Consider the following 144,179-nt stretch of genomic DNA (forward strand, 5'->3'; position numbering starts at 1 on the left):
CGTTTTTCCTCTTTTCCAGCTGCTCTATACCTTCCTGAATATAGCTAGGATCAGGACCGGTGCTAGACTATTTTGCACCCTACGCAAGACCAGATACTTGCACTCCCTCCCCCACAGTCAGCAATGTTATATCTGTGAAGAAATATAAGAGATCAACAAAAACCTCAGAGTAACAGAGATAGTGTGTAGTGAAATGCGGCCCCCGAATGAACACAAGGCAGTGACAGGCTTACCAGGCCAACTGCCCCCTCCAGGGAAAGAAACAAAGGGCGGTACCACCAGTGCCTCCACAAGAAGCCAAATGACCTGCCAAGTTGCCCTATATAGTTCTAATGGGAGAGAACGCACCACCCACACCTATCCCCCATCCGGTGTGCGACGCTCGCCTGGTCCAAGACCCACTCACAGCAGCATTCACAGCAGAACCAATGACCGTCGCCGCCATCTTCAAAGAGGGCAGGTCGGAAGCCTCCAGGCATCGGAGCCAGCAGAAAAAGCAGTACAACCTGTCCACATGACACTGAAGAGGCCAGGCATCCAAAAAAAAAAGACAGGGACTACTGTAAGTAGCAGTGCACCCTAGTCGCCTGCCTAGCTTGCCTAGTGGTAGCACTGGCCCTGCCTAGGATTATTCCTTTTAGGGACAATCTGTTCTAGAAAAAAAAAAAAAAATATGAGGAAACTCAATATGAAAAAAAATATTTTTTAAACAAAAATCCAACCCCTGAAATAGGAAGCACTAATACAACATTAGGGATTGACAGTGGTTTGCGGAACAAGTCTCTGTTTAACCCACAAAATTCTGCCAATCAACATTTAGAGGTCTTGAAGGCTTTGGTGCTTAGAGATCTAGAACAGATTGTCCCTAAAAGGAATACTAATAAATAAATGTCTGCACTTAACTACTGGCAATAGAATTTCACAGAGCAGCCCAATCATCCTCTTTGCGGGTCCCCCGTCGGTGCTCCTCCTCTCTTGCTGGTGCCCCCAATAGGAAACCGATTACCATGCGGGCTTACTCCAGAGTCCCGCTGCTGCGTCCATTGACACAGAGAGCAGGACTTGGTACTGCGCCCCCCCCCACTTTATCATCACTGGAGTTGATTGACAGGAGCAAGAGCCAATGAAACCTCTTCTTGGGTCCCCCGTCGACACTCCTGGCTCCTCCTCTTTTGCTAGTGCCCCAAGAAGGAGATTAATTCCCATGCAGGCATACTTGCTTCTGAGCCCCTCTGCTCTCTCCCGATTCCCATGGGGGCACCCATGCAGGCTCATTCCCAAGCCATGCTGCTGTATCCATTGACACAGACAGCGAGACTCGGCCCCACCCCCCGCTCCATCATCACTGCAGTTGATTGACAGTGGGAGCCAATGGCTGCTATCAATCTTCTCAATGAGGAAGATGGACATGCTGGATCGAATTGGGATCAGGTAAGAATAAGAGGGGGCTAGGGGGAGCAGAGAAGGTGCTTGAGGCTTTAGAAACACTTTAAGGCAAGGGTCTAAAAGTGGTGACCCTTCAGCTGTTGCAAAACTACAAGTCCCATCAGGCATTGCATGGCTGACAGTTACAAGCATGACTCCCACAGGCAGAGGCATGACAGTTTCTCAAAAACTGGAGGGCCTCCAGTTTATGACTCCTGCTTTAAGGCATTTTGATATTTGCATAACTCCACTCAAGAGCCAACTCACTGCTTCTATAAGGGCTGAGGGTTCTTGAGAGGAGTACTGAGGCAGCTCTGTATAGCACCCTGCCGGCCCCTCCCGCCAGCATTGCACATAGAAGCCCATAGATCCCGTACACTCCCAAATAGGCAACACAAGAATGATTTTGGTTTGCAAAAAAAAGTAATTGCTCAAAAAAAACAAACAGAATCTTCCATATCTGTTCTGGTCAGGAAGGCTTGGATTGCACATGGACAAGAACGGGTCAATGCTTTTCCTATATGACATTGCCTGTGTTGGTCTTGGAGGCTCCTGATGTTTAGTCTCTTGTATTGTGCAATGGTGATCCCTGGGGGGAAGAGTGTAATTGGGCGGGGGTTAGGGGGAGGAGGAGGTGTTATTAACAAGGAACAGATGTTATAACACCCCCCCCCCCCGTCTTCTCATTCCGCCATTACTAGGAGGATCTGGGCACTGAGAGCGCCTGAGGCTGGAAAAACAGAGAAAGAGCCAAACGGACCGGCAACACAGAGATCGAAGGTAATGCACAAATAATGGGGGGGGGGGGTTACATGGGATGTGTATGGGTGATTGACCAGGAATGAGAATGCCGATCAGAGAAGTCAGAAATCAGCATGATGGAACCCAAGATTTCTAGAAGAAGGGATCACCATATACAGAAATGTCTATCTGTCCAGGCCTCTTCCCATCTCCATCTTGCCATCATGCTGCAGTTGACCTTTCTTAACAGCCAGGGCTTGGTACCCCTAAAAAAATCATAAATTCACATATTTTTTGCATGCATTATGTTTGTAAGCATAACATTTTCAATATTTTTTTCAGTGCCCTGAAAAAGTATTCATACCCCTTGAAATGTCCCACATTGTCATGTTACAACCAAAAAGGTAAACTAAATGTTTTAGGGGGATTTTATGTAATAGACCAACACAAAGTAGCACATAATTGTGAAGTGGAAGGAAGATGATAAATGATTCAAATAAATATGTGAAAAGTGTGGGGAGGCATTTGTATACCACCCCCCCCCCCCCCGAGTCAATACTTTGTAGAACCCCCTTTCGCTGCAATTAAGTCTTTTTGGGGATGTCTCTACCAGCTTTGCACATCTAGAGAGGACATTTTTGCCCATTCTTCTTTGAAAAATATCTCAAGCTCTGTCAGATTGGATGGAGAGCGTCTGTGAACAGCAATTGTCTTGCCACAGATTTACGTTAGGTCTGGACTGTGACTGGGCCATTCTAACACATGAAAATGCTTTGATCTAAACCAGGAGTCTTCAAACTACGGCCCTACAGTTGTTCAGGAACTACAATTCCCTTCATGCCCAGTCATGTCTGTGAATGTAAAAATGTTTTACAATGCCTCATGGGATGTGTAGTTCCGCAACAGCCGGAGCGCCGTAGTTTGAGGATACTTGATCTAAACCATTCCATTGTAGCTCTGGCTGTATGCTTAGGGTCATTGTCCTGCTGGAAGGTGAACCTACACCCCAGTCTCATCACTTTTGTAAACTCTAAGCCCTTGTACATACGGTTGGACATTCCGACAACCAAATCCGTCTGATTTTTTCCGACGGATTTTGTCCGACTGATTTTGACCGAAACTGTTGCATACACACGGTCGGACAAAGTTGTCGGAAAATCCGATTGTTCAGAACGTGATGACGTTATTTCGTTACTATGGGACTACGTTCCGGCTAGTAGCCAATAGCTTTGGTCTAGGAATTTGATCTGAGCATGCGTGGCACTTTGTCCGATCGGAATTCTCTACAAAAGATTCGGACAAAGTTCGATCGGATCATGTTGTCGGAAAATTTTATAGCCCAGCTCTAAAACTTTGTTGGTCGGCTATTCCAATGGAAACAGTCCGATGGAGGGCTAACAGGTTTTCTAAGATTTTAGAAAAATTGGTTGAAGATCATTACTTATTATTATTTACCACAACACTGGGTGTTCATTATACCCGCGTGGTGTCCCAAGATTTACAGGCTCACCCATAATAGGTGTGGTCTCTGTGCCTAAATACTATAGAGAGAGAAGATTTACAGGGGAAGGGTTCCCACTGAGAAGAGACACAGGCGGACCATGCTGCTTAATAAGGCATACATTTTATTAGAAAAATATATTTAATACAAAAAGGGCCAAGACCAGGTACCCACCACCAACACCAAGACAACGTTGTCTGTTTAAGAGCAGCTGAATCGCGCTTCAACCATGCATGCACACACCTATAACAAGGCTATTGTTAATTGGAGTGGGTCATGTTTATGGATCAGACTGTTGATCTTAAGCCCCATACACACTATCAGATTGTCTGCTGATTTTTTCCTTCAGGTTTACCAAAACCATGTAGTGGAAGGGCCTGCCTGATTACATACACATTGAAACCCCTAAGGTTTGACCTCATATTATATGGTTTTGGTAAATCTGATGGAAAAAATCAGCAGAAAATCTGATAGTGTGTATGGGGCTTTAGTGACATGCACCATGCGTAACAAAGTCCGTCCTGTCACTAGGTTTAATTAGAAACCCTTTTAACAAAAAGGACCCCTGTTAAAGGGTGGTTGATTGAGTCAAGCTGCTAGTCCCACAGAGACAGCATTCATTGGGATTGTAGCAGAACATAGCTGTCAGTGTGGAGAGATGATTATAATCCACAGTTAGTATCCAGTCCAAAGGCACAGATATACAGTTTCCTGGAGTGGAATTGCATGTATTCACAGGGTCCAACTGTTGGAAAAAACAATAGCTCAATGACGCTGTTATGAAGCTGGATAATACTGGCTGAGAGCTAACAAACAGGAGGAGGCAAAGTAAAAGGAGGCAATTGAAGGACCTATGGTCCGCTCACCCGACCATTCATGGAGAGATATAATCACAGTCTTGTACTATCTTTCTCCGGTCCGGGGGGGCTGTATGTGCCATCCTGTATGCTCCGTTTGTTGAGTGGGGTCCGTGGGGCTCCAGTGGGCAGTTTGCTGTCAGCACTGTGTAAGTGTCAGGTCCTCTGGGCCACAGTCCACTTGTCTCAGCCGAGATAGTCGGCTCTGGCTTCAGGCAATCAACTGCGCATGCACAAGCATGATGAGATACGTCATCCACGACACATAGAGCGTCTCTGTCGTGATGCCAAATCCGACATGTTTCACCAGGGACTCTGTTTTTTTTTTCAAGGGGCATGAATTGTGTTTCTATTTATACTGCAGTTAGTACCTCCCACTTTCAATTCAGGGTTGCTGTATAAAGAATCACCACTAGATGTCGTCTCCCATATAGAACATCACACACTATCTTTCTCTTCCACTATTCAATTATGTGCATACATTTGCAGACACTGATCGTTTTCAGCAAAAAAAAAAAAATAGAACAGGTTGAGTTAATAAATGTCTCAGATAATAAATGCCTTTCATGGTCGATGGACAAACGTTTTTTGTGTCCTTCCTCTGGGTCTATGTCACGCCTGCTGAGGTGATTTTTACATTAGCCACATTTTTTATATACTTCAGGCAGCTATTAGTCGATTACTCAAGATCTATATACAGTGGTGTGAAAAAGTGTTTGCCCCCTTCCTCATTTCCTGCTCCTTTGCATGTTTGTCACACTTAAGTGTTTCGGAACATCAAACCAATTTAAACAATAGTCAAGGACAACACAAGTAAACACAAAATGCAATTTGTAAATGAAGGTGTTTATTATTAAAGGTGAAAAAAAATCCAAACCATCATGGCCCTGTGTGAAAAAGTGATTGCCCCCCTTGTTAAAACATACTATAACTGTGGTTGTCCACACCTGAGTTCAATTTCTTTAGCCACACCCAGGCCTGATTATTGCCACACCTGTTCACAATCAAGGCATCACTTAAATAGGAGCTGCTTGACACAGTAAGGTCCACCAGAAGATCCTTAAAAGCTACACATCATGCCGAGACCCAAAGAAATTTAGGAACAATTGAGAAAGAAAGTAATTGAGATCTATCAGTCTGGAAAGGGTTATAAAGCCATTTCCAAAGCTTTGGGAATCCAGCGAACCAAAGTGAGAGCCATTATCCACAAATGGCGAAGACATGGAACAGTGGTGAACCTTCCCAGGAGTGGCCGGCCGCCCAAAATTACCCCAAGAGCGCAGCGACGACTCATCCAAGAGGTCACAAAAGACCCCACAACAACGTCCAAGGAACTGCAGGCCTCACTTGCCTCAGTTAAGGTCAGCGTTCATGCCTCCACCATCAGGAAAAGACTGGGCAAAAATGGCCTGCATGGCAGAGTTCCAAGGAGAAAACCACTGCTGAGCAAAAGGAACATCAAAGCTCGTCTCAATTTCTCCACAACACATCTTGATGATCCCCAAGACTTTTGGGACAACATTCTGTGGACCGATGAGACAAAAGTGGAACTCTTTGGAAGGTGTGTGTCCAAGTATATCTGGCGTAGAAGGAACACTGCATTTCATAAAAAGAACATTATACCAACAGTAAAATATGGTGGTGGTAGTGTGATGGTCTGGGGCTGTTTTGCTGCTTCATGACCTGGAAGACTTGCCGTGATAAAAGGAACTATGAATTCTGCTGTCTACCAAGAGATCCTGAAGGAGAATGTCCGACCATCTGTTCGTGTACTCAAGTTGAAATGAACTTGGGTTCTGCAGCAGGACAATGATCCTAAACACACCAGCAAGTCCACCACCGAATGGCTGAAGAAAAACAAAATGAAGACTTTGGAGTGGCCTAGCCAAAGTCCTGACCTGAATCCTATTGAGATGTTGTGGTATGACTTTAAAAAGGCTGTTCATGCTCGAAAACCCTCTAATGTAACTGAATTAGGACAATTCTGCAAAGATGAGTGGGCCAAAATTCCTCCAGGACGCTGTAAAAGCCTCATTGCACGTTATCGCAAACGCTTGGTTGCAGTTGTTGCTGCTAAGGGTGGCCCAACCAGTTATTAGGTTTAGGGGGCAATCACTTTTTCACACAGGGCCATGATGGTTTGGATTTTTTTTCACCTTTAATAATAAACACCTTCATTTACAAATTGCATTTTGTGTTTACTTGTGTTGTCCTTGACTATTGTTTAAATTGGTTTGATGTTCCGAAACACTTAAGTGTGACAAACATGCAAAGGAACAGGAAATGAGGAAGGGGGCAAACACTTTTTCACACCACTGTATGCATCCCTTTTGGGCTTAAACAAAATTATAATGATAAATGCGTTTTATTTTTATTTTTTTCCGGTTTAGCTAAATTTATGCTATCTTAAAATTAATAATCACATAACTTTCATACTTGTTGACTACTTTAACCACTTTCACACCGGACCATTTTGCTGGTCAAAGACCAGACCACTTTTTGCGATTCGGCACTGCGCCGTTTTAACTGACAATTGCGCGGTCGTGTGACGTGGCTTCCAAAAAAATTGACATTCTTTTTTTCCCACAAATAGAGCTATCTTTTGGTGGTATTTGATCACTCCTGCAGTTTTTATTTTTTGCACTATAAACAAAAAATAGAGCGACAATTTTGAAATAAACGCATTATTTTTTACTTTTTGTTATAATAAATATCCACCAAAAATATATATAAAAATGTTTTTCCCTCAGTTTAGGCCGATACGTATTCTTCTACATATTTTTGGTAAAAAAAAAAATTGCAATAAGCGATTATTGATTGGTTTGCGCAAAAGTTATAGCGTTTACAAAATAGGGGATAGTTTTATGGCATTTTTATTGATAATTTTTTTTTTTTTTTAACTAGTAATGGCGGCGATCAGCGATTTTTATTGTGACTGTGACATTATGGCGGACACATTGGCCATTTTTGACACATTTTTGGGACCATTGTCATTTATACAGCAATCAGTGCTATACAAATGCAGTGATTCCTGTGTAAATGACACTGGCATTGAAGGGGTTAACCAGGGGGTGGGAGTGTAGGGTTTAAGTGTGTCCTAGGGGCGTGTTACTAAATGTGGGGGGCTGGGCTTTGTGTTAGTGAACACTGATCTCTGCTCCAATCACATGGAGCAGAGATCAGCGTCACTTGTTGCTGGGCAGAACGGGGAGATGCTGTTTACATCGGTATCTCCTCGTTCAGCCGCCCCGTGAAACGATCGTGGGTATCCCCACGGCGACTGAGTCCACGAGACCCACGACTGGACTCACGGGGTCTCGACCGGCACTCAAGCACGCCGCCGCCGGCGCGCACGCGATGGCAGGGCGGCATTTTAAAATGGACGTACCTGTACGCTAATATGCCTGCCCATGCCATTAGGGAAGTGGTTAAAGTAAATCTACATAATGCAAGTTTAGGCCCTATCTGGAATGAATAGCCTATCTTCGTCGTTTTGAGCCACATTGGACGCATGTCAAATTATGTGAATATCTTTTGGTTTAATGAATACAGCTGCTGTGTATAAAGTAAAGTACAGTAATAAAAAACACTGAGAGACATATACAATCTTTCAGCCCTAATCAATTCATAGTGATATATGTGACTGCTGGAAATGCTGCATTGCAACTAATAGTCGCATAACCTTTATTTAGCTATTTTCTTCTGTTTTGTTTTGTTTTCTTTATATTTTATTTTCTATCGTTACATAGGTCTGATTCTATATCTTTATTATCTGAGACATTTATTAAGTCAACCTGTTCTATTTTTTTAATTTTAATTTTGCTGAAAACATATTGATCAGTGTCTGCAAATGTATTCCCATAATTGAGTGCCTCTGAATAGTGGAAGAGAAAGATAGTGTGTGATGTTCTATATGGGAGACAACATCTAGTGGTGATTCTTTATACAGCAACCCTGAATTGAAAGTGGGAGGTACTAACTGCAGTATAAATAGAAACACAATTCATGCCCCTCCTATCCTTGAAAAAGACACAGTCCCTGATGAAACATGTCGGATTTGGTATCACGACATAGACGCTCTATGCGTTGTGCATGCGCAGTTGATCCGCCTGAAGCCAGAGGTGACTATCCTCGGCTGAGACAAGCTGACGGTGGCCCAGAGGACCTGACACTTACACAGTGCTGACAGCAAACTGCCCACTGGAGCCCCACGGACCCCAACCAACAAACAGAGCATACAGGATGGCACATACAGCCCCCCCGGACCGGAGAAAGAGTACAGAACTGTGATTATATCTCTCCATGAATGGTTGGGTGAGCGGACCATAGGTCCTTCAATTGCCTCCTATTACTTTGTCTCCTGCTGTTTATTACCTCTCAGCCAGTATTATCCAGCTTCATAACAGCGTCATTGAGCTATTGTTTTTTCCAACAGTTGGACCCTGTGAATACATGCAATTCCACTCCAGGAAACTGTATATCTGTGCCTTTGGACTGGATACTAACTGTGGATTATAATCATCTCTCCACACTGACAGCTATGTTCTGCTACAATCCTAATTAAAGCTGTCACCGTGGGACTAGCAACTTGACTCAATCAACCACCCTTTAACAGGGGATCTTTTTGTTAAAAGGGTTTCTAATTAAACCTAGTGACAGGATGGACTTTGTCACGCATGGTGCATGTCACTAAGATCAACAGTCTGATCCATAAATGTTACCCACTCCAATTAACAATAGCCTTGTTATAGGTGTGTGCATGCATGGTTGAAGCGCGATGCAGCTGCTCTTAAACAGACAACGTTGTCTATTTTTAACATGATCTTGGTGTTGGTGGTGGGTACCTGGTCTTGGCCCTTTTTGTATTAAATATATTTTTCTAATAAAATGTATCCCTTATTAAGCAGCATGGTCCGCCTGTGTCTCTTCTCAGTGGGAACCCTTCCCCTGTAAATCTTCTCTTTCTTCTAAGATTGTCCTGTATTTGTCTCCATCCATCTTCTCATCAACTCTGACCAGCTTCCCTGTCCCTGCTGAAGAACCACCACATGATGCTGCCACCACCATGTTTCACGGTGGGGATGGTGTGTGCTGTGTTAGTTTTCCGCCACACATAGCATTTTGTTTTTAGGCCAAAAAGTTCAAAGTTGGTCTCATCTGACCAGAGCACCTTCTTCCACATGTTTGCTGTGTCCTCCACATGGCTTTTCACAAACTGAAAACAGGATTTCTTAAGGCTTTCTTTCAACAGTGACTTTCTTCTTGTCACTCTTCCATAAAGGGCAGATTTGTGGAGAACACGACTAATAGTTTTCCTGTGGACAGATTCTCCCCCCTGAGCTGTGGATCTCTGCAGCTCCTCCAGAGTTACCATGGACCTCTTGGCTGCTTCTCTGATGAATGCTCTCCTTGCCCGGCCCGGTCAGTTTAGGTGGACGGCCATGTCTTGGTAGGTTTGCAGTTGTGCCATACTCTTTCTTTTTTTTCTTTATTCTTTATTTTTCCTTTTTTTTTAATCATTACAAAACATTGATATACACCTCTCACCAAACAGTTTTATCCAAAAACATACAATCACATTACTTCCATAAATCCCCATCAATATTAATTATTAAATTGCCTTCTCATTCTTCCATTACAAATATATACCATTTTCTTTATCCCTCTCCCCTTCCCAACCACACCATATCCTGGTATAGCCTCTGTAGGCGCAAAAGTACCAGGAGAGAAAAAATAACATAAAAAAATAAAATAAAAAAATAAACAAAAAATAAATAAAAATAAAATAAATGAAAAAAAAAACATTCCTCTCTCTCCTCCCCTCTCCCTTCTCCTCACCCTCTATTCAGCTAAAATGACCCGTACCCTATATTGAAAATATGGGGCCCAAGTCCTCCGATATTTCTCCTCTTTTTCCTTCCGTGTCATAGTCAAATCCTCTATTTGTTGGATTTCTGAGACCCTTGCCAGCCATTGAGATCTTGAAGGAGGTATATTGCTTTTCCACAGAGCTGGAACAATGAGTTTTTATACTTGTCATTCGGTATCGGGGTATCATGTAATAAGTAAGCTGCTGGGTTTTCTCCAAGCACCACACCCGTGATCGCTTCTACCGTCACCTCAACCATCTTCCAAAAATCCCTCAGCCTTGGGCATTCCCAAAAGATATGTATCATGGTGCCTTCTGATTCCTCACATCTCCAACGAACATCAGATACTTGGGGAAACATCTGGTGTAGTGCTGCCGGGGGTTCTGTACCACCTAGTGAGGATTTTATACCCTCCTTCTTGATACCTACTTGCCAATGAGGCCTTATGGGCAAATAGTAAGATCCTCTCCTTTTGGGCCTGTGAGAAAGACACCCCCAGATCTGCCTCCCATCGCTGTATAAAAAGGCAGTATCTGTGGGGTCTCGACCTCAATTCCTCAATTAATAAGGCATATAGGTATGAAAAGAAGTGTCTCAGCAGTTCTCCCTTCAGACACAACTGATCAAATATCGATGGGTCACGTATTGCCCCAAACGCTCCCATCTTAGATCGGATATATGGAACTCAACTGCCCACCGATGCAGAAAGTCTAAGCCCTTGTACACACGGTCGGAGAATCTGTCGGAATGCGTCTTATCGGACCGTGTCGTCAGATAATCCGACTGTGTGTGGTCTGCATCGGACTGATTCCGTCCGAATCTCCGTCCGACCCAATTTTCCAACATGTTGGAAATATTTCCCGACCAACTGGGCCGGACGGACCTAATCCGATCATGTGTAGAGCATTTTCATCAGACCAAGTGCCACGCATGCTCAGATCAAATTCCTACATCAAAGCTATTGGCTACTAGCCTAAATGTAGTCCCATCGTAACGAAATTACATCATCACGTTTTGAAAGATCGGATTTTTCGCCAACTTGGCCCGACCGTGTGTATGCAACAGTTTCGGACACAATCCGTCGGACTAAATCTGACGGGCAAAATCCGACGGATTTGGTTGGCAAAATCTCCGACCGTGTGTACGTGGGCTAAGTCTGCTGAGAAGTTTCTTTCAATCTCTCTGATAGACATAACTCGCCCCTTCTGTTGAAAAACGCACGAGCCTACTGATGCCTCTACTTGCCAGAGCCCTAAAACAGGGATCTGTCATTCCTGGTTGAAAGGTTAAGGCTTACGTCTTCATTCCAGTCCGTCCCCAGCCACCAGAAGCGGCGGATGTTTGATCAGGGCTCACGATGGAACGGGAGCCCCGGTAAGAGTGGCGGGAAGGGGGGGGGACGTCCCCTCCCGCTCCTCCAGCATAACAGTCGAGTGGCTTTTAGCTGCATCCGTTGTTATGGCTGGAAAGCCAATCGCCCGCTCTAAAAAACAGTACCGGGAGGATGCCTGCAACTGCGGGCATCATCCCGGTATAATAACCTCTGTTATCCACCCACTGGAGGAGAGGCATTTTATAATGGGGAAAATTATCCGGAAAGATGGAGATTTTACATGCAACACAAACATCAGTGCAGTCCCATTCTCTTAATATCTTTATTTTAAACCTATCATCATCTACCCCCCCGGTATGTAATCTTTATTTTGCAGTGCCTCACCTTAAGAGCCCCAGCCTCCTTAATAGACAAACCATATCCCCTTGTTCGCTCACCCAACCCCCCCCCCCCCCAACTTTCTCAATAAAAAAAAAATGTATGCACATACTCACAAAAACACATATATGCATATAATCCTACATGCGCATACGCACCTACATGTACATACACACATGTGTACCTAATAACCCAGAATATCATTTGTAGGAGGAGGGACAGGGAGTAAGGGATAGGGGGAGGGATGGGTAGTAAGGGATAGGGAATAGCTCCCCCTCCCCCTACATGTGCACACCACCACACCCCTCCCCCTCCATATATATATATATATATATATATATATAACCCACCCTCCCCCCTATTTAAGAGGTCCTCTCAGCACTCCTTGGACCACATTATTCAAATTTGACAAGTGTATCCCCTCCCTCTCCACACCCTCTGTCATTACCAATCACATAAACGCACAGTCATAAAACACCCCACCCCCGCTCTCTCTCAAGCCCCTACATTTGAGAGGCTATATAAATAAAGTAATAATAATAAATAAATAAAAATCCTCCCCTTATCACATCCCTCCCATCCCCCCACCCCCCAACCTTCGTCCCAAAAACTCATACCCCCCACTTTTCCCATAATAGGAAATCTCCAATATACACATTATATCAGTGCCCCCTTTCCGTCTTCTTATCAGTGTATTTATCCAGCCCTCTGGAAATATTGCTGTTTTACAAAAAAACGCTATAATCCAAAATACATTCGTGACCATCAACCCAAAAGAAAAAGAAGAAAAAAAAAAAGAAGACCCCTTCTGTAAACTCCACCAGTGTAACATTAATTATACAGACATCAACCAAGTAAAACGTGATTTTCCTGAGTCAATAAAAAAAAAAAAAAAAAAAAAACCCTCCTCCCGTTATCATACCCCATCGATACGTGGCACCCTTAGTGTTGAGTGTATGGTCCAGGTCCTCCTGACCAGCCCCCAGGAAGGCTACGGCCTGGGGTGCGGTTCCACCCGACTTTGATGCTTCAGGGCTGGCTAGCCCAAGGCAGAGGAACTAAGGAAGGATTCCAGGGTGGATGGGTGCCGTCTCCGGTCCAGAAGAGACCCGGTGTACTTTGAGCATTCCAGGGGAGGACTCTTTAGAAGGACACCACGCCCGAGGTTGGTTTTTCTTAACAAGAGCCTGGAAGGGCTGAAGTAACCGAGAGAATCTGGTCTTGTGGATATCGCCAAGCAGGCTGAAAGATCCAGGTATCCTACAAGTGTTCTACAGCTTAGTTTCCCTACATGTTCTACAACAACGTCTGTGACAAAGACTTTGTTCCTGAGTAAACACCTTGTTGGCTGCTCGGCCTTGTGAGAGAGGGACTGTCCAACCTGAGTGATCATCCAGCTGTGAATGGCTATTCTCTGAATACAGTCAAAGTAAGCAAGTTCCTTAACGTTTATAGACTTTGACATTGAGAGAACCTGAACTTTCCTTTCCAACCCTCTGATCCCAAGTTAAAAGACTGTTCAATGGTTGACGTTTGCAAATAAAAGTCCATTCAAGTGGATCTATCGTCAGTCTCAAGTTACTGGGTCATCTACCACGGGACATCCCCTAGACGTGTCACAAGGAGAACGGAAGGTAACAGTAAGCCCAAAAATAACCAGCAGCTCCTTCGGGGGTTAGTGCTACACGTGTCCCTTTGTGTTGGTCTATCACATAAAATCCCAATAAAATACATTTACGTTTTTGGTTGTAACATGACAAAATGTGGAACATTGCAAGGGGTATGAATACTTTTTCAAGGCACTGTATACATACTTATACTATGCACAGGGATTTTTGTTCAGTGGGAACACAGGAGAACGCAGTTCTGGCACCTCAAGCACTGAATGTATGCAATGGCAAGGGTTGCTGGGGGATGTGTTGGAGGGTCTACTGATAATGCTGGCTGGGGGATCTATTGTTGCTGGAGGAGATCTATTTTTGTTTGTGCATGTGGGGGGGGTCTATTGCTGCAGGGGATCTATTGTTGCTGGAAGGGATCTACTCTTATGGGAAGGGTCTATTGTTTCTAACTGCTGGAAGGTCCATTGATGCTGGCTGTAGGGAGATCTGCTGTTGCTGCTGAGAGCCTATTGTTGCTGGAGGGGTTATTTGTTGTGGGTGGTCCATTGTTGCTATAGCAATAGACCCCCTAGCAACAATGGACTACCTGCAACAAAATGTCACCCCCCCACAATAGACTCCGAGCGGCAACAACGGATCTCCCCACAGCCAGCATCAATAGACCCTTCAGCAGTCAGTAACCATAGAACCCTCCCACAACAGTAGATCCCTCCCAGCAACAATTGACCCATCAGCAACATAAGACCCACTCCCAGCAGTGTCCTCCTCCAGGATTAAGAACATGTCCTTTTTAAATATATGAGCACAGGGTGTGTATGTGGCATGAGATTGTCATCATCATACCCATAATCTATATAAAATAAAATCCTTTTCATGTTGGGATTTCACTGCAGGTGTGACTTACCACATTATCCGGTTGCCCATATCTGCACCCACTCCCTATGTTTATGGGGGGTGTGGTATTCATGTGACCTCTCGTGAGCCACGCCATTGGTTCTCTGACGCTACCTCCTTTCCCCTTGGTATCCTGGCGGTAGACATGGACCGGGTAACATTCCAGATATGTGAAGGAAATCGAGGCACCACCTTATGGGGGAACTCCATCAAAAATATCACAACTCATTTTATCTCTTTGGAAGTACATCTTTGGGTAAATGATATTAACAAATATGAGGTATTTCCAACACAAATAATACATAATACTTGATGTATTCATTCAGTGAAATTTTGTTTTATCAACAGACCACCATTTCTCTGAAGAAGACCCCCCAGGGGGTTGAAACGCGTTAGAATTATATATATTTTTACTGTTATTATAATATACAGTGTAATTTATAGTTGTGTCTGTTAATGTACGCCCATGGATATCGTTGTACTCTGTACAGTGGTGTGAAAAAGTGTTTGCCCCCTTCCTCATTTCCTGTTCCTTTGCATGTTTGTCACACTTAAGTGTTTCGGAACATCAAACCAATTTAAACAATAGTCAAGGACAACACAAGAAAACACAAAATGCAATTTGTAAATGAAGGTGTTTATTATTAAAGGTGAAAAAAAATCCAAACCATCATGGCCCTGTGTGAAAAAGTGATTGCCCCCCCTTGTTAAAACATACTATAACTGTGGTTGTCCACACCTGAGTTCAATTTCTCTTGCCACACCCAGGCCTGATTATTGCCACACCTGTTCACAATCAAGGCATCACTTAAATAGGAGCTGCTTGACACAGTAAGGTCCACCAGAAGATCCTTAAAAGCTACACATCATGTCGAGACCCAAAGAAATTCAGGAACAATTGAGAAAGAAAGTAATTGAGATCTATCAGTCTGGAAAGGGTTATAAAGCCATTTCCAAAGCTTTGGGAATCCAGCGAACCACAGTGAGAGCCATTATCCACAAATGGCGAAGACATGGAACAGTGGTGAACCTTCCCAGGAGTGGCCGGCCGCCCAAAATTACCCCAAGAGCGCAGCGACGACTCATCCAAGAGGTCACAAAAGACCCCACAACAACGTCCAAGGAACTGCAGGCCTCACTTGCCTCAGTTAAGGTCAGCGTTCATGCCTCCACCATCAGGAAAAGACTGGGCAAAAATGGCCTGCATGGCAGAGTTCCAAGGAGAAAACCACTGCTGAGCAAAAAGAACATCAAAGCTCGTCTCAATTTCTCCACAACACATCTTGATGATCCCCAAGACTTTTGGGACAACATTCTGTGGACCGATGAGACAAAAGTGGAACTCTTTGGAAGGTGTGTGTCCAAGTATATCTGGCGTAGAAGGAACACTGCATTTCATAAAAAGAACATTATACCAACAGTAAAATATGGTGGTAGTAGTGTGATGGTCTGGGGCTGTTTTGCTGCTTCAGGACCTGGAAGACTTGCCGTGATAAAAGGAACTATGAATTCTGCTGTCTACCAAGAGATCCTGAAGGAGAATGTCCGACCATCTGTTCGTGTACTCAAGCTGAAACAAACTTGGATTCTGCAGCAGGACAATGATCCTAAACACACCAGCAAGTCCACCACCGAATGGCTGAAGAAAAACAAAATGAAGACTTTGGAGTGGCATAGCCAAAGTCCTGACCTGAATCCTATTGAGATGTTGTGGTATGACCTTAAAAAGGCCGTTCATGCTCGAAAACCCTCTAATGTAACTGAATTAGGACAATTCTGCAAAGATGAGTGGGCCAAAATTCCTCCAGGACGCTGTAAAAGCCTCATTGCACGTTATCGCAAACGCTTGGTTGCAGTTGTTGCTGCTAAGGGTGGCCCAACCAGTTATTAGGTTTAGGGGGCAATCACTTTTTCACACAGGGCCATGATGGTTTGGGTTTTTTTCACCTTTAATAATAAACACCTTCATTTACAAATTGCATTTTGTGTTTACTTGTGTTGTCCTTGACTATTGTTTAAATTGGTTTGATGTTCCGAAACACTTAAGTGTGACAAACATGCAAAGGAACAGGAAATGAGGAAGGGGGCAAACACTTTTTCACACCACTGTATATAAGAGTCCGCTTTTAAACTGCTCAGGTAGAGCTCATGTTTTTTACCAAATATTAAAATACGTTTTATATTATTTATCATGCGTTAGTACTGTTTTTTTTGCTGCCTAAAAACCCCGTTTTGTGGGGGAACTTGTTCTATTCTGATTCATCTGGGGTGAGCAGCACTCTCCTAGCTCTATGTAGCAATGTGTTCTTTTCGACTACTACTAATAGGGGGTACAAAAGTACCCCTACCATTTCACAAAGAAAGTGTAAAAATAGTTAAATAAGACAAACACACTTTTGAAAAATTCCTTTATTAAAAATAAAAAAAATAAAAAAAAGATTCCAGCGGTGCTAATCCACTCTTGCTATCCAGCGACAGATCTCCGGGGTCCAGTGATGGCTGATCTGATCCAGCGATGGGGGATCTCTCAGTCCAGCGCTGTCCATGCATCCGTCTTCTGTCTCCACTGCGGAGACACTGCGGGGCTCACCTGACCCCGCCCCCTCTGATGCTGGTGAGGAAAGCTATGGGGTTCCCCAGTGACGTATGGGTGACCCCGTCCCCTCTGTCATTAGGGAATCCCTGGCTCCCCTCACCAGCGTCAGAAGGGGTGGGGTCAGGCGACGGGTGGCCCCGCCCTCCTAATATAAGAAACGTCAGCGCTGGGATCCCCGCAGTGTCTCCGCAGTGGACACAGAAGATGGATGCATGGACAGCTCTGGACTGAGAGATCCCCCATCGCTGGATCAGATCAGCCATCGCTGGACCCCGGAGATCCGTCGCTGGATAGCAAGAGTGGATTAGCACCACTGGAATCTTTTTTTTTTGTTTTTTTATTTTTAATAAAGGAATTTTTCAAAAGTGTGTTTGTCTTATTTAACCATTTTTACACTTTCTTTGTGAAATCCCCTTACCATTTCAAACAGGGGAGGGCCGGGATCTGGGGGTCCCCTTGTTAAAGGGGGCTTTCAGATTCTGATAAGCCCCCCACCCGCAGACCCCCACAACGACCGCTCAGGGTTGTGGGGATGAGGCCCTTGTCCACATCAACATGGGGACAAGGTGCTTTGAGGGGTCACAGACCCCCAAAGCATCCTCCCAATGTTTAGGGCATGTGGCCTGGTATGGTTCAGGAGGGGGGGGCGCTCTCTCGTCCCCCCCTCTTTTCCTGCGGCCTGCCAGGTTGTGTGCTCGGATAAAGGGTCTGGTATGGATTTTTAGGGGGACCCCCATGTCAATTTTTTTTTAAATATTATCCATACCAGACCTGAAGGGCCTGGTAATTGAATTTAGGGGAACCCCCACGCTTTTTTTTTTCTTTAATCAATGAATGAATGAATTGTCGGCTAATACAGAGAACACTCATTGAGTGTTCTCTGTATTACGGGAGCCGACAATATAGCCGCAAGTGATTTTAAAAGACTTTTTTTCCTGCAGAAATGACACTTTGTGCAGGTACAGTTCTAAGCATGGGAAACATGCGCCCCTTCACAGGCATACTATAGACACCCCCCAGGTACGACATTTAAAGGAATATTACACTTTTATTGTTTCACTTTAATCATTATTAAAATCACTGCTCCTGAAAAAACGGCTGTTTTTAAAACTTTTTTTTGCATTGGAGACCCGGGCAGGACCCGGGTCCCCAAAAACTTTTTTCAGGACAGTAACCTGCATATTAGCCTTTAAAATTAGCACTTTAGATTTCTCCCATAGACTTGTACAGGGTGTTCCGGCTTTTCGAATTTGCTGCGAACAGCCCAAATTGTTCACTGTTCGCTGAACAAGCGAACAGGCAATGTTTGAGTCGAACATGAGTTCGACTAGAACTCGAAGCTCATCCCTAGCCCTGAATATATACATATACAGCTTGAAGATTTTATATAGTGACAGCAATGTTCAATAATAAGGTTAGGAAGCCGTTGAGTAGATTTTTCTTTGGCTCTACACAAGGATCCAACAGATAGCTCTTTTTAACCGTTTCATAATGAATGGAAAACAAATCCTAATACCTGAACACAATTGCCTTATCCTGTGACTTGTTACCCCATCTCTGCTCCCCTCGTTCCCAGTCCTAGTCTTGCTCATGCCCTGTTTAGTTCAGCTTCCACCATTTGTATATAGTGTGTTATAGTTGGATTGCTGGTTTGGTTTTGCATCACTGTCACACTACTGTCAGGACCTGAATTACACGGTGATTCCTAGAGCTGAAGAGTGCAGTTCCAGTGGCCACCAGCAGGTGCCTTTCAGCAGCCAGCAGATCCTAGTAAATAGATTCCACCTGATGCTGGCTGCTGGGAAGGTATATAATCCCTTGCTTGACTTTTCATCAACACTTCAGTGTTTTGCCTAATAGCCATATACCTGCTTGTGGATTATATTGATACTGATTGCTGCCTTATCATATATCTTGTTAGCCCATCTCTGCTTCCTTTGTTCCCAATCTAAGTCCTGCTCATGCCCTGTTTATGACAGCTTCCCTCTATTTGTATGTGGTGTATTGTAATTAGGCTGTTGGTTTGGTTTGGTTTTGCTTCACTGCCTGTCAGGACCTGGACGACCTTCTGGTGGCACTGTGGTTCCCAGAGCTGAAGGGCACAATTCTAGTGGTCTCCCAGCAGCCAGCAGGTCCCAGTAATTAGACTCCACCTGATGCTGGCTGCTGGGAAGGTATATAATCCCTTGCTTAACTTTTCATCAACACTTCAGTGTTTTGCCTAATAGCCATATACGTGCTTCTGGATTATATTGATACTGATTGCTGCCTTATCATATGTCTTGTTAGCCCATCTCTGCTTTCCTTGTTCCCAATCTAAGTCCTGCTCATGCCCTGTTTATGACAGCTTCCCTCTATTTGTATGTGTTGTATTGTAATTAGGCTGTTGGTTTGGTTTGGTTTTACTTCACTGCCATGCTACTGTCAGGACCTGGATGACCTGCTGGTGGCACTGTGGTTCCCAGAGCTGAAAGGTGCAATTCCAGTGGTCTCCCAGCAGCCAGCATGTCCCAGTAATTAGACTCCACCTGATGCTGGCTGCTGGGAAGGTATATACCTCCTTACTTTACTTGACTTTTCATCAATGCTCCAGTATTTTGCCTATTAACCCTATACCTGGTGTCTCCCAGCAGATCCCAATAAACAAGCTCCACCCGATGCTGGCTGCTGGGAGATACTGGAACTGTGCACTTAAGCTCTGGGGACCACAGTGCCACCAGCAGGTGATCCATGTCCTGACAGGGGCCTCCAGATACATACGTAAATACATAGTACTCCTACTCATTCACAAAAAAAATGTAAAGTGTAAATAAAAACAAGACATTGCTTTGGACAAGTCATTTAATTAAAATACAGATCCACATCAATCATGGTGCCTGATGCCCACTGACCTTGCCGAAAGAAAGACAAAAAAATGTCCTCCACGCTCAACTTGTTCAACACTTATCTTGTGCTGAATGACAGGTCCAGGGGATGACAGGCTGGGTCTCCTCGAAATCGACCATATTTGGACATGACCATACATGGTCAATGATGTTACTTGTACCCCGTGATGTCATTAAACAACTATGGTCATGTCCAGATATGGTCACTGGCATCCTCTGGTAGGCCAAACACCCCTTTGTAAATATCAGTTGTCATCAGCCAGACCTGTCATTCGGCATGAGGGAAGCGATGGAACGAGATGTGTTCAGACTTCCGTTTAGACTGAACATTCAGCTCATACCTACTGGTGATTTCTTTGGCCACTTATTGAAGCCCAGATACCTTTGGTCATAACATTTTTGTCTGTTTCCACTAACAAATGCTGACTATTGCTTAGCAGAGGGTGATACGTTTTTTATTTATTTTTAGGCTATTCCGAGAGATGGAGCTGAGTGTGCTGGTGTTGCTGTTGGTGGTCTCTGTGTCTCTTGCACAGGAAGGTAAGTAACAGAGCCTGAGTACACTTACTGCAAGAAAAAATAAGCTATGTGTAATATTTCCACTCGTCTCCGCTTTTCTATTTCTCTTTATTTAAAGAGGTTCCACAAGGAAGAGCTTGGCTCTTCCCCCTTCCCTGTTGGAAGCTCTGCTTACTGAATTACAGCCCTTAGATCAGAGTTTCCATTGGAAAGCTGGGGGGGTTATATGAGGTCTAAGCCATGACCTGAGTTCATCCACATGGAGACAGACAACTTCTCTAAGAATTGTCATAGACACCAGTCGTGGCTGGTGCTTCATCCGTGCTTCATGGGGGGGGGGGGGGCGGCATACAAACCTGAGACATTCACCCCCGGTTGCTCCAGACATCTACCCCATCCAGGTCGTGGCTGCGCCTTCCACCCTCTGTCTCCTCCATGTCGCTGCTTCTACTCCCGGCTAATCGGGTCTTAGGACTCCTGGCCAATCAAGTCTCAGAACCCACTTCCTGATTGGCCAGGAGGGGAAACAGGAAGACATTGGCGAATATTAATTTGCTAATGACACAGAACTGAATGGGCTCAGGGTGGAATGCTCTGCCCACCATTTTTTTGAAGCCAAGTAAAGCCCCAGGCTCTAATCATGTGCAATAAAAAAACAAAAAACAACATTGAAAATCAAGCATCTAGCACCCTGCAAGTAGATTAGGGGCTGGGCACATGGGTAAGGTCCACCCTGTATGGATGGGGTGCCACTGATAGACACCCATTTGTGGCATGTAGTCTGAGTGAAGTATTGGCCTGGTATTGGACAAGTGTTGGGGTCACAAGGATTTTAATTGAAGCAGCACACCACTGCTAAGAGGTCCAGATACAGCTTTATTATATTAAAAATCAGGGATACAATCCTAAAAATATCCAACATGTTTCGCCCCCCCCCCCTTCCTCAGGGCTTGACTGACAACAATGTGAACAAACCAAAAGTGAACTAAACTTACAATTGTATTTTTCCCAGTGTGAATTCAGAAGCTTGTCAGTTGGTAGACTTGGGGTCGGTCATCCAGCACAGCAGTTTTCTGCCTTTTGAAACCGGAAACAACAGAAAGTCATAAAGTTAACCACTTGCCACCCGCCAACAATAACTTTACTGCTGGTGGGCAGCAGCCCCAGGCACCGCAACGTACCCATACACTGCAGTGAACTTCCTGGTTTTCAGGCGCACATGCGCACCCCTTGCTGATCTGTGCTGTGATTGGCCACAGCACAAGTTTGTCAGCAGGTTTCAGCCAATGATTTTGGCTGCATGCCTGCTGATCAGTTGTCGCCAATCACAGCACAGATTTCTGCGTTTACAAACACAGAGAACTCTGTGTACACAGCGATCTGGCTGCTTTTCTCACTGAAATCTTGTAAGTAAAAGCAGCACACATTGCACTGGCTAGACACACACACAGTTACCCACTTGATTGCCCTTCTGGTTACCCCTGTCACCCAGCCAGTGTCCTTAGTACAGTGTATAATATTATCCCTGATCACAGTATTAGTGTCACTAGCAACGTCAGTGTCAGTTAGTCAGTTAGTGTTCCTACCAGCCAGTGCCAGTTAGGGCTGGATTATCGAGTGACCGGATGAGCAAATTATGTATCTAGAGATGTATCTAGTGATGTATCTAGAACTATCAGCTTAAAGTGGTTTTAAACCCTTACATATATCCAGTGAAGTGACTGGCCTCAGGTGATACAGAGATGAAACAAATCCTCCTATATAAGTTTGTAGCACTGGCCCCCGAAGGAGCTGCTGGTTTTATTGGGCTTACTGTTACCTTCTTGACCTCGTCTCTGTCTCGGGTTTCCCGTGGTAGATGGCCCAAAGAAATGCAGAAACTGACACTGGATCTTCTTTTGGGTTATTTATTTGAAATAGAAACAAGATCTCTCAGTTTAAGGTAGACCTCCTCTCACCAGGCCTAGCAGCCGGTAGGGTGTTAAGTGAAGTAAAGTCTCTGTCTAAGACTTGAGCATAGAGTACTTGAGAAAAAGTCTCTGCCACAGACTTGAGCGTAACTGAGGGACGTAGACAAATTTATCGAGCCATTATACGGTACCAGTATCTCTCAGCCGGTCCGGCAATATTGTATGGGTGTGGATCCATGAAGTGTCCTTCAACTGAGCCTCCAGGCTCCTTCACAGAAGCCAGCCTTGTGCATAGCCTTCTCCTGAAGAGTCCTCCCCTGCATGTTTCTCCAGTTGCTGGGCCTCTCCTTAGATAAAACGGCACCAGACCACCCTTGAATCACCAGGCCTCGACATCCATTCAGGCCTGTCCCTGCAGTTGCTGTGTCTCGGGCTATCCAGCCCCGAGATTTGGACATGCATGGAACCACACCCCAGGCCAGGAGGGCCACGAGGGCTGGTCAGGAGGACCAGGACCAAACAGACAGAAAATCTTCTGGCACGGAACCCGTAACATGTGATGTCAGCACCTTAAATACCACCTCCCAGAATGCACAGCAGGAGAACACTCCGACTGGGCTGGTTCAGAGAAAACGTGGCACTCAATACACCCAGCTAAACTCCGTTCTACCACTTGCCAGTGGTGACAGCGACACCTGCAGCCAAGGAGAACCCAGTGCAACCCAACTGGACTGGTACTGAAATCATTATTTAGTACAATTAGCCCCAAAACCCAACTGTGGTTTCAGGAATACCGTATATACTCGAGTATAGGCCGACCCGAATATAAGCCGAGGCCCCCAATTTACCCCCAAAAAACTGGAAAACATATTGACTTGTGTATAAGCCGAGGGTGAGACATGGCTGTCCATCCCTGTGTGTCCGTCCATCCCTGTGTGTGTGTCCGTCCATCCATCCCTGTGTGTGTGTCCATCCATCCATCCCTGTGTGTGTGTCCATCCATCCATCCCTGTGTGTGTGTCCATCCATCCATCCCTGTGTGTGTGTCCATCCATCCATCCCTGTGTGTGTGTCCGTGCAGCCTTGTGTGTGTGTCCGTGCAGCCTTGTGTGTCCAGCCTACCTGTGTCCCGAGCCTCCGTCCCGTGCCTCCGTCGTCCCGTGCCTCCGTCGTCCCGTGCCTCCGTCGTCCCGTGCCTCCTCCGTCCCGTGCCTCCTCCGTCCCGTGCCGAGCCGAGCCTCCGTCCTTCCAGGATCGCCGCTCTTCATCGGCGCCTCGGCGGCCATTCTACCTTTCAAAAGCCGCGCCTCCGCCTGTGATAGGCGGAACACTCAATTTCCCAGCAGTCTGTGTTCCGCCTATCACGGACATCCTCTCATCCTCGTCCGTAGTACGAGGATGAGCGGATGTCTGTGATAGGCGGAACACTGACTGCTGGGAAATTGAGTGTTCCGCCTATCACAGGCGGAGGCGTGGCTTTTGAAAGGTAGAATGGCCGCCGTCTGTCTGCTCGATACGCTGATCGGGCAGGCAGACGGCGATGACTCGAATATAAGCCGAGGGGGGCACTTTCAGCCTCAAAAAAGAGGCTGAAAATCTCGGCTTATACTCGAGTATATACGGTATTCATTTTCAAAAACATATAGTGCATGCTCGTCAGGAGCCAGTGCTACAAGTTGTACCTGTTTATCTGTGGTCTTCTCTTCTCTACAGCCATTCATGGCATACAAACCAATGTTTCATCAGCTCCAGAATCAGGGGGCGGGGATCTGATGTCACACACTGAACAGCATAGAGCAGATCCCCATAAGTAAGCTCTGGTGGGTGGAGTAAAACAAGTTAAGGGCATGGCCCTTGGGGCTGTCCAGTCCGAGACTGCCATACATTATCATACAGAAGGTCTTGTCTTGACATGTGGCTTTTGGGACACCCAATCACTTGCTACCATTGTCTGGAGCATAGATGAGATCCCTTCCTCGCCAGCACTCCCAGTGGTGGACACAGGCCTTCATTCCCATACAGCCTGAGCGGCTCACACAAATATCTTTGGTTTGTATAGAGCTGAGTGTAATCTGAGACGTGAGTGGTCAGCCCCCCCCCTCCCCTTTAATAGTCTCATACGGAAACCTGCACAACTGAAACTGTCAATCACCTGCTGTGTGCTGGAAGGGAGCGGGGCTGTCTTCTGGGACTGTCTGGTTCAGCAAAACCTGTCAGGTTTGAGAATACAAGGGAGGCAGTATTAAGGACATTGGTTTGACTAGGAGTTATTTTAGAAACAGACTGAATTTACTGCTGGGTGTTATAAAATTGTGTTTCAAGTATGCATACACTTGTTAATGCATGTATATATATATATATTTTTCCCCTTTTTATGTATGTTCTTGAGTCTGTACTATGTTTAAAATAAATAAAATAATTGGAAAAAAAGAAATCACACTAGGTGCCTTGGATTGAACCAAGTATTATAGAAGGATATGTACCACTTTAAAGCCCAACTCCCTAAAGCCCCCTCTTTCCATATAAAAATAAATAAATTATACAAAAATTATATAATTATTATTTAAATCTTCTGGCTGATCTGTGACATAACAGGTCCTTGCTATATCCTTTGGCGGCAGTGGAGAGGTCCTTACTCTTGAAAAGCTTGACACTCAACCAGTGGTGGCTGGTGTTTTTTTGTGGGGACAGCAAACAACCCCCCCCCCTTGTCAAGGCCATCTCAGCACCCACCCGCACTTACCCCAGCGGGCAAGTTGTAGGCTCCAGAAGGTAGCGGTTGGTTTCCGTGGGCAGTGGGTTGCGGATTTCACCAGGCAGAGTTGGGCTTTGGTGGGTTGCATTCTCCAGTGGCAACAGGCTTCTATGGATGGCGGGCAGGCTCCTGTGTCTTCTGTGAAGCTCCTCCCTTCTTCTCCTAAGTGTTCAATAGGATCATCTGTCCTTTCAGCCAATCAGGTGATGGGTATCAGATCCGCTTCTCGATTGGCCGGGAAAAGGATCAGTGTTGCAACAGCAAATATTCAGTCATTGCTGCAACACACCTGGTTGGGCTCCGGACGCTATGCTCTGCGTCCCGAGCTCCCCCTATTTTGAAGCCTATTAGAGCCTCTGGCTCTAACCAGTGCTTCAAAAAACACTCCCCTGCCCATCCCTGCCATGGAAATTCATGTGCCCAGCATCCTGAAAGGGACCGGGTGCATGGATAAGGAGGGCATCGGCATGCATATGGGGAGGCGGCTGTGCACCCACAATGGACGGGTCGCCCCTGCACTCAACTAGCATAGTGATCAGCGTGGGATCAGGTAGTCTGCAGGGGGCAGCACCGAGAGGAGGTCAGTACTGCATCCAAAGCTTTTTTGAATACGCTGGCCAATGAATTATTGTTTTACTTTGCCAAAAGTGAAGTAGGACTTTAGGGTGATCACATTATGTGTGCTTTCTATAATGTGATTTATCTATTATGGGATTACCATCCAAAGGAAGAGAAAGGTTGTGCTCTTCTCTTACTAAGTTGCAGATTCTTGTAAAATTGAGCTGTCCAATCTACTATGATCATTAACCACCTCGGGGCACTTTCACCCCCTTCCTTCCCAGACCAATTTTCAGCTTTTAGCCCTTGTACACACGGTTGGACATTCTGACGGAATATGTCCGATCGGACCGTGTTGTCGGATAACCGACCGTGTGTGGGCTCCATCGGACTGTTTCCGGCGAAATATCCGACCGACAAAGTTTTAGAGCTGGGCTATAAATTTTTCCGATAACATGATCCGATCGGACTTTTTCCAATCGTTTGTAGAGAATCCGGATCGGACAAAATGCCACGCATGCTCAGATCAAATTCCTAGACCAAAGCTATTGGCTACTAGCCTGAGCGTAGTCCCGTCGTAACTAAAAAACATCATCACGTTACGAACGATCGGATTTTCCGAAAACTTTGTCCGGCCGTGTGTATGCAACACCAGTTTCGGACAAAATCCGACGGATTTTGTTGTCGGAATGTCCGACCGTGTGTACAAGGGCTTAGTGCTCTCACACTTTCAATGATAATTACTCAGTCATGCTATACTGTATCTAAATTACATTTTTTAATTTTTTCCAGGGGGTGTCCTATGCCCACATACTTTTGGTAATTGGTGTTCCTCATTCCCCAAAAAGTTGGGTGATATTAATATATATATATAGCACTGACCCCCGAAGGAGCTGTTGGTTTTTTTAGGCTTACCGTTACCTTCTTGACCTCGCCTCCATCTAGGGGTTCCCGTGGTAGATGGCCAAAAGAAATGCAGAAACTGACACTGGATCCTCTTTTGTGTTTATTTTAGAAGATAACACAGTTTCTTAATAAAAGGTAGAGAGTTAGAAAGGAAGTTCAGGGACTTTTTTTTGGAACTGCAAAATCCAGAGAATAAACGTTTCACAGCTGGATTCTCACAACCACCGGATAGACCTCCTCTCACTAGGCCTAGCAGCCGGTAGGGTGTTAAGTAAAGCAAAGTCTCTGCCACAGACTTGGATGTAGAACACTTGAGAAATAAAAGTCTCTGCTACAGACTTGGACGTAACTGAAGGATGTAGACAAATTTAGAGAACTATCATATGGTACCAGTATCTCTCAGCCGGTTCGGCGATACCATATGAATATAGATCCACAAAGTGTCCTTCAACTCAGCTTCCAGGCTCCTTCTGAGAAACCAGCCTTGCGCATGGTCTTCTCCCAAAGAGTCCTCCCCTGGATGCTTCTCCAGTTGCTGGGCCTCTCCCTAGATGAGACGGCACCGGACCACCTTTGAATCGTTATGGCCTCATATCCATTCAGGCCTGTCCTTGCAGTTGCTTCGCCTCGGGCTATCCAGCCCCGAGGCTCGGAATTGCATGGATCCGCACCCCATGCCAGGAGGGCCATGGGGGCTAGTCAGGAGGACCAGGACCAAACAGACAGAAAATCTCTTCTGGACCGGAACCCAGAAGCACGTGATCGCAGTACCTTAAATACCACCTACCAGAATGCACAGCAGGACAACACTCCCACTGGGCTGGTTCCGAGACAACAATGGTACTCAATACACCCAACTAGACTGCGTTCTACCACTTGCTGGCAGTGACAGTGACACCTGCAGCCAAGGATAACCCAGTGCAATCCAGCTAGACTGGTACTGAAACCATAATTTGGCAAAATTAGCCCTAAAACCCAACTGTGGCTTTAGGAATATTAATTTTCAAAAACATATAGCCCGTGCTGATCAGGAGCCGGCGTTATATATATATATTGCCTTTAATGCCCCGAGGCATTAAAGTGGATCCGCACCCCAGGCCATAGCCTTCCTGGGGGCGGGTCAGGAGGACCAGGACCATGTCATCAGCACCTCATACTGGACCGAAACCCCGAACCACGTGACGTCCGCATCTTAAATACCCTCTCCCAGAGGGCACAGTGAGAAGGCCACTCCCACTGACCTGACTCTGAAAGAGAGTAACTTAAAGCGGGGTTCCACCCTAAAGTGGAACCTCCGCTGATCGGATCTCCCCATCTGAACTCCCCATCTCCACCCCCTCCCCCCCTCTGGTGTTATAATTGGCACCTTTCAGGGGGGAGGGGGTGGAGATACCTGTCAAAGACAGTATGCCTGTTAAGTGGCACGTGTTTCCTGTGTTTAGAACAGTCCCTGCACAAAATGACATTTAACGGAAAAAAGTAATTTAAAACTGCTTGCGGTTTTAATGTTATATATGGTTACTGCAATATGGTTGAAAATCATTCAGAAAAATGGCATGGGTAGCCCCCCTGCCCATTACCAGCCCCTTTGGGCCTTATACGAATATTAAGGGGAACCCCTCACCCATATTAAAAAAAGGAAAGCCGTGGGGCCCCCAGGCCCTATATACTCAGAACAGCAGTATACAGGCGGTGCAAACAAGACAGGAACTGTGTAGGTTTGTTGTGTTAAGTAGAATCTGTTTGTAATTTTGAACTGGTACATTTTTAAAGAGTAGCTCCAGTCAAAAAATCTATTTTTAAGCTTTTTGCAAAACGTAGGGAAGGGGTATAACCCCTGTATCATTTTTTGGGCAGTCCGTCTTTTTTCATCTCACTTCCTGTTGTCTCCTTCCATTTGCAAGTAGTTGACGTTTGTAAGTTGGATGTTTGAAAGTAGGGGCCTGCCCTATATGCTCTGCAGAAATGGGGGCCTAAGGTGTTGGTGTTGCCACAACACTGTAAGCCCTCAAAGTGACTCTTGGTGGGCACTGGAGCGCCCTGCTGTGAACAATTATATCAAGAATTGTAATTACATGCCATTGTTGAACAGTGGTAGAAAAATTGGGCCTTTGGTGGTTGTGGTGGTGCCACAACACTATAAGTCCTCGCAGTTACTCTCGGTGGGTGCAGGAACGGGTCCTGCTGTGAAATATTATATCAAGAATTGAAACTACATGCCCCTGTTAAACAGGGGCTGAAAAATTTGCCCTTAGGCACTGGTGCTGGTGCCACGACACTGCAACCTCTCCCAGATACTCTAGTTGGAGTGCAGGAATGAGCCCTGCTGCAAAGCATTGCATCAAAAATTATAATTGCATGCCCCTGTTAAACAGGGGCTGAAAAATTGGGCCTTAGCCACTGGTGGCTCCAACCAGAACTAAAAATGTTCTTCCAAGCTATCAGCAGGATCATTGAGGAGGAATAGGATAGTCAGTCAACATAACAGGACAGTAACTCAGCATCAGCATAGGTAGCCTTGAAGGGATGTGACATTTTAAAATGTCTTCAAAAATTATTTGGTTACATCAGCTTCAGGTGCTTGGTAGCTGGTGGTGATCCAAGACTGATTCATCTTTATGAAGGTCAGTCGATCAACCGAGTCAGTGGATAGGCGCACCCTGTGATCGGTTACAAAGCCTCCAGCAGCACTGAAGGTGCGTTCTGAAAGAACGCTGGATGTAGGACAGGCCAGTAGCTCAATTGCATACTGTGCAAGCTCTGGCCAGTGATCCATCTTCAAGACCCAGTAAGCCAGATGATTTTTCAGTGGGAAAGGTGTCCAAGTCTGACCTTGCCCCTAGGTATTCCTGCACCATGTAAATCAGATGCTGGCGATGGTTGCTGGAACCGGTCATACCTTGGGGCCGCGGACTAAAAAATAGTCTGAACACATCGGTCAGATGGTCACATTCTCCAACGCTCCTTCTGTGACTGACCCAAAGCCTCAGCAACACGTTGTCTATGACCAGGAGTTTGTAACCTCCCAGTCTCTGGGAATACATTGCACAGACCTTTCTGCAAGGCCTCCCGGATATGTCTCATCCTCTGCTCCCTCTGTGACGACAAGATAAGGTCCGCAACCTTACTCTTGTACCGTGGATCAAGGAGAGTGGCCAGCCAGTAATGGTCCCTCTCCTTGATCCGAATATGAGGATCCTTCTGCGGGCTTTGCAGGATCAGGGAGGCCATGCAGCATAGGTTAGCTGAGGCATTTGGTCCGGAGTCCTCTGGGTCACTAAGGACAACATGATCCGCAGCCACCTCCCCCCAGCCACGTACAACGGTAGATACAGGTGTATACTGTGCTGGAGGCACACAACACCCACTAACTCCTGCAGATGCCTGTATTAAAGAACACTAGCAATAAAGGGTAGATACAGGTGTATATTGTGCTGGAGGCACACAACACCCACTATCTGCTGCAGATGCCTTTATTAGAGAACACCAGCAAAAAAGGGTAGATACAGGTGTATACTCTGCTGGAGGCACACAACACCCACTAACTCCTGCAAATGCCTGTATTAAAGAACACCAGCAATAAAGGGTAGATACAGGTGTATACTGTGCTGGAGGCACACAATACCCACTAACTCCTGCAGATGCCTGTATTAGAGAACAACAGCAATAAAGGGTAGATACAGGTGTATACTGCGCTGGAGGCACACATCACCCACTAACTCCTGCAGATGCCTGAGAAAAGAACGCACTGTCCTTGCCTATCTAGCTCTTTCCCTGCACGCCGGAACACACTACACAAGGCCACTGCGCTGGCAGCCTTATATAGTGTGGGGCGTGTACTAAACCCCCTGAGCTATATGGCCCCAATTATGGCTCTCCTCGCTGCCGGTGCTGTGATTGGCCAAGCATGCGGGGTCACAGTGCATGCTTGGCCAATCATGAGCCAGCAATGCACTGCAATGACACAGTGCATTGTGGGCCGTGAGCGTCACATGAATTTGTCTCGAATGGCCCACAGAGTTCTGGCTTCGCCAAATGGGAGAACAGCTGGTGTTCGAGTCGAACAACAAGCCCATCCCTAATTACCACCGCTGGAATATTTTTATTTTTATTTTTTAATAAAGGACTTTTCCCAACGGTATCTGTGTGTTTTTTAACATTTTATTACACTTTCTTTGTGAAATGGTAGGGGTACTTTTGTACCCACTTACCATTTCAAACGGGAGGGCCGGATCTGGGGGTCCCCTTGTTAAAGAGGGCTTCCAGATTCTGATAAGCCCCCCAACAGACCCCCACAACCACCAGCCAGGGTTGTTGGGATGAGGCCCTTGTCCTCATCAACATGGGGACATGGTCCTTTGGGGGGGACCCCAAAGCATCCTCCCAATGTTGAGGGCATGTGGCCTGGTATGGTTCAGGAAGGGGGGGCACTCTCATCCCCCTCTTTTCCTGCGGCCTGCCAGGTTGCCTGCTCGTATAAAGGGTCTGATATGGATTTTTGGGGGAAACTCCATGCTATATTTTTTTTATTTGGCATGGAGTTTCCCTTAAAACCCATACCAGACCTGAAGGGCCTGGTAATTGAATTTGGGGGAACCCCACACTTTTTTTTTAATCATTGGCTTTCAATGACTGTTCTCTGTAGTACGGGGAGCCGATAATTCATTATAGCCGCGAGTGCTTTTAAATGACTTTTTTCCTGCAGAAATGACACTTTGTGCAGGGACAGTTCTAAGCACGGGAAACATGCACCCCTTTACAGGCATACTAAAGACACCCCCCAGGTACGAAATGTAAAGGAATATTACACTTTTATTGTTTCACTTTAAGCATTATTAAAGTCACTGCTCGTGAAAAAACGTACGTTTTTAAAACTTTTTTTGCATTGATACATGTCCCCTGGGGCAGGACCCAGGTCTTAAAACACTTTTTATGACAATAACTTGCATATAAGCCTTTAAAATTAGCACTTTAGATTTCTCCCATAGACTTGTACAGGGTGTTCAGCGGCTTTTCGAATTTGCCACGAACACCCCAAATTGTTTGCTGTTCGGTGAACAGGTGAACAGGCAATGTTCGAGTTGAACATGAGTTCAACTCGCACTTGAAGCTCATCCCTATTCTGCAATTACCTATCAAGATAATAGGAGAACAAAACTTTAAACAGTACTATTTGAAAGCATTATGGCAGGCCTTTTTACTACACGCTTTGGGGAATTCATACAGAAATCTGACCACAAAAGAGATAGATATAGTGTGTATGGGTTTGGCAAAGTCAGCAGATAGAGGATTGGTAGTGGTTGGGGGGGGAGGGAGGGTTCCAATTGATTTTGGGACCTAAAAAAAAGCCTCTGGCACTCTGCATGAATTTAAGCACACAAATAACATTTGTACACATTTTAGGGGGTGTTTAGGGTAAAGCACTACAATAGAGCTGACAAAATACATTGTTAATTGACTAGGCTAGGTGTGTATGGGCCCAGGATAGCATGCTGGGTAGGTTAGTGAAGTCAAATATGCATGGAGGACAAAAAAGGAAGTTTAAAAAATTCAAGCATGCATGATAACAAAGGGGACATTCACAACATATTACAATCATGGTAATTAGGGAATGATGAAATAGATACAATACATTAGCAAACATTAAATACATAGAATGTGCTGTTAAAGGAGAAAACTTACCCTAATATAGCCTTTCTGCAGGACCTGTATGATGGCAGAACAGGTCTTTGATCCCCAGAGCCTGGGGGGAGATGCCTGTCGAGAACTTGATGTCCTGGAGACTTCTCCCCGTCGCCAAGCACCGCAACGTGGCGACTAGCCTTTGCTCGGGAGTGATGGTTTTCCGCATGCAGGTGTCCTGCCTGCTAATATAAGGGGACAGCAAAGCCAACAAATGGTGAAAAACGGGGTCCGTCATCTGGAGATAATTCCTGAAATCATCAGGATTATTCTCCCGGATCGCCTGCAAAACTTCTACTAACACGAGATTAGCAGAAGAAGCCCAAAGGGTGGCGCAGTGGCTATTGAATTTCCCTTTTCTAGTGCCGTCATACGTGTTGTACGTCTCCTCATTCTTGACGTTCGGAATTTCCAACAAGATTTGTGTGACCGTGTGTATGCAAGGCAAGTTTAAGCCAACATCCGTCGGAAAAAAACATGGATTTTGTTGTCGGAATGTGCTATCGTGTGTACGCGGCATTATACTGAGCTTTTCCACCCCATACTGATTTCTCTCTTGCTACTGCCGGGAAGGACAATACATTTCCCATCTACTTACAGCCTCCAAACACTTGTTCTGTACATATCAACTAGGAAGTGACTCATTTTAAGACAGACTCTAAGTCTTTGGACTGGAGGCATATGTGTGTGACCTGGAACTCCAACACTGGAGTGGTCCAAATTTTGTCAATGGGAATTTCTACCCTGGAGGAGCCTCCATGAAAGGGTCCTCTCAGTGGCGGCCGCTTCATATGGGGTGTAGGGGTGCCAGCCCCCTAATCCATGCACCCAGCCCCTAATCTACATGCAGGGTGCTGGACGCATGAATTTCAATGTTTGCACGTGATTAAAGCCTGAGGTTCTAATTAGCTTCAAAAAAGGATGGGCACGGGGCAGAGCACTGCACCCTGAGTCCACCCAGTTGTGTGAAAATAGCAAATTAGTATTCACAATTGTCTTCCTGGTTCTCCTCCCGGCCAATCAGGAATGGGGTCATGAAACACGATTGGCCAGGGAGTCTTAGGACCCACTTTCTATTCGGCCGGAAGGAGAAGCAACGGCCTGGTGTCATGGCAAGCTGCAGCAGGTGGAGCAGCATTTTTCAGGAGCCCTACCCTAGATCACCAGCACCACCTTCTAAGGTAACGACATGGATGGTGTCCGACCCGTCTGCAAGGGAGGGAGGGCTAGTGTAGGCAAAGGGGGCCAGGGGCAGCTTCCAGGAGCCTGCACCACGTCCAATTCCCATTTGTCTCCCAAGGGGGGTGGGGGAAGGTGCCACTGGATCTTCTGTCACAGCAGAAACCAGCATTGTTCGGTGGCAGGGCCAAGACTCTTCTGGTGAAAGATTTGACTCTTAGAATGTGTACACATGGTCGGACATTCTGCCAACCAAATCCGTCAAATTTTGCCCGTCGGATCTTGTCCGAAACTGTTGCATACACACGGTCGGACTAAGTTGTCGAAAAATCTGATCATTCAGAACGTGATGACGTAATTTCATTACGATGGGACTAGTAGCCAATAGCTTTGATGTAGGAATTTGATCTGAGCATGCATGGCACTTGGTCCGATCAAAATTCTCTACACATGATCAGAGTATGTCCGATCAAACCAGTTGGTCGGAAAATATTTCCAACATGTTGGAAAATTGGGTCCAACGGAGATTCGGACGGAATCAGTCCGATGCATACCACACACAGTCGGATTATCCGACGATACGGTCCGATAAGACGCATTCCGACGGATTCTCTGACCGTGTGTACAAGGCTTAAGGCTCTATGCACATTGGGCTTAAAAAAAACATCTGCTCTCTTCACAGTAAAAAACGCTCAACATAGAGCTTTTTTGTACAAAGTTTGAACGAGTTTAGGAGAGTTTTACATTTTTTTCTTCAAGTAAGCTCCTATCAGAGACACGAACCAGAGGTTTTATTTTTTCCTGCCTCTAAACGTTGAGCTGAAAATATGACTGTAATTGTCCTAATGTGGATGGACCCAAAGAATAACCATTGAGCTGCTTCTAGAGGCAGAACACAAACCTCCTGTAGAAGCAACTTTTTTTACACCAGTGTGCATGGAGCCTTAGCAGTCATTGGTTGGTGAAATAAGTGATGTCCGTGAGATTATGTCCTAACACCAGAAGACATTCAGAAGGTTGTAATTAATTGGAAGTGTCTACTCTACCAAGTGAAAGGAGACGTTCTTGTCCAGCCTAACAATTTATGTAAGTATGCTATCTTCACTATATATACATAAACTCCTCCAAAGCCTGGTACAGAATAACTCTAAAAAAAGTTATGAATTATTTGTCATGAACAACAACAATGAGAGGTGACAATGACAATTATAACAGAAGAATCACATGACAAGGAATCGACGTTCTCATGGAGTAACAACAACTGAAAAAAATTGAAAAGATGATTCTTAGTGACGAATTATTGAGTCCTAACCTAAATCTAACCTTCTATCCTGAGATATATGAATGTATCCAATTGTTATTTAGTTATGATTTTTATACCTTTAAATAAATTCTGATTTCATTATTCAGCGTGTAAAGCTTTGATACATATTCGTAATGATCTTTGTCTGTTTTTTTCCTTAGACATGGAGCGCAAAGTCTTCGTCTTCCCCAAAGAAACCAACACGGCTCATGTCATTCTAAGACCTACAATTACAAAACCTTTGAAGAAAGTCAGCGTCTGTTTACGTTCTTATACCGACCTTTCCCGTTATTATAGTACCTTCTCTCTCGCTACTCCCGGGAAGGACAACGCCTTTCTCATCTTCTTTCAGCCTCCAAATACTTTTTCTATGCATATCAACCAGGCAGACACTAATTTTAAAACGGACTCAGAGACTTTGGACTGGAGGCACATCTGTGTGACCTGGGATTCCGATACTGGATTGATCCAGCTTTGGGTCAATGGAAAGCTCTACCCAAGAAAAGCCTCAATGAAAGGGTCTTCTATTGCACCCGAAGCAAGCATTGTTCTGGGACAGGAGCAAGACTCTATTGGTGGAGGGTTTGAATCTGTGCAGTCATTTCTTGGTGAAATAAGTGATGTTCACATGTGTGATTATATCCTGACTTCCGAAGATGTACAGAAAGCCCTTTATGGTGACTTCAATGGAAATGTCATTAATTGGAAGTCTCTAGTCTATGAAATCAAAGGGGAAGTTCTTATCCAGCCCAAACTGTAATGTCAGCCTATCAGCTTATAATACACACCTTGAGGTTGATATACTAAAGGCGAATAAGCTGTTTATGTTGCAAGGCAATCTTCCTTAGTGTATGAGGTGCATCTCTGCTGACATCTATCACTTTGTTTGGAACACATCTGTGTGTCCCGGAACTCCGACACTGGAGTGGTCCAACTCTGGGTCAAGGGAAAACTCATAGGTGAAGCTCTGCTCACTTCCGTCATCCAATCATCTTCAAGAAAAACACGGGTGTTGGCCTGGCATGTGATTGAGTATTCATAGCAAAGTGGATTGTCACCACATTGACTAAATTAAGTGAAAATTCTCTTGCAAACAATACCACCTGTTTGCCTTTAGTAAATCAATTTCTCTGTTTTTGGTTTCAAATTTTTTATTGTGAGTAATACAAAAGTAAAGAACACAAACAGAAGTATTCATGACCGCGAGCACGGCACAGAACGTTAAGTACAAAAAGAAAGAGCATGGTGTTCACAGCACTGTGTTCACAAAACGCTAAGCTCATTACTAGCGTACTTTACATTGGAACAAGGAAACATACCGGTGCATTCGATAGAAAAACAGCCAGTTAGGAAGGGGAAAACCCCCCCACCATCAGCAACCCAAAACATATAACCATCATGGTAGGGACAGAGGAGAATGCAGGGCAAACGGGATAGTCGTCCGACTGACCTTGTTCATGGCACAGAGAATACAGTTAGACAGAATGTAGCCATAAGCTAGGAGGAGGTAAAGAAGGGGAAGGCACAGTGAGAAAAAGGAACGGGCTAGAGAGAAGGGGGCAGAGAGGGAGAGACAGAGTCAGTGTTGGCAGGACCGCACAGGGCCCCCGGGGACCATCAAGCATTTAGGTTCAGGGTGGACTGAGTTTAGGGTGCAAGGAAGCTTGTGTCAAAGTCTGGGGGAGGAAGTAATTTCTCTATTTTTAAGATGCCCCAACTGCTGGTTTTGAATTTCATTAAAAAGATTTCTTATTTACTCAACCGTATATTGGGATATATTTTCTTAAGTGTGTTGCACCATCCTTCTAGTAAATACGGAACCACAAAATAAATAACATGTAGGAATTGTAACCCTTTTGCTGCAAGTAAAACCTTTGTGTTTTTGTTTTTGCCACTTTCTGCCAAACGACATTCTGGTACTTCGTGGCAGTTTGAGTGGTTATACCAGGGCCATGGCTGTGGTTATGACTTCAGTACCTTTTTTAGAGCTGGCAATGCTCTACAATGTAAAAGCAATCCTAGTGGCTGATTAGCTGCTGGATAATTTTACAGGCAGCGGGAGGTGTCATCCATCCCCTTCCCCACACCTTCCAGTGCCTCTTCTGGTTCTCCTGTCCCACCGCAGAACCCAGGACTGAAGCCGGTGGTTCTGCTGGCTTACCATAGAGCTGAACATCCCAATCATCTCTATGGTCTAAGACCAGGTCTCCAAACTTTCTATTCAAAGTTTACTGTCCTTCAGATTTTAGGGCGGCCAGAATGAGGCCATCGGGAGTAGAAAATGCCCCAGCATTGGTCCCATCTTTGGTGTCATGGAGAGGAATTATGCCCCATCATTGGCATCATTGGGAGGAATTTTTGCCATCATTGGGAGGAATTGTGCCCCATTGTTGGTGTAATTGGGAGGAATTGTTCCCCATTGTTGGTGTCATTCGGTTGAACTGTGCCCCATCATTGGTGTCATTGAGAGGAGTAGTCCCCCATCATTGGTGTCATTGGGCAGAATTTTGCCCCATCATTGGAGTCATTGAGAGGAGTGGTTCCCCTTTATTGGTGTCATTGGGCAGAATTGTGCCCATCTTGGTGTCATTGGGGGGAATTGTGCCCCATCATTGGTGTCATTGCAAAGAATTGTGCCCCATTGTTGATGTCAATGGGATGAACTGTGCCCCATCTTGGTGTCACTGAGAGGAATGGTCCCCTATCATTGGTGTCATTGGGAGGAAATTTCCCCCATCATTGGGAGGAATTGTGCCCCATCATTGGTGTAATTGGGAGGAATTGTTCCCCATCGTTGGTGTCATTGGGATGAACTGTGCCCCATCTTGGTGTCACTGAGAGGAATGGTCCCCCAGCATTAGTCTTATTGGGCCCCGTTGTTGGTTTAATTGGGAGGAACTGTGCCCCTTTGTTGGTGTCAGTGAACGAAACAGGGCCCCAGGGGCCAGATAAAAGCAAGCAAAGGGCTAAATCTGGCCCCCAGGCCACAGTTTGGAGACCACTGGTCTGAGAGACCAATACATTTTTTTGGATTGGGAAAGCATCTGTTACAAACTGATTTTGGTTTGATCAGATGCTTTTTTAAGGGCAGGTTAGAGATCTGGGGTCTAACAGATGGCAGATGTCTCAATAAAGAGGACCAGTCATGTTTTATTGCTACAGTGGGTATATAAATACATTTTACCCCTTTAAAATAATACATTTTGTTGCTTTGCAGCCTGAAATGAAGACAGACACGTCTTTTGTTTTATCCAGCTGTTTTTATTCAGTGCAACTTGAATGATGTAACACCAACGTGTCAAGGAAAAAAAAAGTAAATCAAAAACAGAATCATTAAGTTGGAAAGAAGGTCACCCCCCTCCTAAAAATGACTTGTAAACTCAATCAGTTGTAGCTCATCACCTTCTCAATGGCACACAAAGCCACCTGACGTTCAGATGTGGTCGTTTTGATTAGCTCAGCGTGGAAAGAGCTGACCACAGTGGCCAGGGAAAGTGACGGATCCAGAAGGGGGATATCAATGAATGAACCTTCGTTGGTCTCCTCCAACCCCCCTCATACCTGGAGGCACCCACCACCATGCTTGTCCTAGGTCCACCGATGGGAGTGTGGAGCCTGGGAAACATGGAGGGGATGTATGGGACTGCTACTCATATATGAAAAACATTAGTCGTGAAAGCAAATGGGTTGAAGGTGCCAAATGTCTAACTTTATGGTAAATAATTATCCCCAAATATTTAAAAAAATATATATATTGATTAGTTTTACATCATAAAACATTGAAAACTTAAAAAGTGTAGTGCAGCAAAATCAATGAATACAAATTTTTTTTAGAAATATTTTGGGGATAATTATTGATTGTGATGATGGGCACTTGGCACCTTTAACATCTCTCTGTGTGTTAATGAGTTCTTTGGTTCAACAACGAGAGTTGCCAATGACTGGTGAAGGGAATGGAGGGTCTCATAGCTCAACTAAAGGAAAATTGTAAAAGATTTCAAAAGGATTTTCTTTTTTCTTTTAATATTAACAATATTTCTGGCAACAACCTTATAACAGTTACTAACAGCAATTGAAGTCAACTATTTGCAACACGAACAGTTCTCTTTACCCCACCATCACTCACTGTGAGTCTTCACTCAACGAGCTCCCAGTCTCTCTCACTAGACTTCAGATCCACCAGCCACTGGATTCCTTGAGCTCTTTCACTGGTAGCACTCAGTATCTTCCTCAAGCGTCACCCCCGCTTCCCTGCTGGGTCCCTGGCTTGGCACTCACAGATACTCCTTAAGCGTCCTCCCCGCTGACATGTTAGGTCCCTGCATTGGCACTCACTGATTCTCCGCAAGCATCACCTCTGCTGTCCCACTGGGTCCCTGACTTGGCACTTGCTGACGTTTTCGCACTTCTTCACCGTCCCCGGCTGGTGAGAAGACTGCTCTGGTACTGGCCTCAACTTACTCATGGTGGTCTCTGGTAGCAAGGTGGGTGGTCCATTAGTGGCGACAGCTTCCCCTTTACCTCCGACCACCACTGGTTCCCTGGCCGATGGAATTGTTACTACTGGTTGGACTACAAGCCCGCATTCCCAACCCTACACTGATTTTCCTGCTTCTGGATAGGTCCTCAGACAACCTAACAGCCAGATGTCCCCCGGGATAGGCCTTAGGTCTCTGGACTAGCAGCCTGGGCCAATATAACACATGTCCACCCAGACAGCCATCCAGGTGCACAGAACCCTGATCACCTGAATCCACCCCAATAAATAGGCACTCCCAGGAGGTCAAGGGACCAAAGAAAGTCCCTAACCATTGGTGGAGACACCCCATTTATTCATAATCTGTCCTTGCTTTGCCCTTGTCTTATCCAATGTCTCCAGCTATAATGCCACCTAGTGACAGAAGAGAGAAGTGCAGCAATTACAGAGTTAGGGGGAAATCAATTGATCTCCAAACAATTGGCCAAGGCAACTATCGCCTGGCAACTAAATTTTGATGGCAACCCTACCTAACATCAGGGTGCTACATCAGTATTTCCAATTTTATTCATAACAAGTGAGGTGTGGGCTATTTGACTGGTATGTTGTGTACTTCAGATAATTTTCCCATTTCATATCTCTGTTTCATGGTCCTAAATGTGTTTCTAGATTGTAAGCTCTAATGAGCAGGGCCCTCTAGTCCCTCCTGCATTGATTTGTATTGTAAGTGTACTGTCTGCCCTCACGTTGTAAAGCGCTGCGCAAACTGTTGGCGCTATATAAATCCTGTATAATAATAGTAATAATAATTAGGGGGAAATCAATTGATCTCCAAACAATTGGCCAAGGCAACTATCGCCTGACAACTAAATTTTGATGGCAACCCTACCAACATCAGCGTGCTATATCATTCATCGATAATTTTCCCATTTCATATCTCTGTTTCATGGTCCTAAATGTGTTTTATGTTCTATTATAGAGTATTGCTAATTCATGATTTTCTCCATGGAATTCCACTGAAGAAAGGATTCTTCGCTGTTCCTGAAACGTGTCGGGAACAGTACCAGGAGAACATCCATACTATATCCAGCCTTACTTATAGTCCTATTTTAATGTGTATTGGATATGTTTTTTCATGGTGATGTATGCACTTGTTTTAGCAATGTAGATTATTAATAAAACTTTATAACTGAATATATACTGTACATCTTTGAGTTGCCCTTGTCCCTTTGTATTGGGGAGTACCTTATTTTTTTATTTATTTTTTGTCTAGAATATTTGGGATGTTGGCAACAATTCAGGTTTACTTGGGAGGTGTTCTATTTGCCATTCTTAAAAAAAATGTTCCAATTGTTACACTTTACTCAGAGTCAATATACAGAAGATCGGTCCACCACATGTATTTACATATGGTAATATCACACTTCAAAATATCGCTAGCTGCCACTATACCAAATACATTTAATTAAAACAAAATAGCGTTAAAAACAGTGGGGGCTGGTGCTTAATATTTTGGGGGGGTAAGTAAACCTTAGCCCCCCCCCCGCGGGAGACAGACAGCGGCGATCATTGCCCCCCCGCATCGTAGACGGCCGGTGGCGATCAGTCCCGTACCCCCCCCTGTGTGAGATGGAAGGCAGCGATCAGTGGCCTTACCATAACGATGCTGCTCCACACCCCACGGAAGAGCCGGGGCCGTTGCTTCTCCTCACGCCCAAACAGGAAGTGGGTCCTGAGACTTCCTGGCCTATTGGGTCTCAGGACCCCCTTCCTGATTGGGCTGGGAGGAGAATCAGGAAGAGAATAGCAAATAATAATTCACTATTGTCTCACAACTGGGTGTGCTCTCCTCCTCTCTTTCTAGCACCTTCTTGAAAGAAGATTGAAGAAGATTGAATTGACCCTTACTTTCAGCCACACTGACATTGGCCAACACAAATAGAGAGTGTGAATATCCAGAAAGCAAAACAAACCTAACAATGGTTGTTACCTTTACTCTAAAAAAAAAATGTTTTGGCTTTAGATATTCTTTAACTACATCCTACAGTGAGCAGCCAATAGATTATTTATGTAGTGCTGGTATTTTTTCCATATGATGTTAAGTAATGGACAATGCTATAAATTGGTATTTGGCTCCCTCCAGTGGTACACTTGTAAATACTTGTTTAGTTTTCACCTGTTAGTTAAGCAGGAAGTGATTCATTTATTTACTTTGTGAGGACTCACCTACCCACAATGCCCACTCACTTACCCATGAACACTGAGTGGCTGAACTGCATGCTGGGTAGGTAATAAAAGGCCCAGCGTGGCCATATTCTCTCTCTCCTGGACACGTGGGCTGCCTGTGAGGATCTGTGCAGGATTGTTCCAGAGAGTGTGGCCTACACCTTGCGGAGCGAACAGCAACCACAGACTCTGCCTTACCTTAGTGTGCTGAAGAAGCAGTGTGATCGGGTCAGAGTATCCAGAACCCCTGATGGAGCCAAGCGAGGGTCCCGATCTTGTTGCAGAGTGGAGCAGCGTGACAGTGCTGGCTGGCAGCACGACTGAGACAAACGGAGCGGAGGTTCCCAGATTTCCAGGCCTGGTGTGGTGAGAGGACGGACGCCCAGAAGTTATTTAACGCACTTAAACACACTTAGACTCATACCACGGTGTTGCTGAAACCTGCAGTTCCGCAGAGGGGTCTCATTCAAACAGACCATTTTCAAGCAGGCCTCAAGCCTATACTTTCTTAAGAGCTGACACTGTGGCATTTCAGAGATAACTATACCGGAGGCAGTTATAAGTGCGTGTGCACCGTAGGAACTGTTCTTAACCATCAGCTTATGTTACTTCTTTGCTTGTTAAACCCTTGGATTACAAACACTGCAGTATAATAGCTAGCATAAGACAGAAGACCAGAGACTACAACTTTCACTGAGAGGCCTTGTGTTCAGTTACAGTAACAAAGGACCACATCATACCTCGGGGGGAGCTCTTGAGCGAATGTACTGTGTTGTGTTTGCTAACCTTGCATTAGTGTGCTTAGTGCAGCATGCTGGAAGTGGGAAGGTGCCCAGTGTCAAGGAATTGTCACTCTGAGCACTAGTCCCACTTGGAGACGCGCCTGCACGGGGTCATCCAAGAGGTCTTTACATATTAATAATTTGTGAATACTGATTGCATTGTGTTATATTCTTAAAGCGGAGGTCCACCCTAAAGTGGACCTTCCGCTCATTGGAATCCTCCCCCCCTCCGGCGCCACAATTGGCACCTTTCAGGGGGGAGGGGGGTGCAGATACCTGTACAGTACAGGTATCTGCACCCACTTCCGGGATGGCTCTCTGCGGAAAGGGGCGTAGATTACGCCCCTTTCTGAAAGTCCCCCGCTGCCTGCTGGGAAACACAAAGATCCCAGAGGCAGCGGGTCCATCCTTTTTGCGCAGCGCGACTCGCGCATGCGCAGTAGGGAACCGGGAAATGAAGCCAAAAGGCTCCACTTCCTGATTCCCACACCCAAGATGGCGGCGGCAGCACCCGAATGACGATCGAGAGATCTGCTTCGGGTGCCGACATCGCGGGCGCGCTGGACAGGTAAGTGTCACTATTTTAAAAGTCAGCAGCTGCAGTATTTGTAGCTGCTGGCTTTAAAAAAAAAAAAAAAAATGCGGACTCCCGGCGGACTCCCGCTTTATTATCTAAAATTTTATTTGGCTTTATTATAATTTATTCAGAGTATGAATTCCCTGTAATTAATTGTATGAATGGCAGACTTTGAGTTAATAACCTCCAGATGGTGAACTGGGTTCACAACTATCTAGAAACTGTCGGGATTTTGACGGATATTGTAAATCTTAAATATGTTTTTAAAGACATTTTTCTATGTAACTGATATTTTGTTTGAAAGAAGATCTAGTTGCTTCTCATTAATTTCCTGTCAGATGAATAGGCAGTCTATGTTTTAAGATAAACCAGATGTGGAAAGCTCAAGTATCCACTCCTTAGCCCCCACCCTTGTGGGGAGTAAAGGGGAGGTTCTGGTAAGAGGAAGAGAAGTGTGTGTATCTTTTGGCGCAATATTTAGGAAATTTTAGTTTATATACCGTATATTTCTCGTGTATAAGCCAACCCGAATATAAGCCGAGGCACCTAATTTTACCACAAAAAAACGGGAAAACGTATTGACTCGAGTATAAGCCTAGGGTGAGAAATACTCAGCTACTGTAAGCCCTTGTATACATGGTTGGACATTCTGATATCCAACGGATTTTGTCAGAAACTGTTGCATACACACTGTCGGACAAAATTGTCAGAAAATCCGATTGTACATAACGTGATGATGTTGTTTTGTTACGACGGGACTACGTTCAGGCTAGTAGCCAATAGCTTTGGTCTAGGAATTTGATCTGAGCATGCGTGGCACTTTGTCCGTCGGAGTAGGCTACACATAATCGGGGTATGTCCGATCGGAGCAGTTTGTCAGAAAATATTTCCAGTAAGTTGGAAAATTTGGTCCAATGGATATTCAGACGGAAACAGTCTGATGCAGACCACACACAGTCGGAATATCCGACAAAACGCTCCGATCAGACACATTCCGATGGAATCTCCGACCATGTGTACAAGGGCTATGTGGAAAAGAGGGTCAACAATGCCCATTTGCATGCCTCATTTTACCCATTTGCATGCCTCACTGTGCCCATTTGCAGCCAAAGGACCCCGAACTTCAAACTCTGTAGTTAAGGGTTCCTAGATGCTCCCTAGCTGCAGCCAAAATTTGGGGTCTCTCAACCCACAGGGTTCCCGAAATGACATTGCTGCAGATGGACACAAGTGACCGACTTTGGGGCCTGGTATATATCGGGACCACTTGGTGCTAGGAACCCACAATTTGGTGTGCAAACCCAGTGGAACCAGCACAACATATCCATACAACATATGACATTCTAAAAATGTCAAGCACTTTTCTGCAGCAGAGACTGCCTCAGGTGACCTGCACATGACAGCAGCGGCAATGCAAGTTGCCTCAAATAGCCCCCAAAGCTGCAAGTCGTTTTTCCTCAGTCCGAACCGGCTCTGATTGTCAATAACAGTAAGACACTCATCTTGTTTACACTATTGGAACAACTGTGATTGCCCTTATATATTTGGGCTATATAGAACTGACAGGCAGCACTGATGGGCACTTATAGACAGCACTGATAGGTACTAATAGATGGCACTGATAGACAGCACTGATTACTGAGTACTATTCATTCGCTATTGTCACAAAACTGGATGGGCTTCAGACACAATGTTCTGCTCCCCAAGACCACCCTTTTTTGAAGCCTATTAGAGCCTCTGGCTCTAATCATGTGCTTAAAAAAAACCCAAAAAAATGCAATCCATGCATCCGGCGCCCTGCATGTAGATTAGGGAGCCGGACGCATTGATAGGGGAGGTGGCGCCCATGTGCCCCTAATGAATGGGCCGCCACTGCTAGGATTAGTTTTCCTTTTAGGGAAAATCTGTTATAGAAAAAAAAAATACTCAATTTGGGAAAAATATTATTTAAACAAAAAACCAACCCCTGAAATTGGAAGCAATAATAGAACAGACCTGATTATGGATGTGGAAATACGGAGCAATTTTGGAAACAGTGATCACAGGTCAATTGGCTTCAGTATAAATCACACAAATAGGAAACATAAGGGGAATACAAAGACACTGAATTTCAAAAGAGCCAACTTCCCGAAACTGCGAACCTTGCTAGAAGATGATATTAATTGGGATAAAATCTTAGGAATAAAGAACGCAGAGGAGAGATGGGTTTGCTTTAAGAGTATATTAAATAAGGGCATTAGCCAGTGCATCACTTTGGGAAATAAATTTAAAATAGCGAATAAAAGTCCTGGATGGTTTAACTCCAATGAAAAAATACATATAAAAGCAAAGGAGAAGGCCTTCAAAAAATACAAGGCTGAGGGATCATCATCAGTATTCAAACTTTACAAAGAATGCAACAAAAAATGTAAGGGTAAAATTATGGCGGCTAAGATAGAACACGAAAGACACATAACGGAGGAGAGCAAAAATAAAATCCCAAGAGGGTAGTGATAAATGGGAAGTACTCAGAATGGCCAGGGATGGAAAGTGGGGTCCTTGTGACCAATCCTATTTCATTTGTTAATAAAGGACCTGGAGGATGGGGATGGGGTAAACAGTTCAATCTCTGTATTTGCGGACAATACTAAGCTAAGCATGACAATAACTTTTCCGCAGGATGTGGAAACCTTGCAAGTAGATCTGAACAAACGAATGGGGTGGGCAACAACATGGCAAATGAGGATTCATGTGGAAAAATGTAAAATAATGCATTTGGGTGGCAAAAATCTGAATGCAATCTATAGACTGGGGAGAGAACCTCTGGGGGGATCTAGGATGGAAAAGGACCTGGGGGTCCTAGTAGATGATGGGCTCAGCAATGCCAAGCTGCTGCTAACAAAGCAAACAGAATATTGCCATTAAAAAGGGGATCAACTCCAGAGATAAAATGATAATTCTCCCGCTCTACAAGACTCTGGTCCGGCCGCACCTGGAGTATACTGTCACCAGTTCTGGGCACCAGTCCTCAGGAAGGATGTACTGGAAATGGAGTGAGTATAAAGAAGGGCAACAAAGCTAATAAAGGGTCTGGAGGATATTAGTTATGAGGAAAGGTTGTGAGCTCTGAACTTATTCTCTGGAGAAGAGACGCTTGAGAGGGGATATGATTTCAATATACAAATACCGTACTGGTGACCCCACAATAGGGATAAAACTTTTTCACTGAAGGGAGTTTAATAAGACTTGTGGCCACTCATTAAAATTAGAAGAAAAGAGGTTAAACCTTAAACTACGTAGAGGGTTCTTTACTGTAAGAGTGGCAAGGATGTGGAATTCCCTTCCACAGGCGGTGGTCTCAGCGGGGGGGGGGGGGCATCAATAGTTTCAAAAAACTATTAGATAAGCACCTGAACGACCACAACATACAGAGATATACAATGTAATACTGACATGTAATCACACACATAGGTTGGACTTGATGGACTTGTGTCTTTTTTCAACCTCACCTACTATATAACATTAGGGATTGACAGTGGGTTGCGGAACAAGTCTCTTGCCCCAGGAGGACGTAAGGTATTTACGAAACATGTCGGGCTGTTTATTCTGATACCACCACGTTTAGAGTATCCCCCAGCACGGGTGTATATTTGTTCTTAATATAACCGTTTTTTTTATTTATTCATTTTTTCTTGTCTTACTTATAGTATTTGTTGTAATTTGGCCACAATGGTTCATACCTCTGGTCTGCTGTATTTTTAACTAAATAAATTTGCTGATTGTTTAACGGTACGTTCACGATCGGAGCCCGTCTTTTTTCCCCCTTTCCCTTTCGCTCGTGGCCGGGCAGCCCGAGCGCCTTATGTTTTACCACAGGTTTGCATATTGAGGAACCTCCGCACATGTCTGCCCATAGGAGAGCTCTCCAAACTCCGGAAATTAGTAGCCATTGGACGGCCATCCTGTCCATCTTCCTAGTGTAAACTGAGAGGGAGGAAGGCTAATCGGCTGGTTCCGGAAACCATCGGCCCGCGTCAGAAATCCTCGGAAGGTATACACGTGTTGACGCCCCCCGCGGTGTGTGAGAGCGGAGTGTGCACCTGGAATCCCTGCAGAGGGTTGGTTTCTGCCAGCGCTAACGACTCCCTCTGTTTGGAGTCCATCCATTGCGGCAAGAGTCCAACTTTTTTCCGTTCAAGAAGCGATATTGGCAACATTTGGAAGTTTCATCAAGCTTCTAAGAAAGACTGATTTCCTTGTTTTCTGCATTTTTTGGGGACTAGAATTACAACTATAGTCTCTTACTTGTGAGGACTTTGCCCTTGTACACACGGTCGGAGATTCCGACAACCAAAGCCGTCGGATTTTGTCCGACGGATTTTGTCCGAAACTGTTGCATACACACGGTTGGACGAAGTTGTCGGAAAATTCGATTGTTCAGAACGTGATGACGTTATTTAGTTACGATGGGACTACGTTCAGGCTAGTCCCCCCCGCCGGTGCTCCTGGCTTCTCCTCTCTTGCTGGTGCCACCAACAGGAAATTTCCATGCGGGCTTCCTCCCAAGCCCCGCTGCTGCGTCCATTGACACAGGCGATGGAGCTTGTCACAGCCCCCCCCCCGCGCGTGATCCCTCATCACCTGAGTTGATTGACAGGAGCGGAAGCTAATGGATCCTCTTCTCGAGTCTCCTGCCAATGCTCCTGGCTCCTCCTCTTTTGCTGGTGCCCCCCAGGAGGAGATTAATTCCCATGCGGGCACACATGTGGGCTTGCTCCTGAGCCCCCCTGCTGCATCCACTGACACAGACAGCGGGGCTGGGCTCCGCCCCACCAACCCCTCGTTACTGGAGTTGAGTGAGAGACAGAAGCCAATGGCTCCTCTTCTTTGGTCCCCCGCCAGAACTCCTGGCTCCTCCTCTCTTGCTGTGCCCCAATAGGAAACCGATTCCCATAGGGGCACTCAGGCAGGCTCACTCCCAAGCCCTGCTGCTGCATCGATTGACACAGACAGTGGGACTTGCTCCCTGACCCCCCTTCCCCAGCCTGCCTGCCTGCCCTATCCCTCCTGCCAGCACTCTCCCTCCCTGCCTCCCTCATCACTGGAGTTAATTGATTGGAGCCGGAGCCCATGGCTGCTATCAATCTTCTCAATGAGGAAGATGGACATGCTGGATAGAATAGGGATCAGGTAATAATAAGAGGGGGCTAGGGGTATCCTGCAGCAGAGAAGGTGCTTGAGGCTTTAGAAACACTTTAAGGCAGGGGTCTAAATCTGGCAGCGCTCCAGCTGTTGCAAAACTACAAGTCCCATCAGGCATTGCATGGTTGACAGTTACAAGCATGACTCCCACAGGCAGAGGGATGATAGATTCTCAACAGCTGGAGGGCCACCAGTTGGAGACCCCTGCTTTAAGGCATTTTGATATTTGCATAACTCAACTCAAGAGCCAACTCACTGCCTCCATCAGGGCTGAGGGCTCTTGAGAAGAGTACTGTGGCAGCTCTGTATAGCACCCTGCCGGCCCCTCCTGCCAGCATTGCATAGAGAAGCACAGAGAGCCCATACACTCCCAAATAAGCAACACGAAAATAATTTTGGTTTGCAAAAAAAAGCCATTGTTGAAAAAAACGGAATGTTCCACATCTGTTCTGGTAAGGAAGGCTTGGGTTTCACATTGACACGGGTCAATGCTTTCCTATATGACATTGCCTGTATTGGTCTTGGAGGCTCCTGATGTTTAGTGTCTTGTATTGTGCAATGGTGATCCCTGGGGGGGTGTAATGTGGGGGGTTCGGGGAGGAGGAGGTGTTGTTGACAAGGAACAGATGTTATAATACCCCCACCGTCTTCTCATCCCACCATTACTAGGAGGATCTGAGCGCTGAGAGGGGCTGAGGCTGGAAATGCAGAGAAAGATTCAACCAGACGGACAACTCAGAGATCGAAGGTAACGCACAAATGATGGAGGGGGGGGTTACACTGGATGTGTATGGGGTGATTGAAGAGGAGTGAGAATGCAGATCAGAGAAGTCAGAAATCAGGAGGGGTCAACATATACAGAAATATCTCTCTGTCCGGACCCCCTCCTAACTCCGTCTTGCCGTCCTGCTGCAGTTGTTGACCTTTCTTAATGGCCACGGCTGGATACACCTTAAAAAAATGATAAATTCACATATTTGTTGTGGGGAAAAAAATGTGCATTCATTATTTTTTAAGTATAATATTTTAAATTATTATTATTATTTTTTTTTTTTACATAGAACAGTTCCAGCAATAGGAAACATCAGAGTATATACAGTATCTCACAAAAGTGAGTACATCCCTCACATTGGTGTAAATATTTTCTTCTATCTTTTCATGTGAAAAGTGAGTGTACAGCTTGTATTACAGTGTAAATTTGCTGTCCCCTCAAAATAACTCAATACACAGCCATTAATGTCTAAACCGCTGGCAACAAAAGTGTCCAAATTGGGCCCAAAGTGTCAATATATTGTGTGGCCACCATTATTTTTCAGCACTGCCTGTACCTTCTTGGGCATGGAGGTCACCAGAGCTTCACAGGTCACCACTGTAGTCCTCTTCCACTCCTCCATGACGACATCACAGAGCTGGTGGGTATTAGAGACCTTGCGCTCCTCCACCTTCCGTTTGAGGATGTCCCACAGATGATCAATAGGGTTTAGGTCTGGAGACATGCTTGGCCAGTCCATCACCTTTACCCTCAGCTTCTCTAGCAAGGCAGTGGTCATCTTGCCGGTGTGTTTGGGGTCTATTGTTGAGGGGGGTGAATTTTGTTGTGGGCGGTTCATTGTTGCTATGGGGAACTATTGTCCAGGGGAGCTGGACAAGGAGTTTCCAGAGCTCTCTAAGGTAAGCTGGGTTCCACAAGCCCCGCGCCCAAGGGGGTCTATTGTTACTGACTGTTGGAGGGTCTTTTGTTGCTGGCTGCAGGGGATCAATTTTACTGCTTTCCTTGTTATCATTAACAAATTCCATATGAATTACTTAGCTCCAGGGCTTTTTTCTCAGAGATTAGGTGCAGCCAGGAATTGCCCCTTTCTGAGTCACCCCTGTTCTCCACCCCTACCAACTTCTGAGCACCGTTCCTTGGTCCCACCTTCTACCCACCTCCCAGTACCACCCTTTTAGAGAATAGTGATGGACGAACTTCCGACGGGACGTTTCGCGAACGCGAAACGCGAACGGACACAAACGTTCGCGAAAACGACCGTTCGCCGCGGGCTCCATTGACTTCAATGGGAGGCGAATTTCGCAAACCTTTAGGTCGAATTTGCGGCCACGGGGTAATTATTAGGGGGTAGCACGTAGTCCCACCACCTGGACAATAGCATAATACATGTATGAGGTGAATTTGGGATCGATAACTACAAGCATTTTTTTTTTATTTGGGAAATTGTTCTGACAATTCAGGACTATGGAGCTAATGAAGGCAATGGAGGAGAGGGAAGGTCAGGGACCAGGGTAGGCAAACAAGAGGGTGCAGGAGATACAGAGCACTGACAGCAGCACCGTAATACAGAGCACTGACATCAGCACCGTGACATACAGCGCTGACAGCAGCTCCGTGACATACAGCGCTGACAGCAGCTCCGTGACATACAGCGCTGACAGCAGCTCCGTGACATACAGCGCTGACAGCAGCTCCGTGACATACAGCGCTGACAGCAGCTCCGTGACATACAGCGCTGACAGCAGCACCGTGACATACAGCGCTGACAGCAGCTCCGTGACATACAGCGCTGACAGCAGCTCCGTGACATACAGCGCTGACAGCAGCTCCGTGACATACAGCACTGACAGCAGCTCCGTGACATACAGCGCTGACAGCAGCTCCGTGACATACAGCGCTGACAGCAGCACCGTGACATACAGCGCTGACAGCAGCTCCGTGACATACAGCGCTGACAGCAGCTCCGTGACATACAGCGCTGACAGCAGCTCCGTGACATACAGCGCTGACAGCAGCTCCGTGACATACAGCGCTGACAGCAGCTCCGTGACATACAGCGCTGACAGCAGCTCCGTGACATACAGCGCTGACAGCAGCTCCGTGACATACAGCGCTGACAGCAGCTCCGTGACATACAGCGCTGACAGCAGCTCCGTGACATACAGCGCTGACAGCAGCTCCGTGACATACAGCGCTGACAGCAGCACCGTAAGCAGCCCCAGGAGGAAGTCAGCACAGCACAGGGATGGTGTGATCCCCTCATAATAAGAACCCCCAGGAGGAAGTCAGCACAGCACAGGGATGGTGGGAGCCCCTCATAATAAGAACACCCAGGAGGAAGTCAGCACAGCACAGGGATGGTGGGAACCCCTCATAATAAGCAGCCCCAGTAGAAATATGACACCGCTCAACCTCTTCAAAGAGGAGGGTAGGGGCATATAGTACGGTGTGCTTTTTTGGGTCAGGGAAGTGAGCCAAATGAATTAAGAAGGTCTGTGTGCTTGATTCCAAAAATTGTTTATAGACATATACATGGTCTACTGATCACATGTGTTGAATTCCTCCGAGATCCATGCCTCATTCATTTTTAGAAATGTGAGGTAGTTAACACTGTGGTGAGCTAGGCGAGTACGCTTATCGGTCACAATCCCCCCTGCTGCGCTGAACGTCCTTTCGGACAGGACACTGGATGAGGGGCAAGCCAACAGTTCGATTGCAAATTGGGCAAGCTCTGGCCAGAGGTCAAGCCTGCCCACCCAGTAGTCTAGGGGTTCATCACTCCTCAGAGCGTCCACATCGGCCGTTAACCCAATGTAGTCGGACACCTGACGGTCTAGGCGTTCCCTGATGCTGGATCCGGATGACACCTGTCGATGGGTCGGCTGAAAGAATGACCTCATATCCGAAGTCACCAACACATCTTCAAACCGGCCTCTTCTTGCAGGCGCTGTTGGATTGGTACCCGCAAATCCTTCTCTGGGAGTGGGAATTGCTCCTCTGCCAGCGCACGCAAAAGCAGAATGCAGCATTTCTCGAAGCAAGGCCTGGAAGTGCTGCATTCTGACAGCCCTCTGCGACGGCGGTAACATTTCCGCCATTTTGTGTTTGTACCGGGGGTCTAAGTACGTTGCCACCCAGTACTGGTCCTTGACCCTCATGCTTTTTATACGGGGGTCCCTATTAAAACACTGGAGCATGAAGGCCCCCATTTGCACTAAAGTGGAAGCGGTGTGGTGGCCTGGCTCCTGCTCATCATCCAGGATAATGTCGTCCTCTTCATTCTCCTCTCCCCATCCTCGCACAACAGGGATCCCAGAAAGGTTTAAAGCATGCTCTTCTTGCTCCTGCTCATCCGCCCCGGCACCATCCTCCTCTGACTCCTCATCAGACTCCTGTTGTTGACTTGTCTCAGATAGAGTAGCCCCCCCTGGGAATTCATCCAGCATTGCGACTTCCTCATCTTCCCGCTCCTGCTCCTCCACAGCCTGATCAATGACACGACGCAATGCACGCTCCAGAAAGAAGGCATAAGGTACCATGTCACTGATGGCGCCATGGCTGCGACTGACCAGTTTGGTGATCTCCTCAAATGGCCGCAGAAGTCTGCATGTGTCGCGCATGAGCAGCCACTGGCGCGGTGAAAAAAAACCCAGCTCCCCAGAACCGTTTCTTTCGCAGAGTTCATACAGGTAGACGTTAACTGCACGTTTCTGCTGGAGCAGCCTATCAAGCATATAGAAGGTTGAGTTCCATCGCGTCGGGCAATCGCAAATAAGACGTCTGACCGGCAGATGGTGTCGCCGCTGAATGTCAGCAAGGCGAGCCATGGCCGTGTAAGATCTTCTGAAATGGGCCGAGATTTTCCTTGCCTGCCGCAAGATGTCCTGGACCCCAGGGTATTTGACAAGGAATCGCTGCACGACCAAGTTTAAGACGTGTGCCATGCACGGCACGTGCGTGATTTTGCCCTGTTTCAATGCGCTAAGCAGATTGGCACCGTTGTCACACACCACTTTACCAACTGTCAAATTGAGCGGTGTTAGCCACTCATCTGCCTGTGAACGCAAAGCTGAAAGGAGTGCCGGGCCAGTGTGGCTCTTTGCTTCCAGGCACAACAGACGCAGCACGGCATGGCAACGTCTCACCTGGCATGTGGAATAGGTTCTGGGGAGCTTGGGCGGTGCAGTGGAAGAGACGCTAGCAGCGGAAAAGGAGGAGGCAGCTGAGGAGGAGAGGGAGGAGGATGGAGTAGGAGGAGGAGAAGAAGAGTCAGGCCTGCATGCAATCCGTGGCGGTAAAACCAAATCTACACGGGTGCCACGGGTTACATGCTTGACGGCCGTCAGAAGGTTCACCCAGTGGGCAGTAAAACTGATATACCTTCCCTGCCCGTGTTTGCTAGACCACGTGTCTGTGGTCAGATGTATCTTGGCACCGACACTGTGTGCCAGAGATACATTCACTTGCCGCTGAACATGGCCATATAGCTCTGGGATGCCCTTCTCTGAGAAATACTTCCTTCCTGGGACCTTCCATTGTGGTGTTCCAATGGCCACAAATTTGCGAAAGGCCTCCGAGTCCACCAGTTTATATGGCAGTAGTTGGCGGGCTATGAGTTCTGACAAGCCAGCCGCCAACCGTTGGGCAAGAGGGTTATCCGGCGTCATCATTTTTTTACGCTCAAACATTAGGCCCACGGAAGCCTGCCTTTTTGCAGAAAAATGTGAGCTTGGCGTGATGGAAGGTGGAGTGGAGGACAATTGTGAGGAGAGAGGAGAAGGAGAAGTAGAAGACGAGGCTGGACGGTGAGAGCCTGCAGTGTGGCTTTGTGTGTTCCGTTGCTCCCACTGGGCTCGGTGATGGCTGCTCATGTGCCTTCTTAAGGCGGTCGTCCCTAGGTGAGTATTGGGCTTACCGCGACTAACGCGTTGACTGCAAAGATTGCAGATGGCAACGCTATTGTCAGCAGCGGACACGTTAAAAAAAGCCCACACTGCGGAGCCATGTGCCGGTGTCCTGGGAGCGCCAGATGTGACCGTACATGGTCGATGACTCGCTCCTGATACATTTGCAGTCTGCTTTGTCCCTGCTGTGCAATGTAAGTCATTGCTGCTTCTCCTCCCTATCTGCTGGTCCATATCTCCCTCTGAACTCCCCTCCTCTTCCTCTCTTGTGGGCACCCACGTGACATCACTAGACACGTCATCATCAACGTCACCTTCCCCACCGCTATAAGTAGAGTAGGCAGCAACACCGGGGACCAACCTCCTCCTTGGGCTGATCTGGGTACTGGCGTCAGACTGCTGAGTAGCGCTTGTTGCTACCTCCTCTTCCTGATCCAATACCAAGAGTGGCTGCGCATCAGAAATGTCCTCTTGATATGGATCGGAAAATAATTCCAGTGACTCAAGCGGAAGGTATGTGGTGGTGGTGGTGGTGGTCGTGTTGTTGGTGGTAGTGTCTTTGGGGGTGCACATAGCAGAGAGTGAAGAAGAGGGTGCAGATCGAGAGGATGAGGAGGGTGCAGAAGAGTAAGGCTGAGCGAGCCACTCAACCAAGTCTGGTGCATCCTTTAAAGTAATTGAACGCACCTTCTGCAACTTCCCACTTTGGCTCAAGCCTGTTGCTCCTGCCCTACCCCTACCACCCCTGCGGAAGGGCCTGCCTCTTCCTCTGCATGTCATTTTTTAAATGACCCTGTGACAAAACTCTTAGTCCCTATACCGCTGAAGGACTGCTGCAGTATAGGTGAGCGGTCAGCAGTGGTGCACGTCAACCCTATCTATTGTGGACCTATAGCGGTCCTTACAGAACAGCAGACTGTACCGCACTCAAGCCTATGTACCGTAGCACCCTATACCAAGTTACCAGTCCTTATAAGAACTTTTGTGGACCAAGCAGGTTGTGTATTAGTGTTTAGCAGACTGTACGTCAGTCCCTATACCGCTGAAGGACTGCTGCAGTATAGGGCAGCGGTCAGCAGTGGTGCACGTCAACCCTATCTATTGTGGACCGATAGCGGTCCTTACAGAACAGCAGACTGTACCGCACTCAAGCCTATGTACCGTAGCACCCTATACCAAGTTACCAGTCCTTATAAGAACTTTTGTGGACCAAGCAGGTTGTGTGTTAGTGTTTAGCAGACTGTGCGTCAGTCCCTATACCGCTGAAGGACTGCTGCAGTATAGGGCAGCGGTCAGCAGTAGTGCACGGCAACCCTATGTATTGTGGACCGATAGCGGTCCTTACAGAACAGCAGACTGTAACGCACTCAGGCCTATGTACCGTAGCACCCTATACCAAGTTACCAGTCCTTATAAGAACTTTTGTGGACCAAGCAGGTTGTGTGTTAGTGATTAGCAGACTGTACGTCAGTCCCTATACCAATGAAGGACTGCTGCAGTATAGGGCAGCGGTCAGCAGTAGTGCACGGCAACCCTATGTATTGTGGACCGATAGCGGTCCTTACAGAACAGCAGACTGTAACGCACTCAGGCCTATGTACCGTAGCACCCTATACCAAGTTACCAGTCCTTATAAAAACTTTTGTGGACCAAGCAGGTTGTGTGTTAGTGTTTAGCAGACTGTGCGTCAGTCCCTATACCGCTGAAGGACTGCTGCAGTATAGGGCAGCGGTCAGCAGTGGTGCACGTCAACCCTATCTATTGTGGACCGATAGCGGTCCTTACAGAACAGCAGACTGTACCGCACTCAAGCCTATGTACCGTAGCACCCTATACCAAGTTACCAGTCCTTATAAGAACTTTTGTGGACCAAGCAGGTTGTGTATTAGTGTTTAGCAGACTGTACGTCAGTCCCTATACCGCTGAAGGACTGCTGCAGTATAGGGCAGCGGTCAGCAGTGGTGCACGTCAACCCTATCTATTGTGGACCGATAGCGGTCCTTACAGAACAGCAGACTGTACCGCACTCAAGCCTATGTACCGTAGCACCCTATACCAAGTTACCAGTCCTTATAAGAACTTTTGTGGAACAAGCAGGTTGTGTGTTAGTGATTAGCAGACTGTACGTCAGTCCCTATACCAATGAAGGACTGCTGCAGTATAGGGCAGCGGTCAGCAGTAGTGCACGGCAACCCTATGTATTGTGGACCGATAGCGGTCCTTACAGAACAGCAGACTGTACTGCACTCAGGCCTATGTACCGTAGCACCCTATACCAAGTTACCAGTCCTTATAAGAACTTTTGTGGACCAAGCAGGTTGTGTGTTAGTGTTTAGCAGACTGTGCGTCAGTCCCTATACCGCTGAAGGACTGCTGCAGTATAGGGCAGCGGTCAGCAGTAGTGCACGGCAACCCTATGTATTGTGGACCGATAGCGGTCCTTACAGAACAGCAGACTGTAACGCACTCAGGCCTATGTACCGTAGCACCCTATACCAAGTTACCAGTCCTTATAAGAACTTTTGTGGACCAAGCAGGTTGTGTGTTAGTGATTAGCAGACTGTACGTCAGTCCCTATACCAATGAAGGACTGCTGCAGTATAGGGCAGCGGTCAGCAGTAGTGCACGGCAACCCTATGTATTGTGGACCGATAGCGGTCCTTACAGAACAGCAGACTGTAACGCACTCAGGCCTATGTACCGTAGCACCCTATACCAAGTTACCAGTCCTTATAAAAACTTTTGTGGACCAAGCAGGTTGTGTGTTAGTGTTTAGCAGACTGTGCGTCAGTCCCTATACCGCTGAAGGACTGCTGCAGTATAGGGCAGCGGTCAGCAGTGGTGCACGTCAACCCTATCTATTGTGGACCGATAGCGGTCCTTACAGAACAGCAGACTGTACCGCACTCAAGCCTATGTACCGTAGCACCCTATACCAAGTTACCAGTCCTTATAAAAACTTTTGTGGACCAAGCAGGTTGTGTGTTAGTGTTTAGCAGACTGTGCGTCAGTCCCTATACCGCTGAAGGACTGCTGCAGTATAGGGCAGCGGTCAGCAGTGGTGCACGTCAACCCTATCTATTGTGGACCGATAGCGGTCCTTACAGAACAGCAGACTGTACCGCACTCAAGCCTATGTACCGTAGCACCCTATACCAAGTTACCAGTCCTTATAAGAACTTTTGTGGACCAAGCAGGTTGTGTATTAGTGTTTAGCAGACTGTACGTCAGTCCCTATACCGCTGAAGGACTGCTGCAGTATAGGGCAGCGGTCAGCAGTGGTGCACGTCAACCCTATCTATTGTGGACCGATAGCGGTCCTTACAGAACAGCAGACTGTACCGCACTCAAGCCTATGTACCGTAGCACCCTATACCAAGTTACCAGTCCTTATAAGAACTTTTGTGGAACAAGCAGGTTGTGTGTTAGTGATTAGCAGACTGTACGTCAGTCCCTATACCAATGAAGGACTGCTGCAGTATAGGGCAGCGGTCAGCAGTAGTGCACGGCAACCCTATGTATTGTGGACCGATAGCGGTCCTTACAGAACAGCAGACTGTAACGCACTCAGGCCTATGTACCGTAGCACCCTATACCAAGTTACCAGTCCTTATAAGAACTTTTGTGGACCAAGCAGGTTGTGTGTTAGTGATTAGCAGACTGTACGTCAGTCCCTATACCAATGAAGGACTGCTGCAGTATAGGGCAGCGGTCAGCAGTAGTGCACGGCAACCCTATGTATTGTGGACCGATAGCGGTCCTTACAGAACAGCAGACTGTACTGCACTCAGGCCTATGTACCGTAGCACCCTATACCAAGTTACCAGTCCTTATAAAAACTTTTGTGGACCAAGCAGGTTGTGTGTTAGTGTTTAGCAGACTGTGCGTCAGTCCCTATACCGCTGAAGGACTGCTGCAGTATAGGGCAGCGGTCAGCAGTAGTGCACGGCAACCCTATGTATTGTGGACCGATAGCGGTCCTTACAGAACAGCAGACTGTAACGCACTCAGGCCTATGTACCGTAGCACCCTATACCAAGTTACCAGTCCTTATAAGAACTTTTGTGGACCAAGCAGGTTGTGTGTTAGTGATTAGCAGACTGTACGTCAGTCCCTATACCAATGAAGGACTGCTGCAGTATAGGGCAGCGGTCAGCAGTAGTGCACGGCAACCCTATGTATTGTGGACCGATAGCGGTCCTTACAGAACAGCAGACTGTACCGCACCCAAGCCTATGTACCGTAGCACCCTAGACAGACCAAGTTACCAGTCCTGATAAAGAGCTTTGTGGAACAAGTGAGTTGTGAATGATTAGCAGACTGCAGCAGAAGGGCAGCAGTCAAGTATAATATTCTTTCTATATTTGGAAGAAAGAATATTATACGTGTACAAGCCTATTACCGTACCACTGATACCAGTCCTGAAAAGAACCTTTGTGGAACTAATAGTAACAGCAAGTCTTTAAAATTATCCTCACTGCCTGACACACTGCTTCCTGCCTGTCCCTATACAAATTGGCAAAAAAGAGTAGGCTGGAACGATTAGCTGGAACAGCTCTTTTGTGGACCTGATAGTAACAGCTAATGATGATGATGATGATGATGATGAAGAAAGACTAATCTGGCTGAGCTGTCCCTAAAATAGCAGCATACAGCGCTCTGTCCCTTTATCTAAACTGACAAAAGAAACTCAGGCTGCTGACCTAACACCTATACCAGTCCTGAAAAGAACTTTTGTGTACCAAATAGCTAGCGTTTTCTCTGTCCCTACTCCACACAGGATCCTTTCCCTACAGTGACAGAAGAAAGAATGTAAAATGGCCACCGGATCGGGTGTATTTATAGGTTAGGGGGAATGTCCAAGTGTCCATGAGCTGTCATGTCTCAATTGGTTGTCCTGTAACACATGATAAACGTGTCACGAAAGGTTAAAGTTCTTGTATACATTAAACACGTAAGTCCGCCGGGGCGAACGACGGAAAAAGGCGTTCGAACCCGCGGACGGCGAAAGTCGGAAATTCGCCGCGAAACGACCGCCGGGCGAACCGTTCGGCCATCACTATTAGAGAATACAGAACTAAGTATCGTTTTGTGGTGCTAAGAAATTTGTATTGAATTTAACAACAAGCAGTACAATAGATCATCTTCAGTCAGCAACAATAGATCCCACTAGCAACAGTGGACTACCTGCAGCAAAATATCAACACCCCCCCACCCCACAATAGACTCCAAGCAGCAACAACAGATCTCCCCACAGCCAGCTTCATAGAACCCTCCAGCGGTCAGTAACAATAGACCCCCCTCTACATTATCATTGGGCAAGAGGGAAGCGATGGAACAAGACGTGTTCAGACGTGTTCCGTTTGGACTGAACATTCAGCTCATACCTAGTGGTGACTTGTTTGGCCGCTTATTGAAACCCAGATACCTTTGGCCATAAAATTTTTGTCTGTTTCTACTAACAAATGCTGACTATTGCTTAGCAGAGACTGATTTTTTATTTTATTTTTAGGCTATTCAGAGAGATGGAGCTGAGTGCGGTGGCGTTGTTGATGGTGGTCTCTGTGTCTCTTGCACAGGAAGGTAAGTGATAGAGCCTGCGTACACTTACTGCTAGAGGAAATAAGGGATGTATGATATTTCCATTCTTCTCCGCTTTTCTATTTCTCTTTACATAAAGAGGTTCCACAAGGAAGAGCTTGGCTCTTCCCCCTTCCCTATTGGAAGCTCTGCTTACTGAATTACAGCCATTAGATCATCACTGGGGAAGAGCCGAACACCCCCCTCGGTTTGGTTCGCACCAGAACATACCGAACAGGCAAAACATTTGGAAGGACGCACGAACACAGTTAAAGTCTATGGGACACGAACATGAAAAATCAAAAGTGCTCATTTTAAAGGCTAATATGCAAGTTATTGTCATAAAAAGTGTTTGGGGACCCGGGTCCTGCCCCAGGGGACATGGATCAATGTAAAAAAAAGGTTTTGAAAACGTTATTTTTTTCGGGAGCACTGGTTTTTTAATACTTAAAGTGATACAATATAAAAGAAATATTCCTTTAAATATCGTGCCTTGGGGAGTGTCTATATTATGCCTGTAAAGTGGCACGTGTTTCCCGTGTTTAGAACAATACCACAGCAAAATTATATTTCTAAAGGAAAAAATGTCATTTAAAACTGTTTGCGGCTATAATGAATTGTCGGGTCTCGGCAATATAGATAAAACTCATTGAAAAAAAAAGAGCATGAGTTCCCCATGTTTTTTTTTTACCATTTTTGACACTTTTTATTACCCTGTTACTAATTCACATGGGGGAGGAGGCTGGGATCTGGGGGTCCTGGGACAAGGTGCTTTGGGGTCAGACCCCAAAGCACCCTCCCCATATTGAGGGCAGGTGGCCTGGTACAGTTCAGGAGGGGGGGCGCTCTCTCGTCTCCCCCTCTTTTCCTGCGGCCTGCCAGGTTGCGTGCTCGGATAAGGGTCTGCTATGGATTTGGGGGGGACCTCTACACCATTTTTTTTTTATTTTGGCGCAGGGTTCCCCCTTTAATTTCCATATCAGACCTGAAGGGCCTGGTATGGATTTTAGGGGGACCCCCACACAACCTTTTTTTTTTTAAATTTTGGTTCGGGGTTCTTCTTAATATTCATACCAGACCCAAAGGTCCTGGTAACGGACTGGGGGGGAACCCATGCTATTTTTTTCCAATGAGTTTTATCTATATTGCCGAGACCCGACAATTCTTTATAGCCGCAATCAGTTTTAAATGACAATTTTTCCTTTAGAATTTTCATTTTGCTGTGGTATTGTTCTAAATACGGGAAACACACGCTACTTTACAGACATACTATAGACACCCCCCAGGAACGATATTTAAAGGAATATTTCATTTTTATTTTTTCACTTTAATCATTATTATAATCACTGCTCCCGAAAAAACGGACGTCTTTAAAACTTTTTTTTTTGCATTGATACATGTCCCCTGGGGCAGGACCCGGGTCCCCAAACACTTTATAGGACAATAACTTGCGTATAAGCCTTTAAAATTAGCACTTTTGATTTTTCATGTTGGTGTCCCACAGACTTTACGAACATTGGGATCAACCCTAATCACCACCCAGTGGCGGCCGGTGCTTAATATTTTCATGTCACACAACTGGGTGGGCTCAGGGTGCAGTGTCACCCTTTTTTGAAGTCAAAGTGAAGTCATGTGCTTAAAAAAAAAAAAAACATTGGAATCCATGCATCTGGCACCCTGCATGTAGATTAGGGGTCGGGCGCATGGATTGAGGAGGGGGGGCGGCCCCCCAGCGCCCTTAATGGATGGACCTTCACTGGGATAGCCATGGGCTATGTGATGTCTGAGTCATGACCTGAGTTCATCCACATGGAGACAGACAACTCTTCTAAGAAATGATCTGACATAGACACCTATTTGTGGCATGTAGTCTGACTGGAGTATTGGCCTGGTATTGGATGGGGTCTTGCGAATTGCAATTGAAGCACCACACCACTGGTAAAAGGACCAAATCAGATGCAACTTTATTCCACTGAAAGTTAGGGATATAATCTGAAAAATATCCAACACGTTTCTTGTCCAAGTGCCCCCCCCCCCCCCCCCCTTCATCAGGGTTTGACTGGCAACAATGTGAACAAACCAAAAGTGAACTATACCTACAATTGTATTTTTTTCTCAGTGTGAATTCAGCCGCTTGTCAGCTGGCAGACCTGAGCTCGGTCATCCAGTGCAGCAGTTCTCTGCATAGACCTTTTGGAACCACAAACAAGGGAAAGTCACAAAGTTAACCAACGTCAACTACTTGCCACCCACCAACAACATATTTACTGCTGGCAGGCAGCAGCCACAGGCCCCCTCGACGTACATTGCAGTGAACTTAACTTTCTGGTTTTCAGGTGCGTGCGCATGCGTGTACGCCCCTTGCTGATTTGTGCTGTGATTGGCCACAGCACAAGTTTGTCAGCAGGTTTCAGCCAATGATTTTGGCTGAATACGTGCTGATCGATCGTGGCCAATCACAGCACAGGGCTCTGTGTTTACAACTCTGTGTACACAGAACAGCGATCTGGCTCCTTCTTCTCCCTGAATTCATCTCTGAGTTGGGCGGTGGGGGGCATCTAACAAAGCAAAAAAATAATATAGTGTACAGTGGGAAAATAGTAATTTTAATGTAGCTTAAAAAAAACAAACAAGCTTTTAACCACTGCAGCTCCGGAAAGGTTTTACCCCCTTCCTGGCCAAGCAGGCAGCTCCCGGTTTACAGACTTGGAGCCAGTCTCCCCTGTCCCTTCACCCTTCAAGCTTCCATGCGTTTGTGTATTCAGACGTCCACCCCGAACATTGCAGAGATAAACACAGACTCTTTCAAGCCTTACTGTACATGGCGGGAGACATGTGTGGTTTGTCCCATGGTTGACATGTTTCGCCCACTGTGGGCTTCTTCAGAACCTCAAGGGGATGCAGCAATATATGTTGCAATCCCAGTATCATAACCACTTCACCTCCAAAAGGTTTACCCCCACTTAATGGCCAGGCCATTTATTTGCAATAAAACACTTAAATTGTTACTTTGACAAGTGCGTGGTCGTGCAAAACTGTACCCAAAAGGATGTTCTTTGTTCCTACAAATAGAGCTTTCTTTTGGTGGTATTTGATCACCTCTGAGGTTTTTATTTTTTTTATAAACAAAAGAAGACCGACAATTTTGAAAAAAAAAACTAATATTTTTTACTTTCTGCTATAAAACGTCTACAGCTACGCCATTCTTTTTTAATGTTGGTGCAGGGTTCCCCTTAATTTCAATATCAGACCTGAAATGCAATTTTTTTTAAAATTTTGGTTCGGGGGTTCCCCTTAATATTCATACCAGACCCAAAGGGCCTTTATTGCCGAGACCCGACAATTCATTAAAGCTGTGATCACTTTTAAATGACATTTTTTCCTTTAGAAATGTAATTTTGCTAGGGTGGTATTGTTCTAAACGTGGGAAAAATGTGCCACTTTACAGTCATTCTATAGATACCCCCCCCTCCCCCCCCCGGCACAATATTTAAAGGATTATTTAATTTTTATTGTTTCACTTTAAGCATTAAAAAAATCACATCTCCCGAAAAAACAACAGTTTAAAAAGAAATGCATTGATAGATGTCCCCTGGGGCAGGACCCGGGTCCCCAAACACTTTTTATGACAATAACTTGCATATGAGCACTTTTTATTTTTCATGTTCGTGCCATTTTTTTCAATGATTTTTATCTATATTGCCAGGATCTGGCAATTCATTACAGCCACGATCAGTTTTAAATTACTTTTTTTTCCTTTAGAAATTACCCGGGTCCCCAAACACTTTTTATAAAATAACTTGCATATGAGCACTTTTGATTTTTCATGTTTGTGTCCAATAGACTTTAACAGTTTTCGCTTGGTGCGAACTGAACTGGGGGGGGGGGGTGTTCGGCTCATCCTTAAAAATGAAATATTCCTTTAAATATCCTGCCTGGGGGGTGTCTATAGTATGCCTGTAAAGTGGCACAGTTTTCCCGTGTTTAGAACAATACCACAGCAAAATGAAATTTCTAAAGGAAAAAAAGTCATTTAAAACTACTTAAGGGTCTGGTATGGATTTGGGGGGGCCCTATGCCATTTTTTTTATTTGGTGCAGGGTTCCCCTTAATATGCATACCAGCCCTGAAGGGCCTGATATGGATTTTGGGGGGACCCCTGTGCAATAAATTTTTTTTTGGTTTGGGGTTCCCCTTAATATTCAAACCAGACCCAAAGGGCCTGGTAATGGACTGGGGGGAATCCATGCCATTTTTTTCAATGATTTTTATCTATAGTGCCAGGATCTGGCAATTCATTACAGCCACGATCAGTTTTAAATTACTTTTTTTCCTTTAGAAATGTAATTTTGTGGTGGTACTGTTCTAAACACGGGAAAACTGTGCCACTTTACAGGCATACTATAGACACCCCCCCCCCCCCAGGCATGATATTTAAAGGAATATTTCATTTTTATTGTTTCACTTTAAGCATTATTAAAATCACTGCTTTCGAAAAAGGGCAGTTTTTAAAACTTTTTTTGCATTGATACATGTCCCCTGGGGCAGGACCCGGGTCCCCAAACACTTTTTTACGACAATAACTTGCATATTAGCCTTTAAAATTAGCAATTTTGATTTTTCATGTTCGTGTCCCATAGACTTTAACAGTTTTCGCTTGGTGCAAACTGAACCGGGGGGTGTTCGGCTCATCCTTAACCACTTCCCACCTGGCCAATGCACATATACGGCCTGGTGGGAGCCGTCTACTTCTGATAGGACGTTCAGGAACGTCCACCAGAAGGAGCGGGATCGCACGCGCACGTGCCCACACAGCGGCGCGATCCCGATGCGCCCGTGTCACCCGGACATGGCGCATCTCAGATCGGCAGGAGGGCTCTGTGATTGGCCCTCCTGATCACATGACGGCCGTGTCCAATCACGGCCGTCATGTGATGTAAACAAACAGCCGGTTGCTAGGCAATCGGCTCCTCCTCTCCTCACACAGAAGTCATCGCTGAGGAGAGGAGAGCAGAACGCTGCAGCCGGCTGATGATCAGTGAGTATGAGCTGTTTTTTACAGCTTTTTACTCACTGATCACCAGTCTAGTGTAAACACAAATCACCACACAGTGTAAACACACCACACAGTATAAACACAATGTCCCCACACACGTCCCCAAAACATACATGTCCCCAAATAATAAAAACACATGTCCCTAATAAAAAAAACATGTCCCCCACATATGTCCCACTAAAATCACATGTCCCAATGATTATCTGCACACATATGTATGTGATCACCTGCACGCATATGTACATGATCATTTGCGTACATATGTCCCTGATCACACAAACCAATTATTATACACTTAACAGAATTTTTTTTACCAAAAACATGTAGCAGAATACATTTTGGCTTAAATTTATGACAAAATTTGATTTTATTGGATTTCTTTTAAAATAGAAAAAAGAAAATATAGTTTTTTTTCCAAATTTCCGCTTTTTTTGTGCTTATATCGCAAAAAATAAAAAACTGAGTCGTGAATAAATACCACCAAAATAAAGCTCTATTTGTGCGAACAAACTGATAAAAATTTCATTTGGGTACAGTGTAGCATGACTGCGCAATTGTCACTGAAAGCGCTAGAGCGATGAAAGCTGAAAATTGGGCTGGGAAGGAAGGGGGTGAAAGTGCCCTGTATTGAAGTGGTTAAAAATGAAATATTCCTTTAAATATCCTGCCTGGGGGGTGTCTATAGTATGCCTGTAAAGTGGCACAGTTTTCCCGTTTTTAGAACAATACCACAGCAAAATTACATTTCTAAAGGAAAAAAAGTAATTTTAAACTACTTAAGGATCTGGTATGGATTTTGGGGGGGACCCCTAAGCCATTTTTTTTACTTGGTGTAGGTTTCCCCTTAATATCTATACCAGCCCTGAAGGTCCTGGTATGGATTTTGGGGGGACCCCCGTGCAATTTTTTGGGGGTTTGGGGTTCCCCTTAACATTCAAACCAGACCCAAAGGGCCTGGTAATGGACTGGGGGGGGGGGAACCCATGCCGTTTTTTTTTTCAATGATTTTTATCTATATTGCCAGGATCTGGCAATTCATTACAGACACGATCAGTTTTAAATTACTTTTTTTCCTTTAGAAATGTAATTTTTTGGTGGTACTGTTCTAAACATTGAAAAACCAGTGTCACTTTGTAGGCATACTATAGACACCCTCCAGGCATGATATTTAAAGGAATATTTCATTTTTATTGTTTCACTTTAAGCATTATTAAAATCACTGCTCCTGAAAAATGGGCATTTTTAAAACTTTTTTTTTGCATTGATACATGTCCCCTGGGGCAGGACCCGGGTCCCCAAACACTTTTTATGACAATAACTTGCATATAAGCCTTTAGAATGAGCACGTTTTGGTTTTTCATGTTAATGTCCCATAGACTTTAACAGTGTTCCACGACTTTCAAATTTGTGCCGCATAATGTTCGCTGTTTGGTGAACAGGCGCACAACGGATGTTCAAGTTGAACTTACATTCGACTCAAACATTGAGCTCATCCCTATTACTAAGCCCCAGAGAGCTGGAGTCCAGAAGGTACTGCAGGAGCCACACATCCGCTGCATACTAGGTCTGGGGTTGTGTCCCGCTCCCAGTGATGATGAAGGATGATGAATTAAAATACAAGAACAAATGGGGCACTTGACTTGGATTTTCCAAGGGCCAATGGAATTGTTGCCAGACACACCAGCTCCATTTTAGCAGCCCTCCACAAAAAGGGACAGCCCTCGGGAAAAAGGCAGAGGACCCAGAGTTGAGAATCCACATACATACAATCCAGTAATGCCCCGTGCACATCATAGGATTTTCCGACAGAAAATGTTCAAAGTGAACTTGTTGTCGGAAATTCCAACTGTGTGTAGGCTCCATCGGACATTTTCCATCGGAAATTTCTGACACACAAAATTTGAGAGATGGATCTCAAATATTCTCACAACAAAATCCGTTCTCGTAAATTCCGATCGTGTGTACACAATTCCGACGCACAAAGTTCCACGCATGCTCGGAATCAAGCAGAGCTTTATTTTTTCTCGGCTCGACGTACGTGTTGTACGTCACCTCGTTCTTGACGTTCGGAATTTCCAACAAGATTTGTGTGACCGTGTGTGGGCAAGACAAGTTTGAGCCAATGTCCGTCGGAAAAAACAAAACAAAACATGGATTTTGTTGTCGGAATGTAAATCCAAGGTAAATTAATGATAAAACTGATTTGTAGAAGAATAGAGCTAATGAGTTTCGTGGACCAAACAACCCTCCCTCCCGTATCAGGGCTTTAGAATGCTGGCTGTGCTTAAATGGACTGCAGATAACAAATAAGACTGCACTGGCATTTATTGATTGGAAAGTTTCAGGAGGGCAGGTTACGCCAGTGTTAGTGAATGAAGCACAGGAACTCATGAAAATTTCCAAGCGGTAAATCCCAGTGCAGTCTGATTTGATATTTTCTCACCTAAGTCAGTTTAAGCACAGCCAGAAATCTTAAGCCCTGATCAAGGGGGAGTGTGTTGGGCCCCCCGAAAATGAATTGTCTCTATTCTGCTACAAACCATTTTTATCATTTAATTACCTTGGAATCTTGGACGTTTGTTTAGTGCTCTCATTGTATGTGAATGATGAAAAATGAGGATGAATGATGATGAATGGCTGAGCAGAAGAAGGAGATTGAGGGACAACATCAGAAATGATGTCTACATGCCCTTCCATGGCAGTGGAGAGACAGATTTATGACTCCTGCTGTACGTTCCACCACCAGATCAGCGGGGCCTACTAATAACTACTGTATGTAAGTAAAAATAACTTACAGATTAAACAAATCATAGCAAATGTTAATACACAATTTAATGTAAAAAAAAAAAGAAGCATTATGTCTGAAGTTGGGCTTTAACCACTTGCTTACTGGGCACTTAAACCCCCCTCCTGCCCAGACCAATTTTCAGCTTTCAGCGCTGATGCACTTTGAATGACAATTGCGCGGGCATACAACACTGTACCCAAATGAAATTTTTATCATTTTTTTCCCACAAATAGAGCTTTCTTTTGGTGGTATTTAATTACAGCTGGGAGTTTTATTTTTTGCTAAACAAACAAAAAAAGATGCAAAAAAAAATCATGTTTAATAGTTTGTTATAAAATTTTGCAAACAGGTAATTTTTCTCCTTCATTGAAGTGCGCTTATGAGGCGGCACTGATAGGCTGCACTGGTGGGCACTGATAGGCTGCATTGGTGGGCACTGATAGGCTGCATTGGTGGGCACTGATAGGCTGCACTGATAGGCATAGTTAAGGCGGCACGAATAGGCACAGATAAGGCGGCACCGATGGGCACAGATAAGGCGGTACTGATGGGCAAAGATGGGCACAGATAAGATGGCACGGATGGGTGGCATGGATGGGTGGCACTAAGGGGCACTGATAGGTACCACTGATAGCTGGGACTGATGGGCACTGATAGGTGGCACTGACAGGTGGCTCTGATAGGTTGTACTGCTGGGCACTGATGGGCGCCACTGATGGGCACTGATGGGCACAGATATGTGGCACTGGGGTGTAGCACCTTTGTTGAGGCAGATTGTGGGCACTGCTGGGTGACACTGTGGGCACTGCTGGGTGGCACTGACGGGGGGGCACTTATTTTTTAATGAGGTGGCACTGGCAGGGGGCAGGTGGGCACTGGCAGGGCTGGCCGTGATCGGGACTGATGTCCCGATCACGGCCGCCGATGATCGGCTCTTTTTTTTTCTCCTCGCTCTGTCAGCACGAGGAGGAATAATGGCCGATTACCGACTCCGTTGTATCACATGATCAGCTGTCATTGGCTGACAGCTGATCACGTGATAAGGGGTCGGGATCGACCCCTTGTTCGGATCGGTGATCAGGCAAGTCTCATAGACTCGCCGATCATAGAACGTGCTGCGCGCGCCCCTCAGGGGGCGCGCAGGCCGCTCGTGCACGGGACAACGTCAATAGACGTCGTCCCGGCAAAGGAGGTACGCGCTGTAGCCATCATTCTGCTATAGCGCGGGTCTCAAGTGGTTAATAAGCAAGGCAGCCAGTTTGTATACCTGGTAGTATTATGCCGCATACACACGATCGAATTGTCCGGCGTACTTAGTCCGGCAAACAATCCGGCGGATAGTCCGGCAGACTTTCTACCGAACGGACTTGGCCACACACGGACACACAGAAAGTCCGGCGTTTGCTAGCGCGATGACGTACAGCACGTACAACGGGACTAGAAAAAGGAAGTTCAATAGCCAGTAGCCAATAGCTTCCTTTTCGTACTTGCTTCTGAGCATGCGTCATTCTTAGTCCGCCGGACTAGCATACTGACGAACGTATTGTCCGCTGAAACCCAAGTCCGGCGGAAAGATTGGACTGCAAAAATACTTTCTAAGTCCGCCGGACTTTATGCTGAGAAAGTCCGCTGAAGCCCACACACGATCGGATTGTCCAGTGGAATGCATTTCGGCGGACTAAGTACGCCGGACAATTCGATCGTGTGTACACGACATTAGTACCCCTATACATTATGTAGCCAGGTGCCTGTGTCATTGTGGGACATTCTTTAAAGCAGAGTTCCGCCCAAAAGGGGAACTTCTGTTCATTTGTCTCCTCTCCCCCCTCCGGTGCCACAATTGGCTCCTTTCGGGGGGGGGGGGGTTGGTTCCTGTTCCCACTTCCAGGAGTCCGGGCTGCTCCCTCCTCCTTTCCCTGTCGCCGGGCCAGTAGGAGAGAGAAGTGGGGCACATGCACAGTAGAGTTCCCGGTGTGAGACGGCGGCAGCACCTGACAGCCGATGGAAACTTCCACTGCGGTGCCGACATTGCTGGACTCCAGGTCAGGTAAGTGTCCGATTGTTAAAAGCCAGCATCCGCAGGAAAGTGTGCCTGCTGGCTTTTATTTTATTTATTTTTTGGGTGGGACACCGCTTTAACAAAGGCTACAGTGAGTTTGTTTCCCTCTAGTGTTCAGCCTGGACATTGTGACACCTTTTCCTGAATGCAAAGAGAGCGAGAGGCCACTACTGAAATTAGGGGATCGTGGGATGTGTGGTCCGGAAAACCAGGATTTGTATTGGAGCCAGTGCTTCTGCAGACTACAAGTTCCAGCTGGCTGGGAGAGAGAGGGATGCTGGGTGAGGACATAAATGGTAGTGTGAGAGGTCGGGTGTGGAAAATTTACCATCTTTGACAGGGAATCCGTCAACGTGAAATATGATAGACAATGGTCGAGCCTAAGACTAGGGGCCTTGAGAGAGTGGAAAACGAAGAAAAGGTAGAAAGAAGAAGGAGGAGGAAGTGGGGAAAGTCCCCAGGTGTGACCCGACCATTGATGTAGATGTAGCGATAGGAAACACAATAGTTACGGTAGTTACCATGGCATAAGGACGGATTCTTCAAAGTTCGGTGGCAAGTGGTGTTTGATCCAGGGTTGAAGATTTTGTCGAACTTATGGTCAATACCTTCCAATTTTGTGTGTATGAGTGTGCGATTAACTCTGTGTTTCATTTGGACATTATCCAAAGATGGTTCTTTCCAAAACTTTGCAATAGTTTGCTTGAATATGACTTTAAATTGTTTTACGCATCAAGACATCAGGCTCCAGATTGAGGAGGGGAACAAAATGTAAGCTTGTAAGAGACCTGAATTTGACAGCGGTTCCCACCAAGCTGGTCCAGGTCCTGCCTCTTCTCCAGAAAGTATATGCTCATAACTATCTTTTTAAAGATACCACCATAAAATAATATTGTGTTAATCACTCTCCTGGCCTGAGGCCAGCTTCCTCACATATTCTTAGCCTGAGGCATGTTACCCTGAGTAAAGAATGTCCAGTCCAGATGCTTTCCAATCCTTTACTGCATCAGTATTGGCACATATAACAATATATGCTTCTCAAGACACACAGTATCAGTGCAGAACACCATAACACAGTACCATAGTTTCCATCCATATTCCCAGGTCTCTTTAGTGAGTCCCCCAAAGGTGGTTTCTCACATAAGGTGTCCCTCTGTGACAGTCAGGGCTCAGGCCCAGATACCAGTAGCTATAACAGTAGAGAGGTTCACATCGAGCACTAACTGGTCCACAGACCAGTCTTCATCAGAGCTCCTGACGGTGGAGATGAGTTTTGCTGCGGGTTAGTACCAGGCTGCAGTCCTTATGATCACCCCACCAGGAGGTGAGCAAGATATGTATATATTGTGGTAGTATGGTACCCCACCAGCGGAAGGATGCAGGGTTCTCAACCAGGCAGGTTGAGGGGCTCCAGGAAAGTTCTTTGTTTGTGAGGAAACTGGCTTTTCAGTTTCCTCATTGTTTTCAAGAATCCAGTTTGGGACCTGGAGCCCGGAGATTCCATAGTGTTATGGGTGGGACGGAATCTCCAATCCTGGGACCGGGTTTTGGGACCAGCCAGCAGTCTGGCTGGATGATTGCACAGGTGGGTCTTGGGCTTAAAACAAAGCCAACACCAGGGTTCTGGGCTCCACCCTCCCGAGGAGTCCAGGCGTGTAAGGGAGAAGAAGTGTGCATGTCTGCACAGGTCGGTCTGTCAGAGCAGACAGAGGGTCCAAGCTTGTGGGCTGAAAACAAGAAGCTAGTAAAGAGTGCTGAGGTACTGGGTGTACAGGAACTCTGTTAAAGAGCCAAGAGGGCTGCAGCTGAAGTCTGAGCAGCAGTGCTGCTAAAGAGAGCCAGGTGGCTTGGTATTTTTGGTTCTACGTACATTATTGCTGTGGAAAGCTGAAACCCCTGTGTGGGCAACTATTTTGTTATTGGACTTTTCTTTCTTTAATAAAAGTGGGCCTACAAGCCCTTAAAACGGCATATCTGGCGTGGACTCAGCTCACTGGTAAGCTCTACCTTTAAGCTAAAATAACCCCCAAATATTACAAGTGGTGTTCGAATGCGGGCATAAGACGGTGGAATCCGGGTCCTTGCTCTACAGTAAGTTCAAGTCAGGAACTATTGGCTGTGTGTGGAAGTGCAGCCAGGCAAAAGGCATTGCATGTTGCAGGTGGTGTACCTGTGAATAAAAAGTCAAATTTTTTTTTCCTCTTGCTATGAACTGTGTTTGTGTGCATGAGACAGCACAATCAGTGTGTGCAATGTGCAGGTGAGGAAAGCTTGCATGAAGAGAAAAGCAACTTGCTTTAAAAGAGACACTTTCATTTTCCTGGACTGTTTAAAGTTGTTCTGGAGTCTCTAAGTATGGGGCGGTCAAAGCTCTTAAAAGAAGCCAGGTTTGCTGAAATGAGAGACAGAGCTCTGTGGTTGGAGGGGATGTTACCGCCTGAACGAGCCCCATACATACCTGATCAGAGTTTATCAAGGAGAAAAAGGGCTGGGGTTGTCCCTAGCAACACTGGTGCAATGATTGCTGTTATGGAGAGTTCACCAGCATTTGAATCTGCAGTGGATTGGTGCAAGCGGCATTTAGCAGCACTGAACCAAGCTACAGAGGAAAGGAAGCCAACCCTCAGTGCAAGGGGAAAGCCACTGGATGTCCATAACTGGAAGAGGGCTGTTGTTGCCCCTGGCAAAGCTGCTGCAGTTAAAACAACAGCTATTGTGAAAGATGTGAATGTGTCACAGCATGAGATGGGATCCAGCAGAGAGAAGCCCATGCGATATGCAAGGAGAGAGGCTGATCAAAGGCTGAGGATGAGAGTGGTTGCCCATAGCAACGCAGAGGAAGCCAGTCGGGCTGTCTCTGTACCATGGGCTATGTCTAATAAGGATCCTGGAAAGCAGCTTAAGGAGGAGCCAATTTTTCATGTTGGAGGGAGCCAGCAAAGTTCTGCTGGGAGAGTGCGGTCTCCCATGGCAACCGGAGTGAAATTTATGCCTGAAAGGAGCTGCAGTAGAGGTTTGGTTCAGCGTCCCCACAAAGAGGCCTGTGCATTCCGGCCAGCTGGGAATCACCAGGAGAGAATCGCTTTGGGAAAAAATCGTCCAGTACCATGCCTGGAATGTGGCCAGCTGGGGCATGGCATGTTTTCTTGCCCTAGGTTGTGGAATACGGCTGGAGATAATGTTGCTGAGAAAGTTTTGTCTGTAGGCTCAGATTCCGGTGAAAATATGTTTGCAGTCACCCCTAGCAACAAGAAGTTTCCTGTTGTGCCTGCAGGGGGTGCTAAACGGTGGGAGATGCCTGCTGTAGTTTCATCCCATGGCCACCAGGAGGAGTTGGCCAGTAAAAGTGCAGCAGAGGACTGGTGCATAAGACGACGTACTCAAATGAAGATGGTGACCCCAACTACTGCGGTGGGTAAGACTGTCTTTAATGAAATGATGGCTGGAACTGCTGATTTCATGTGTAAAAGGACTGGTTACGAGACTGTCCATGATGATGTGAGAGTGACCCCAGTTAGTGGGGCCACTGAATGTGCACTTGAGAATGACTTTTCCCTATATAGTGGGAATGCAAGGGTTAAAATCCAAATAGAACCTGTGTTGATGACTAAAAGTGTTGTGTTTAATGACTATCAGGCTCAAGTTGACCATGGGCTAGGACAGCCTACTAATGCGAATAATGCTATAAGTGTTAATGTTAATGAAATGTTTGCTGCTGTTGGGAAAACTTTTGCTCTGAAAGAACCTGGGGTTATCAAAAATGGGCCGTTGCCTGTAGCAACTGGTGGTAAGACAGCACAGTTGTCCACAGGAATCTCCAGGGAACTTCATGTGTTGGAGTCAGAGGTTGCCCTGGACAACTGCGATGTCACTCTGGTGGGACAGACTGGAACTGTACTGTGTAATGGTAATGTGTTAGTGCAAGCTGCTAGTACTAAAAATGTGCAGGTATATGGTGTATTGCAACCTGTGCTACCACAGTCTGACATGATTTACAATGACTGGTGTTATGAGTCTGCAGCTGAGCCAGTCTGTTCTTATGTGTCTCCTTGGGCAGAAGGATCGGTGCTGAGGAGTACCGCAGAAGGGAGCTCACATACAACAGATTGGGATAGTTGGAGCAAAAATCTTATCTCCCTGATAGATGAGGCTTTTATGCACAAAAATAAGGTGGACATGGTTTCTGCTGGGCCAGCAGGAGGGGCTGCAGAACAGCCTGTACCTGAGGGCGCGGTGGCTGCGGCAGGAGTTAACCCTGGTGAGCAGGATGAACCAAATAAGGGCACAGCAGAGACATTGTCCGTGACCCACAAAACTGAGGTTGGCATGGAGTGTCAACGTGACGTCACTGGTAATGTTCTGGAGCAGTTCACTGATGCTGAGCCTGAGAAGTTGGGTATGAGTCCAGCAATTGGCAGCGCTCTGGCGGAGCACCAGGCTGTGTTTACCTCCAGCCGGGAGGAGGTTCCGTTAACCATTGCAACTTTTCAAGTCTCAGCAAGTGAGTCTCTCTGCATCCCCAGTGTCATGAAAATTCCCAGGAAGGACTTGGGTCTGGAGTCAAGGGCCTGGTTATTAACCAAAGCATTAAAAGAGATGCTTGAACTTTGGGATGTACAGCCAATCTATAATAGTGTGTCTCCTCCACAGTCTGATGGGCTGGTACTGCGCAGTACCACTAGGTGGAGCACTGTATGGCAGGCTGTACAGAGCACAGCAAAACAGGACAGGAATGGTTTATTCCTAAATTTGCTACTTTTGTTAAAAGTTGCTGCTACGTATGCTGCTGGACTACGTGCAGAAGAAATATTTGAGACAGACTTTGGAGAAGTTGAAAATAAGCCTAAATTGCCTGTGGTTACACCTCCTAACAGCCAGATGGGAAGCATTTCTGCTGCTATGGTCCAGTGTGGTACTGGTCAGTTGGTGAAGGGCGTGTATACTGTACCAGTAGAAAAACCACATGAGGTGGAAGGGCCATGTGTGGACCTGAAAGCAGCAGAGATCCTGACTAGGGCTCAAACAAAGGTGGTTAAAGAGACTGGGATCCCCAGTCCAATGGTTGGTTTAGGTGACAAACCTAATAAGGTCCCCGGGACAGGGGAATGGGCAAGGAGCGTGGATAAAAATACAGATGGCATCAGAACGGGTCAAGTGGTAGGACAGCTGCCTGCAGAGTGGGTGAACCCAGGGGAGGTGGCGTCCTGTGAGGTTCCTGTGGGTGATGGCGGCCCTCTGGTATGTGTGCCCTCTGTAGACTCTGCCCTAGCAAATTTTGAAAAAAAAGGCATTGGTGACATGTGCAACATTGAGAGGTCTAATGTTGGTTTGAATATGTCTGTCAATGATGAACCAAATAATGTGTTAATGGTACATGATAATGTGGTGCCCAAAGGTACAGGTAAACCTGGTAATCAATTAGTGACTGCTGAGTCAGGTACCAGAAATAAGAGGTGGGTTTCCGTTCTAAACAGTATAGAAATAGGCCCCCTACAGTCTCAGAACAGTACTGCTGAGAGAGTTTTGGGGAAACCTGGGAACCTGAAGCGTGGAGGCAGAAGGGTTGGTAGGAAGACCAACGGGAACCCATTAAGATTTCAGGAGAGGAAGTGCTTATGGAAATTCACTCGGAAGAAAAGTTGGGAAGGTCGCATCAAAGCTCATAGCAGAGTGACAGTAAGGCTTAGAGGGAGACACCAAAGGAGGCATTGGGTGGAGTTCCCCGTTAGGAGAAGCGAGGTTGGACAGGAGGGTACTTCTGTAAATGGTATCTGGCACAGAGGTACCAAAAGTAACTTGGGTGTTCCGCCCTCTGGGTCGAAACAAAGGGGGGGGGTATGTGGTAGTATGGTACCCCACCAGCGGAAGGATGCAGGGTTCTCAACCAGGCAGGTTGAGGGGCTCCAGGAAAGTTCTTTGTTTGTGAGGAAACTGGCTTTTCAGTTTCCTCATTGTTTTCAAGAATCCAGTTTGGGACCTGGAGCCCGGAGATTCCATAGTGTTATGGGTGGGACGGAATCTCCAATCCTGGGACCGGGTTTTGGGACCAGCCAGCAGTCTGGCTGGATGATTGCACAGGTGGGTCTTGGGCTTAAAACAAAGCCAACACCAGGGTTCTGGGCTCCACCCTCCCGAGGAGTCCAGGCGTGTAAGGGAGAAGAAGTGTGCATGTCTGCACAGGTCGGTCTGTCAGAGCAGACAGAGGGTCCAAGCTTGTGGGCTGAAAACAAGAAGCTAGTAAAGAGTGCTGAGGTACTGGGTGTACAGGAACTCTGTTAAAGAGCCAAGAGGGCTGCAGCTGAAGTCTGAGCAGCAGTGCTGCTAAAGAGAGCCGGGTGGCTTGGTATTTTTGGTTCTACGTACATTATTGCTGTGGAAAGCTGAAACCCCTGTGTGGGCAACTATTTTGTTATTGGACTTTTCTTTCTTTAATAAAAGTGGGCCTACAAGCCCTTAAAACGGCATATCTGGCGTGGACTCAGCTCACTGGTAAGCTCTACCTTTAAGCTAAAATAACCCCCAAATATTACAATATATAATATAATATATCCAGAAACAGATATAAGAGGAAGGGATCAAGCAGAAGTGTAGTCAGGTAAACAAGCCAAAGGTCAGTAACAAGTGGTTCCAGGTTGGGATCAGGTGAAAGCATAGTCAAGTAACAAATTGTAGCAAAGATAAGGAAAGCTGCAGGTATGCAAAAGAGCAAGGAGACAGCACAATATTCTGGGAAACAGAAAGTGCAGAGACATGGCTTTAATAGGAAGTCCATGAGAGGAGCAAAGAGTTCAAGGTTCATCAGGAACAATATACATGGCAATGTTGTCCTAGGGATCAGAGAGCTGTCTAGCATCTCAGGTGGAACAGCAAGAAGAGCTACAGCCAGAAATTGCAGAGCTGCCAGGTTCAGATGTGGACCCTGACTAGGGTTGCCACCTTTTCTTCAAGCCAAACCCGAACATTTTAGTGGTGCACGGCCCTGCGCTTGCTTAACTCAACCCATTCACCTGAATGGGGCTGCGCTATAACTGTGTGCAATGCACATGGCTACAGCACAGTGGCAGGGGGTTTTTAGGGGTTTTTAGGGGTTTTAGGGGGTTTTAGGGGGTTTTTAGGGATTTAAAACAGGTGATGAGGAGGCAACATAACTCTTCTTCACCACCTGTCAAATACCTTCAAAACACGATCCGCTATGGATCACTCTTCAGAGTGCTTTATGACTCCGTTTACACTTGTGGTTGGGGGTAAAATTTTGAGGTTGAGCTGTGTTTTAACTGCTACCAACCATTCCCCTTAAGCTGAAAAGGCAGCAGAGGGGGATGTATACCCGCCGGCTGCCACAGCCAAAATGTTTTGCATCAAAGCGCGGCAAAACATGTCTGCACTGTTGGGATCAGTGAGCAGTATTGCCTGCCAAATGAGGACCATTCAAGTGCATTGGTGACTTCCCGCTTCCGTGTGCAATGTATTAAATTGCGGGGCGATGCTGTGGGGTTTAAACAGGTGGCGAAGAGGTGATATAATGCCTCCTCCCTGCCTGCCAAATGCCATCTGAAGAACAATACAAATGTGGATTGCTCTTCAGAGGGCACCACATATGCAAATGAGCCATAAGGCTGTTCAGCCATTCCAGTATATTCTGTGGAATCCGCTGGCGGCCAGGGGAAGGAACAGGACTGTTTAACCCCTGGGCTTAAGCACTTACCTTCTATTTCTCTGCACTGTTCCATGTTTATCAACGGTCTAATGCTTGTGAAGCGGTTCAGACACCCCAAATCAAAGCCAACACACATGGGTGTATGATTTTATATATATATATATATATATATATATATATATATATATATATATATATATATATAAGCTAGCAGAGTGACAGGGTGGAGGGGGACAGGCAGAGCGACATGGAGGGGGCAGGCAGTGTGACATGGAGGGGGCAGTGAGGGGGACAGGGAGAGGGCAGGCAGAGTGACATGGAGAGGGCAGGCAGAGTGACATGGAGGGGACATGGAGGGGGGCAGGCAGAGTGACATGGAGGGGGGCAGGCAGAGTGACATGGAGGGAGGCAGGCAGAGTGACATGGAGGGGGCAGGCAAAGTGACATGGAGAGGGCAGGCAGAGTGACATGGAGGGGGCAGGGAGGGGACATGGAGGGGGGCAGGCAGAGTGACATGGAGGGGGGCAGGCAGAGTGACATGGAGGGGAGCAGGCAGAGCGACATGGAGGGGGGCAGGCAGAGCGACAGGGAGGGGGGCAGGCAGAGCGACAGGGAGGGGGACAGGCAGAGCGACAGGGAGGGGGACAGGCAGAGCGACAGGGAGGGGGACAGGCAGAGCGACAGGGAGGGGGACAGGCAGAGCAACAGGGAGGGGGCAGGCAGTGTGACATGGAGGGGGCAGTGAGGGGGACAGGGAGAGGGCAGGCAGAGTGACATGGAGGGGGCAGTGAGGGGGACAGGGAGAGGGCAGGCAGAGTGACATGGAGAGGGCAGGCAGAGTGACATGGAGGGGGCAGGGAGGGGACATGGAGGGGGGCAGGCAGAGTGACATGGAGGGGGGCAGGCAGAGTGACATGGAGGGGAGCAGGCAGAGTGACATGGAGGGGGGCAGGCAGAGCGACATGGAGGGGGGCAGGCAGAGCGACATGGAGGGGGGCAGGCAGAGCGACAGGGAGGGGGACAGGCAGAGCGACAGGGAGGGGGACAGGCAGAGCGACAGGGAGGGGGACAGGCAGTGTGACATGGAGGGGGCAGTGAGGGGGACAGGGAGAGGGCAGGCAGAGTGACATGGAGAGGGCAGGCAGAGTGACATGGAGGGGGCAGGGAGGGGACATGGAGGGGGGCAGGCAGAGTGACATGGAGGGGGGCAGGCAGAGTGACATGGAGGGGGCAGGCAAAGTGACATGGAGAGGGCAGGCAGAGTGACATGGAGGGGGCAGGGAGGGGACATGGAGGGGGGCAGGCAGAGTGACATGGAGGGGGGCAGGCAGAGTGACATGGAGGGGAGCAGGCAGAGTGACATGGAGGGGGGCAGGCAGAGCGACAGGGAGGGGGACAGGCAGAGCGACAGGGAGGGGGACAGGCAGAGCGACAGGGAGGGGGACAGGCAGAGCGACAGGGAGGGGGCAGGCAGTGTGACATGGAGGGGGCAGTGAGGGGGACAGGGAGAGGGCAGGCAGAGTGACATGGAGGGGGCAGGCAGAGTGACATGGAGAGGGCAGGCAGAGTGACATGGAGAGGGCAGGCAGAGTGACATGGAGAGGGCAGGGAGAGGGCAGGCAGAGTGACATGGAGGGGGCAGGGAGGGGACAGGGAGAGGGCAGGCAGAGTGACATGGAGGGGGGCAGGCAGAGTGACATGGAGGGGGGCAGGCAGAGTGACATGGAGGGGGGCAGGCAGAGCGACAGGGAGAGGGCAGGCAGTGTGACATGGAGGGGGCAGGGAGGGGGACATGGAGAGGGCAGGCAGAGTGACATGGAGAGGGCAGGCAGAGTGACATGGAGAGGGCAGGGAGGGGGACAGGGAGAGGGCAGGCAGAGTGACATGGAGGGGACATGGAGGGGGGCAGGCAGAGTGACATGGAGGGGGGCAGGCAGAGTGACATGGAGGGGGGCAGGCAGAGTGACATGGAGGGGGGCAGGCAGAGTGACATGGAGGGGGGCAGGCAGAGTGACAGGGAGGGGGGCAGGCAGAGTGACAGGGAGGGGGGCAGGCAGAGTGACAGGGAGGGGGGCAGGCAGAGTGACAGGGAGGGGGCAGGCAGAGTGACATGGAGAGGGCAGGCAGAGTGACATGGAGAGGGCAGGCAGAGTGACATGGAGAGGGCAGGCAGAGTGACATGGAGAGGGCAGGGAGGGGGACAGGGAGAGGGCAGGCAGAGTGACATGGAGGGGGCAGGGAGAGGGCAGGCAGAGTGACATGGAGAGGGCAGGCAAAGTGACATGGAGGGGGGCAGGCAGAGCGACATGGAGGGGGGCAGGCAGAGCGACATGGAGGGGGGCAGGCAGAGCGACATGGAGGGGGGCAGGCAGAGCGACATGGAGGGGGGCAGGCAGAGCGACATGGAGGGGGGCAGGCAGAGCGACAGGGAGAGGGCAGGGGGGGGACAGGGAGAGGGCAGGCAGAGTGACATGGGGGGGCAGGGAGAGGGCAGGCAGAGTGACATGGAGGGGTCAGGCAAAGTGACATGGAGGGGTCAGGCAGAGTGACATGGAGGGGTCAGGCAGAGTGACATGGAGAGGGCAGGGAGGGGGACAGGGAGAGGGCAGGCAGAGTGACATGGAGGGGGCAGGGAGGGGACATGGAGGGGGGCAGGCAGAGTGACATGGAGGGGGGCAGGCAGAGTGACATGGAGGGGGGCAGGCAGAGTGACATGGAGGGGGGCAGGCAGAGTGACATGGAGGGGGGCAGGCAGAGTGACATGGAGGGGGACAGGCAGAGCGACAGGGAGGGGGCAGGGAGGGGGACAGGGAGAGGGCAGGCAGAGTGACATGGAGAGGGACAGTGTTTGAGGGCACAGAGGGCAAAGATTTTGAGCCACTGAGCATTACAGACCTTCCCTGGGTAACGCGCCCCCCCTCCAGACCCTGTTAGCTCTAAAATCCTATCATACAGTGCTTACCTCCACCACCCACAGAGCAAGAAACCCCCCCCCCCCCTTACCTTTCAGGAGCTGCTGTAAAGATGTGTATGCGAAGTGGGGGCGGAGTCTATAACCATGCTCTCTCTCATCGCGTCCCAGGTTGCTAGGAGACCAGACAGTTCCCTGCACTGTCTATGACTGGCATCGGCGCTGGCCGGTGGGGTAGAGAGCGCAGGCACAGAGTCACAGACAGTGCAGTGTGTGACCCGGGCGGCTGTTGCAGGACATTGGCCACTGGAACGGGGAAGAAGGGGGCCGTGCGGGTGCCGTGCTGCTGGCTGTAGAAGACGAGAGAGAGGAGTTCTGCAGCTGCCCGAAATATACACTGCGGGGATTTATTCTTCTTCTGGAGAGGGGGGAGGGCGGGAGAGTCACTCTGCTGGCGGGAGAGGAAATCTGTTCATACACTGATACACGGGGGTGGTGATCTCACTGGAGCCTGGGACTGGTCTAGAGAGCGGAGCTACTGCATTTCTAATGTGTCCGGGTGTCGGGAGAGCACAAACCCGGGCACAGCTGTCAAAACCCGGACTGTCCGGGTCATTCCCGTACAGGTGGCAACCCTAACCCTGACACCAGGGCCATCTTTAAGGCAGGGCAAAATGGGCAGCTGCCCAGGGCACTGTCATTGTTGTGGGCCCAACATAGCTGCCTCATACTTGCCAACTATCCCAGTTTACATTCCCTTGTCCCTTGAAGTTTTAGTCCTGTGCTGCTACTAATGCTGCCCAGCTCTGCCCTATTGTTGTGTACAGATGACTCACCTGCAGACCCTGTGTTTACATGTAAATACTGGCATTCATATGTAAATAGCAGTCACATGCATATGGAAATAGCTGAGGCCAACAGCATTGCTATGTAAATAAAGGCAGCATTCATATGTATATCATGCCCCCCTGCAGTGAGGAGAAGATGTATCCTATCGCAACCAGTGAGCAGTATTACTGTACAGTAATCTCTAGCAGCCAATCAACAAGCAGAAATGTGCTGTAACCTCTAGCAACTAATCAGTGAGCCTTAAGGAGTGCTGTAACCTCTAGCAACCAGTCAGTGAGCAGTAATGATATGCTGTAACCTCTGGCAACTAATCGCAATCGCTGCCTGATCTGATACAGTAAACTGATTTTAGGTCTAGCTGCTATTTATTGTATGTCTCAGAGAAGGTGGAGAGTGAAATTGCATGGTGGGCGGGGGGGCCCCTAAGAAAATGTTTGTCCAGGGTCCAATCAATATTAAAGATGGCCCTGTCTGACACCCTCAGTCCCAGGCCCTGAAACCTATAATAACCAAGCTACAGACGTGTTAGGCAAAGGTCAGGGTTAGCAAGGTTCTTCCCCTTCACAATTGTGAGTCCATACCTACTCCTCCAGGCATTCCAGCCCTGCAGAGGGCTCTCTCCTCCACTCAGCTACACAGGCCACAGACCTACATGGTGTTGGTCAGGGGTGACCTGTTCCCATACCTGAACTACCAGATCCCACCCATAGTTGGTATTAAAAGGGCATTGACCCCACCCACTACATCACCAAAGGAGTGGCAACACATAAACACACGGTTCAGGAGCTGCAAACCACATATTTATACAAATTTAAAAAGGAAGATAATTACCTTTCTGAGATTTATCAATGGATCTATATTTTTATTTCATTTTGGATTCTAGCATTCGTAAATAAATTCAGACTTTTTTTGCTCTGGATCCAAAGCTTTGATAAGTATCAGTAATGAGTTTTGTCTCTTTTCTTCCCTAGACTTGGAGGGTAAAGTCTTCATCTTCCCCAAAGAAACCAACACGGATCATGTCATACTAAGGCCTACAATTACAGAGCCATTGCAGAAAGCCACCGTCTGTCTACGTTCCTACAGTGACCTTCGACGCCCCTATTCTTTGTTCTCTATGGCTACTCGAAAATACGCTAATGCCTTTCACATCTGCTTACAGCCTCCGTACACCTATATTGTATATATAAATAATGCAGTGTATGCTTTTTCACCAAACTGGAAGCCCTATTATGGAAGGCACATCTGTGTGACCTGGGACTCAACCAATGCAGATGTCTATTTATGGCTCAATGGAAAGCGCTCCTCGGAAAGGAGGCAATATAATCACCTATTAATTGATGCTGAAAGCAGTATTGTTCTGGGACAGTACCAGAGTTCTTTTGGTGGAGGGTTTGATGCTTCTCAGTCATTGGTTGGTGAGATAAGTGACGTCCACATGTGGGATTATGTCCTGACTCAAGAAGACATCCAGAAGGTCCTCTCTGGTGATCTCCATGGAAATGTCATTAATTGGAAGTCTTTACGTTATGAAATTAAAGGGGAAGTTCTCATCAAGCCCGAACCTCAACGTAAGTCTATCCTCTTACTATATACACCTTGTTAATTAACAAGATCCTCCACCTTTCACTACAGAATTACATTCAAAATTTTGGAATGTCCTGGTTGTGAGATGATGTCCCACTGGAGCGCAGAAGTAATCTAAATGTTTCTCTATGGTGTTTCTATGTCAATCCATTCTTTCTTTTGTCATTTCTGTCCTGTTTCACCAGTAGAAAATTCTTACTTGCAGTTGTTGTACTGAATGAGGTACACAAGTTATAACAAGGCATGGCATAGAGAAGTGATGGCGAACCTTGGCACCTCGGATGTTTTGGAACTACATTTCCCATGATGCTTAACTACACTGCAGAGTGCATGAGCATCATAGGAAATGTAGTTCCAAAACATCTGGGGTGCCAAGGTTCACCATCACTGGCATAGAGCAAAACACCCATTCAAACATGACATTGCTGATTTCACATAACACAAGTCTCCCCTCCCTTTTGCACAAATGCGACAGTTGGTATTCTGATTTAATACCTAGCAAAAAATTGAACAGGTTTACTGGTACCAAGGATTACAACAAGATTTTAATGAAACCAAAATGATATATAAACTGTCCATAACATTAAAACATCCAGAGATTTATCCACAATATATGGTTACAACTCTTGAACATGACATTTTACATCATATTGTATATTCCCAAAATACAATAGGCCAGAGAGGTCAGCACGTTTTGCACAAGGGCTTCCCCAGGAGGTGAGCACGTTTCGCACAAGGGCTTCCCCAGGAGGTCCGCACGTTTCTCACAAGGGCTTCCCCAGGACCTTCACTCAGAATAAAAAGACTATGAATAAATAAATAAAAAATATATATATATATGTTGGACTGGATTTGCTGGGTCCCCCCAGCAGCCTGGGTAGAAATCTACAGGTTTTCCCCAGGGATTGACTGATAGGGAAGAGAGTCACTGCCTAGCAGTATTGTGAGAGCCCTGGTCCATCCCAAGCTGAGAGCTTGATGGGGCAGGCACCACATAAATACTGCAGTGCTGTGGCTTGCCAGAGGGAGGAAGTCGTGTGAAGCGATGGAGATGAAGTGTTGGAGTGCTCTGGCTGAATGTGTGGTTATGGTGGCCACCGCTGACTGTTCCTGCACCACAGTCAGGACTGGCTGCTGGCATTCCTTAGGCTGGTGAAGAGCAGGTACCCCAGCAAGCTATACTGAGAGTAACCAGTGCCTTAGAAACAAGGATCAGTGAAAGTGGGGCATCTGTTTGTTTCTATCCCCTCTTCTGGTTATAGGGGTTCAAAGCAGCCAGGCACAGGGCTCATCTAGTTTCCAGAGGTCCCGGGAGGGATCACGCCCCTTGCTATAGGAGGACTGTGATATTCTGTATGTAGAGACTGTGGGGTGAGAGGAGCAGTGGAAATACAATTGATGCAATTAATGTGGCGTTTTGCTGTTAAAGAGACTGCACCACGTAAGAGAAACTTCTCTTGGGCAGTCTGAAGATCACTTAAAGAGACAGGGTCCTCAATGTATGAAGTTAATGGATTAACCACTTAAGGACTGGAAGAATTTGCCACCTTAATGACCTGAGCACTTTTTTCAATTTGGCACTGCGCTGCTTTAACTGGTAATTGCGTGGACCTGCAATGTTGTACACAAACAAAATTTGCGTCCTTTTTTTAACCACAAATAGAGCTTTCTTTTATTGGTATTTGATCACCTCTGGGATTGAACTTTTTTGCAATATACAGTAAATAAAATTAAAAAAAAAAAGATATTTTCTAATTTTTGTTATAAAAAAATCCAATAAATTCAATTTTAGTTATACATTTAGGCCAAAATGTATTCAGTCACGTCTTGGGTAAAACAAATTTCAAGGGAAAATAAATCCCACATTTATTCTACAAAGAGGCATCAAAGCAGCCCCAGGGGTCCCATGCCCGTTCAAAGACAGTAAAGCCCCGTACACAGGGTCGGAAATTATGCCAGCAAAAGTCCGATGTGAGCTTTTGGTTGGAAATTCCGACCGTGTATATGCTCCATCGGACTTTTACTGTCCGAATTCCCTCCAGTAAAAGATTGAGAGCAGGTTCTCAATTTTTCGGTCGGAAAAAGTTCCGATCGGAATTTCTGATCGTCTGCAAAATTCCTACGCATGCTCGGAAACAATTCAATGCATACTCGGAAGCATTGAACTTCATTTTCTCGGCTCATCGTAGTGTTGTACGTCACCGCGTTCTTGACGGTCGAAAGTTCAGAAAACCTTTGTGTGACCGCCGTGTGTATGCAAGCCAAGCTTGAGGGGAATTCCGTCGTTAAAACCATTCAAGTTTTTTCCGACGGAAAATCCGCTCGTGTGTTCAGGGGCATAAGGGCTAGCTTACACTTGCTTCAAAACAAGGCTTCGGACACGCTTTGTTAAAGCTCTCTAAACGCCGGTCAAAGCTCCTGTCGCTAAATAAAATGGTAAGTAAAAAGTGACCCCTGCTCTCTCTCATTCTTCTCTGATACCCCTTTCCCTTCTTTCCCCTTCCCATCCTCCTGCCTACACACCAAGATGCCACTGCCACGTTTTCTTCCCTTACTACTCTCCCCAGTTGCTCCTATTTGTTGACAACAACTTATCTGGTTATGATATAAAGTCCATGAAGGTACAACTTCTTAGGAGAAACAGTTGTGACCTCCTTAACTATACCAATACCAACTTTTGAATCCATAAGCAATAGCCACCTTTCTGCGTACCACATCCTACTATAGAACATTTAACACCCAGAAAAAAAATTATCATTGACTACCTGTGGTGACCCATAAATATAAAAACAACAATCCCATGGGCTATTTTCTGACTGAGAGTGTCTGTTACAAATGCTGGTTGGTTGGCTGCCAGGCCGGAATGCCTCCCTCCCGGCAGCACACACAAGGGGAACCTTTTTAAATCCAGCGGCCCTCAAAGGTAATAGCGCTACACATAGTTATATAGTTAGTCTGGTTGAAAAAAGACCATGTAGTTCAACCAATAAAAAGATAAAAATAAAAAAATAAATAAAAAAATAAAATACAATCCCATATACACAATCCTATACTCAAAGTAGATCCAGGGGAAGGCAAAAATATCCCAGCATAGCATGATCCAATTTGCTACAGCAGGGGAAAAAAACGTCCTTTCTGATCCCCCGAGAGGAGGTATATTGTATTAAAATACAAACAAAACATAAAAAGCTTGAAGTATAAAAATATACAAAGTTACAGTAAAAAGTCTGATGCACAGACACATGTCAATTCAAGAAGACCCATGAAGGCGACAGCAGGCTAGGGGGCCAGTATATTTCAATAAAAGAACAGGGAATTCATGCCACCATCTACAAGACCTCGGCAGCCAGATCCAAATGGTTATACCATAATAACTACTCCTATTAAAGGAGGACGGGCAAAAAGGGAAAAAATATATATATTAAAAAACAATAAACCTCTGAAAAGTGACATTCCCAAAAAAGAGAATGTTATACATACTTATGGTAACACTCATGCCGCGTACACACGATCGAATTGTCCGGTGTACTTAGTCTGGCAAACAATCCGGTGGATAGTCCGGCGGGCTTTCTACCGAACAGACTTGGCCACACATGGACACACAGAAAGTCCGGCGTTTGCTAGCGTGATGACGTACAGCGCGTACGACAGGACTAGAAAAAGGAAGTTCAATAGCCAATAACTAATAGCTTCCTTTTCGTACTTGCTTCTGAGCATGTGTCATTCTTAGGCCGACGGACTAGCATACTCAGGAACGTATTGTCTGCTGAAACCCAAAGATTGGACTGCAAAAATACTTTCTAAGTCCACTGGACTTTACGCTGAGAAAGTTCGCTGAAGCCCACGCACAATCGAATTGTCCGGTGAAATGCGTTTCGGCGGTCTAAGTCGCCGGACAATCTGATCGTGTGTACGCGGCATTACAAGCAGCGTCCTTCTTTTAGGTAGGCTTATGCTTATTGGATTTCTGAAAAACCTGGTCCTCCAATCCCTCCAGGATGGAGCCTGCACCAGTGCCAACAAGCAAGAGACGGGCAGAAGAACTCTCAGGGACATGGAGCCTATGAGGTATTGGAGTTGAGCAGCTGTATAATAAATCCAAGGATTTGGGAGGGCAAGGCCTCCGCCATTCTTATGCCGCGTACACACGAGAGGGATTAAGTCTGACAGACCTCCAAAGGAGTTCCGCCGGAGTTCCGCCGTAGTTCCGCCGGAGTTCTGGCGGACTTTTCGACCGAACGGACTTGGCCACACACAATCACTCCAAACTCCGACGGAGTCGAACGTGATGATGTACGAGCGGACTAGAATAAGGAAGTTCATAGCCAATAGCTGCCCTAGCGTCAGTTTTTAGTCCGTCGGACTAGCACACACACGAGCGAATTATTCGAAGGGACCGGGTCTGGCGGAGTTCCGTCGGGAAAATTTGAAGCATGCTTCATTTCTAAAGTCTGTCAGACTTTAGCTTTGCTAAAGTCCGTTGCAGCCCACACACGATCGAATAGTCCGACGGAGTCAGTCCGTCAGACTTTGGATGTCGGAAAGTCCGCTCGTGTGTACGGGGCTTTAGAAAATTGCAGCTGTTCCTGTCTGACTCTGGAGGGGGTGGGGGGGAGGCGGCCACCCCAAAGTAGCAACTGGAAAAGGGAATTAATCACCCAAAAAGGTTTTTTAAGGGACCACCACGGGGGGGAATTATGAAGGACATATAGAAATTGAGGAATAAGTATAATTTTAATTAAATTTGTTTTTCCTGCCAGAGACATTTTGAGGTTGTCCCAACTATTTGTTTTATCTCTAAACCGGGCCAGCAGAGGTTGCACATTAAGGCGGCAATATTCTGTGATAACAGGGGAGATTTGGATACCCAGGTATCTGAAAGAAGTCACTAAGGGGGTGGAGCAGGGGATAGACGCTGCCTGTCCAGGTGTGTTGTCTAACAGCATTAGTGCCGACTTATGCCTCATACACACGATCGGAAATGCCGCCAGCAAAAGACCAATGTGAGCTTTTGGTCGGAAAATGCGACTGTGTGTACGCTCCATCGGACTTTTCTTTCTGCCAGCAAAAGATTGAGAGCAGGCTCTAAATTTTTCGGTCGGAAAAAGTTCAGATTGGAAATTCCGACTGTCTGTACCAACTCCGATGTGCAAAATTCCTACGCATGCTCGGAAACAATTTGACGCATGCTCGGAAGCACTGAACTTAATTTTCTCGGCTCGTCGTAATGTTGTACGTCACTGCGTTCTCGACAGTCGAAAGTACTGAGAACTTTTGTGTGACCGTGTGTATGCAAGCCAAGCTTGAGCAGAATTCCATTGGAAAAACCATCCGAGATTTTTGTGATGGAAATTCCGCTTGTGTGTACGGGGCATTAGCCCAATTAATAGTAAGACCCGAGAAACGCCCAAACGCCAAAATTATGGTTATAACACTGGTCAATGATAAGGAAGTGTCTCCTAGAAAAAGCAACATATCACCAGAGTATAGCATGATCTTTTCATGCAATTCACCATACTGAAACCCAGTGATATGTGGGCTATTACGCACTAAAATGGCCAGGGACTCAATTAATATGGCAACAGTATAAAATTAGCCCTAGACATTGAAACAGTCTACCTCAACTGAGGAGTTGAAAACCTCCAGCAGCCTGAGCAGGATTGTCTCCTTATAGGGGGTATAGACCTCCACAGCAATACCATCATCCCCAGGGGCTTTGCATATGGGGAAGGAACAATCCACCTTCTGAAACGAATCAAGAGTAAGCGGGGCATCAATTTCTAGATGGGCCTCAGAAGATAAGGTGGGCATAAGAAAATCAAAAGGTAGTTTGTCAGCAACTCAGAGGAATAGTTATCTTGGGAACCATATAGGTCTGAGTAAAATGATGAACGTTTCCATGACAATTTGAAACGGGTCACTCACTACCCGTCCAGTGGAGGAGCGGATGGCTCCAATATCTGGGGAGGACTGCTGTGACCTGGCAATTTTTACCAACAGGCGGGCCTGTTTTCTCCCCCTCATTATAAAACACCATTTTCTTGAAAAAATATTTTCATTCGACAGCGGAGGATCTCAAATGGTCCAGAGAATCCTGGGCCAATATCCATTGCCTCCCTCGTGGAATCAAATGGGTCCAACACATATGACAGCTCCAACTGTCGAACCTGGCCTTCCACCTGCTAAATGAGAATGGATGAGTTATGTTTAACAGCATTAATTTAGGCTATGAAGGTGCCTCTAAGCCCTTGTACACACAGTCGGAGATTCCGACGGAATGTGTCCGATCGGACCGTTTTGTCGGATATTCCGACTGTGTGTGGTCTACATTGGACTGTTTCCGTCAGAGTATCCGACGGACCAAGTTTCCCAACTTGTTGGTAAAATTTTCCGACAAAATGCTCCCATCGGACATACTCCGATCATGTGTAGAGAATTCCGATTGGACAAAGTGCCACGCATGCTCAGATCAAATTCCTACACCAAAGCTATTGGCTACTAGCGTGAACGTAGTCCCGTCGTAACAAAATAACGTCATAACGTAAGATTTTCCAACAACTTTGTCCGACCGTGTGTATGCAACAGTTTCGGACAAAATCCGACGGACAGAATCCGACGGATTTGGTTGTCGGAATCTCCGGCCGTGTGTACAAGGGCTAAGACATGCCTTAAAAGTTCCCCACCTTAAAGGGATATCAACACACTGTGCCTGTGTATTGAAAAATTAGTCAATTTGCTGGGTTATGTGTTCATGGAGTGGAAGCAGCTGAAGCCAGAAGGTGTTCAGTTTCCATGGAGACCTGCACATAGTGGATGGGGGCCTGGTGTTCAACCATAATGTTAAGGGAGAGTGATCTGATACCCCCCAGGGGAAGTACACCGCATTACTCATATAGTTGGGTATGTGGGTCATGCCCAAGCAGAGGTCTACGCGTGAGAGCAATACGTGCACCTTAGAAAAGCAGGAGAACTGTTTAGTATTAGGGTTTCAAAGACGACAGATGTCCAGCCATCCAACCTCTGCCAGGAGACAACTAAGGGTGGTGCCCCTTCCCTGAAAAACTATAGAAATTGGAGGATGCCTATCTAGTTGGGGATCAAGACGACAACTAAAGTCTCCCATAATCAGAACAGGTAGATCAGGTTTGTTGACCAGATACGCTAGTAATATTTGCAAGATTTCCCTGGAGAATGGAGGAGGAATATAAACAAGCCAAAATTAGCGTTAAGGTGTACAGTTTACAATATAAAAAAGCAAAGCGGCATAGAGAGTCCACCTTTGAGTCCAGTTCCTCGTATGCCAGGGCTTTGTGCACCAAAACACTCACCCGTGAGAATAAGCAGAGTAAGTGGAGTGGTACACCTTACCAACCCAGGGGTAGTGTACACAGTTGGCAGCGTCTCATGTCAGGTGTGTCGCCTGGAGACCTATAATAGCAGGGTAAAACTTCCAGATGGCTGGTGCATTTCAGTGAGTCATTGACTCCCCTAACGGTCCAGGAGACCAGAGGAGTAGCTATTACATTGCCCATTGTAGAAAGTCAGTAGAGATGTGACCCACTGTGCAAACCAGACCACAGTGGACTAACCCCATTGGGTATAGGTGGTCAGTAGAAGGTAGCAAATTGCAACATTGCAGGAAAAGCGAGTCAGACGATGTGGAGTGGTACACCTTACCAACCCAGGGGTAGTATACACAGTTGGCAGCATCTCATGTCAGGTGTGTCGCCTGGAGACCTATAATAGCAGGGTAAAACTTCCAGATGCCTGGTGCATTTCAGTGAGTCATTGACTCCCCTAACGTTCCAGGAGACCAGAAGAGTAGCTATTACATTGCCCATTGTAGACAGTCAGTAGAGATGTGACCCACTGTGCCTAAACTGAGAAAAAAAATTGGTTAAAAAAATTTGGATATTTATTATAGCAAAAAGTAAAAAATATTGCGTTTTTTCAAACTTGTCCCTCTTCTTTTGTTTATAGTGCAAGGAATAAAAACCGCAGAGGTGATCAAATACCCCCCAAAAAAGCTCTATTCGTGGGGAAAAAATAATAAAAAATCTATTTGGGTACATTGTTGCGTGACCGTGCAATTGTTATTCAAAATGCGACAGCGGTGAAAGCTGAAAAATGGCTTGGTCAGGAAGGGGGTGTTCGTGCCTGGTAGGCAAGTGGTTAAAGTGACTTCAGACCAGACTTAGAACAGATGATTTAACCTTACTAGTGATTTTGCGACACAGTCCACATGAACAGTTCAATGCCACATCCCCTGTCTATCTCTGCTAGGCTACCCAGGCATACCTCAACAAGGTGATAGCCAAAAGCTAGTGTTTTACAAAGTTTGGTTGTTCTTTGGGTTTCTCGTTGACTTCCGATGGACTTCAGTACACAGCAGTCCACCTTGGGAGCTCCACGGCAGTCAAAGCATCTTCTTGACCAGGCCAAAGCTATGGAACTCGGCCTTCCCCCATATATCAATCACAGGGCAGGGAGACTGGGTCCAAAATAAATTGGAAACACAGGCACAAATTATTAACCCCTTCCCCAGCTTGGACCAGCCAACTGCCTAACTAACACATTGTAGGCAACCTGCCCACAGGCATCTATAAATAATTTATAACATTTTTTGTTTAGGATCTAAAGCTTTGATATGTATCAGTAATGATCTTCATCTGTTTTCTTCCCTAGACTTGGAGAGTAAAGTCTTCGTCTTCCCCAAAGAAACTGACACAGATCATGTCATTCTAAGACCTACAATTATAAGACCATTGCAGGAAGTCAGCGTCTGTCTACGTTATTTTACCGACCTTTCCAGCCCCTATACTCTCTTCTCTCTCGCTACTCTTGAGAAGGACAACGCCTTTGTGATCTACCTACAGCCTCCAAACACTTGTTCTGTATATATCAACCAAGAACTCGCTAGTTTTAAGACAGACTCTGAGTCTTTGGACTGGAGACACATCTGTGTGACCTGGGACTCCAACACTGGACTGGTCCAACTTTGGGTCAACGGGAAACTCTACCCCAGAAGAGTCTCCATGAAAGGGTCTTCTATCGCAGCTGAGACCAGCATCGTTCTGGGACAGGAACAAGACTCTTTTGGTGGAAAGTTTGATGATAAGCAGTCACTGGTTGGTGAAATAAATGACGTCCACATGTGGGATTATGCCCTGACTCCAGAAGACATCCAGAAAGTCATCTCTGGCCAACACAATGGGAATGTCATTAATTGGCTATCTCTATACTTAGAGATCAAAGGGGAAGTTCTTGTCCAGCCCAAATTTCAGTGAAAGTGAATGAGCTCATCGTATACACTTTGTTGTTAGGATGCCCCAACTGCTGGTTCTGAATTATAGTGTTAATGATGATTTAATTGTCATCCCCATTAATCATAAAGGTTGACAATGACAATTATTAGTGAGGATCAAATAATCAAAGAGTCAAGGTCCTCATAACTTAACTAAAACACATTAATATTGTAAACAGGATTCTAAATCATTTGATTTTTTTTTCTAAATGGTAACATATCAGTCCAGGTCATTTTATAATCTTATATAACAATAGATAGTAACATAAACCATCTGAAATAAAATATCTATAGAAGCAATATACAATCTGCGATCTTTCTGTGTTTTTTCTTTGTTCTAAAAACCTGAAATCTGATTGGTTACCTTTATTCACCTTTCAACCCTCCCTTCTACTTTAAGTATTTGTAGGAGGTAATAAGGGTTAGAACCAAAGATGAGATCCATCAAACACTCCCAGCCTAGCACAGGGGGGGCAATATGTGTGGTAGCTGTGATCTGGTAAGTAAAAGAACAATCACCGCACTGCAAATTTCTGGCATCCATTGATAATATTCACCATAGTTATAATTGGCAATCAGCCAAAATGTACCCAGTTTCGATTTGGGGTACTTCACCAGAATTTGGATGTCAAATCTGAACCCCATTGAAATCTATGAGAATGTAGCCCTACTAAACAGGGGCTACTATCTAAATGTATTTTTTTTTTTTAGCTGGGCTGTAGTCAGCTGGCAATAGAATGAGATTTCCCAAACAGAACTGCGTTATGAATGAATATGTATATTTCCTTTAGCCAGTCCAGTAATAGGTTCAGGCAACTGGTGCATGCTAGTGGAGGATATAAATATTTCGGACAGGCCACGTGCTCTCTCTCTTCCCCTGGGCTGAGGTCTGGGGAGGTGCTGCTGGACAGCTCTGTTGTTAGGCCCCATAGCCTGTTTTGGGGCCTAATGTGTACTGAGGTGATCCTGTCTGGTGTGGAGGAAGCTGTGCCAAGGAGAAGACCCAGAGGAGGCCCATTCACAGAGAAAGACAGAAAGAAGGTTGGTTTCTCGCAGGGCTGGGTGACTCATTTGAAGGACTTACTGAATTTGGGAATGTGCTTACCTTCTGACACTGTCACACTGGACATGGATCTGGAGAGTCTGTAAGGGCGGCACAGTGGTGTAGTGGGTAGCACTCTCACCTAGCAGTAAGAAGGGTCGCTGGTTCAAATCCCAACCACGACACTACCTGCCTGGAGTTTGCATGTTCTCCCTGTGTCTGCATGGGTTTCCCCCAGTTTCCTCCCACACTCCAAAGACATGCAGGTAGATTAATTGGCTTTTGTCCAAAATTGTCCCTAGTATATGAATGGGGACCTTGGATTGTGGGCCCCTTGAGGGTAGGGACCAATGAGAGTGTGCAATGTACTGTACAGGGATAGGGACAATTGTAGACACTCACTCAGGTTGAACTTGATGGACTGGTGTCTTTATTCAACCTTACTAACTATGAAACTATGTAAGTGATCTGCATGGCCTATGGGACCCCTAACTGAATTTGGGAATGTGCTTACCTTCTGACACTGTCACACTGGATAGTCTGTAAGTGATCAGCATGGTATATGGGATCCCTCACCTCCATCACCGTCACAAAACAGTGCAGTAAGTTGCATCACCCCAAAGTCACATCTACATTATCCCACATCTAAACATAATATAACACTTGATGTAGGTTCCCAGGATCATGTAATATACTGTATGTAGGTGCAGCACTGCCCCCTAGGGGGTTGCTTGTAATGGCATGTTCTTCTGTGAACATTCCAGCCCTCCTGACACTCTAGGTTCAGACATGCTGTGTATACCTTTTAATAACACACAGACATTATGCAAGTAGTTTTAGCTCTCTCAGATTTATTTGATCCTCAGTTGTCGGGTGCTGTCGCCACCATTGAGGGTAGGGGAACCTGGCAGTGCAGTACTATGGCTTCATGCCGGGAACCCTACTGCGCATGCGCGAGGCTCCACTTCTCTCTCCTATTGGCCTGGCGGCGGAGGGAAAGAGGAGGGAGCCGAGCGGTAGCGTCAAGGGCTGTAGCGCAGGCTCCCGGAAGTGGGGACAGGATACCTGTTTAAGGCATGTTTTCCTCTCCTGCCTCCCCCCCCTCCCCCCCCCAAAAAGGCACCAGAGGGGGGAGAGGAATCGGATAAGCATAAGTTCCACTTTTGGGTGGAACTCCGCTTTAAAGGGGTATTAGTCAGCCAAGTCCTGGATAAACAGTCAAGACTAGGTTGACATTGTTTTTAAAGCAGTTAAATGACAGTTAGCAATTACAAGTACACAATAACAAAGAGTAGTAAATGGATTCCTCAAGAAGGCTATTGGTTTCTATAAAGAATACTTCTGCTAACGGGGAACCCCAGGGGAATGCATTAAACCTAATGAGAGATAAAGTAATATAGATATCAGTAACATGTCCCCCTTAAGAGCAATAAAATAGCAGTGCTCAGAGTGCAAGGCCTTGCGATTATCTTTACCGGAAGTTGGAGCTCAAAGAAAGAGTCCCTTTGTGTGACACAGTGATGGCAATCAAGGCAAAGCAGCTGGTTCTGATAGCAATCCTTAGGCAATCCAGATAAAAGGTGTCTGTGCACAGTGTTCAGAGTGTGATATTAATGGCTGGTAAGGATGAGCCGAACACCCCCCTGTTCAGATCGCACCAGAACCTGCAAACAGACCTAAACTTCGTGTGAACTTTAGAACCCTATTAAAGTCTATGGGACTCGAACGTTCACAATCTAAAGTGCTAATTTTAAAGGCTAATATGCAAGTTACTGTCCTAAAAAGTGTTTGGGGACCCGGGTCCTGCCCGGGGGGACATGGATCAATGCAAAAAAAAGTTTTAAAAACGGCCGTTTTTTCAGGAGCAGTGATCTTAATAATGATTAAAGTGAAACAATAAAAGTGTAATATTCCTTTAAATTTCGTACCTGGGGGGTGTCTATAGTATGCCTGTGAAGGGGCACATGTTTCCCGTGCTTAGAACTGTCCCTGCACAATGTGTCATTTCTGCAGGAAAAAAAAAGTCTTTTAAAATCACTCGCGGATATAATGAACTGTCGGCTCACGTAATATAGAGAACACTGATGAGTTTACTTCCTCTTTCATTCCCTGTAAAGGTAAAGCATAATGGACTACTATGCATCGCATCGCATCGCATAGTAGTCCATTATGTGTCACTTACCTGACACAGGAGCCAGCGAAGTCACCGCTGTCCCCTGTAGTTCCGAGCGTCCATCTTCTTGGTGGGTCTCCATGGGTCTCGCTGCTCCGGTGCTGTGATTCGCCGGAGCAGCGATGACGTCACTCCCGCGCATGCGCACGGGAGCCGAGACTCGCGGCATTGCCGTCATCGACGATGCCCTGCTCAGTGCGTCTGCGCGCCGCTGTCTACAGCGCATGCGCTGTAGATAGTGGTGCCCGTCTTCGGGCAAATATCTCCTAAATCGTATAGGTTTGGGATATATTTCTTGGACCTATAGGTAAGCCTTAATCTAGGCTTACCTGTAGGTCAAAGTGGTTTGTAAGGGTTTACAACCACTTTAACTGTGTGCCCAACAAGTGTAATGTGAGTAATGTGTGCTGTTTTTACTTACAGATATGGCTGCTTTTTCTCCCTGAACTCAGAGATGAATTCAGGGAGAAGAAGGAGCCAGATCGCTGTTCTGTGTACACAGAGTTGTAAACGGAGAGCCCTGTGCTGTGATTGGCCACGGCCGATCAGCATGTATTCAGCCAAAATCATTGGCTGAAACCTGCTGATAAACTTGTGCTGTGGCCAATTGGAGCACAGATCAGCAAGGGGCGTGCACGCGCCTGAAAACCAGAAAGTTAAGTTCACTGCAATGTACATCGGGGTGCATGTGGCTGCTGCCTGCCAGCAGTAAATGTGTTGTTGGTTGGTGGCAAGTAGTTGGTTAACCTTATGACTTTCCGTTGTTTCTGGTTCCAAAAGATCTTTGCAGAGAACTGCTGCACTGGATGACCGACCCCAGGTCTGTCACACTGAGAAAAAAATACAATTGTAAGTTTAGTTCACTTTTGGTTTGTTCACATTGTTGCCAGTCAAACCCTGATGAATGGGGGGGGGGGGGCACTTGGACCAGAAACGTGTTGGATATTTTTCAGATTATATCCCTGACTTTCAATGGAATAAAGTTGTATCTGATTTGGTCCTCTTACCGGTGGTGCAGTGCTTCAAATGCAAATCGCAAGACCCCATCCAATACCAGGCCAATACTCCAGTCAGACTATATGCCACAAATAGGTGTCTATGTCAGATCATTTCTTAGAAAAGTTGTCTTTCTCCATGTGGATGAACTCAAGTCATGACTCAGACATCACGCAGCTATCACAGTGAAGGTCCATCAATTAAGGGTGCAGGGGGGCCACCCCCCCTCCCCTAATATACATGCAGGGTACCGGATGCATGGATTACAATGTTTTTTTTTTTAAGCACATGACTTCACTTTGACTTCAAAAAATGGTGGCACTGCGCCCTGAGCCCACCCAGTTGTGTGACATGAAAATATTAAGCACCGGCCCCCACTGGGTGGTGATTAGGGATGAGCCCGATGTTCGACTCGAACTTGAGTTCGACTCGAACATCGGGTGTTCACCGAGCCAGCGAACATTATGTGGTGTTCACGGCAAATTCGAAAGCTGCCGAAACACCGTTAAAGTCTGTGGGACACCAACATGAAAAATCAAAAGTGCTAATTTTAAAGGCTTATAAGCAAGTTATTGTCATATAAAGTGTTTGGGGACCCGGGTCCTGCCCCAGGGGACATGTATCAATGCAAAAAAAAAAAGTTTTAAAGACCTCAGTTTTTTTGGGAGCAGTGATTTTAATAATGCTTAATGCTAAAGTGAAACAATAAAAAATTAGATATTCATTTAAATATCGTTCCTGTGGGGTGTCTATAGTATGCCTGTAAAGTGGCGCGTGTTCCCCGTGTTTAGAACAATACCACAGCAAAATGACATTTCTAAAGGAAAAATTGTAATTTAAAACTGATCACGGCTGTAATGAATTGTCGGGTCTCAGCAATATAGATAAAACTCATTGAAAAAATAGCATAGGTTCCCCCCCAGTCCATTACCAGGCCCTTTGGGTCTGGTATGAATATTAAGAAGAACCCCAAAACAAAATAAAAAAAAGGTTGGGTGGGGGTCCCCCTAAAATATACCAAGCCCTTCAGGTCTGATATGGAAATTAAGGGGAACCCTGTGCCAAAATTAAAAGAAAATGGTGTAGAGGTCCCCCCCAAATCCATAGCAGACCCTTTATCCGAGCACGCAACCTGGCAGGCCGCAGGAAAAGAGGGGGGACGAGAGAGCGGCCCCCCTCCCTCCTGAACCGTACCAGGCCACATGCCTTCAACATGGGGAGGGTGCTTTGGGGTCTGACCCCAAAGCACCTTGTCCCAGGACCCCCAGATCCCAGCCCCCCCCATGTGAATTGGTAGCGCGGTAATAAAAAGTGTCAAAAATGGTAAACTGGTCCAAGTCCCAAATCCTCCCATTAGACCCGGACGCACCGCCTGATGCCCAGGCGGCGCTTCCCTTGGTTAGAGCGAGTCAGAAAAAATACCTAGGTGTGCAATGCTCAAGATCATTAGCAGACTATGCTGCTCTCAATATAGAACCCTTATTCATTCTCCTTAAAGCTAAAACCCAGGTGTGGTCTTGCCTTCCCCTCGGGGTGATGGGCCGCGTAAACTTGGTCAAGATGATCCTTCTCCCCAAGCTGCTCTATTTGTTCTGGCAGGCCCCCTTACGTATTCCCCTTAGGATCTTTAAGTCCATAGAAGCCCTCCTCAATGCGTTTGTGTGGGGCGCGTCCCACCATAAACTCTCATGGAGTACCTTAAAATGCCCCATCCACCTAGACGGCACTGCCCTACCGGACCTTTCCTTCTATTACGCAGTCTCCCAATTGTCACACTTTTACTATTACAATCAAGCGGACAGAGACCACTACACCACTTTGGTGTGCTCCCCACACATCGACCAGGTCGCTCACCCATTTCGCATACTCATGCGGGGCACTCAGGGATCCCTCGCCCACAGGAGCACCATGCTGTTCCATCATTGCTCAGTCTGACAACGAGCTATGTCCATCACCAAGGCCCCTGATAGGGATGAGCCAAACACCCCCCGGTTCGGATCGCACCAGAACTTGCGAACGGACCCCACGTTCGTTACGAACGTTAGAACCCCTTTGAAGTCTATGGGACTCGAACGTTCGAAATGGAAAGTGCTAATTTTAACAGCTAATATGCAAGATACTGTCCTAAAAAGGGTTTGGGGACCTGACTCCTGCCCCAGGGGACATGGGTCAATGCAAAAAAAAGTTTCAAAAACGGCCGTTTTGGCGGGAGCACTGATTTTAATGACGATTAAAGTGAAAAAAAAAGTGAAATATTCCTTTAAATATGGTGCCTGGGGGTGTCTGTAGTATGCCTGTGAAGTGCCACGTGTTTCCCGTGTTTAGAACAGTCCCTGCACAAAATGACATTAAACGGAAATAACATCATTTAAAACTGCTTGCGGTTTTAATGTTATATCTGGTTCCTGCAATATGGTTGAAAATCATTCAGAAAAATGGCATGGGTAGCCCTCCCTGCCCATTACCAGCCTATTTGGGTCTTGTACGCATATTAAGGGGAACCCCGTACCCATATTACAAAAAGGAAATGCGTGTGGCCCCCAGGCCCTATATACTCAGAACAGCAGTATACAGGCGGTGCAAACAAGACAGGGACTGTGTAGGTTTGTTGTGTTAAGTTGAATCTGTTTGTAATTTTCAACTGGTACATTTTTAAGGTGTAGCTCCAGTCAAAAAAACTACGGTATTTTAAAGCTTTTTGGAAAACATAGGGAAGGGTTATCACCCCTGTATAATTTGTTTTGTCGTCTATCTTTTTTCATCTCACTTGCTGCTGTCTCCTTGCGTTTGCAAGTAGGAGATGTTTGTAAGTTGGATGTTTGAAAGTAGGGGCCTGCCCTATATTATAGCGGTATGTACTGGGTACAGAGCACGCAGACAGCACGCATCTCCTAACACTACTGACTGCAAGCTCTATTATTAACCACTTGACCACTGGGCACTTAAACACCCTTAATAACCAGACCAATTTTCAGCTTTCGGTGCTCTCACATTTTGAATGACAATTACTCAGTCATGCAACACTGGACCTATATGAAATGTTTGTCCTTTTTTTCACACAAATAGAGCTTTCTTTTGGTGGTATTTAATCACCTCTCAGTTTTTTATTTTTTGTGCTATAAAAGAAAAAAGACCGAAAATTCTGCGAAAAAATGAATTTTTCTTTGTTTCTGTTATAAAATTTAGCAGATTAGTCATTTTTTCTTCATAAATTTTGGCCAAAATTTATACTACTACATATCTTTGGTAAAAATAAGTACAAATTGGTGGATATTATTTGGTCTTTGTGAAAGTTATAGAGTCCACAAGCTATGGTGCCAATATCTGAAAATTGATCACACCTGAAGGAAAGCCCGGAGCGAAAAGAAATAAAATGAAGAAATAGCGTAGGGCTGGGCATGACTAGGTTAACAGGGTGCCAGAAGTGCGAGGGCTCACATGATTGGAGGAGACTGGGGAGGAGGGGATAGGAGAGTAAAAAAGGAGCTGGCTCCTCCCCCAGGCATCAGTCAGCGTGCAGGAGAAAGCTTGGAGGAGCGTGCTGGAGAAAGCTTGGAGGAGCCTTGTTCGGTCAGGATCGGCGGCACGGAGGGCTGGATGGCGGCGGAACGGTAAGCGGCATGTGCAGGAGTCCCCGCGTGCTGGCAGACCAGTGCCGCTGGAGCCCCTCTCACAGGACTTTTCCCAGGGACAGCGACGGGCCGGAAGGGTGCTGCCCGCAGTGCACATGGGTGGGGGATCCTAACCCCCCACCCCCCCCCCGACGGCACTCGGCGATGGGGGGGCCTCCGGGGACGGTGGGGTGAGCAGCGGTGGCGGCACCCGGTCCCGATCTTCCGGGAGCACGTGTGGTCCGCCGCTGGCAGGGTGGCGGCGGGGGCAGAGCTTGGTGGAGACCATGGCCGGCGGCCGTTCGCTCTCCGGAGGCCGCCTCAGGTGCACAGCCCCCCCCACACCGACCAGTGGTAGGCGGGCGATCGGGGGACCTGGGCAGTTTTGCGCCCCCCCCCCACACTGCGGCGGCGAGAGGAACGCACGGGCTCCCTCAACCCCCCCCCTGGCAGTGAGTCGGCAGGGGAGGCGGAGCTCGGCGCCGACAAACTTACTGGACTGATGACTACTGCAGCGGACATCGGGCCTGCGCTGCCCGGCCGGTGGCTTGCAACGCACTGATCAGTGGTTGCGACTGATGGGGACAGGTCGGGGGACAGAGGTGCCCCCCCACTCAGCCATGCCCAGGCCCAGCGATGGAGTTACGGCGCGAGGAGGCGGAGGCAACGGCCGCGCGGATGCTTGGCATCCTGGGAGGCTTCCCCAGGAGGGCTGCGGATTGCTGGGGGACGGACAGTTGGAGCAACTTTCGAGGGAGATGCATGGTCGGTGTCAGAAGCGGAGGAAGAGCCCCGGAGACGATCGGCGGGATCTTCGGCTGGTGGGACTCGCACCAGGCTGCTGGGTGATGCCTTTCACACTTTTCTAATTTTTGGCAGACTGTGTTAGCTGAGGGGATCGGTATGGGGGGCCCAGGCCGCGGCATAAGGGGCAGGTCACGTGGTCGGGTTTGCGTGGGGGTTTTCCCCGGGTGCTTTTGGCCTACATGCACGCATAAGCCAGGGTGGATACGGGAGCATGGGGGTTTCCGGATAGGGGGCTGGGGGGCCCATCGGTAGCCTGGTTATGTGGGGGGTGCACGGGGCTGGAGGCGGCTAGTGCTCAGGTGGCTGGGGGTTTATCTGCCTCTGACCTACGAGGCAGGGTGGGTGCTGGTGAGGGCCCCACGAAGCGTGCCTTATTTGGGGTTCTAGGGTCACCTGTGGAAGGTGGGGGCTGGGGCACGGTGTGCCTGGAGGCTTTGGACGTGGGGCATAGATAGCTGGGGTACGGCGAACGGGGAACACAATGTGGGCATGCGGCGGTACGGTGGGAGCTTGCAGGTTTTTTCCCTCTTCGGTGCTGGCTTTAGCGTTTAGGTGGGAGTTTTACACCGGGGCGGGGGTCCACATGGGAAGGGCTGGAGGGCCGGACCCCTCGGGGGTATGGAGGTCTCGCCATGCCTGGGGGACAGTGAGCATCTAGACGGGGTGAGGCATCTGAGGCGGGGTAGCCCGATCCTATTGGTACAAATGGGGTCCTTTCCTATCTGGGAAATGCCACGGTGGGTTAGGTGCTTCCGAGTTGGGGGGGCCCTTCCTAACTGGGGAAAGTAGTGGGTGTGGCTGATTTTAGGTGGGGGGATTTCCGTTCCAACGGTCATACACCGGTGGCTTGGGGGCCAGTCTGAGGTGTGGGGGCCCCTTCCTGCTTGGTACAGGATGGGGGGTTGGGGCCCATTGGTGGCATGGATTTGATCTTTCATTATTACGTTGGGTACTTAGGGGGGGGCCCGGCGGGGTATGGGTGCCCCTCCTGAGTTTAGGAAGGGGGTAGGTTGGACACATCGGAGGTACGTGGGTCCCTTCTGCACTGGGTCGGTCCTATTTGGGGATGGGGGTCCTTTCCTACCGGTGGTCGTTTGTGGGTCGAGGCCCTTTGGGGGTATGGGTGTACCTTAGTAGCGGTGGATGTCGGGGGGGCTGGGCCCCTCGGAGGTATGATTGTCCCTTCCAGACGGTGGGGTAGCGGTTGGAGCCCATCGGAGGGATGGGTCCCTTTCTGCCGTGCACAACTGTTGGTGGGGGCCCATCGGTGGGCGGGTGTCCCTTCCTCACTGGGGAACTGTTGGTGGGGCCCATTGGAGGTATGGGTGTCCCTTCAAATAACAAAAAAAAAAAAAAAAAAATTCTTGGATGGGGCCCATCGAAGTCGTGGGCGGCCTTTCCTAATGGTGGAGAAATGTGGTTGGGGCCCATCGGAATTATGGGTGGCCCCTCCTACGCTGGAATTCTGTGGGTGGGGGCCCATCGAAGGTATGGGTGTCCCTTGCTCGGTGTTGGATATGTTGGTTGGGCCCATCGGAGGATGGGGGTCCTTTCCTGACATTATGGTGGTAACCTTGGGGTATCAAGTGTCCGGTGAGTACGTGACTGGTTAATTTTACTATTGCGTTGGTAGCATGGTGGTGTACGGTAAGTATTTGGTAAGTATGTAAGTGGTGAATTTTACGGTCGCAAGGGTGACAGCGGGGCATCGGTGAGTATTTGGTGAGTGGTTGTGTGTTACAAGCACAAATATGGAGCACTGCATAGATATTAGGGCATTAGGCGAGGTGGTTTCAGTGGTTAGGTGTGGTCGGTTCTTGGGTAGGGGTGAGGCCGGCCATGCAAGTATGGGTGTGCTACCGGGGGGACAGGCGGTTAGGCTTTCTCCTTGGGCCAGTGGACGGGGGGTTCCATCCGCATTCGGGAGTACGCCGGTGGGATACATAACACATATCAACGGTATGGTTTCCAGTGGTGCTGGCTCTGGAGGATGGGGTGAGTATGTTGGGGTTCTGTCGGGTGCTTCAATGGAGACGCCACATGGGTGGTGTGGGTTACCAGATGTTTGCAGTCTACTTTCGGCTGGGGGTCGGGCTGTTCTGTCCTTTAGGATTGCGAGATTTGTAGTCCTCAGTTAGGGGTGCTGCCCACATCTCGGGGGTGGGAGTGTCATGGCTTAAGCTTTGTTTTGCTGGCGTCATGTGGGAGCTCGGCAATGGGGTTATGGCGACTTTACAACCAAGCGTTTTTTCTGTGTCCCGTCCGCCAGGGTGGGGATCCCTGGAGGTTGGGTCAGGCGGGCCATACAGGCTATAAGGCAAGGACCTTTGTTTCATCCTTGCGGGGTCTTGGGCAGGCATGTCTGTTGTTGTTGCTTCGTGCAGCGTAGGCACGGTGGGGCCCAAAGGGGGGGTCGCTGGTTTTGCGCTGGGGGTTGCGGATCATGAGGCGGTGGTTTTGTGTGTTTTTTCTACAAATTCGTTGGACTGCTGGGACCTCATTACCAGATCAGCGGTGAATGGGTATCTATCCTCTTGTTGCGCCTGTACGCGGCCCACTCTGTGTAGTTTTAGAGTTTCCGGAATGCATTTATGTATTTGTTTATTAAAATTTAGCTCATTGGGTTTGGTGGGTTTTATCAGTATAGAAGTTTCCTTGTTCCCGAGGGTAGGTTTCCCACTGGAGTTTCTGTTCGGGCACTCGGGGTCGGCGCTTGGGTTAGCCCTCCTGAGAGGTTCAGGAGGGGGCAACGCCAAGTTGGGGCGCAAATGTGAATGGTGAGCCCGCAGGCGTGGGGGGGGTCTCTATTGCCACGTCGGGATGGTTGCGCCAGGTCCAGATTTCAAGGCAGTTTTGGCTATTGAATTACGGGTGTCAGGTGGCAAGCCAAAAAAAAAAACACCAAAAAAAAAAAAAAACATTAATTAACATACTGGTATGTTTTTGTGGTGTTGGGTTGTCAATAAGTGGGTTGCTTGGTGACTGAAGGGGGGGCCGCTGGGTGCTGTGTGTCGCGGGGCGGCAGCAACCAGGGGCGCTTGCAGTCCATTTGGAACAGGACGAGGGTTATGAAGGTGGTTTCGGGCACGTCCGCAGGGCTGTCTTGGGGGGCCACTGGCAGCGGGCCCATCATCGCCGGCCCATCTATTTGGTGATGGACTGGTCGGTGGAGGGTGTGAGCATAGCGTCATAGAGGTTTCATGGGGGTGCACTGCGGTCAGTTGGTCGTCTCCGAGCCAGTATGTCGGCGAGAGGCCTATTATCTGATTTAAAAGGTACCGCAGTGCATTACTATTATTAAACAGATGGTATGAGAAGTGCATGCAAAGACCAATGCAAATATCAGATGTTGATGGTTATGTTCATTTACATTTATGGTTTAATAAAGGGGCTGCTACGGCCTAAGTTTACTCCAACCTGGTGTGGTCTCTATTAATGGGGAAAATGGTGAAGGGGCTGTAGCAAACAATGGTCAGGCAGTATGGAAGCACAGCACATCTGTTATACAACAGTCAAGTACTGACGGCTTATTTCAATTCTTGAGACCCTAACATGCCAGAAAAGTACAAATACCCCCCAAATGACCCCTTTTTGGAAAGAAGACATTCCAATGTATTTAGTAAGAGGCATGATGAGTTTTTTGAAGTTGTCATTTTTTCCCACAATTCTTTGCAAAATCAAGATTTTTTTACCTTTTTTTTTTTTCCACAAAATTGTCATATTATCAGGTTATTTCACACACACAGCATATGCATACCACAAATTACACCCCAAAAACACATTCTGCTATTACTCCCGAGTACGGCGATACCACATGTGTGAGACCTTTACACAGCGTGGCCACATACAGAGGACCAACATGCAGGGAGCGCCATCAGGTGTTCTGGAGCACCCAGGACAATTCTGACATTTCTCTCCTACATGTAAAAATCATCATTTATTTGCTAGAAAATTACAGAGAACCCCAAAACATTATAGATGTTTTTTTTAGCAAAGACCCTGGAGAATACAATGGTGGTCGTTGCAAATTTTTATCTCACACGGTATTTGCGCAGCAATTTTTCAAACGCGTTTTTTTGGGGGAAAAAATAGTTTTGTGCTTAAAAAACAAACAAAAAAACAGTAAAGTTAGCCCAATTTTTGCATAATGTGAAAGATGAAGTTATGCTGAGTAAATAGATATCAAACATGTCACTCTTCAAAATTGCACACACTCGTGGAATGGCGCCAAACGTCGCTACTTAAAAAATCCCCACGCTTTAAATTTTTTTTTACTGGTTACATGTTTTGAGTTGCAGAGGAGGTCTACGACTAGAATTATTGCTCTCGCTCTAACGTTCTCGGCGATACCTCACATGTGTGGTTTGAACACCGTTTTCATATGTGGGCGGGGCTTACGCATGCGTTCGCTTCTGCATGCGAGCACATGGGGACATGGGCGCTTTAAATTTTTTTTTTTTTTATTGTTCATTTTACTTTATTTATTTTAGTTTGACATTTTTTTCCCCAAAAATATATTTTTGATCACTTTTATTCCTATTACAAGGAATGTAAACATCCCTTGTAATAGGAATATGGGGTGACAGGTCCTCTTTACAGTGAAATCTGGGGGTCAATATGACCCCACATCTCACCTCTAGGCTGGGAAGCCTGAAATAAAAAAAAGATTCTGGCTTTGATCGTACTGGCAAGTTGGTAGAAGCACCGGAGGGCGGTGAGGGGTGGGGGGCGTCTATGGCTGGGTATTTCAGGGTATCACCGAGTATGGCTGGGTATCTCCGAGTATGGCTGGGTATGGCAATTTATGGCAGGCAGGGCAGGACTTACCATTGGGCTTGACTGGGCTCAAGCCCATGGGCCCCGCCCAATAGGGGGCCCCGCAGGCCCCGCCCAGATACATAGCCAAATGTACTCGGCTCCACTCACAGTCCCGCCCTATAATGGACATAACACAGGGACTGGGCGTGACTGTGAGCCGAGCCAAGTACTCTCGGCTACTCTTGGCTCCGCTCGGGACTGCGAGAGGACCTGAGAGCCGCCGAGAGCCCCTAAAAGCCATTTTTAAACTTCAAGACTGCAATGACAAGGCTGCAGATGACACTGGACAAGGCCGCAGAAGGATGGGCAAGGCTGCAGATGGACACTGATAAGGCTGCATTGATGGGCATTTAAATGTAAGGTTTTTTCCCTTCTAAAATTTTTTGTTCCTTAAAATTCCCTCCTAAACTTGGGGTGCGTGTTATACTCCAGCGCGTGTTATACGCTGATAAATACGGTAATGTATAGACAGTAGGGCCCAAAAGTGACTCAAGCCCAGGGGCCCCCATCACCCTAAGTCCTGCCCTGATGGCAGGGTATTGCAGAGTATTGGCGGGGTATTGGCGGGGTACTGCAGAGTAATGGCAGGGTACTGCAGAGTATTGGGGGGTACTGCAGAGTAATAGCAGGGTACTGCAGAGTATTGGGGGGGTACTCCAGAGTATTATGGGGTACTGCAGAGTAATGGCACGGTACTGCAGAGTAATAGCAGGGTACTGCACTGCAGATTAATGGCGGGGTACTGCAGAGTAATGGCGGGGTACTGCAGAGTAATGGCGGGGTACTGCAGAGTAATGGCAGGGTACTACAGAGTAATGGCAGGGTACTGCAGACTATTGGGGGGTACTGCAGACTATTGGGGGGTACTGCAGAGTAATGGCAGGGTACTGCAGAGTATTGGGGGGTACTACAGAGTAATGGCAGGGTACTGCAGAGTAATGGCAGGGTACTGCACTGCAGAGTAATGGCAGGGTACTGCAGAGTAATGGGGGGTACTGCAGAGTAATGGCAGGGTACTGCAGAGTATGCACTGGTATTGCAGAGTATTGGCAGGGAATTCAGGGGTTAAATTCGGTGAGCAGCGATGTGGGCACTGCAGATGCAGCCCACATCGCTGCTGACACCGATCTCTTTCCCCTCCGCTGTACCGATCGGTACAGAGAGGGGAGGGAGGAACCGGCGTCATAACCTGACGCCGGTTTGTTTACAAGTGATCACTCCGTCATTTGATGGAGCGATCACGTGGTAAACGGCCACGACGAGCGGCCGTTTACCGTGATGCACAGGACCCGGCGGTCACGGATGCTCTCGAGTGCGCGCCCCAGGGGGCACGCGAGAGCAGAATTCTGGGAGGCCGTTAATTAACGGCCTCTCAGAGTTAAACAACCGCCCTGAAGCCGTTAATCGGCAATGGGCGGTTGTTAAGTGGTTAAAGATAGATCACTAGCTATATAGGTGAGGTGAATATAGTGGTGTATACTGCGGTCAGGGCACAGACAATATCCACTACACAACAGCAAGATAGGAAATCAGCCAAAAACGATCGGTGTGTACTGTGTTGAAGGTACACAGAACACCCACTGCTTCAGATGCCAACACACTACACGAGGCCGCCTCAAAGGCGGCCTTATATAGTGTGGGGCGTGCACTACACAGCCTGAGCTATGATTGGCCACAGGCAGGATGCCTGTGGCCAATTATGGCTCTCCTCGCTGCTGGCGCTGCGATTGGCCAAGCATGCGGGGTCACAGTGCATGCTTGGCCAATCATGAGCCAGCAATGCACTGCGCCATCACAGTGCATTGTGGGCCGTGCGCGCCACACGAATTTTGACGCGAACGGACCAAGAGTTCGGATTTCGCCGAACGGACGAACAGCCAATGTTCGAGTCGAACGTACGTTCGACTCGAACACGAAGCTCATCCCTAGCCCCTGAGCTCCACTCTCATACTTCCCTTTGGGATAACCCCCTGCTCCCTGAACTATATACCATCCCGGACTGCTCCCAATGGATAGCTAAAGGAAACCTTTTCCTTTCCCAAGTCATCAATAACGGAACAATTAGACCGTTCCAAGCTCTGAAAGATGGATTTGACCTCCCCAACCGAATGCTTTTTCGCTATCTCCAGCTCCGCCACGCTCTCAGCTCCCAGTTCGGAGTCTCCGTCCCAAGACTTGGGTCTCTGCCGCTCGTGAGTGTGGTCCACGGCCAGGACCCCAAAAGGATGATCTCCTTCTTCTACAATCACTTACTAACACCTGCGGACACCTCGCGTACATACCGGCTCAAGTCCAGATGGGAGGCGGATGTTGGGGCGGTGGAGGACGGGGATTGGGAAATCGCGCTGGCTGTCCCCAGGACGGTTTCCCCTAAATTGTCGGATAGGCTCACTCATCTTTATATGCTCCATAGATCCTACCTAACCCCCATTCACCTGTCCAGATTCAGACCCAACTATAATCCATCATGCCCCAACTGCGGTGACCCCCAGGCCACGTTTTACCACCTGCTATGGTCATGCCCCAAGCTGCAGGACTATTGGCTTCAGGATGTCAAATTCATCCATGACCAAATGGGCTCCCCACTGTCACTGTGCCCCCGCCAATGCTTACTTGGCATCCTCCCTGTATCTGAAGAGGCAAGGAACCTAACCATCTTCCTACAGGAAACTTGCAAATCGCCCACACCTGGATCAGCTCGACACCCCCCACCATCCAGAAATGGAAGGTGGCGGTCAACGCCACCCTTCCCTACAAAAGGGTGTTATACAAACACAGAGGCTGCCCGAATAAGTTTGACAAGATATGGGATAGGTGGGTGAGGGATTCCAACACCTGCACAGAATAGGTACAACCCAGGACTACCCCGTCACGATCTTTTTAGAGCCTGCGTGGCAACATCCCCTAGCTCTCGCATGTGGCCTGGGGGTCGCCGGCCACAATGGGCAGATCTCTCCCTGTGCCCTCGAGGCGGTCCTATACAGAATATATTAACCGATCACCTGTGGTCCCCATTCTTTGGGCTCCTTGTTTCATCAAGCACAGTGAAGTATTGTCTATGCACTATTCATAACACAATGTTATCAGCTGTTATATCCTTGTATTTGGTGCATGTTGCACCCTGCACTTGATTATGTTGTCCTTTTTATTATGCTCAATAAACATTTTTTTTTTTTATAAAAAAAAAAAACATATATAGGATTTACAATATCCGTCAAAATACTGACAGTTTCTAGATAGTTGTGAACCCAGTTCAAAAGTCACCATCTGGAGGTTATTAACTCAAAGTCTGCCATTCATACAATTAATTACAGGGAATTCATACTCTGAATAAAGTGTAATAAAGCCAAATTAAATTTTAGATATTAAGAATATAACACAATTCAATGAGTATTCACAAATTATTAATATGTAAAGACCTCTTGAGTGACCCCCTGCAGGAGTGTCTCCAAGTGGGACTAGTGCTCAGAGTGACAATGCCTTGACACTGAGCACCTTCCCACTTCCAGCATGCTGCACTAAGCACACTAATGCAAGGTTAGCAAAGACAACACAGTACAGTTCACTCAAGAGCTCCCCCCGAGGTATGATGTGGTCCTTTGTTACTGTAACTGAACACAAGGCCTCTCAGTGAAAGATGTAATCTCTGGTCTTCTGTCTTCTGCTAGCTATTATACTGCAGTGTTTGTAATCCAAGGGTTTAACAAGCAAAGAATTAACATAAGCTGATGGTTAAGAACAGTTCCTGCGGTGCACACGCACTTATAACTGCCTCTGGTATAGTTATCTCTGAACTGCCACAGTGTCAGCTCTTAATAAAGTACAGGCTTGAGGTCTGTTTGAATGAGACCCCTCTGTGGAACTACAGGTCTCAGCAACACCGTGGTATGAGTCTAAGTGTGTTTAAGTGCGTTAAATAACTTCTGGGGTCCGCCCTCTCACCACACCAGGCCTGGAAAGCTGGGAACCTCCGCTCCGGTTGTCTCAGTCCTGCTTCCAGCCAGCACTGTCTCGCTGCTCCGCTCTGCAAGAAGACCGGGATCCTCACTTGGCTCCATCAGGGGTTCTGGATCCTCTGACCCGATCACACCGCTTATCCAGCACACTAGGGTAAGGCAGAGTCTGTGGTTGCTGTTCCGCTCCGCAAGGTGTAGGCCACACTCTCTGGAACAATCCTGCACAGATCCTCGCAGGAAGGCCACGCATCCAGAAGAGAGAGAAGATGGCCACGCTGGGCCTTTTATTACCTACCCAGGATACAGTTCAGCCACTCAGTGTTCATGGGTAGGTGAGTGGGCATTGTGGGTAGGTGAGTCCTCACAAAGTAAATAAATGAATCACTTCCTGCTTAACTAACAGGTGAAAACTAAACAAGTCTATTTACAAGTATACCACTGGAGGGAGCCAAATACCAATTAATAGCATTGTCCATTACTTAACATCATATGGCAAAAATACCAGCGCTACATAAATAATCTATTGGCTGCTCACTGTAGGATGTAGTTAAAGAATATCTAAAGCCAAAACATTTTTTTAGAGTACTGAAAGGTAACAACCATTTTTAGGTTTTTTTTGCTTTCTGGATATTCACACTGTCTATTTGTGTTGGCCAATGTCAGCGTGGCTGAAAGTAAGGGTCAATTCAATCTGCTTCAATCTTCTTTCAAGAAAGTGCTAGAAAGAGAGGAGGAGAGCCCACCCAGTTGTGTGGCAATAGTGAATTAATATTTGCTATTGACTTCCTGATTCTTCTCCTAGCCCAATCAGGAAGGGGGTCCTGAGACCCAATAGGCCAGGAAGTCTCAGGACTCACTTCCTATTTGGCCGGGAGGAGAAGCAATGGTCCCGGCTCTTCCCTGGAACAAGGAGCAGCATCAGTAAGGTAAGTCCACTGATCGCTGCCGTCCATCTCCCACAGGGATGGGACAGGACTGATCGCCACCAGCCTTCTACCATGTGGGGGGGGTAAATGATTGCCGCTGTCTGCCTCCCGCGTGGGGGGGGGTGCAGGTTTTATCCCCCCCAAAAAATATTAAGTACCAGCCGCCACTGGTTTTAACGCTATTTTGTTTTAATTAAATGTATTTGGTATAGTGGCAGCTAGCGATATTTTGAGGTGTGATATTACCATATGTAAATACATGTTGTGGATCGATCTTCTGTGTATTGTCACTGAGTAGAGTTCAACAATTATTGGGAAAAAAAATTTAAGAATGACAAAAATGAACACCTCCCAAGTAAACCTGAATTATTGCCAACGTCCCAAAAATTCTGGACAAAAAAAAAATAAGGTACTCCCCAATACACAAAGGGACAAGGGAAACTCAAATATGTAAAGTATATATTCAATTATAAAGTTTTATTAATAATCTACATTGCTAAAACAAGTGCATACATCACCATGAAACAGCATATCCAATACACATTAAAATAGGTAAGGCTGGATATAGTATGGATGTTCTTCTGGTACTATTCCCGACACGTTTCAGGAATAGTGAAGAATCCTTTCTTCAGGGGCATTCCATGAAGAAAATCATGAATTAACAATACTCTATAATAGAACATAAAACACATTTAGGACCATGAAACAGATATGAAATGGGAAAATTAAATGGCTTTGTATCATGCGACCAGCGAGACGCCTTTATGGGTTAGCCTTGAAACAGTAGATGCTCACCCATTGATAATATCCAATCTATTGTGGCTGCCTTCCCTCGCGAGGAAATCGATTAGTAACCCCCTCACTCAATTCTCCCTAGGGATATGGGATAAGCTAACAGCCACTTATAAATTACAGTCTCCCCATTCTCCCTTACTCTCATTCTTTGGCCACCCAGATTTCACTCCAGCTTATACAGACCCCTCCTTATTTGATGCCTGGTCCCAAAGAGGTCTCAACAGAGTATGTGACTTGATATCGGGTAAGGCAATTTTAAGGTTTCCAGTTCTGCAAGCCCAAACTAAGCTCCCCCATAAAGAGTGTTTCCGTTGCCTCCAAATAATTCACTTTATCCAATCGATCTCCAAATCCTGTACAGATCTGGGCCAGGTATCCCTATTTGAGAGTATATGCAAATCATACCCACACTCTCCTGGCACTATTTCCCGTCTCTACACCTATCTTTCCTCCACCTCAAACTCCCTCCTGTCATATGCCAGTTCATGGTCTAATGATCTGGCCCTGAATCTTGATTTTGAAGCTTGGGGCAGAGTTTGGCTTAATTCCAAAAATTCCACCCAGAAAATTATTGCCCCCGAGGCCAATTATAAAGTTCTAATGCGCTGGTACCTGGTTCCGGCCAGGATATCCAAGTTTGTGCCAAACTATCCTCCAAATTGTTTTCGGGGTTGTAATGAATCGGGCACACATGTCCACATGTGGTGGACTTGCCCGGTGGTGAAAGATTTGTGGGTAGCAATTTTCCATATTTTATCAAAGCTTTTGCGAAACACCCTAACGCCAGATCCAGCAGTAGCCTTGCTAAATTTAGTACCTCACAAGCTTACCCAATCCCAATCACGGCTCCTTCTGCAGGTTACAACAGCAGCTAAGCAGACAATCGCAAAAGCCTGGAAGTCTCCGGCTTTGCAAGTCACCGAGGTTAAAAACCGGGTTACCCAGGCTATGATCCACAGTAAAATTGAAGCTACAATTCTGGATAAACTCCCCCCACATAGAAAGGTATGGCAGCCCTGGGTAGAACATTTTTTACCTCCAAATTTTGATTGTCAACTCCTGGAACCCTAGTCTAATTCGTGATTTAATCTATGGTTGCGATTTATTCCCCCCGAATCTTCCTGGGATGCCGGGCCACCCGCCGCCCCATTCTTGCCCTCTTTCCCTCCCTTTTGCCCTATGTCTCCTCTTCTTCCTCCACTTCCTCCTCTTATCTCTGCTCTTTGCTTCTCTTACCCTTTTCTTTTATTGCTGTTTGATTTTAAATCTCTTTCTGTGTTTGTACTTGAAACCACAATATAGTTGAGTACATTCTCTTAAGGTTGTTCTTAAATCTTAGCTCTTGGGATAGTTAACTCTGCTATGGGGTCTCCTATTTTTTTTTTTTTTTTAATTCTTTATTTTAAAGATGTGACACAGATACCAGCAATAAGACAACTTCACATTACATATAAACACTGCACATAGGCTATGGTAAGCTTCTCCAGTAAATCAACTATACAAAATAAGAGCAGGTAAACGAATGAGGCCACGTAGACTGGCCCATATCACTAGTTGAAGTCTAATACAGGGTGGATAGCAGCTTCTGTGCCCATCACTTTTTGTGTTTTCATTGAAAAAAGGAGAGATGGAGACGAAAGAGAAAGATAAGAAAGAAAGAGAGAGAGGGAAAAAAGAGAAAAGAAAAAAAAAAAAGAGGTGGGGGGGGGGAGGGAGACAGACAAGTTGGGGGGGTCACCCCTGGGGAGTCAAGATCAATAGTACTGGGCAGGCAGTGGGGATTCTAGGTAACGGGTCCCAGAGCGTATTGGCGGAACTCGTCAGAGAAGCGAAAGAGATCCCAGTGGAACCATCTGGACTTATGTTCCTCTGACTTATCCCGCAAGGCAGAGGTCATGTCTTCCATTCGCTCAATATCCTTCACTCTCGCGAACCATTGGGCCAACGTTGGCGCAGACTGTTGTTTCCATAGGGGCGGGATGCTTGCCCGTGCAGCAGGGTCTCCTATGTTTAAGGATTCCCTCCTTGTTTATAGCAGATCCAATATTCAGAGCCTAACTAAATCACTTTGATGGAGCTACTGGATCCTGTAAATTATAATTTGTACCACACTGAACTCTGCTGTATTACCGTACTTGTACCGCCTGCTGTATATTGTTGATTTGACAGTGTTTCGATTGTTTGTATTATTTTGCCTTTTTATCTCAATAAAAATATTTGAAAAGAAATGGGAAAATTAACAGTAGTACACAACATACCAGTCAAATAGCCCACACCTCACTTGTTATGAATAAAATTGGAAATACTGATGTAGCATACTGATGTTTAGGTAAGGTTGCCAGGCGATAGTTGCCTTGGCCAATTGTTTAGAGATCAATTGATTTCCCCCTAATTCTGTAATTGATGCACTTCTCTCTTCTGTCACTAGGTGGCATTATAGCTGGTGACATTGGATAAGACAAGGGCAAAGCAAGGACATATTATGAATAAATGGGGTGTCTCCACCAATGGTTAGGGACTTTCTTTGGTCCCTTGGCCTCCTGGGAGTGCCTATTTATTGGAGTGGAATCAGGTGATCAGGGTTCTGTGCACCTGGACGGCTGTCTGCGTGGACGTGTGTTATATTGGCCCAGGCTGCTAGTCCAGAGACCTAAGGCCTTCTCCTGGGGACATCTGGCTGTTAGGCTGTCTGAGGACCTATCCAGAAGCAGGAAAATCAGTGTAGGGTTGGGAATGCGGGCTTGTAGTCCAACCAGTAGTAACGGTTCCATCGGCCAGGGAACCAGTGGTGGCCGGAGGTAGAGGGGAAGCTGTCGCCACTAAGGGACCACCCACCTTGCTACCAGAGACCACCGTGAGTAAGTTGAGGCCAGTACCAGAGCAGTCTTCTCGCCAGCCGGGGACGGTGAAGAAGTGCGAAAACGTGAGCAAGTGCCAAGTCAGGGACCCAGTGGGACAGCAGAGGTGACGCTTGCGGAGCATCAGTGAGTGGCAATGCAGGGACCTAACGTGTCAGGGGGGGCAGCTTGAGGAGTATCTGTGAGTGCCAAGCCAGGGACCCAGCAGGGAAGTGGGGGTGATGCTTGCGGAGCATCAGTGAGTGCCAATCCAGGTACCTAACGTGTCAGCGCGCGTGGGGGGGGGAGTGGGGGGCGCTTGAGTAGTATCTGTGAGTGCCAAGCCAGGGACCCAGCAGGGAAGTGGGGGTGATGCTTGCGGAGCATCAGTGAGTGGCAATGCAGGGACCTAACGTGTCAGGGGGGGCGCTTGAGTAGTATCTGTGAGTGCCAAGCCAGGGACCCAGCAGGGAAGCGGGGGTGACGCTTGAGGAAGATACTGAGTGCTACCAGTGAAAGAGCTCAAGGAATCCAGTGGGTAGTGGATCTGAAGTCTAGTGAGAGAGACTGGGAGCTCGTTGAGTGAAGACTCACAGTGAGTGATGGTGGGGTAAAGAGAACTGTTCGTGTTGCAAACAGTTGACTTCAGTTGCTGTTAGTAACTGTTTTTAAGATTGTTGCCATATGGAGACAGCGGTTCTACCTATACAGAAGTGATATCCGATGGGAGACTTTCACCTGTATAGCTGTCCGCCTATAGAAGTCTCTGAGCCTGCTAATTATATTTGCATCTATCTAAGGGTGTCCTGGTCCTAACCCTCTCTCCCACAGTTCTGTTTAAAAGACACTAAATCTCTTTGCATTCAAAAAGTGTCTGGTGCCCACCTGTTCATCTTGCATTACACCCACCATGCCTGGTAACCAACTCTACACTGAAGGATGCCAGCTCTCCCTAACTCTGGAGGTAACTATTAGGCCGAAAGGGGCCCAGGACACTAACACCAGGGTCACAGTGGTATCCCTCAGAGGTGCCCCCCCAAATGAGAGACATTTTTTAAAGAATGCAGCTTGCATATTGTTTCTCTCTATATTTTATTTTAGATGATTTATATTTATTTATACTATATATTGCTTTGAACAAGATTTATAAGATTACAAGAAAGAAATATTGTTAATATTAAAAGAAAAAAGAAAATCCATTTGAAATCGTTTACAATTTTCATTTAGTTGAGCTACGAGACCCTCCATTCCCTTCACCAGTCATTGGCAAGTCTTATTGTTGAACCACAGAACTCATTAACACACAGAGAGATGTTAAAGGTGCCAAGTGGCCATCATCACAATCAATTATCCCAAAATATTTCTAAAAAATGTGTATTCATTGATTTTGCCGCACTACACTTTTTACGTTTTCAATGTTTTATGATGTAAGACTAATCAATATTTAAAAAATAAATATATTTGTGGAAAATTATTTACCATAAAGTTAGACATTTGGCACCTTCAACCCATTTGCTTCCACTACTAATGTATTTTCATATATGAGCAGCAGTCCCATGCATCCCCTCCATGTTTCCCGGGATCCACACTCCCATCGGTGGACCTAGGACAAGCATGGTGGTGGGTGCCTCCAGGTATGAGGGGGTTGAAGGAGACCAACAAAGGTTCATTCATTGGTCTCCCCCCTTCTGGGTTTGTCCCTTTCCCTGGACACTGTGGTCAGCTCTTTCCATGCTGAGCTAATCAAAATGACCACATCTGAACGTCAGGTGGCTTTGTGTGCCATTGAGAAGGTGATGAGCTACAACTGATTGAGTTTACAAGTTATTTTTAGGAGGGGGGTGACCTTCTTTCCAACTCAGTGATTCCGTTTTTGAATTATTATTTTTTTCCTTGCCACGTTGGTGTTACATCGTTCAAGTTGCACTGAGTAAAAACAGCTGGATAAAACAAAAGATGTGTCTGTCTTCATTTCAGGCTGAAAAGCAACAAAATGTATTATTTTAAAGGGTTAAAATGTATTTATATAACTACTCTAGCAATAAAACATGACTGGTCCTCTTTAGTGAGACATCTGCCATCTGTTAGACCCCAGATCTCTCACCTGCCCAAACCAAAATCAGTTTGTAACAGATGCTTTTCCAATCCAAAAAAATGGATTGGTCTTTCAGACCAGTGGTCTCCAAACTGCGGCCTGGGGGCCAGATGTAGCCCTTTGCTTGCTTTTATCCAGCCCTTGGGGCACTATTTCGTTCACTGGCACCAACAAAGGGGCACAGTTCCTCCCAATTAAACCAACAACGGGGCCCAATAAAACCAATGCTGGGGGACCATTAATCTCAGTGACACCAAGATGGGGCACCGTTCATCCCATTGACACCAACAAAGGGGCACAATTCCTCCCAATGACACCAAAGATTGGGCACAATTCTGCCCAATTACACCAATGATGGGGTACAGTTCATCCAAATGACACCAACAATGGGGAACAATTCCTCCCAATGATGGGGAAAATGTCCTCCCAATGATGCCAAAGATTGGGCACAATTTCTCCCAATGACACCAATGATAGGGGACCATTCCTCTCAGTGACACCAAGATGGGGCACAGTTCATCCCATTGACATCAACAATGGGGCACAATTCTTCGCAATGACACCAATGATGGGGGACCACTCCTCTCAATGACACCAATGATGGTGCACAGTTCATCCCAATGACACCAACAATGGGGGACAATTCCTCCCAATGACACCAACAACGGGGCACAATTCCTCCCAATGATGGCAAAAAATTCCTCCCAATGATGGGGCATAATTCCTCTCCATGACACCAATGATGGGGCAAAACTCCTCTCACTGTCTCCAAGGATGAGGCACAATTCCTCTCACTGACAGCAAAGATGGGACCAATGCTGGGGCATTTTCTACTCCCGATGGCCTCATTCTGCCCCCCCTAAAGTCTGAAGGACAGTAAACTTTGAATAGAAAGTTTGGAGACCCCTGTCTTAGACCATAGAGATGAGCGGGATGTTCAGCTCTATGGTAAGCCAGAAGAACCGCTGGCTACGGTCCTGGGTTCTACGGTGGGACAGGAGAACCAGAAGAGGCACTGGATGGTGTGGGGAAGGGGATGGATGACACCTCCCTCTGCCTGTAAAAGTGATCCAGCAGCTAATCAGCCACTAGGATTGCTTTAACATTGTAGAGCATTGCCAGCTCTAAAAAAGGTACTGAAGTCATAACTACAGCCATGGCCCCGGTATAACCACTCAAACTGCCACAGAGTACCAGTATGTCGTTTGGCAGAAAGTGGCAAAAAAAAAACACAAAGGTTCTACTTGCAGCAAAAGGGTTACAATTCCTACCTGTTATTTATTTTTGTGGTTCCGTATTTACTAGAAGGATGGTGCAACACACTTAAGAAAATATATCCCAATATACGGTTGAGTAAATAAGAAATCTCATTGTTGATTTGGATGAAAAATAAATGATTGTTTTTAATGAAATTCAAAACCCACAGTTGGGGCATCTTAAAAACAGAGAAATTGATTTACTAAAGGCAAACAGGTGGTATTGTTTGCAAGAGAATTTTCACTTAATTTAGTCAATGTGGTGACAATCCACTTTTCTAAGAATACTCAATCACATGCAAGGAAAACACCTGTGTTTTTCTTGCAGATGATTGGATGATGGAAGTGAGCAGAGCTTCACCTATGAGTTTTCCATTGACCCAGAGTTGGACCACTCCAGTGTCGGAGTTCCAGGACACACAGATGTGTTCCAAACCAAGTGATAGATGTCAGCAGAGATGCACCTCATACACTTAGGAAAATTGCCTTGCAACGTAAACAGCCTTTAGTATATCAACCTCAAGGTGTGTATTATAAGCCGATAGGCTGACATGACAGTTTGGGCTGGATAAGAACTTCCCCTTTGATTTCATAGACTAGAGACTTCCAATTAATGACATTTCCATTGAAGTCACCATAAAGGGCTTTCTGTACATCTTCGGAAGTCAGGATATAATCCCACATGTGAACATCACTTATTTCACCAACCAATGACTGCTTAGGATCAAACCCTCCACCAATAGAGTCTTGCTCCTGTCCCAGAACAATGCTGGCTTCAGGTGCGATAGAAGACCCTTTCATTGAGGCTTTTCTTGGGTAGAGCTTCCCATTGACCCAAAGCTGGATCACTCCAGTGTCGGAATCCCAAGTCACACAGATGTGCCTCCAGTCCAAAGTCTCTGAGTCCGTTTTAAAATGAGTGACTTCCTGGTTGACATGCATAGAAAAAGTGTTTGGAGGCTGTAAGTAGAAGAGAAAGGCATTGTCCTTCCCGGGAGTAGCGAGAGAGAAGGTACTATAAGGACGGGAAAGGTCGGTATAAGAACTTAGACAGACGCTGACTTCCTGCAATGGTTTTGTAATTGTTGGTCTTAGAATGACATGAGCCGTGTTGGTTTCTTTGGGGAAGACGAAGACTTTGCCCTCCATGCCTAGGGAAGAAAACAGACAAAGGTCATTACTGATACATATCAAAGCTTCACACGCTGAATAATGAAATCAGAATTTATTTAAAAAGGTACAAGAATCATAACTAAACAACAATTGGATACATTCATATATCTCAGGATAGAAGTTTTATGTTAGGACTCAATAATTCATCACTAAGAATCATCTTTTGAATTTTTTTTCAGTTGTTGTTACTCCATGAGAACGTTGATTCCTTGTCATGTGATTCTTCTCTTATAATTGTCATTGTCACCTCTCATTGTTGTTGTTCATGACAAATAAATCATAATTTTTTACAGTTATTCTGTACCCAGCTTTGGAGCTTATTTATATAGTGAAGATGGCACAAAAGTTCCACGCATGCTCGGAATCAAACAGAAGCCGCACTGGGCTATTGAACTTCCTTTTTCTCGGCTCGTCGTACGTCTTGTAGGTCACTGCGTTCCCATTTTCGTAATTTGTTGGCCAACATTTGTGTGACCGTGTGTCAGAGAAGGACTTTGGCTGCCCATGCTCGCGCCATGCTATTGCGCGCATGCGCGTCAGATTAGCGCTTCAGCGCATGCATGTGTGCGGCCCAATGGTACACGTGTGCGCGCAGTGGCCCGCGAGTGTGCGCATGGCGCACGTGCTATGGCATGGCTATTTTAGGCAGCTCTGGCATCCAAATGGGTTGCTGGTTTGTTGTCAGCTTCCTGTTTGTGCCCGTTACCTGCTGTTTGCCTGATTGCCTGTTTTTGACCATCCCTGACTACGCTGCTCTCATCTTCGATTGACCTTAGCTTGTTTAACGGACCTCTCCTCATCTGCCTCACGGACTTTCTGATTGATTACCCGATGTGACCCTTGGAAGGCCTTACGGGCTTCCTTGCTTGATTTCACGGATCTGACCTTTGGCCTGTTTCACAGACTTGCTATTCTGCTACCTGATTCCTTTTACCTCCGGGACTGTTTACTACCACGCACAGGATCATCAGCCAGCTCCGGACTCCCAGTTAACCCATTACTCAGCTCCTTAGCTTCTTCAGGAAACTACACCAGTTGGTGGCCAGTGCTTCTGCGTGCCACCCGCTCCCTGTATCACCTCCGGGGGACGGGGTGCGCGTAGTTGCAAGGGCTAACCGCTCTCAGCATCTCGGGCTTGGTAAGTACTTGTTGTGACACCGTGTGTATGCAAGACAAGTTTGAGCCAACAACTTTCGAACGAAAATCCACTTTTTTGTTGGCGGAAAGTCAGATCGTGTGTACGCAGCATTAGATTCAAATCTTCCACCAAAATAGTATTAGCTCTGCCCCAGAACAATGCTGCTTTCTGTGGGCTCCTATGGGTGGCGGGTTGCGGGCCCCTATGGTCGTGTTACAGGCTCCTACAGACGGTGGGTTGCGGGCTCCTACAGGCGGCGGGTTGCGGGCTCCTACAGGCGGCGGGTTGCGGGCTCCTACAGGCGGCGGGTTGCGGGCTCCTACAGGCGGCGGGTTGCGGGCTCCTACAGGCGGCGGGTTGCGGGCTCCTATGGGCAGTGGAGCATGTGTCCTCTCTGCATCACGGCGGCTTCCGCTGTGTGTCTCTTCCCTGCTCCTCCTAGGCATATAATAGGCTCACCTGTCCTTTCAGCCAATCAGGTGACCGATGTCAAAACCAGCTCCCTGATTAGCTGGGAGCAGGATCAGTGTTACAACAGCGAATATTGATTCGCTGTTGTAACACACCTGGGTGGGCTCTGAGTGCACTCTGTGTGACCTGAGCCCACCCTATATTGAAGACTATTAGAGCCTCTGGCTCTAATTGGTACTTAAAAATAAACAGCCCCTCCACATTGGAATTCATGCACCAGGTGTCCCAAAAGGGGCCAGATGCATATATATGGGAGGAGATGATGGACAGGCGGGGCAACGCCCGTGTGCCCTTAATAAATGGGCCGCCCCTGGATTTTATATGACCAGTTGTGGTTGTGAATTTTTCGATCCTATTAGAGATATACCTGCAATTTGAAAGCCCCCATTATAGTCCGAGCAGTATGTATAAGACGTTGTCCTATCAAAAAAATGTCCAATACCGGTCCACCACTCTTTGCAGACTAATTGCTGAGTGATCTACATGGACATCTGAAACATCTCTACCCCGAACAAGCCACCTGTCTCTGTAGGGCTGAACTCATGGCTTAGACCTCACCCAGCCCCCGGCTCTCTTATGAAACTCAATGATCTACGTAAGGGCGGTCATTCCGTGAGCAGAGCAGCCGATGGAAAGAGCTCAGATCTTCCTTGTGGAACTTCTTTAAATAAAGGAATAATGGAAAAGCGGAGAAGTAATCTGAATATTACACATCGCTTATTTCCACTAGCAGTAGGTGTGAGCAGGTTCTACCACTTACCTTCCTGTTCAAGAGACGCGGGGACCACCAACAGCAACACCAGCACACTCAGCTCCATCTCTCTGAGAACATATAAAATGTATTAAAAAAAATGAATATCTCTGTCCCAAGCCAATTCTGACACTTCGCTCCTACATCATGTAAAACTCATTATTACTCAGAAGCCGAAACATTATATATATGTTTTTTTTAGCAGAGACCCATAAAATGTTGGTTGTTGCAACATTTTATGTCGCACGATATTTGCGCAGCAACTTTTCAAACACATTTTTTTGCGAGGAAAAATGAATTAAAAACAAAACACTAAAGCTAACGAATAAATAAATACCTAACATGTCATGCTTTAAAATTACGCACACTGGTAGTATGGCGCAAAACTGCGATACTTAAAACTCTCCATAGGCTACGCTTTAAAAAAGTTTAAGGGTTACCAGTTTAGAGCTACACAGGAGGTCTTGTACTGGAAGTATCGCTCTCACTAACATTCACCGGCGATACCTCACACGTGTGGCTTGAACCATTAAAGGACACCATCACTGAGACTAGCGAGATCTTCACACATCTACTCTGCCGGGACTACTCCATAAATAGGGAGCGCTGTGATGATGCAGTGGTCAGCAAAAGATCCATTTTGATAAATCCAGCTCCGCACGGGTCTTCCGTCCTACAAAGAGACCCGAGCGACCGGCGCGAATGTCTGCCAGCTGGCCGGAGACCCGGAAAAAAAGAAAAACATGTCTCTGATGTAGTAACCTGGAAGTGACGTCACAATGTCACTTCCGCTTAAGCCCTTGTACACACGGTCGGATATTCCGATGGACAATGTCTGATCGGACCGTGTTGTCGGATAATCCAACCGTGTGTGGGCTCCATCGGACTGTTTCCATCGGAATATCCGACCGACAAAGTTTTAGAGCTGGGCTATAAAATTTTCCGACAACATGATCCGATTGGACTTTGTCCGATCATGTGTAGAGAATTTCCGATCGGACAAAGTGCCACGCATGCTCAGATCAAATTCCTACACCAAAGCTATTGGCTACTAGCCTGAACGTAGTCCTGTCCTAACGAAATAACGTCATCACGTTATGTACGATCGGATTTTCTGACAACTTTGTCCGACCGTGTGTATGCAACAGTTTCAGACAAAATCTGACGGATTTGGTTGTCGAAATGTCTGACCGTGTGTACAAGGGCTTACTCAGCAGCCAATGGCACATACGTAAATCACACATGCAAATGTAAACAATGTTCACATGACGCATGTGATTTACAGACCTCCTCTGGAATGCTAAACAGGTAACCGCTAATATTTTTAAACCGTCGCCTATGGAGATTTTTAACCACTTGAGACGCGCGCTATAGCCAAATGACGGCTACAGCGCGGACCTCCTTTGCCGGGACTACGTCTATTGACGTCGTCCCGTGCACGGGTGGCCTGTGCGCCCCCTGAGGGGCGCGCGCGGCGCACTCTGTGATCGGCGAGTCTATGAGACTCGCCTGATCACGGATCCGAGCAAGGGGTCGATCCCGACCACTTACCACGTGATCAGCTGTCAGCCAATGACAGCTGATCATGTGATACAACGGAGCCGATAATCGGCTATTATTCCTCCTCGTGCTGACAGCGCGAGGAGAAAAAAAAAAAGAGCCGATCACCGGCGGCCATGATCGGGACATAAGTCCCGATCACGGCCAGCTTACCAGTGCCCACCTGCCCCCTCAGGAATAAATAAGTGCCCCCCCGTAAGTGCCACCCAGCAGTGCCCACAGTGCCACACATCAGTGCCCACAGTGCCACCCACAATCTGCCTCAACAATGGTGCTGCACCCCAGTGCCACATATCCGTGTCCATCAGTGTCATCTACCAGTGCCCATCAGTGCCGCCCAGCAGTGCCACCTATCGGAGCCACCTATCAGTGCCCATCAGTCCCATCTATCAGTGGTACCTATCAGTGCCCCTTAGTGCCACCCATCTGTGCCATCTTATCTGTGTCCATCTTTGCCCATCAGTGCCGTCTTATCTGTGCCCATCAGTACTGCCTTATCTGTGCCTATTGGTGCCACCTTATCTGTGCCTATTAGTGCCGTCTTAACTATGCCTATCAGTGCAGCCTATCGGTGCGCCTCATCCGTGCACTTCAATGAAGGAGAAAAATGACCTGTTTGCTAAATTTTATAACAAACTATTAAACATGATTTTTTTTTTATTTTTTATTTTGCATATTTTTTTGTTTGTTTAGCAAAAAATAAAACTCCCAGCTGTAATTAAATACCACCAAAAGAAAGCTCTATTTGTGGGAACAAAATGATAAAAATTTCATTTGGGTACAGTGTTGTATGACCGCGCAATTGTCATTCAAAGTGCATCAGCGCTGAAAGCTGAAAATTGGTCTGGGCAGGAGGGGGGTTTAATTGCCCAGTAAGCAAGTGGTTAAGTACCGCAGTTTGTCACCATCCCACAGTTTTAAAGCGTGACATGTTGGGTATCTATTTACTCGGCGTAACATCATCTTTCACATTATACAACAAAAATTGGGCTAACTTTACTGTTTAGGTTTTTTTTTTATTCATTGAAGTGTATTTTGTCCCCCAAAAAAATAGTTTGAAAGCCTGCTGCGCAAGTACAGTGTGACATAAAATATTACAGTGGCCGCCACTTTATTCTCTAGGGTCTCTGCTAAAAAAAATATATATATGAAGTTTTGGAGTTCTAAGTAATTTTCTAGCAAAAAAAAAAAAAAATACTGCTTAAAACTTGTAAACAACAAATGTCAGAAATAGGTCTGGCCCTGAAGTGGTTAATTAAATAAAACCCCAATTTTTTTTTATGAATACAAATCGATAAAAATGTCTCACAAAATAATATAAAACACGCACAATAAAAATATGTCTTATAACAATGCTTTACCCTGATATGTCTATTAGGGATGAGCCGAACACCCCCCGGTTCGGTTCGCACCAGAACTTTCGAACAAATCCCAAATTCGTTCGAACGTTAGAACCCCATTGAAGTCTATGGGACTTGAACGTTTGAAATTAAAAGTGCTAATTTTAACGGCTAATATGCAAGATACTGTCCTAAAAAGGGTTTGGGGACCTGCCTCCTGCCTCAGGGGACATGGGTCAATGCAAAAAAAAGTTTTAAAAACGTCCGTTTTGGCGGGAGCACTGATTTTAATGACGATTAAAGTGAAAAAAAAGTGAAATATTCCTTTAAATATGGTGCCTGGGGGGTGTCTGTAGTATGCCTGTGTTTAGAACAGTCCCTGCACAAAATGACATTTAACGGAAATAACGTTATTTCAAACTGCTTGCGGTTTTAATGTTATATCTGGTTCCTGCAATATGGTTGAAAATCATTGAGAAAAATGGCATGGGTAGCCCTCCCTGCCCATTACCAGCCCCTTTAGGTCTTGTACGCATATTAAGGGGAACCCCGTACCCGTATTAAAAAAATGAAATACGTGTGGCCCCTAGGCCCTATATACTCAGAACAGCAGTATACAGGCGGTGCAAACAAGACAGGGACTGTGTAGATTTGTTGTGTTAAGTTGAATCTGTTTGTAATTTTCAACTGGTACATTTTTAAAGTGTAGCTCCAGTCAAAAGAACTATTTTTAAGTTTTTTGGAAAACATAGGGAAGGGTTATCACCCCTGTATAATTTGTTTTGCCGTCCGTCTTTTTTCATCTCACTTGCTGTTGTCTCCTTCCGTTTGCAAGTAGGAGATGTTTGTAAGTTGGATGGTTGAAAGTAGGGGCCTGCCCTATATGCTCTGCAGAAATGGCGGAACAAGGTGTTGGTTTTGCCACAACATTGTAAGCCCTCAAAGTGACTCTTGGTGGGCGCTGGAGCGCCCTGCTATGAACGATTATATCAAGAATTGTAATTACATGCCATTGTTGAACAGTGGTAGAAAAATTGACCTTTGGTGGTTGTGGTGCTGGTGCCACAACACTATAAGTCCTCACAGTTACTCTGAGTGGGCACAGGAACGGGCCCTCCTGTGAATTATTATATCAAGAATTGTAATTACATGTCCCTGTTAAACAGGGGCAGAAAAATTGGGCTGCTGGCACTGGTGCTGGTGCCACAATACTGCAACCTCTCCCATATACTCTAGTTTTAGTGCAGGAATTAGCCCTGCTGCAAAGTATTGCATCACAAATTGTAATTAAATGCCCCTGTTAAACAGGGGCAGAGAAATTGGGCTGATGGCATCACCCAGAACCAAAAATGTTCTTCCAACATATCAGCGGAGGAGGAAGAGGATAGACAATCAACATAACAGGACAGTCACTCAGCATCAGCATAGGCAGTCTTGAAAGGAGTGATATTTCAAAAAAAATTATTCGGTTACATCAGCTTCAGGTGCTTGGTAGCTGTGGGCGATCCAAGACTGATTCATCTTGATGAAGGTCAGTCGATCAACTGATTCGGTGGACAGGCACACCCTGTGATCGGTAACAAAGCCACCAGCAGCACTGAAGGTGCGTTCCGAAAGAACGCTGGATGCAGGACAGGCCAGTAGCTCAATTGCATACTGTGCAAGCTCTGGCCAGTGATCCATCCTCAAGACCCAGTAAGCCAGAGGATTTTCGGTGGGAAAGGTGTCCAAGTCTGACCTTGCCCCTAGGTATTCCTGCACCATGTAAATCAGACGCTGGCGATGGTTGCTGGAACCGATCATACCTTGGAGCTGCGGACTAAAAAATAGTCTGAAAGCATCGGTCAGACGGCCACCTTCTCCACCGCTCCTTCTGACCGATGCCTCAGCAACACGTTGTCCAGGACCAGGAGTTTGTAACCTCCCAGTCTCTGGGAACGCGTTGCACAGACCTTTCTGCAAGGCCTCCCGGAGATGTCTCATCCTCTGCTCCCTCTGCGACGGCAAGAGAAGGTCAGCAACCTTACCCTTCTACCGTGGATCAAGGAGAGTGGCCAGCCAGTAATGGTCCCTCTCCTTGATCCGAAGAATACGAGGATCCTTCCGCAGGCGTTGCAGGATCAGGGAGGCCATGCAGCATAGGTTAGCTGAGGCATTTGGTCCGGAGTCCTCTGGGTCACTAAGGACAACATGATCCGCAGCTACCTCCTCCCAGCCACGTACAAGTCCACGGGTTTCTTGGGACTGTAAATCATCCCTACAAGACTTCTGATGCTGCTGATGCTGAGTGCCAGCCTCCACCTCCACGCTGGCACAATCATCCTCCTCCTCCTCCTCCTCCTCCTCATCCTCTTCCTCTTCCTGTGTGATTGGTGGCACAGCAGGAACACTGTCTGGATAAAAGGGGCCTTGAGAGGCAAGGAAGTCCTCCTCTTCCTGCCTCTGTTCTGCCTCAAGTGCCCTGTCCATTATTCCACGCAGCGTATGCTCCAAGAGGTGGACAAGAGGTACAGTGTCACTGATGCATGCACTGTCACTGCTCACCATCCTTGTGGCCTCCTCAAACGGTGACAGGACAGTGCATGCATCCCTGATCATGCCCCACTGGCGTGGTGAGAAAAAAAAACGAGCTCCCCTGACCCTGTCCTGATGCCGTAGTCGCACAGGTACTCATTGATGGCCCTCTGCTGCATGTGCAGCCGCTGCAGCATGGCCAACGTTGAGTTCCACCTGGTGGGCATGTCACATATAAGGCGGTTCTTGGGCAGGTTCAACTCCTTTTGGAGCTCAGCCAGCTGAGCACAGGCATTAAATGATCGGTGGAAATGCACACAGACTTTCCTGGCCTGCTTCAGGACATCCTGTAAGCCCGGGTACCTGCCCAAGAACCGCTGCACCACCAGTTAAGGACGTGAGCCACACAGGGCACATGGGTCAGTTGTCCCTGTCGGAGGGCGGAGAGGAGGTTGGTGCCATTGTCGCAAACCACCATTCCTGGCTTAAGCTGGCATGGCGTCAACCACCTCTCGGCCTGCCACTGCAGAGCTGACAAAACATCCGCCCCAGTGTGGCTCCTGTCCCCCAAACAAACCAGCACAAGCAGGGAATGGCATTGTTTTGCCTGCGTACTTGCGTAGCCCCTGGAACGCCTACAGAGCACCACTGGTTCTGAGGACAGAGCACTGGAAGAGGCCATGGAGGAAGAAGTAGAGCAGGGGGTGGAGGAGAGAGGTGTGTCACAACCAATAGTAGCATTTTGGAGGCGTGGTGGCGGAACAACCTCCAACACTACTGCACCTTGTCCTGCATCCTTCCCAGCTGCCAGAAGAGTGACCCAATGGGCCGTGAAAGACAGGTAACGTCCCTGTCCATGCCTGCTGGACCATGAGTCAGTGGTAATATGCACCTTACCACTGACCGCCCTGTCCAGCGAAGCAAGGACATTGCCTTCCACATGCCGGTAGGGAGCCGGAATCGCCTTCCGTGTGAAAGAGTAGCGTTTGGGGACTTGCCACTGAGGAACCGCACATTGTACAAACTCACGGAAGGGGGCCGAGTCTACCAACTGAAAAGGCAGCAGTTGAAGTGCTAGCAATTTAGCCAAGCTAGGATTCAACCACTGGGCATGTGGATGGCTGGGAGTGAACTTCTTTCGCCGGTCCAGCAGCTGGGGCAGGGACATTTGCCTGCTATAATCGGACGTGGGTGTACTGCTAGCAGAGTGCCCGGACGCACTTGGCTGTGACACACCTAATTCTACACCTTCATTCCTCTCAGAGCAGGTTTCAGAGAGGACTGAAGGTCTAGTGGGGTTGGAGATCCCAGCTGATGAGGAGCAAGGAGAGGTCCACTTTGTTCTTTGGTGTGGGTCTTTGAGGTACGCTTGCCAACGAGCTGCATGGTAGGTCAACATATGTCTGGTCAAGCATGTGGTGCCCAAGCGGCTGATGTTTTGGCCACGCGAGATACGCTTGAGACATATGTTGCAAATAGCAGCGGTGCGATCTGATGCACTCGTCTCAAAAAAGGCCCACACCAAAGAACTTTTAGAATAACGAGCAGAGGCAGCGCCCTGCACAGGCGGAGCTCTGCGGTGTGATTCAGTCGGTGTGCTGCCCCTAAGCTGGCCCCCGGAGGGCATCCTGCCTCGTTGGACATATGCCTCCTCCTCTCTCCTACCAGGCACCCACGTGGAGTCAGTGTCCTCATCATCCCCTACCTCTTCATCGCTGGAGCAAACCTGGCAGTATGCTGCAGCTGGTGGAACATGACTGCGTGATTGCTGTCCTTCTTGAACATCCCCTCTCTCTGCATTCACGCTACTGCCTTCCTTTAGCTGAGTATCATCATCAGAGCCTACAAAACACAAAACACTGGGCATCCTCCTGGAGCATGTACCCAACACTGTGCTCAAAGAGTTCAGGAGACTCCTCAGGAGGACGTGGTGGGTCTAGGGAAGGAGTCACTGATGATGACATTGAGAGAAGGGAAGACGATGCGTTGGCAGCTGCTTTGCTAGTACCCTGAGCCTGGGTGAGAGATGATGAGGAGGATGAAGAGGGCTTGGTCATCCACTCTACCAAGTCATTGGCATGTTGCAGCTCAACATGTCCAGCTGCTGAGAAGAAGGACAAGCGTGTCCCATGGCCACGTGCTGATGATGACGATGCACCGTGTCCACGACCAGCACTGTTGTCTCTAGACACAGAGCCTGCTTGCCCTCTTTTATCGGCTCGCTCCTGTCTGCCTCTCCTTGCTGGCCTTCCAGACATGGTAATGGCCTGAAGGGAGTTGGGAAAACCAGCAATTGGGTAGTGTATATTGTGCTGGAGGCACACACAACTTCCACTAACTCCTGCAGATGGCAGATGGCTCAAATAGAGAAGAGCTATGTAGGTGGATATAGCGGTGTATATTGGGTTCAGAGCACACACAAGCTCCTACCACTGACTGCAAGCTCTATTTAAAATGAGCAAGATAGTTAGCTATATAGGTGGATATTGCGGTGTATACTGGGTTCAGAGCACGCAGACAGCACGCACAATCTCCTACAACTGACTGCAAGCTCTATTAAAAAAGAGAAATATAGCTAGCTATATAGGTGAATATAGCGGTGTATACTGCGGTCAGGGCACGCAGACAACAACCACTACAGAAGAGCAAGAACGAAAAATCGTCCGATAACGATCGGTGTATACTGTGTTAAAGGTACACAGAACACCCACTAACTCCTACAGGGGCCAACACACTACACAAGGCCATCGCGCTGGCGGCCTTATATAATGTGGGGCGTGTACTACACAGCCTGAGCTATGATTGGCCACAGGCATCCTGCCTGTGGCCAATCATGGCTCTCCTCGCTGCTGGCGCTGTGATTGGCCAAGCAAGCGGGGTCACAGTGCATGCTTGGCCAATCATGAGCCAGTAATGCACTGCGCCATCGCAGTGCACTGTGGGCCGTAAGTGCCACACGAATTTGGCACGAACGGCCCATAACGTTCGTAATTCGCCGAACGGGCGATCAGCCGATGTTCGAGTCGAACGTATGTTCGAATCGAACACGAAGCTCATCCCTAATGTCTATGCATTTCACAGTTATACTGCCTCCTCAGGACTGCAGTGCCTTGAAAAAGTATTCATACCCCTTGAAATTTCCCACATTTTGTTGAGTTACAACCAAAAACGTAAATGGATTTTATGTGATAGACCAACACAAAGTGACACATAATTATGAAGTAGAAGGAAAATGATCAATGGTTTTCAAAATTTTTTACAAATGTGAAAAGTGTGGGGGGGGGGGCATTTGTATGGTGTCCCCCGGAGTCAATACTTTGTAGAACCGCCTTTCTCTACAAGTCTTTTTGGGGATATCTCTACCAGCTTTGCACATCTAGAGAGGACATTTCTGCCCATTCTTTTTTGCAAAATATCTCAAGCTCTGTCAGATTGGATGGAGAGCATCTGTGAACAGCCATTTTCAAGTCGTGTCACAGATTCTCAATGTGATTTAGGTCTGGACTGTGACATTCTAACACATGAATATGTTTTGTTCTAAACCATTCCATTGTAGCTCTGGCTGTATGTTTCGGGTCGTTGTCCTCCTGGAAGGGAAACCTCCACCCCGGTCTCAAGTCTTTTGCAGATTCTAACAGGTTTTCTTCTAAGATTGTCCTGTATTTGTCTCCATCCATCTTCCATCAACTCTGACCAGCTTCCCTATCCCTGCTGAAGAAAAGCATCCTCACAACATGATGCTTCCACCACCATGTTTCACAGTGGGGATGGTGTGTTCAGGGTGATGAGCAGTGTTAGTTTTCCCCACACATAATGTTTTGTTTTTAGGCAAAAAAATTAAAAAAAATTGGTCTCATCTGAACAGAGCACCTTCTTCCATGTGTTTGCTGTGTCCTCCACATGGCTTCTTGCAAACTGCAAATATGACTTATTAGGGATCGATCGATTATCGGTATGATCGATTATCGGTATGACCGATTATTGCAGGCCAATATCAGCATTTTAACAAAAATCATTATCGGTCGCAAACTAGACCGATATTACCAATATTGGTCTTCACGGGTCGCGGCCATATTTTTGGGGTCCAGAAGCCTGCAGAGTGTGGAGCCAGTGTGCAGGGGCATGTGGGACACACACACAACTTCATTACGCTTCCGCGTGCTGGGCCTATCAAGTCTGACATCCTCCCTTGCCTCACATGGACACTCGGACAGACATGCCAGCCGGCCAGCCAGCAGAAAGCCACCCACCCACAGTAAGGTGCCAGGCCACTGAGGCCAGCCAGCAGCCACCCACACACAGCAAGGTGCCAGGCCAGCCAGCAGCCACCCACCCCCATCAAGGTGCCAGCCAGTAGCCACCCACCCCCATCACAGTGCCAGCCAGCAGCCACCCCTATCAAGGTGCCAGCCAGGCCAGCCAGCAGCCACCCACAGCAAAGTGCCAGCCAGGCAAGCCAGCAGCCACCCACAGCAAGGTGCCAGCCAGGCCAGCCAGCAGCAACCCAAAACAAGGTACTAGCCATTCCAGCAGTTACCCACCCAAAGCAAGAGGCCAACCAGCCAGCAAGCCACACACAGCAGGGTAGATGCCAGCCACCCAAATCAGGGTGCCAGCCAGCAAGCGACCCACAGCAGGGTACCACTGCCAGCCAGCAAGCCCACACACAGCAGGGTGCCAGCCAGCAAGCCCACCCACAGTAGGGTGCAGCCATAGAAATGAGAGGTTCAATAATAGAAACACGCCATTTGCCTGTTTTTGTGCGCATTCAGGCATTTTGTGGTGCGTTTTTGTGCAATTTTCCGCTCAAATTAAAAAAAATAAGATAGTAATAATATATGAATAAATGAAAAATAAATACACAAATAACTAAAAAGTAGTAGTAGTAGTAGTAGTAGTAGTAGTAACCTAATAAAAAAAAAAAAAATCATAATGAATAATAATAAAAAATAAATTAAAGATAATGGAAAAGCTAAAAAAAAAGCTGTAAGCCCCCGTACACACGGTCGGACATTCTGACGGAAAATGTCCGATCGGACCGTGTTGTCGAATAATCCGTCCATGTGTGGACTCCATCTATCTTTTTCCGTCGGAATGCCAGACCAACAAAGTTTGAGAGCTGGATATAAAATTTTCCGACAACATGATCCGATCGGACTTCATCCAATCGTTTGTAGAGAATTCCGATCGGACAAAGTGCCACGCATGCTCAGATCAAATTACGAGACCAAAGCTATTTGCTATTGATGTAAGCTATTGGCTTACGACGGGACTACTGAACGTAGTCCCGTCGTAACTAAATAATGTCATCGCGTTCCGAACGATCGGATTTTCCGACAACTTTGTCTGACCGTGTGTATGCAACACCAGTTTCAGGCAAAATCAGTCGGAAAAAAATCCAACGGATTTTGTTGTCGGAATGTCCGACCGTGTTAACAAGGGCTAACGCCTAGCAACAAATCATGCAACAGATAATAGTGTTCTCTATTGGCTAATAAAAATATGGCAAAGCTCAAAAACGTATGAAAACACGCAAGTCACACATAAAAATAGATGAAAAAAACGCTGGAAAATCGCTTACAGACGCTGCGCTTAGGTGTGAATGCTGCCTAGGGTGTTGGGTTCCTGACTGTCCTGACCTTTGACTTTAATATTGTTGGTCACCGACCTGAATCAAGATTTATTACGATATCAGATTTTTCTCATCTTCATCCTTATCCAGAACAATCACACCTATTCAGCTTAGTTCCCCAGCTTTGTGTTACCTGCGATCTCTGTGTACCGTGTTGTTGGTCTGGTTGTAGCCTTCTCCTTTGTCGAGTCTCAGAAGGTCCTCCTGATAATGGTGAGATGAGAGGATGGAGGGGTGTTATTAAGTCTCTTCATCATTAAGAACTCCTCCTCCGACCTCCATCAATGAGATCATCATTATAGAGGAGAAGTTAGCATGGAGGATAGAGTTACGTCTTAAATCTTATTACTTGTATTTCCTGTATAACCTTCAGTTACGTTTTTGTCCAGAGGATTATTGCGCAAAAGCACAGGAAATCAAACAATACTCCTGGAAACAATAAGAACAAATGGCAAAATAAACAGTTCTCGGAAGACAGATAATTAAGATGATATATAATATCTTAGTGGTCAGGTTTTGTTTAAAAACACGTATTCTTGCCAGTTAGAGATGGGCCAAAATCCCCCCAGTTCGGTTCGCATCAGAACGCCTGGACAGAGAAAAAGTTCTGACCTGAACAGCGAACCCCATTGAAGTCTATGGAAACCCAAACTTGAAAAATCAGAAGTCCCCGTTTTTAAGATTTATGTGCAAGTTATTGGCAAAAAAAAAAAAAAAAAAAAGATATGGGATCTGGGCATTGCCCTGGGGGACACAACATTTAAAAAAAAAAAAAAGAAAAAAGGTTGTTTTTACAGGAGCAGTGATTTTAATTAACAATCAAATATAAAAATTCCTTTAAATATAGTGCCCGGGGGTCCCCTTAGTCTCCCTGTAAAGTGGTGCATCTGTCTCATGTATAGAACCTGCTGCAGCAAAACTGACGTTTCTAAAGAAAAAAAAAAAAAAACAATGAATGAAATGACATTTAAATTGGCGGCAATAGAAAAATGGCATGGAGGTCCCTCCCAATCCATTCCGGGCCCAAATCCGAGCATGAAGCCTGGCAGGTCAGAAAAAGTGGGGGGACGAGCGAACGCCCCCCTCCCCCAACCATTCCAGGCCACTTGCCCTCAACATGAGGGAGTGCTTTGGAGCTGGGTTGGCTTTAATGTTGATGGAGAGATGGTGCCTCTTCCCAACAACCCTGGGCAGTGGTTGTGGGAGTCTGCGTGCAGGGAGCTTATCAGAATCTGGAAGTCCATTTTAACAAGGGGGCCCCCAGATCCCACCCCCCTAGTGAATGAGTAGAGGTACATTGTACCCCTACTCATTCACCGTAAAAGTGTAAAAATGTAAACAGGAGGCAGTTTTTGACAATTCCTTTATTAAAAAAAAAAAAAAAAACATGTCCCCCCAATGTGGATCCATCATCAATCACGCTCCGCCATCAACTAAGGCAAACCGCCAATCTGGCAAAGTCACTTGGTGACACTGCCCCAGCATGCACCGAAGAGTGCATGCTGGGGCATCGTTATTGGCATGTCAGAAGAGCAGGCGGTGCCACCAGGTGACCTTGCCTGGTGGCTTCACCCCTTACCTATATATTAACTATCAAACGGCAAGCCAAGCATTCAGTGGTTTACCTTAGTCAATGGCTGGGCTTTGTTTTTCTTTCTTTTTTTTTTTTTTTTTTTCACAGGTTGGCGGTGTCAGGGCTTAGAATGCACTGTGCAGTGCGCATTGCATTGCAGGGCGTTCAGTGGGGGGAAAACCCACCAAACATCCTACAAATTTGGGTGTTCGTCGAACCGTTTGCCCAACTCTATTGCCAGTATAATGACTTAATTTTTAGACAAACATGTTATATAACCAATACGCAATTATACTATTGGTTAACCACTTCAGCGCCTGGAAGGATTTACCCCCTTCCTGACCAGGCCATTTTTTGTGATATGGCACTGCGTCACTATAACTGACTATCGTGCAGTTGTGTGATGTTGTACTCAAACAAAATTGATGTATTTTTTTCCCCCACAAATAGAGCTTTATTTTGGTGGTATTTGATAACCTCTGCGGTTTTTATTTTTTGCGCTTTAAACAAAAAAAAAAAAAAATACGGACTATTTTGAAAAAGAAGTAATATTTTTTACATTTTGCTATAATAAATATCCCCCAAAAATATATAAAAAAAGTGAATTTCTTCATCAGTTTAGGCCGATATGTATTCTTCTACATATTTTTGGTTACAAAAAACAAAAACGCAATAAGCATATATATTTTTTTTTTTTTTACTAGTAATGGTGGCGATCCGCGCCCTATACTCCATAAAGCGTTTCATGCAGGAGTGCCATTCTGCCACCATCAATCAACGGTGGGCGGTCGACAAGTGGTTAAGGACAAGTGTCCACCTTCCTTTGTAATTTATATATCCACTTCCCGCCCGCTGTACGTCATATGGCATCCTGGACTTTGAGTGGAGATATCAGGATGATGGGTGCAGCTGCAGGCATCATTCAGATATCATTTTTTTTCAGCCGGCGATTCTACACCATAAAAACAATCAGAGGCTGTTCAGCTGCTTGATTGTTCTTAGGCTGCGTACACACGGGCGGACTGTTCGCCCAACCTTGTCCGCTGAACAGTGTTTCGGCGGACAGTCCGCCCGTGTGTGGGCTTTCAGCGGACAGTTTCAGCGGACAGTTGGACGGACAAAGTCTTTCGGAAATTCCGAAAAACTGTCCGCTGAAACTGTGTTTGAGCGAACAGTCCGCCCGTGTGTAGGCTACTTTCGAAATGAGCAAACTGTTCCCGCTCGGAAAGTCCGCCCATTTCGAGCGCGTGTACAGGTAGGCGGGGCCCGCGAAGGAGACGTCGCGGGCTCCGCCGCCTGGAATGGGCTTAAAGGGGAACCCCAACGCCGAAAAAAATCGGCGTGGGGGTTCCCCCAAAGTCCACACCAGACCCTTGTCCGAGCACGCTACCCGGCCGGCCAGGAAAGGGGGGCGAGCGAGCGCGCCCCCCCTCCTGAGCCGTACCAGGCCGCGTGCCCTCAACATGGGGGGTGCCTTGGGGAAGGGGGGGCCGTGCGGCCCCCCCACCCCAAAGCACCTTGTCCCCATGTTGATGAGGACAAGGGCCTCTTCCCGACAACCCTGGCCGTTGGTTGTCGGGGTCTGCGGGCGGGGGGCTTATCGGAATCCGGGAGCCCCCTTTAAGAAGGGGGCCCCCGGATACCGGCCCCCCACCCTATGTGAATGAGTATGGGGTACAATGTACCCCTACCCATTCACCTGTGAAATAAAGTACAAAAAAAAACACAACACAGGGAAAAAATATTTTATTGCACAGCTCCGGGGGACTTCCGTCTTCGGGGGTCTTCTCGCCGGACTCCTCCGCTATCTGTGTGTAGCTCTTTTGCTAGCGGAGGAGTCCGGCTTTCTTCCTCCCCGCCGCCGGCCTCTTCTCCCGACTTCGGGGGTCTTGTCCCCCTCTTCGGTTCTTCTGCCGGGCCACCGCGCCTTCTTGTAGCTCTTTTGCAGGCGGTGGCCCGGTCTTCTGTCGCCGCTGCCTTCCGTTCTTCTGTCGCCGCCTTCGGTTCTTCTGCCGGGCCACCGCGCCTTCTTGTAGCTCTTTTACAGGCGGTGGCCCGGTCTTCTGTCGCCGCTGTCGTCGCCGCCGCCGCCGCCTTCCGTTCTTGTTCTTCTTCTTGTTCTTCTTCTTCTTCTCCTGGAGATGTTGACTCGACGAGCTCTCCGGCCGGAATGCCAGGGACACGCTTTGCTGCCACTTATATAGTGACAATGGGGCGGTGTCACATGGTATATGTCACATGGGTTGGTCACATGGGGACTATGACATCGTAAGGGGGCGGGGTCACGGGCGGTGGCCCGGTCTTCTGTCGCCGCTGTCGTCGCCGCCGCCGCCGCCTTCCGTTCTTGTTCTTCTTCTTGTTCTTCTTCTTCTTCTCCTGGAGATGTTGACTCGACGAGCTCTCCGGCCGGAATGCCAGGGACACGCTTTGCTGCCACTTATATAGTGACAATGGGGCGGTGTCACATGGTATATGTCACATGGGTTGGTCACATGGGGACTATGACATCGTAAGGGGGCGGGGTCACCATGTGACCAACCCATGTGACATATACCATGTGACACCGCCCCATTGTCACTATATAAGTGGCAGCGGAGCGTGTCCCTGGCATTCCGGCCGGAGAGCTCGTCGAGTCAACATCTCCAGGAGAAGAAGAAGAAGAACAAGAAGAAGAACAAGAACGGAAGGCGGCGGCGGCGGCGGCGACGACAGCGGCGACAGAAGACCGGGCCACCGCCTGTAAAAGAGCTACAAGAAGGCGCGGTGGCCCAGCAGAAGAACCGAAGGCGGCGACAGAAGAACGGAAGGCAGCGGCGACAGAAGACCGGGCCACCGCCTGCAAAAGAGCTACAAGAAGGCGCGGTGGCCCGGCAGAAGAACCGAAGAGGGGGACAAGACCCCCGAAGTCGGGAGAAGAGGCCGGCGGTGGGGAGGAAGAAAGCCGGACTCCTCCGCTAGCAAAAGAGCTACACACAGATAGCGGAGGAGTCCGGCGAGAAGACCCCCGAAGACGGAAGACCCCCGGAGCTGTGCAATAAAATATTTTTTCCCTGTGTTGTGTTTTTTTTGTACTTTATTTCACAGGTGAATGGGTAGGGGTACATTGTACCCCATACTCATTCACATAGGGTGGGGGGCCGGTATCCGGGGGCCCCCTTCTTAAAGGGGGCTCCCGGATTCCGATAAGCCCCCCGCCCGCAGACCCCGACAACCAACGGCCAGGGTTGTCGGGAAGAGGCCCTTGTCCTCATCAACATGGGGACAAGGTGCTTTGGGGTGGGGGGGGCGCGCGGCCCCCCCTTCCCCAAGGCACCCCCCATGTTGAGGGCACGCGGCCTGGTACGGCTCAGGAGGGGGGGCGCGCTCGCTCGCCCCCCTTTCCTGGCCGGCCGGGTAGCGTGCTCGGACAAGGGTCTGGTGTGGACTTTGGGGGAACCCCCACGCCGATTTTTTTCGGCGTTGGGGTTCCCCTTTAAGCCCATTCCAGGCGGCGGAGCCCGCGACGTCTCCTTCGCGGGCCCCGCCTACCTGTACACGCGCTCGAAATGGGCGGACTTGGCTCCGCCTTACGTGGGCGAGTCCGTTCATTTCAAAAGTTGAGCGAACTGTTTGGCAAACAGTTCGCTGAAACAGTCCGCTCGTGTGTGGGCAAGTCCGCTCATGCAAATTTTGAGCGGACTGTTTGCCGAAACTGTTTGACGAACAAGGTTGGGCAAACAGTCCGCGCGTGTGTACGCGGCCTTACAGGTAGTGGAGCGGGGCGTACCCCCCTCTCCCGCTACCCTCTGGTGCTTCTACTGGCTTGCCCATGCGAAGGGCGAGCCAGATAAGGAATTCTGGTGGCGGCTGAAGTTCACCATAGAGAATACAGTGGACCAGATGGTCCCGGCAGTCTATTGTCTTTGAAGGTTGGGCACAACGTAATGACCAATTTTTGGGGGGGCACAAACATACTGAAACAAAAACATCAAATGCAGCCACTGTGCCCATCAAATGCAGCCACTCTGTGCCCATCAATTGCAGCTATTGTCCCTATCATATGCAACCTCTGTGCCCATCATATGCAACCTCTGTGCCCATCATATGCAACCTCTGTGCCCATCATATGCAACCTCTGTGCCCATCATATATGCAACCTCTGTGCCCATCATATATGCAACCTCTGTGCCCATCATATATGCAACCTCTGTGCCCATCATATGCAACCTCTGTGCCCATCATATGCAACCTCTGTGCCCATCATATATGCAGTCACTGTGTCCCCCCCCCCCGCCCGCTCGCTGTCTAACCGGCACTTACCCCATCTTGGTGGCGGGTCAAGCAGCGAGTGACGGCGGCAAGCTGTAGGACAGGTAGCGCGGGTCAGGCGATGGCTCCTGTATCCTCTGTGCATCTCTTCTTAACTCCTGCTAGCTGGCCAATGGGATCATCTGGGCCTTCAACCAATCAGGTGACCAGTATTAGACCCATGCCTCCTAATTGACGGAGACGCGGTTCAGTGTTAGAAAAGCAAATATTCATTTGCTTTTCTAACATGCATGGGTACCTTTTTTTAAGCCTATTAGATCCTATGGCTATAATCAGGTGCTGCAAAAAACACCCCCGTCCGCTGGAATTCAGGCGCCCGGGATTCGAAAAGGGGCCGGACGCCTGAATAGGGGGTGGCAGCAGCAGCCATGGATAGGTTCATGCAATGCATGAATCTATCCATTTGTCATATAGGGGACAGTGTGACAGAGGGGGCAGCGCCTGAGCACCCTTATTGAATGGGCTGCCCCCATTATGACATCACGTCCGGCCCTGACAAATGTAACCACTGCTGTGTACTCTGCTGAAAAGGTTGAGATTGTTTTGTTTTTTGATCTCAGTCTTTCCAGCCTAGATGTCTCCATAAAGAGGAACTGTCATGCTCTATTCCTTCCTATTACAATGGATGTTTACAATAAAAGTGATCAAAAAAAAAAAAAAAAAAGGCAACAAACTAAAAAGTTAAAGCGCCCCCCGTCCCCCGCGTCCTCGCACGCAGAAGCCAACGCATACATATGTAAATGTAGTTTAAACCACACATGTGAAGTATCACCACAAACGTTAGAGCGAGAGCAATAATTCTAGCACTAGACCTGCTCTGTAACTCTAAACATGTAACCTGAAATTTATTTTAAGGCGTTGCCTATGGAGATTTTTAAGTACCAAAGTTTGGCGCCATTCTACAAATGTGCGCAATTTTAAAGAGCGACATGTTAGGTGTCTATTTACTCGGCGTAACATCAGATTTCACATTATACAACAAAATTGGGCTCACTTTACTGTTTTTTTTGTTTTTTTTTATTCACGAAACAGTTGTTTTTCCAAAATGAACGCATTTGATAAATTGCTGCGCAAATACCGTGTGACATAAAAAGTTGCAACATTGTCATTTTATTCCCTAGGGTCTCTGCTAAAAAACAATAAAAAGCAAAAAAACACATATATATATAATGTTTGGGGGTTCTGAGACCCCCGAAGTCGGAAGAAGACCCCCGCACGGCAGCAGCGACGAAGAAGAAGAAATCCGGGTTCCTCCGCTAGTAAAAGAGCTAGCAGAAGATAGCGGAGCTGTGCAATGAATTTTAAAACCTTGTGTTGTGTTTTATTTACACTTTTTTCACCAGGTGAATGGGTAGGGGTACATTGTACCCCATACTCATTCACATAGGGTGGGGGCCGGTATCTGGGGGCCCCCTTATTAAAGGGGGCTCCCGGATTCCAATAAGCCGCCCGCAGACCCCGACAACCAAATGGCCAGGGTTGTTGAGAAGAGGCCCTTGTCCTCAACATGGGGACAAGGTGCTTTGGGGCAGGCCCCCCTTTTCCCAAAGCACCCCCCATGTTGAGGGCACGTGGCCTGGTACGGCTCAGGAGGGGGGGGTGCTCACTCGTCCCCACCCCCTTTCCTGACCAGCCGGGCTGCATGCCCAGATAAGGGTCTGTTATGGACCTTGGGGTGGGGACCCCCATGCCATTTTTTCGGTGTAGGGCTTCCCCTTTAAGTCCATACGAGGTGACGGGGCCAGCGAGGTGTCAATCTCGCTGCCGACATTTACTTCCTTTGCTAGTCCCATCTACCTGGAGCCTCGTTCAAAAGGAACAGGCTTTCCTCCGTGTGTGGGCAATTCCGTTCATTTCAAAAGTCCGGAGGTTTGTCCGCCGAACCTAGTCCGCCAGAAAAGTCCGATCATGTGTGGGCAGGTCCGCTTGTTCGGAAAGTCCGGCAGACCTCCACTTCAAAGACCAGAGGTTTGTCCACCGGATAGTCCGATCATGTGTGCGCGGCATAAATCACACTTTTGATACTTTAATGGGGACCAGTGACACTAATACAGTGAGAAATTGTAAAAAAAAATAAAAAATCTGCACTGTCACTGTACTAATGACACTGGCAGGGAAGGGGTTAACTTCAGGGATGATGGACAGGGTTATATGTGTCCCTAGGGAATGCTTTCTAACTGTGAGGGGGGGGGGGGGGCTTTAGCTGTGGGAAGACAACGATCTGTATTCCTGCTTAGCAGAGACACAAGATCTCTGTCTTCCCTTTTCACAGAACATCGATATGCCTTGTTTTCATAGGCAGATCACAGTTCTTCCACTGTTGGGAATGATCGGTGGGTCTTGGCGGACATCGGGTCCTGACTCTGCCTCTGCCTAATTTTCCTGTACCTCGCTGCTCGGTTGTGTACTGATCCTGGCTTGCTTCCTGACTGTCTCTGCCTGATGTTCCTGAACCTCACTGTCCGGCTCTGTACTGATCCTCGCTTGTTTCCTGACTCTGTCTAATGTTCTTGTACCTCGCTGCCTGGCTGTATACGGATCCTGGCTTGTGTCCTGACTCTGTCACTGCCTGATGTTCCTATACCTTACTGCCCGGCTGTGTACATATGCCAACTTGTGTCGTGACTCTGTCTCTATCTGATGTTCCTGCACTTCCCTGCCTGGCTATGTATCGATCCCAGCTTGTGTCCTGACTGTCTCTGCCTGATGTTCCTGTACCTCGCTGCTCGGCTGTTGATGATCTTTTGGCTTGTGTCCTGGCTACACTCCTGCCTGCCAGTCAAGTGTCACCATGTTTCAGTTCCTGCCTAGTGATCTGTAGCCATCTGCTTCCTGCAAACCCTAGCTGGCACTACCTGCTACACTGGCTCGCATGCCTCTGTGCCCTCACACATCCTGCCATCACTACCAGGGGTGTTGGGCAAGAGGTGCAGGAGAAGCCCCCTCTCTAACTCCATCTCCGTCAGGTACGTGACAATTTCCCAAATAAAAATATCCTAATAAAAACCAAGTATAGTTTTTGGGTCTTTCTGCTCAGATGCTGCTCATGTTGTCTGAATGTTTCACACTGGTCCAATAGGGGGACATTTTGGACAGTGGGAGGAAACTTGACAAATGAGAGTATAGGCATAGTTACAGATCTGGTGTCTGGCCGAGAAAAGTGCCTCAGTGCATGCTGGTTGAATGTATTATAGTTGCCAACATTGTAAAAATATTTATAGGGACACTTTTTGGCTATAGGCAGAGTCTTATTCTAATTAGGGGGCAGGGCATGCGTTTGTAGGCCGCGACATAGCAAAAAAAAGAAAAATGCAGTGTGGCTTACGTAAAATATTGGGTGTGATTTATATGGGCATGGTTCAAATGGGGTTGTGATTAGAGTCTGAGATGAATGAGAGATGGAGAAAGAAAAGAGTGAGGGAGGCAGAGAGAAAAAAGGAAAGAAGGAGGAAGGAGAGAGAAGGAAAGAGGAGAGGAGGGACAGCAGGCCCAGATCCTGTGCTTACCTAGGTTGGAGTCCATGGTGCAGAGATGTATGCTCACCCTTGCAAATACACACAGCCCATGGTAACAAAGAGATAAGCTACCTGGGCTGTGAATCTGTGCACAGGGGCTTGACAGGAAAAGCCAAGGGATCGAAGTAAAGCCGTAGTCAGCATAAACGATATACAAGCCAGGGTCAGAAGCCGGGGTCAGTCTAGGAACACAGGAACCTTTGGCGACAAGAGACAATGAACTGATCCAGCCCTCAGAGTGAGACAGGGTTTTATACCCAGCTAATTAGGTAACCTGCCACAGCTGATCCAAGAGTGACAGGTACAAACAGAATTGCCCACAGTACTTTATGCAAAACTAGGCATGGCTGGAAAAGAGGAGGGAGAATAGAACTGGGGTGTGGCTCAGAGGTAAACAGGAGCAAGAACAAACAGTCATTATTTCAATACCACCTAGAGCCACCTGGGTGCGACCACGCCTGGCCATCTAAAAGACACGGTAGGGACTGTGACAGTCCCCTCCCCTTAGGAATGTCTTCAGAGCATGGAACATCCTATTTCCTTTGGGCTTTCTTAGTTTTAGAGGTTCCAGTTGGGGAGACTTTTGTCGCTCGCAAGCCTCTTTCAAAAGTCTTCAGGTCCTGCTTACAGACTATGGTGCCATTTGAGGCATACGTACCGTCAGGAGGTAGCGGGGACACCGGCACAGGAACTGGGGACACAGGAACTTCAACTGGGGACACTGGCACCGGAACTTCAAGCTGGATAGCCGGCAGAGAGTCAGGGGCAGCAGGAAGGATCCTAGAAGTACCCACGTGGAGAACCTTTGGCTGACGTGGGTGAATTGGACAGAAAGATAAGATGCCCTCTCCCCCCACAGTAAAAACAAAGACCAGTCTCTCCTCTGCTCTCTTTCACCTTGATAGCTTGGGCCAGATGGCCCCGATCTCCATGGGTTACGTGTCTCCCAGGGAAGGTGTGCATGTGACCTTAGGAGCATCTAGGCTTTGTGGGGTAAGGACATCAGCTTCATGGCTTGGAACATACTGTGATGGCATGGAGTCGTATCTGTACCGGGTACTTCAGTCCTTGGATGCCCGCAGGCCACGTGAGCAAAGAGCAGACTTGGGAAGTCTGGTTTTCTTAGAAACAGGAATGTAAGAGTCCAGAGCAAACATGAATGCCTCCCAGCTATCCAAGACTGGACTCCTCTCCTGTAAAAGCTGATGAGCCCATGTTTTGCATTGTCCAGTGAGCAGGTTGATGGAAGCACGAATCTTAATAAAGTCGGTGGCATAGGTCCTAGGCTTAAGGGCAAACAACAGCTCACAATCCATCTTAAAACAAAAGAAGGATGCATGATTACCAGCAAACTTCTCAGCCATCAAAACAAACGATTCCAGACATACAGGTTCCAGGGTTGGGTGTACTGTGCCTTTAAACAAGCGGACTTCTTGCTGCAGCTCAGCAACGGTCTGGCCCAGGCTGGAGACTTGCAGAGCAAGGGAGGTGAGCATCCTGTACATCTCTGCGGACTCCATGGTGGTCAGTTCATTATGTGAGGGCTTACTTAGGTTGGAGTCCATGGTGCAGAGAAGTATGCTCACCCTTGCAAATACACACAGCCCACAGTAACAAAGAGATAAGCTACCTGGGCTGTGAATCTGTGCACGGGGGCTTGACAGGAAAAGCCAAGGGATCGTCGAAGTAAAGCCGTAGTCAGGGATTCCAGAAGTCAGCATAAACAATATACAAGCCAGGGTCAGAAGCCGGGGTCAGTCCAGGAACACAGGAACACAGGAACACAGGAACACAGGAACACAGGAACACAGGAACCTTTGGCGACAAGAGACAATGAACTGACCCAGCCCTCAGAGTGAGACAGGGTTTTATACGCAGCTAATTAGGTAACCTATATAAAGGGGTGGGTCCTGCGCAAATCGTGCCACTCAAATAAAATACACAAATTCAAAATAATATAAATATGTGCATACATACAATGCCGTGAAAAAAAAAAAAAAAAAAAAAAAAATATATAGTCCAAAAAACAGCACGCATAAAAATATATAAAAAATATATAAAAAAATGGAAAAAAAAGGTTTAATGATAGAACAATAATAAAATGTCCGCTACTCAAGGCTCCCAGAACTCTCACCTTTAAACGAAGTGAATAAGCAAATCAAACAAACTCCAGGATTCTCTTATTTCATTCATAAATAATAAATAATAGCCATCAGGAAATCCAAAGGAGGGATGCAATGATACAATTCCGCCACTAGAGGGCCAGTCCCAGCTTCCAGAATAGCTGAAATGGATCTTCACTTCTATTTCACAGTGTATGGCTCAAAATAAGAGAGAGGAGGGGGAGAGAGAGAAACAGGAGACTTCCATAGTGTAGTAGTTTAAAAAACGGCAGGTAAATTTATTAAAAAGCAGTAAAGACTCTCACATTTTAATTGCAAAAAACAAGCACAATCAGGATCATCCCCATGAAGAAGTCACATGACGTAACGCGTAGGGATTGGCCAGAGGATGAACCGGAAGTAGAGTAAGGCGGGAGGAAGTTGTCATTATACCCTCTTCCTGATTGTGCTTGTTTTTTGCAATTAAAATGTGAGAGTCTTTACTGCTTTTTAATAAATTTACCTGCCGTTTTTTAAACTACTACACTATGGAAGTCTCCTGTTTCTCTCTCTCCCCCTCCTCTCTCTTATTTTGAGCCATACACTGTGAAATAGAAGTGAAGATCCATTTCAGCTATTCTGGAAGCTGGGACTGGCCCTCTAGTGGCGGAATTGTATCATTGCATCCCTCCTTTGGATTTCCTGATGGCTATTATTTATTATTTATGAATGAAATAAGAGAATCCTGGAGTTTGTTTGATTTGCTTATTCACTTCGTTTAAAGGTGAGAGTTCTGGGAGCCTTGAGTAGCGGACATTTTATTATTGTTCTATCATTAAACCTTTTTTTCCATTTTTTTATATATTTTTTATATATTTTTATGCGTGCTGTTTTTTGGACTATATATATTTTTTTTTTTTTTTTCACGGCATTGTATGTATGCACATATTTATATTATTTTGAATTTGTGTATTTTATTTGAGTGGCACGATTTGCGCAGGACCCACCCCTTTATATTCATTATTTGATAGTTTGTGCTCACTATTTTGTCCTGCTGCATTTTTTAGTTTAGCATTTGCACTTTATATCACTCAGGCTCTTTTTCACAGCATCTGTGTTTCATTATATCTGATTTTGGATTTTGTTCCACTTTAGTCACTTATTAC

At 47.0% G+C, this 144,179-nt stretch overlaps 3 protein-coding genes across 5 annotated transcripts; 2 read left to right on the forward strand and 1 right to left on the reverse strand.

Annotated features, from left to right (window-relative positions):
• Window positions 1-2,099: 2,099 nt before the first annotated feature.
• LOC143961861 (C-reactive protein-like) lies at window positions 2,100-40,596 on the forward strand. The gene is made up of 3 exons (XM_077471197.1): window positions 2,100-2,205; window positions 20,572-20,642; window positions 35,076-40,596. The coding sequence occupies exons 2-3, from the start codon at window positions 20,585-20,587 to the stop codon at window positions 35,672-35,674; spliced, it is 657 nt and encodes a 218-aa protein (XP_077327323.1). The 5' UTR covers window positions 2,100-2,205; window positions 20,572-20,584; the 3' UTR covers window positions 35,675-40,596.
• Window positions 40,597-48,792: 8,196 nt separating this feature from the next.
• LOC143961855 (C-reactive protein-like) lies at window positions 48,793-91,931 on the forward strand. 2 transcript variants are annotated; one of them, XM_077471191.1, is made up of 4 exons: window positions 48,793-48,905; window positions 59,346-59,416; window positions 81,705-82,304; window positions 91,006-91,931. In XM_077471191.1, the coding sequence occupies exons 1-4, from the start codon at window positions 48,862-48,864 to the stop codon at window positions 91,605-91,607; spliced, it is 1,317 nt and encodes a 438-aa protein (XP_077327317.1). In that variant the 5' UTR covers window positions 48,793-48,861; the 3' UTR covers window positions 91,608-91,931. The 2 variants fall into 2 exon arrangements, with proteins under 2 accessions (XP_077327317.1, XP_077327318.1); XM_077471192.1 differs by lacking the exon at window positions 48,793-48,905 and adding an exon at window positions 49,219-49,268.
• Window positions 91,932-115,041: 23,110 nt separating this feature from the next.
• LOC143961849 (C-reactive protein-like) lies at window positions 115,042-131,808 on the reverse strand. 2 transcript variants are annotated; one of them, XM_077471184.1, is made up of 3 exons: window positions 131,649-131,808; window positions 120,479-120,540; window positions 115,042-118,087 (listed from the first exon to the last, which is right to left on the reverse strand). In XM_077471184.1, the coding sequence occupies exons 2-3, from the start codon at window positions 120,534-120,536 to the stop codon at window positions 117,468-117,470; spliced, it is 678 nt and encodes a 225-aa protein (XP_077327310.1). In that variant the 5' UTR covers window positions 120,537-120,540; window positions 131,649-131,808; the 3' UTR covers window positions 115,042-117,467. The 2 variants fall into 2 exon arrangements, with proteins under 2 accessions (XP_077327310.1, XP_077327311.1); XM_077471185.1 differs by lacking the exon at window positions 120,479-120,540 and having other exon boundaries at window positions 131,649-131,804.
• Between the last annotated feature and the right edge of the window lie 12,371 nt (window positions 131,809-144,179).

This window comes from Lithobates pipiens, unplaced genomic scaffold (genome assembly GCF_037356315.1).
Source record: "Lithobates pipiens isolate NorthernLeopardFrog02 unplaced genomic scaffold, aLitPip1_a1.2 Scaffold_8, whole genome shotgun sequence".
NCBI classification, from domain to species: domain Eukaryota; kingdom Metazoa; phylum Chordata; class Amphibia; order Anura; family Ranidae; genus Lithobates; species Lithobates pipiens.

What these genes read in the sequence shown, in the direction of transcription:
- LOC143961861 (XM_077471197.1), top strand. Translation starts at nt 20,585, where the DNA reads ATGGAGCTGAGTGTGCTGGTGTTGCTGTTGGTGGTCTCTGTGTCTCTT. An exon ending in TGTGTCTCTTGCACAGGAAG is followed by an intron (nt 20,643 to 35,075) that starts GTAAGTAACAGA and finishes TTTTTTCCTTAG; the next exon opens with ACATGGAGCGCAAAGTCTTC.
- LOC143961855 (XM_077471191.1), top strand. Translation starts at nt 48,862, where the DNA reads ATGCAGAGAAAGATTCAACCAGACGGACAACTCAGAGATCGAAG. An exon ending in GGACAACTCAGAGATCGAAG is followed by an intron (nt 48,906 to 59,345) that starts GTAACGCACAAA and finishes TTTTATTTTTAG; the next exon opens with GCTATTCAGAGAGATGGAGC. An exon ending in TGTGTCTCTTGCACAGGAAG is followed by an intron (nt 59,417 to 81,704) that starts GTAAGTGATAGA and finishes TTTCTTCCCTAG; the next exon opens with ACTTGGAGGGTAAAGTCTTC.
- LOC143961849 (XM_077471184.1), bottom strand. Translation starts at nt 120,536, where the DNA reads ATGGAGCTGAGTGTGCTGGTGTTGCTGTTGGTGGTCCCCGCGTCTCTT. An exon ending in CGCGTCTCTTGAACAGGAAG is followed by an intron (nt 118,088 to 120,478) that starts GTAAGTGGTAGA and finishes TTTCTTCCCTAG; the next exon opens with GCATGGAGGGCAAAGTCTTC.